Source organism: Dreissena polymorpha, chromosome 11 (genome assembly GCF_020536995.1).
Source record: "Dreissena polymorpha isolate Duluth1 chromosome 11, UMN_Dpol_1.0, whole genome shotgun sequence".
Taxonomy (NCBI): Eukaryota; Metazoa; Mollusca; class Bivalvia; order Myida; family Dreissenidae; genus Dreissena; species Dreissena polymorpha.
Window position 1 is genome coordinate 61,811,944 of NC_068365.1, and position 121,896 is coordinate 61,933,839.

At 36.0% G+C, this 121,896-nt stretch overlaps 7 protein-coding genes and 1 non-coding gene across 10 annotated transcripts; 6 read left to right on the forward strand and 2 right to left on the reverse strand.

Annotated features, from left to right (window-relative positions):
• The first annotated feature begins 8,466 nt into the window (after window positions 1-8,466).
• LOC127851634 (uncharacterized) lies at window positions 8,467-11,377 on the forward strand. The gene is made up of 3 exons (XM_052385457.1): window positions 8,467-8,856; window positions 10,098-10,224; window positions 10,576-11,377. Exons 1-3 carry the CDS (start codon window positions 8,575-8,577, stop codon window positions 11,076-11,078), a joined length of 912 nt encoding a protein of 303 aa, XP_052241417.1. The 5' UTR covers window positions 8,467-8,574; the 3' UTR covers window positions 11,079-11,377.
• Window positions 11,378-32,619: 21,242 nt separating this feature from the next.
• Window positions 32,620-45,758, forward strand: LOC127849885 (uncharacterized). Its single transcript, XM_052382637.1, has 6 exons — window positions 32,620-32,787; window positions 33,523-33,621; window positions 44,097-44,557; window positions 44,693-45,041; window positions 45,226-45,427; window positions 45,622-45,758. The coding sequence occupies exons 1-6, from the start codon at window positions 32,620-32,622 to the stop codon at window positions 45,756-45,758; spliced, it is 1,416 nt and encodes a 471-aa protein (XP_052238597.1).
• Trnas-cga (transfer RNA serine (anticodon CGA)) lies at window positions 36,781-36,862 on the forward strand. Its single transcript has one exon. It is a non-coding gene; the product is annotated as a tRNA-Ser (tRNA).
• A 6-nt stretch (window positions 45,759-45,764) lies between the features above and the next one.
• LOC127851635 (uncharacterized) lies at window positions 45,765-46,492 on the forward strand. Its single transcript, XM_052385458.1, has one exon. The coding sequence runs from the start codon at window positions 45,765-45,767 to the stop codon at window positions 46,098-46,100; it is 336 nt and encodes a 111-aa protein (XP_052241418.1). The 3' UTR covers window positions 46,101-46,492.
• A 2,568-nt stretch (window positions 46,493-49,060) lies between these two features.
• On the forward strand, window positions 49,061-86,521 carry LOC127851628 (nucleolar protein dao-5-like). Of its 3 annotated transcripts, none has more exons than XM_052385450.1 (11): window positions 49,061-49,216; window positions 49,785-50,029; window positions 56,195-56,289; window positions 63,849-65,883; window positions 67,248-67,380; window positions 69,032-69,208; window positions 70,945-70,974; window positions 71,828-72,016; window positions 79,131-79,211; window positions 82,272-82,515; window positions 82,936-86,521. In XM_052385450.1, the coding sequence occupies exons 2-10, from the start codon at window positions 49,824-49,826 to the stop codon at window positions 82,473-82,475; spliced, it is 3,150 nt and encodes a 1,049-aa protein (XP_052241410.1). In that variant the 5' UTR covers window positions 49,061-49,216; window positions 49,785-49,823; the 3' UTR covers window positions 82,476-82,515; window positions 82,936-86,521. The 3 variants fall into 3 exon arrangements, with proteins under 3 accessions (XP_052241410.1, XP_052241412.1, XP_052241411.1); XM_052385451.1 differs by having other exon boundaries at window positions 49,077-49,216; window positions 49,802-50,029; XM_052385452.1 differs by lacking the exon at window positions 70,945-70,974.
• Window positions 86,522-88,738: 2,217 nt separating this feature from the next.
• LOC127849886 (uncharacterized) lies at window positions 88,739-89,494 on the forward strand. Its single transcript, XM_052382638.1, has one exon. It carries the CDS (start codon window positions 88,739-88,741, stop codon window positions 89,492-89,494), a length of 756 nt encoding a protein of 251 aa, XP_052238598.1.
• Window positions 89,495-100,320: 10,826 nt separating this feature from the next.
• LOC127851215 (uncharacterized) lies at window positions 100,321-109,730 on the reverse strand. Its single transcript, XM_052384840.1, has 6 exons — window positions 108,819-109,730; window positions 106,518-106,739; window positions 104,979-105,091; window positions 103,114-103,256; window positions 101,674-101,777; window positions 100,321-101,295 (listed from the first exon to the last, which is right to left on the reverse strand). Exons 2-6 carry the CDS (start codon window positions 106,699-106,701, stop codon window positions 101,282-101,284), a joined length of 558 nt encoding a protein of 185 aa, XP_052240800.1. The 5' UTR covers window positions 106,702-106,739; window positions 108,819-109,730; the 3' UTR covers window positions 100,321-101,281.
• A 233-nt stretch (window positions 109,731-109,963) lies between these two features.
• Window positions 109,964-111,923, reverse strand: LOC127849498 (uncharacterized). Its single transcript, XM_052382101.1, has 2 exons — window positions 110,670-111,923; window positions 109,964-110,368 (listed from the first exon to the last, which is right to left on the reverse strand). The coding sequence occupies exons 1-2, from the start codon at window positions 111,424-111,426 to the stop codon at window positions 110,181-110,183; spliced, it is 945 nt and encodes a 314-aa protein (XP_052238061.1). The 5' UTR covers window positions 111,427-111,923; the 3' UTR covers window positions 109,964-110,180.
• Window positions 111,924-121,896: the final 9,973 nt, after the last annotated feature.

Genomic DNA, 121,896 nt, shown 5'->3' on the forward strand with positions numbered 1-121,896 from the left:
GTGCACTACGTCGCTTCCGGTGGATAACTCTTGTTGATCCGAAGGGGGGCCTTAAAGGTGCATACCCACTCGCCATGTAAATAAAGCCTTATTCGCTAAATAGGCTGTAGGTGACGCCGACCCTAATTAAAACCCCGGGCCGAAACTAGATCAGTCCGACAGGCAGCCAATGATCACGCTCTTTCCATGATAACGTCTGTGTGTACGCTAGCGTGTCGGTAATCACGCTCTTTCAGTGGTTACGCCTGTGTGTACTTGAGCGAGTCATTAATCACACTATTTCAGTCTTTACTTCTTTGCGTACGCTAGCGTGTCGGCATTCGAACTATTTCAGTGGGTTGCGTCTGTGTGAACGTATGCGTGTCGGTAATCACACTCTTTAGTGGTTACGTCAGTGAATACTTAAGCGTGTCGATCACCACACTGTTTTAGTGGTTACGTCTGTGTGTAGTTTAACGAGTCGGTAATCACACTCTTTCAGTTGTTACTTCTTAGAGTACGCTAGTGTGTCGGTAATCAAACTATTTCAGTGGGTTACGTCTGTGTGTTCTTAGGCGTGTCGGTAATCACGCTTTTTCAGTGGTTTCGCCTGTGTGTACTTTAGCGAGTCGGTAATCAAACTCTTTCAGTGGTTACTTCTTTGTGTACGCTAGCGTGTCGGTAATCACGCTCTTTAAGTGGTAACGCCGGTGTGTACTTAAGCTTGTCGTTAATCAAAAACTCTTTCAGTGGTCACTTCTTTGTGTACGCTAGCGTGTCGGTAACGACGCTCTTTCAATGGTTACGTCTGTGCGTACGCTAGCTTGTCGATAATCACACTCTTTCAGTGGTTACTTCTTTGCGTACGCTAGCACGTCCGTAATCAAAATATTTCAGTGGGTTACGTCTGTGTGTACTTTAGCGTGTCGGTAATCACGCTTTTTCAGTGGTTACGCCTGTGTGTACTTTAGCGCGGCGGTAATCACACTCTTTCAGTGGTTACTTCTTTGTGTACCATAGCGTGTCGGTAATCAGGTTTTAAGTGGTTACGCATATGTGTGCATTAGCGTGTCGGTAATCAAAAACTGTTTCAGTGGGTACTTCTTTGCGTACGCTAGCGAGTCTGTAATGACGCTCTTTCAGTGGTTATGTCTGTCTGTACTTCAGCGAGTCGGTAATCACACTCGTTCAGTGGTTACTTTTTTGCGTTCGCTAGCGTGTCGTTAATCAAACTATTTCAGTGGGTTACGCCCGTGTGTACTTTAGCGTGTCGGTAATCACGCTTTTTCAGTGGTTACGCCTGTGTATACTTTAGCGTGTCGGTAATCACACTCTTTCAGTGGTTACCTCTTTGTGTACGCTAGCGTGTCGGTAATAACGCTCTTTAAGTGGTTACGCCTGTGTGTACTTAAGCGTGTCGGTAATCAAACATTCTTTTAGTGATTACGCCTCTGCGTACTTCAGCGTGTCGGTAATCACATTCTTTCAGTGGTTACATCTGTGTGTACACTAGCGTGTCGGTTATCACAATACTTTAATGATTATGTCTCTGTGTACGCTAGCGTGTCGGTAAGCACGCTCTTTCAGTGGTTACGTCTGAGTGTACTTAAGCGTGTCGGTAATCACACTCTTCCAGTGGTTACGTCTGTGTGTACGCTAGCGTGTCAGTAATCAAGCTCCTTCAGTGGTTACCCCTGTGTGTACTTTAGCGTGTCGGTAATTAAACAATTTCAATGGTTACTTCTTCGTGTACGCTAGCGTGTCGGTAATCCCGCTCTTTCAGTGGTTACGTCTGTTTGTGCGCCAGCGTGTCGGTAATCACACTCTTTCAGTGGTTACGTCTGCGTGTACGCTAGCATGTCGGTAATCTGTTTTTACGTAAGCGTTTCGGCAATCACACTATTTCAGTGGTTATGTATGTCTGTGTGTATGTTATCGTGTCGGTAATGACGCTATTTCAGAGGTAACGTCTGTGTGTACATTAGCGTTTCGGTAATCACGCTCTTCCAATGGTTACGTCTGTGTGTACGTTAGCGTGTCGTTTACGACGCTCTTTCAGTTGTTTCGCCTGTTTGTACGTTAGCGTGTCGGTAATGACGATCTTTCAGTGGTTAAGTCTATGTTTACGTAAGCGTGTCGCTAATGACGCTCTTTAAGTGGCTTTGTCTGTGTGAACGTTAGCGTGTCGGTTATAACTTTCTTTCAGTGGTTATGTCTTTGTACACTTTAGCGTGTCGAAAATCTTGCTCTTTTAGTGGTTACGCCTGTTTGTACGTTAGCGTGTCGGTAATCACGCTTTTTCAGTGGTTATGTCTGTGTGACCGTTAGCGTGTCGGTAATCACGCTCTTTCAGTGGTTATGTCTGTGTGAACGTTAGCGTGTCGGTTATCACGCTCTCTCAGTAGTTACGCCTGTGTGCACGTTAGCTAATTGGTAATCACACTCTTTCAGTTGTTATGTCTGTGTGTACGTTAGCGTGTCGGTAATCACGCTCTTTCAGTGGTTACGTCTGTGTGTACGCTAGCGTGTCGGTAATCACACTCTTTCAGTGGTTACGTATGTGTGAACGCTAGCGTGTTGGTAATCACACTCTTTCAGTAGTTACGTCTGTGTGTACATTAGCGTTTCGGTAATAACACTCTTTCAATGGTTACGTGTGTGAACGCTAGCGTTTCGGTTATCACGCTCTTACAGCGGTTATGTCTGTGTGTACGCTAGCGTGTCGGTAATCTCGCTCTTTCAGTTGTTACGTATATGTGTACATTAGCGTTTTGGTAATAACACTCTTTCAATGGTTACGTCTCTGTGTACGTTAGCCTGTCGGTAATCACAATCGGTCAGTGGTTACGTCTGTGTGTACGTTAGCGTGTCGGTAATCACACTCTTTCAGCGGTTACGTCTGTGTGTACGCTAGCGTGTCGGTAATCACACTTTCTTTCAATGGTTACGTCTGTGTGTACGTTAGCTTGTCGGTAATCATACTCTTTTAGTGGTTATTTCTGTGTGCACTTTAGCGTGTCGGTTATCACACTCTTTCTGTGGTAACGTCTTTGTGTACGCCAGCGTGTCGGTAATCACAATATGTTAATGGTTACGTCTAGGTGTAAGCTAGCGTGTCGGTAATCACAATATTTTAATAGTTACGTCTGTGAGTACGTTAGCGTGTCGGTAATCACGCTCTTTCAGTGGTTATGTCTTTGTGTACTTTAGCGTGTCGGTAATCAAACTCTTTCAATGGTTACGTTTTTGTGTACACTAGCGTGTCGGTAATTTCTCCTTGTGTATCTCCAAACTTTCAGCTACATTTTCCCCACATCGGTTTTCCGAATCATAGAAAGGCATCTTTATCGTGGTACTTATAATGAAAGTATCACCAGGATCACTATTAGTAATCTGTTGTATCCGATTTCTTTGTTCTTTCAGATTTCAAACAGGACGAATTTCTATACATATATCTATACCGGGTGTGTCAAATGATTCATGTATAACCGGCAGTTAAATCGTGTTCAAGTGAGATCCAAGTTTAAGCATAAGCACTTAATATTTGCGAATTCTTTATAAGCACACGATAAAATCATGCTTGTTGATAAGATTTTAAATATTAACACTTAGCGCTTAAAGACTCTTTGCGAGAAACAAAAAACTCAAATAAAAAACAATATACAAATGAATTCTTACGTTTTGTAGTACAAACACAAACAAAAACAGCCTGCAATAGCAAAATACCAAATTCTAATTAGTTCTTTCAACTATCCACTTACCAGGTTACACAAGACTATTGCCAAGCAATATGGTCTCCTACCGATGCAACTCCACCATTTTCAGCAATATTTCTAGTCTATTTGTTGCCATAACAACCATAATTCTTGTCGTAGGAACAAAATGAAATGACGTGCATAATCTCCATATTGCCATCTGTCCATTTTTCAAGCTTCATGAAAAAATATGAAGAACTTTTAAAGTTATCGCAGGATCAACCATTTTCAGAAATATTTCTAGTCTGTTTGTTGCCATAGCAACCAGAATTCTTGACGTAGGAACAAAATGAAATGACGTGCATAATCTCCATATTGCCATCTATCCATGTTTCAAGTTTCATGAAAAAATATGAAGAACTTTTAAAGTTATCGCAGGATCCAGAAAAGTGCGACGGACAGACAGATTGACTGACTGACACACAGAGCGCAAACCATAAGTCCCCTCCGGTTTCACCGGTAGGTGACAATAAGCAGATCGTATACGTAGGCGTCAGTCAAGCAATTGCGAGAGGAATCGTCGTACGATTTGGATCGTTTTTCCTGAAATATCCATTCGTATCTAAAGCCAATTAAATATTTGTACTTCATACTTCTACCATTACTTCTACTTCAGCTTATAGTTCCAAAACTACTATTAAACACCAACATTCACTACCACCACATACAACAACAACAACACCAACAACATCTAATTCTACCTCCACCATTTCCTGTACTACTACTACAAAAACAACAGTAGCTGCTGCTACTGCTACTCCTATTACAACTTCTACTACTACTACTTCTATTACCACTACTACCACTACTACTACTACTACTACTACTACTACTACTACTACTACAACTACTACTACTACTACTACTACTAATTCTTCTACTACTACTACTACTACTACTACTACTACTAGTACTACTACTACTACTACTACTACTACTACTACTACTACTACTACTACTACAACTACTACTACTACTACTTCTACTACTACTACTACTACTACTACTACTTCAACTACTACTACTACTACTACTACTTCTACTACTGCTACTACTACTACTGCTACAACTACTACTACTACTACTACTACTACTACTACTACTACTACTACTACTACTACTACTACTACTACTGCTGCTGCTGCAACTACTACTACTACTTTTACTTCTACTACTGCTACTACTACTACTACTTCTTCTACTATTACTACTACTACTACTACTACTACTACTACTACTACTTCTACTACTACTACTACTACTACTACTACAACTACTACTACTACTACTACTACTACTTCTACTACTACTACTACTACTAGTACTACTACTTCTTCTTGTACTACTACTACTACTACTACTACTACTACTACTACTACTACTACTACTACTACTACTACTTCTACTACTACTACTACTACTACTACTACTGCTACTACCACTTCTACTGTTTTGTTATTACCGTGTTCCGACGCCTTGGAAATACGGCGGTTCGTGTATATGCATATTCTAAATAAAATTTTGTCTATTAAAAATCATGTATCAACAAATAAGGTCGAACTTATTCGAACACTTAATGCATATGTAAATTTTAAAAAGAAATGTGAATAAACATTGGCAAAACATATTCTCTTTTAAAACTATACCGAGACTAAGCAAAGCTTGCCTTTTTGTAAAGTGGATACATAAATGACCATGACCCTTACAGAAACAGAATGTTTTCTGCAACTTTGCGGCAACTTTGCCGCAACTTTGCGGCAAACTTTTTTTGTTTGCGGGAAAGTTTGCAAGAACTTTGCAGGACTTTGCGGCTAACCGCATAGTTTCTGCAAAGTTGCCGCAAAGTTGCAAGAACTTTGCGGCTAGCCGCAAAGTTTGCAAGAAGTTAGCAAGAAACTATTTCAAAATATTAGTGTTGAAGGAACTTTTCAAGAAACATTTATTAAAAATATTGACATTGCAGGAACTTTGCAAGAAACTTTGATATAATAATTATGTTGCAGGAACATTGATAGAAACTCCGGATTTTATGACAAAATGTTAATGCCCTACATGCAATATAAGAATACGAACTGAGTTTGAACCTATCAAAATTACTGTTGTAAAAACTCTTAACATTTGCTTTCTATAGTAATAGTTGTTTTCTTAGCCAAAATTGGGCATACTTTCAACAAAATGCATCAGAGAGTTGCCTACTCTTGTCTGATTTAAATGTGAGGTCATGATTGTAAACAACTGCGCAACATTACAAACAATAGAATATGCCAATGGGCTAAATAATATTTCAAAGTAGCATAAAGACAAGAATGCAGAAGCTCTGGTGATTAGCTCTCCTTATTCTTTGAATAGTACGTAAAGTTAAATAGGGAAATAATATAAAAACATTAATTGTATGGTTAAGTATGTTTATTTAAAAGTGCAATCTTTTTTATTTTCATTGGAATGAAAATGTATTTACAAAAAATAATTCAGTATAATCCCTTCCTTTGGAGTTATTCTTCAGACGACAAAAGCACTGACAAAGGATGCTGGAAGTTCGACTTCAGGTGCTTGACGAATACTATTTTTTTAGTAAAAAAGGGGAATAACTCTTACAAATTATTGACAGAGTTGTCGCCTCAAGTCAATAGAAGTATATAGATCATCGAATTATAATGTGCATACAGTTTCTAGTTGAAAGATTTGATAGTTTTTGAGAATCCATCTAAGTTGAAAATGTCCTTTATAGTTATGTACTAAGTCAAAACAAGGGTAGACAACTTTATGAATACAGGTCACAGGGTTACCAGCCTTGCCACTATGGAGTGGACAGATGTCCTGGATCCAAGTTTGAAGTGGATATCTAGAATAGTTTTTAATACAAAATTGGCTTAAAGAAAAACTTTAATTTATCTAAATTTAGACCTAACACTTGCCACTGTATACTTCAACTTGTAACAATAATTAATATACTAGTATATAATACTACAATTTTCTATCGTTATCCCAGATTTACAAGTTTCCTCTTTAGCCAAGAATCTTAACAATTCACGCTGACTCAGATGGTAGATTGAAGACAATAGCTGCACTATTTTTCTTGCAAACCTTCCCGCAAAAAAAAAGTTTGCCGCAAAGTTGCAGCAAACATTCTGTTTCTATAAGGGATCTCTTCTGATTGGTTCATTGCAGATTGTGAGCCAAAGTTGAATGTGCAAAATGCATAGATCCACGCAGGACCTGTTACTGGTTTGAAATGTAGTTTGAAAGCAATGTTTGGACTTTTTTAAAGTTAAAGTTTTAACAATATCGTGAAATACTAACTTTGATGAACATTCTTAAACAATTAAGTAGAATGTGGAAATCAACATTTTGTGTGTCAACAAGTCTAAAGGAGGAATTCAGTGAGTTATGAAGTGGTCGTTTTGGAAATGCTTTGAATTATTAAACAGGTTTGTATTGTTTTTCTTATAATGTTAAGTTTAATTTAATGATTTTGTTTAACAGTTTCAAATACCTGTTTTGGTGGGTGATTTACATTTAAAATAAATGATGAAACAAATTATCTTTGCAGTAGGTCACATAAAAGACATTTTAAGTCAGTCAAAGGTATCTCTATTTAACAAAACCAACATAGTTGTAACAATCAATTGCTTAATCAGTGACCAAATGAAATGGCAATGTGACCAATACTTAGATTTATTTATGAAAAACTACTCTGCCACGAAATGTTAAGCCTTTATTTTCACTTACATATATAAGAAAGCTATTGCTATCGATTAAAAGGTGTAAAGCAAAAACTTAATATAATATAGTTTGTAACTTAATCAAAAGTATACAAAAGTCAATCAAACATAAAACTTTTCTGTTTTAGTTTTATGTTTGGTGATCGAAGCATTCGTATGACATTTTTAACATTTACAAAAGATAGATATATACATGTATTTTTATGCTTGCAATTTCATTTACAGAACATTCACCATGTGACAACTTTGCAAGAACTTTGCGGCAACTTTGCAAAAACTTTGCGGCAACTTTGCAAGAACTTTGCGTCAAAGTTATCGCAAAGTCCCGTATGCATATGAAGTTTGCGAGAACTTTGCAAGAACTTTGCGGCAACTCTGCAGCAACTTTATAAGAACTTTGCAGCAAAGTTACCGCTAACTCCCATATGCAAATGAAGTTTGCAGGAACATGGCAAGAACTTTGCGGCAAATTTGCAGCAAACTTTCACCATGTAAAATAAGTTTGCGGCAAAGATGCTGCAAACCCATATGCAAATGAAGTTTGCGGCAAAGTTGCCGCAAAGCTCATTTGCATGGTAAAAGTTTGCAAGAAAGCATGTTTGAGGCAACTTTGATGCAAATTAGCAAGAACAGTTTGCAGAAGGCCTGTTTTTTCGGTAAGGGTCGAGTAACTCAACCTACAGACCAGAAAACAATACATTTATATACAAAAATAGAATGAAATGCTAAACGCGTATGCCTCAAAAGCACGGTATTATACTTGAGATTCTACAGTGTCTATTTTTAAAGATTTGTAGTTTACAATCAAGCCACGCTAAAATGCTTAATTGTATCCCAATACTCCTGCACTGACAGGACAACACATTCTCTGTTTAAATGTGTATCGACATTGTTCATATCTGAATATCAGTCCTCCATGATCGTCTCGCGACCAGGTTTTAAGTTACGCGAAAGCCAGCAATGTTCATGTAATTTGAGACGTGTTTATTATGCCGCTCACAATAAGTTGATAAGGTGTAAGACAGTTGCACTAAAAATAAGTCGACATTCGCCCTTGAAAGCGTAATGTACAGAAAATCTCTTAAACTTTAAGTGACAGTAGTGACCAAGCGAACAGAATGCGCGTTGCAGAAATGTGTCGGAATAAAACGACAATTGCGCTTGTTGTTGTAATTGTAGTCCTCTGTTGGGTTCTATTGTTTAAATCATTCCGAAGACCAGAGGAGAGGATGTTTTTCGTGAACGACAACTTTCAGATTGAAAAAGACGATGTTACGAAAAAGAACGACAACTTTCAGATTGAAAAAGACGATGTTACGAATATGCTGATTGCGCAAAGAAATAACGTATCCCGGGCTTTAAATCTCAAGCAGCAAAAACTTGGTCAACTGGAATGCGAGGTATGTTGTTTTTTTTTTACAAAATCTGCATACTCATTATTCGCATCCTCCTCCTCCTCCTCTTCCTACTCCTCGTCGTCGTCCTTGTCATCATCATCATCATCGTCATCATCATCATGATCATCATCATCATAATCATCATCATCTTCGTCTTCATACTCATCGTCATCATCATTATCATCATCATCTTCTTCGTAATCATCATATAAACCATCATCATCATCTTCATAGAAGGCATCACCATAATTATCAGATTAGCAATCATCATATATTTTATTATTATCATAACCATCTTCTTTTTGTTCTTCATCGTCATCAGCATAAGAATCATCAGAATCATAATAATTGTCCTCATCATAATCATTATCATCGACATCATCATCATTATCATTATTAGCAATCATTCATCAGCAGCAACAGAAACAGCCGTTGCCGATTATTACTGCTTATACTTTAACAGTCAACGACATTTAAATCATTTTTATCGTGCTCATAAGAGCACATTCTTAACATATATGTTAATATTTTAATTAATTTACACCAGTGTGTTCTATTTAAGAACTGTTAAAGTACTAATACGCGATAACTCGTAGTAACTGGGGTTTTCGGTACCTGTGCGAGCGTCTGCAAGTGGCAGCTTCAATAGTTAGCGTTTTTTTAATCCCCCTTGTAGAACGCACATTTATTTGGGTGAATGATGTGTGTGAAGCACTTTCATTAAAAAGATGGATAACTGTACGTGAAGCATTGTTAAATAGACTGATTGATATCACCTAATTGTGTACTAACACGGGGGATTTCTGTACCCGTTTGGCGTTTGAAGAGGTGGTTAACTTCCCAGTAAGAACATAATACAACCCTATTTTGTGTAAGAAAATAAAGAAATCTTTTTATGTCAAATTTGATTAAGGTAATCGATACATAAATTTGAATACTAGTAAGTGCTTTTTACTCTATACCATCAGCAGAGGTATTAATTAATTACTAAAAGGATTTCGGCACCCGCGTAAACGTATTATAGCGGTAATGAATACCTCGATAATTCCCGTTACCGACGGTTAATTTGGTTTACAAACTAATTGCATTTTTCATTGTACACTGAATATATAATAATGACCCTTTGAAAAAGGATGATAAGACACCAATACATTTCAAATTAATTTGTTTTTTGTGTGAATCATGCAATTGTGCCTATGCCTAAAAAATCCATTTATCTATCTACACTGTATTTTGTAAACCAGAAACTTCAAGGAAAACCAGGTGCAACGAGCGAAACAGGGGGATGGTGCAAGCAGACTAGCAAAGAAGACAGTGGTGAACATAAGACCGACAAGAAACTGGTGCCGGTTTTAATAGACTTTTTCCAAGGTAAAGAACAACACAAAATTCTACACAATCTAAAATCTGCCTCCAAATTCATTGCCCAGTAGAACTTTCCGAGCGACATTTGAAAACAAGTTTTATTTTTAGTCGTTGTGCAAAGCATGCATGAAGGTCTTTTCGCAAACTATGTTTTTCTTTAAAACTTGATGGGTTATGTAAGGTGACATAGACACATAAATATTGCGACCCCCACACACATACACGCGAGTCGATATTCAAAGATTAAGAAGCGCTACAAAATAAATCCTGTTTTGAAATAAACAACAACACTGTTCTACATGTACTTCTATAGGCTTTTAGTGCTTTGTTAACGCGGGTATTTCCATTTGGCTTCAGGAAAGTATGTAGCCAGTTTCGGTGATGGCCCAGGTCGCTACAAGCAACTTCTCAGCGATTCTGGTAAGCTCATTGGCTACGACGCGTATGACGGCGCCCCTTACTGTGACATCACCAGCGAAGGTCGCGTAAGATTTCTCGACCTAACGCTGCCGCAATACGGGCTTCCGTTGTATGACTGGGTCATGAGTCTGGAGGTAGCCGAGCACATTCCTGCAGAATTCCAATCAGTCTACGTAGACAACATTATCCGCCATGCAAAAGAAGGTATTCTCCTAAGCTGGGCAAGGCCGGGTCAAGGCGGATACCAGCACATAAACGAACGACCTTTTGAATATGTTGTTAACCTATTGGACACTCTGGGCTTCTCGCATGATAAGGATACTTCGGAGAGACTGAGAAATGCCGCCGAGTTTTCTTGGTTAAGAAACAATGTCAACGTGTATAGACGCAAAGCGCCATATTCCGATACATTCTCAAAGTCTCCGGAGGTATACATATGAACACATCACCACAATTTGCTTACTAAGCTTGTCTGGATTTCATGACATTCGTCATTCAATCTGGAATTACACAAAATATTGTTAATTGCGTGTCCCATACAATTGAAATATAAAGAACATATCGCAAACTCGAAAAAGTTCAAATCTGATTCCAAGATTCACACAAAAAGTTTGAAATCACACGTGGTCATCAGTAAATGTATTGTTACATCATGGAAAATGACAATCGAAATGAAACCCACCGATTGTGAGTCTTTCAGTTTCGCTGATATGAATCGATATTATATTGAGCAAAAATTTCGTGTTTTGCCTTTTTAATGTTAATGTTCATTCTATGAAGCGAACATAATTCTGTTTGTTTACTTCCTGTCAAAATATTTATAATTGTGAAGATTATACGTTATACAGACAATTCCAATTATTGCTATCAGTGAATTCAACAACAATGAACTACACAAGATGTATTCTTACTGCTGTTTTATCCTTACACGGATCGGTGAACGTTATATCCAAGATGACATATTCCAGACCCACTTGCTTGAACAGGGATGGACTATTGATGTTTCTTATGGACAGTTGATATTTAAAAAAATGTTACTTCTTATTCTACGCCAGACAGAAATAGAAACACTTTATTTCAATTTTGTAACACCAAGAATCCACTTTCTATGCTCTTATTGCTTTGTGGTGACGTTCATCCCTGCCCTGGGCCCACTGATCAGGGGAGTCGTTCTTCTCTATCATCCGACCAGTCGTGTGCATCCATTGACAGCCAGTACAAGGTGTTTATGAATCGTGGCTTACATTTTCTTCACTTAAATTTCAGAAATTTGATCCCCAAGCTAGACGAGTTAAGATAACTAGCCAATCGTACGCGTGCAGCTTGTTTATGTCTTACTGAGACATGACTGGATGATACAATATCAGACTCAGAAGTCTCCATTCCAAACTATGTTTTTAGGTCAGAATACACTAAATAGTTTCCCTATATAATTCAATGTGAAAGCGACAACTTTAGGCCAAAATAAATGCAACTTTTTGCACATAGAGACCCCGATAACCATACCTTTTCTTAAAGGCCATTCTAAGCGGAATCGATATGCAATAAAAAAGATATGTCATGTACAATGCAAGAAAGAACTTGACACAAATCAAAATCGACTGTTTTTGCAACTTTTTTTTCGGCCGTTTCTTAGTGGAGTGTAACCTTTTTAAGTGCGATGGTTTACTATAGTCTTCAGGTTTATCATATTTCAGGGATTCAGTAGTGAACACCTATTCATGCCCTACCATTATCTCCGAAAGATAACACCCGAATACTAGATAAAAGTGTAAAACATGCCTTCCTGTCAACTATGGTATTTTCTTAGAGAGTACAGCCCTTTATGAAACGGTTATTTAGTGTACTGTAACCTATAAGGCGGCCTAGGAATCGACATGATGGCGGGGTGTGTACTTATATTCGACAAGACCTAGCCTTCAACCATAGAGATGACATGACGTAAACTGATCTTGAGGCCACATGGATTGACATTTTGATAGCTAAAAGTAAACTAATACTTTTTGGCAATATCTATCGTCCACCAACACAGCTGAGCTTTTTAAACTGCTGGAATCTTTGTGTTCAGAATGGTTTCATATTGGCAGATTTTAACGTTCACGTTTTAACCAAATGTTCTATGGTTGACAAACTTTTATCTTTTACAAATATGTTTAATTCTACCAAACTTATTCAAGAACTCATAGAATTTGTAAAACTTCATCAGCATGAATAGACTTAGTTCTTGTCTCAGATCATGATTTAATTCACATTGTGGAGTCATTGATTCATCAATTAGACTAAGTGACCATTGTATTGTTTATTGTACACGCAAGAAATTAAATATGGCGCACCAAAGGGGTCGAAACTTTAACTTCTGCTCGAGCAAAAAAAAAGGCTGCTCGAGCAGCAATATACTGCTCGAGCAGCATTTATTTTTAGAATAAGCCACTGAACCCGTCAGCCAATCAAATGTGAGCTTACAAACGGACGACATAAGCTATCTCTACGGAAACGAAATAGACCGTGAATGAGCCAATCTCCACGCAGAGTTGTCGTTCCTTGCTCTAACATACAACTCTGCGAAATGCTCAGCTGGCCATTTTGTCTATAAAATAGGTAAAACCGAACAAACGCATTCAATGTATATTTGATTGGATATTAAAGATCGCATGCATTAAATTAATAAATATAACTTTTAAATGTACGATAAATCGTGCAAAAACTTGCGAGTTTTAATGCAACTCTTTGGAACTAATTTATTGTCCATTTACGCAGATGGAATCATTCCACGCACTTCACAAATGTAAACAATTGAACATATTTTTTTTTAGTGACGTTAATAAGAATTGCTTTAGACATGTGTATGTATGTTGGTTTCTTAACATAAAAAACCATATCAATTTTATAATAATGAATTAAGACTGATATAAGATATCATGGTATGAGATGGTTTTCTTTAATGCAGTGAATGCAATGTAACCGTCGTGCAAGAGATTGTTTAGTATTCTGTAACCTCAATGATGAACGCTTGGAATGATCATGACATAAATGAGACGCTTTCATAACAATAGTCCGTTCTGAGCCCAACACAGAGGTGAATGTAATGTAACCGTCGTGCAAGAGATTGTGAATGAGCGTAAATATCGTCAGATCGTGAGATCTGTCAGATAAATCGGAAATCTGACGATTTTCACAGTAATCCCGTGAGATTGCTCCGATCAGTCGCCGTGAAAAATGTCAGATTGATGAAAAATAATATTTAACGCATTGTTGTTTCAATTCAACTTAATTTCGCGTTTTAACAGCTTGCAGTTATTTTCGGACATCTTTTGTTCGGACGTTCAACGTAAACAGGCTGTCCACAAACAAAGATATCAAAACAGTAGTTCTAACACCATGCAAACATTTGAATTTTAAAACGTTTTCGTTTTAAATGTTATATATATCGATGATGTACATGCATTACGTTGTAAAGAAATATGGTATGCCTAATGTACAGTCATGAATACACAAATTACACAAATGATAAACCGGTTAACCTTTTTCCGTAACCGGTTATTAACCGGTTAATCGAAACGCCTAAAGTAGTTAAAATCATTTAGAGTACGTAAAATATGTCATACCGCTCTGTAGAAACATAAGTAATTTCAAATTTGAAATCGCTTGCGTTGATAACAATCCAGTTTCGTAATAAAATGAATTATAAAAAAATATTTTCATAATTTTGTAAACATATGCTATATATTTTATTGAGTTTTCCTGCGTAAATGCATAAGAGTAAAAAATTAAAGAACTACACAATGTTCATTTTAACGTGGTATTAACTTATTTTTGGTTTGGCCGCTTATATTACCTTCGCGCCGTATCGCTCACAAAAATGGTGTGTTTCTTTGTTCATTCTGTTATAATTTTTGAAACTCAAATTGGCTAAATATAGAAATGGTTTTCCCTTTCAATTCGATTTAAAGTGGGTCATGTGTGTTCAACGAATCCGCATCTATTCTTACTCGCTAATTGCATATTTTGTTGCTTGCATTTAAAGGGATCTTTTCACGCTTTGGTAAATTGACAAAATTGAAAAAAGTTGTTTCAGATTCGGAAGTTTTCGTTTTAGTTATGATATTTGTGAGGAAACAGTAATACTGAACATTCACCATGCTCTAATATAGCCATTATATGCATCTTTTGACGATTTTAAAACCTAAAAATTGCAACGCAAAACGATTGAATAGTTTGGAGAGTTCTGTTTTTGTCGTTAAATTTTGTGAAACTACGAATATTGCTTATATGAGGTATAAAATACGTCAAGAATGTGTACTCGGCGGAATAGCTCAGTAGGCTAAAGCGTTTTTACTTCAGGACTCTGGCAGGACTCCAGGGGTCACTGGTTCGAAACCTGCTCCGGGCACTGTTCTTTTCCTTTTTTATTTTTTTTTCTTGATTTTTTACTGGAGCTTTTATGATCCAATGTTTACATTTATCAATATAAAGCATTTAATGAATCAGTTAAAAAAAGCCAAAATCTTTGAAAAGGCCCCTTTAAGCGTTTGTAGCCGAAGTAGTATCGTTTGATTTTCATTATACAATTAAAAAAATGCGTAAAATAAAGGACACACATCAAATTAATTTTTAACGAAATGTAAGTTGAATATTTAATATAATCAGTACATTTATGTAATAGCGATATAACTAAGTATTATGATCTCAAAACTGATAGTTACGCATGTTTGTCGACGTACCATAGCGCGCACATTTTACGCAATTACGCAAATACAAAAATTTAACGGGTTTATTATTTTTTAATATTTTAAATTGATGTTTAATTATTTAAATAGTTAATGATTTGCTTTCTTAAATTGAACTTGCATCGGACGGTAATGGTGGAATCATTGGACGTAAATTATCATAATGATATTTATTTTTGATAAATTAAAACGACGTTAACTCGTCAAAATTTTAACTACGAATTCAATTCGTGATAAAATTGTTACTTATAAACACGGTATTTTCGCGAGCAATCAGTGTTGAATATTGGTTAACAAAACATCAAAATAAGCCGTCCAATGTCTCAACTGTTTTTTATCGCGAGTTCAATAAACGTGTCAATTGACCAGTCGCCAAATTATCGATCGCTTCGCCCACATTGTCACGTGGTCTAGTGATTAGAAAACTCCGACAAGCAGATCGCAATTATAGCGGATTACGTGAGGGAAATTCTATATTTGTAATGATGTATTATGCTCTTTTCTATTATATAAATTATTAAAGCCGCACACTAAACTACACTGCTTTGTAAAACGTTAATACAATCATAAATACTTTAGAGGGAAATGGCGTTATCAAAATAAATGAGTTAACGGCAGACTGACTACCAGAAACGTTTCTTATACATATTATATAGGGAGTTGATGAAAAATCAGTTGTAAAAATGAGCATGTATTTCATATTGATTTTGAACTTGTATTCAACCGTCTGACAGTAAACCCGGTGGCTATTCATATATAATTTTGAAAATATTTTTATTAAATGCAAATGACATATCCATATCATGATGGGTTTTTGTTTATTAAAAATGTTTAGATCTTTGTTTTATTGTGTTATTTTTAAAAAGACACCGATTTTTTTATTAAGATATGAATTAAATTTTGATTGTAACATGATTAATACAGGCCTAATTTCGTGGTTTCATTAACAGATAGTCTAATATGCATTTTATTTCATTTATGTTTAATGCGAACCTGTTACATTTCAATATCAAAAAATTAAATGTTGGTATTACGGTGCTGTTCACGAACATTCGAATTGAATACATTTAGCATATTATGCATTTGCTTATTTATAACAGACAGACAGACAGACAGACAGACAGACAGACAGACAGACATACAGACAGACAGACAGACAGACAGACAGACAGACAGACAGACAGACAGACAGACAGACAGACAGACAGACAGACAGACAGACAGACAGACAGACAGACAGACAGACAGACAGACAGACAGACAGACAGACAGACAGACAGACAGACAGACAGACAGACAGACAGACCAGACAGACAGACAGACAGACAGACAGACAGACAGACAGACAGACAGACAGACAGACAGACAGACAGACAGACAGACAGACAGACAGACAGACAGACAGACAGACAGACAGACAGACAGACAGACAGACAGACAGACAGACAGACAGACAGACAGACAGACAGACAGACAGACAGACAGACAGACAGACTTTTATTCAAGACTTGCACATAGTACATCGTCTAAACACATATATTTACAACTAATATGTCAACATATTAAGACATCCATATTTCCATATTTTGTGAAGAGAAAAAAAAAAAAAAAAAAAAAAACACACAAAAAACACAAAAAACAACAACATAACAACAAAAAATCAACCGTTGTGAAAAAGGTGTTAAGTTAACATAAATGATCATACCATTTCTATAGTGGAGATGAGCAAATATCGAATATGTTTCTTAATTTTCAAAACATATGTATGCATATGAGATTAACAATTTTTTAAATAAATACAATAAATACAATTAATTGCTCTAAGTTTATTTATTTATAACAAGATGGCCCTTATATGTTAATTGCAATTTTCACATTTCTCCCCGTATCAATATATGTTGTATTAGAAATGTTGTTGTTGTGTTATAAGCCGTACATTTTACACTTGAAGTCGCTTTAAGCTGGCTAAGCCGCGTTGAAATCACCTTTTTGTTGTTTTTACTTTAGTTAAAACAATATTTAAGTTTACAATTTATAATGATTTCCCTTGTTTATGATCCACAGAAAATAAATATATAATTGGAAATCATTTAAGTAATTAAATAGTTTTTTTTTCTTATGTACAGTACCTAACAATGCCTTAATGTTCCTTCTTTCTGAGATCCACGCAACATACTGTTATTTATTAATCATCGACAATTACGCTGAGATTAATAAGCACGTGTGGCAATTATTATGTTGCCAAAACTGCTTAATAATATTGTGCATCAAACGGTATAACACGTTTTTATAGAACACACACTGATGTGGTTAAACTATTTATTGTGTTTGTTTTCTCATTACTCGTTCATATGTTCAAGAAATAAAGATAAAATAGTAACCTTTTATAAAGTATGTATAGCACTTACAATTTTGAATAATGATCGAACAGTAATGATCATGCATTTGATATAAAATCTGTGTAAACTCTTAAAAATTACGTCCATTCCATATGTACAACCCGCTTTGTTTGTCGGACAAAATGGCGGCCAGATTAGCGTTGCTGAGGGGTGTGTGAAAAATCGATATCTGATTGGCTGATCGAAAAATGTGGGCGGAGCGATCGATACTTTGGCGACCGGTCAATTACGTCTTCGCTATAAGCTCCCACTCACCGCAGTTCGCTAGTTAAATTTCAGCGAGTCAAAAGACCAGTAGTGTCAGTTAACAAAACGTACCCCTTATTTGTTATCACAAAGGTATTGATTAATTGCTTGATTTCTTTGACTGTTGACACGCAATTTATTACAGTCGATGGTGTGTCATGTTGTTTTAACTGGTCGCCCGCGCAAAATTCGAAGTATGTCACGCGAAAAATGTAAAATCGTACGAAATATTCACTGAAAAAAACATAATCATATATTTTTTCCAGGTTAACCTTTTCCCTAAAATGTAACCGGTTAACTGGACGTTTCGGTAGGTTAACCGGTTAACCTCTTGATTCCCTAGTTTTAATACAAAGATATAACATTGATTTAAGACAATATTTTCAGAGTATATATATATATATATATATATATATATATATATATATATATATATATATATATAACTCCGCCAAGGACGGTCCCAAGCCCGCGCCTGGAGGACGTTTGACGCCGGACGGTGAAAGCCAGTGTCAACTGGAAGCCATCAGGCTGAAGACCATCATCTCCACCAGGACCACTTCCACCATCGGTACATGGAATGTCCGAACCATGTATGAGACTGGGAAGACAGCACAAGTGGCAGCAGAGAATAGGAAGTTCAAACTCAACATCCTAGGGATCAGTGAATCAAGATGGACTGGCTCTGGGCAGAAGCGACTGACTTCCGGTGAGTTACTGTTGTTCTCGGGGCATGAGCAGGAGGATGCAGCACACAGTAGCCCTAATGCTTTCCAAGTCGGCACAGAGAGCGCTCATCGGGTGTGAGGCACACGGACCTCGGATCATGACGGCCTCTTTCCTTACAAAGAAGAAGAGGATCAACATGGACATGATCCAGTGCTACGCTCCAACAAACGAGAGTACAGAGGATGAGGACAACTTCTACAATAGACTGTCAACCATCATACAAGACAGACCAAAGAGAAACATCATTATTCTAATGGGTGACTTCAACGCCAAGATCGGCAGTGACAACCGAGGATATGAGGAGATCATGGGACAGCAAGAGTTACGCAAGATGAACGACAACGGGGAGAGATTCGCCGACCTGTGCGTCACAAGTAACCTGGTCATCGGAGGAAGTGTTTTCCACCACAGAAGGATACACAAGGCAACTTGGGTGTCACCAGACCTGTCAATGGAGAACCAGACTGACCACTTGTGCATCGCAAGGAGTTTTCGTCGCTCTCTTCAGGATGTACGTGTCCAGCGAGGAGCAGACGTGGCTTCGGACCATCATCTCCTTGTCGCCCGATTGAAACTAAAGCTGAGGAAGAGTTCGACAAGGGGGCCCAACAAACGCCAACGGTACAACACTGCCACTCTGAAAGACACCTGGAAGCAAGAAGAGCTCAAGGTCACTTTCTCTAACAAGTTCCAGGTACTAGAGGAGCTGCTTGAAGAAGGGACGATGGAGCAGAAGTGGCAGAACGTGAAAGAAGCAGGACTTCAACATGCCAAGAAGTACTGGGCTCCAAGTCTTACACCCACAAAGAGTGGATGTCAGCAAAGACGCTTCAGAAAATTGAGAAAAGACGAGAAAAGAAGGCAAGTGTAAACAACAGCAGAACACGAGCCGCATAAATGAAAGCACATGAAGAGAACACCGAAGCAAATAAAAGCGTCAAGCAAAGTATCAGAGAAGACAAGAGGAACTACCTACAGACGCTTGCAACAGAGGCGGAAGAGGCAGCCTATCAGAACAGAACAAAAGATCTGTACTCCATCACCAAGAGATTAGCAGGAAAGTTTGCCAAGTCAGAGAGGCCAGTAGGGGACAAAAATGGAGGAGTAATACCAGATGATGAAGGGCAGAAGAAGAGGTGAATTGAGCACTTCCAAGAGCTACTCAACAGGCCAGCCGCTGTGAACCCACCAGAGATTCTGCCAGCTACAAGCTATCTGCCAATCAAATGCTGCACTCCCACAAAGGAAGAGATCAGCAGCGCCTTCAAAAAATTGAAGAACGGCGAATCTGCAGGACCTGAAAGCATACCGGCAGAAGCGCTGTAGGCTGACGTGCAGACCAGTGTGGACCTACTACACCCGCTCTTCAGCAAGATATGGGAAGAAGAAGAAATCCCAACAAAGTGGAAAGAGGGTTACCTCATCAAGCTTCTCAAAAAAGGCGAGATCAGCTCCTGCTCTAACTACCGAGGAAACATGCTGTTGTCCATCCCAGGGAAGGTGTTTAATCGCATCCTATTGAACCGACTGAAAGACGCAGTAGACCCGCATCTCCGTGAACAACAATCAGGCTTCCAAAAGGAAAGATCTTGCACGGATCAGATCGCAACCCTGCGCATCATTCTGGAACAATCCCTGGAGTGGAATTCGCCGTTGTATGTCAACTTTATTGACTATGAAAAGGCGTTCGACAGCGTTGACCGGGAGTCCCTCTGCAGACTTCTGAGACACTACGGAGTGCCAGAAAAGATAACCAACATCATCAGGAAGTCAAATGAGGGAATGACCTGCAGAATTGTTCACGGCAGACAGCTCACGGATGCCTTTGAAGTGAGAACTGGTGTGAGGCAAGGCTGTTTACTCTCACCTTTCCTGTTCCTGCTGGCCATAGACTGGGTAATGAAGACATCAACGGAGCAGAAGCGGAATGGAATTCATTGGACTCTCTGGGAACAGTTGGAAGACCTCGACTTTGCCGATGAGTTGGCTCTTCTCTCCCACACCAAACAACAGATGCAGGAAAAGACAAACATGGTAGCGGACAACTCAGCTAGACTGGTCCTCACCACCAACAAAGGGAAGAGCAAGGTGTTCAGGACCAACGCATCAAACAACACACCCATCACAGTCCAAGGCGAGGCGCTAGGAGGAGGTGGACAACTTCACCTATCTCGGCAGCATTCTGGACAACCAGGGAGGAACAGATGCAGATATCAGAAACCGCATCGGTAAAGCACGAGCAGCCTTCCATCAGCTGAAGAACATCTGGGGATCCAGCATAATTGGCATCACCACCAAGATTATGCTCTCCAATACCATCGTGAAGCCGCTACTCCTCTATGAAGCAGAAACCTGGAGAACCACTGTCACCACCATAAAGAAAATACAGGTCTTCATCAACACCTGCCTCAGGAAGATCCTCAAGATCCGCTGGCCAGACAAGATCTCCAACGAAGAATTATGGAGAAGAACAAACCAGCAGCCAGTTGAAGAAGACATCCTTCAGAGACGTTGGAGGTGGATAGGCCACACCCTTCGCAAGCCTGCATCCCATACAACAAGGCAATCCCACAGGGGACCACAGGCGAAGATGAGATGAGATGATATAATAATATATATATTTATTTATTTATATATATATATATATATATTATTTCAGCTTAAAAAAGTTAAAAACTGATTATGAACCAAATTCAGTTCCAGAAATGTATAATCCCAATCGGTGTTTTTATCATTATTTTAGCTAATTCACATGTACTCTCAATTCAGGAAAACTATTGTATTATATTTCACACAATCATAGTTACCACTATCATCATTTATTTAATCTGTCAATAAGCTCGATTGGTAATTGTCGGTTCGGCTCGGGTACTGCTTTAAAGTACCCCGTGTACTCTTAAGCATACTTTAATGTACCCCGGGTACGCTAAATATACTTAAACGTACCGTCGGTCTGTCTGTCAGTGCAGTCACTCACAAACTTTTCAGGGCTTTATCTCAGAAACTCAATATACGTTTTCAATATGAAACTTTATGGGTGTATAAATATAGCTGAAGACAGGTGCCATGCACAATAACCATTACCCGTCGCTTTCTGAAATAAGAGTTATTGCGCTTTGTTGTTTTTGTATGATGTAACTAGGGCTATATTTCAGATACTTTACAAGATTTTAACATGAAACTTCATGGGTGTATAATTATCAATGCACGAGAACCATAACCGTATACTTTCTTACATAACAGTTATTGCCCTTTCTTGTTATTGTTATTTTATGATGTAACTTTTCAGGGCTATATCTCATTTATAGAACCATGCATAAGAACCATAATCCTTCACTTTCTTAAATAAGAGTTATTGCCCTTTGTTGTTTTTGTATGATGTAACTTTTCAGGGCTATATCAGAAACTATAAATACAAGATTTCAACATGGAATGTCATGGGTGTATAATTGTCAATGAGAAAAAGTGCCATAACCCTAGTACATATGTACATGTCTGATTTTATTTTTCAGGACTAAATCACAGATATTATACACGATTTAAAGATGAAATTTAATGGATGTTAAGATATCAATGAGGAGAGCTGTCATGCACAAAATCTATAACCCTACACTTTCTTAAATAAGAGTTATTGCCAATTGTTGTTTTTTATGTTGTAACTTTTAAATAAGTGAGATGAGGGTACAACCCTTCAAATAAACTTTTCTCTTAGTTCTGCACCCATCAATAATCAAAATTTATTTGGCAGGGGATATCAATTTAACGAATTTTCTTATTATTAGTCTAAACGTTGAAATGGACTTAATATTTTAAGTAGCAATGAGAATATATGACACAACAGACTCATCAGTATTATGTTAGCATATCTTTAGTCGGTTACTGAACTAGGGCAAATATAGTTGAAGTTTATCAGGTGGTCTAAAAGTCCTCACTGCCTAGCAGATAAGTCTACAAAGTATTTTAAAACCGGTTCATGAACATGAAATGATAAGTCATTTCCGCCATCGGGATTATTGATTTTAAGTCAATATGTTTTTGGAATCTTAAGGCACTCATTGAAAAATACATCACTACATAAATAAATATCTAGGTCAATTATGATTCTGTCAAGCAATTATTATCATATCAATTTTTATCTCCACTTTTTTTCTTGCACTTATCATAATCTAACCATCTGCATTATTTTTACCAAACAGGTGGTTTTGCAATCTGAGCACCACAATCATCAATATTTTTGTGTGGATATAAAGATGTTATAAAAATTAAGGATTATAGAACCTTAAGTTTCATTGTGCTGTACTTGTTTAGTAGATGTGTAATACCAACTGGCTACTTCTGTTTTCAGAACTAAAAGGCACAGAAGGATTTTATAAATATTTTGTGGAGTTCTCACATTAATCGAGCCCAAAGCACTTCCTGCTACAAAATCATATTTTCGAGCAACAACACATATTGATAATAAACATGTTGTACTCTTGGTTAATCAACATGTATGCATGAGCACATATAGTAAATATGATTCATATATAAATTAAGAAATGTTACAGTTGAGAAATGCATTTCTCATTGAATCACATGTTATTAAAACCATCATTTAGAATAGAAATTACACATGCAGTAACAACCAGCTGCAAACAAATTGTATTTAAATGATTATTTATTCATGTCAAGGATAAGAAATACACACATAAGGAATGAAATATTATCAATGTGCAGGTATCAACAGTTGTCTTTGATTTAATCTATCTTGAATAATGCATACTTTTTAACATGAAAATCTCATTTTCCAAAAAACAATAAATTAAAAGTAACAGGAAGGTTCAGCGTTCATTATTTCAGTTACAAAGCAATGAATTGAAAACTATCGGTACATTCAAGTTAACTGTATAAAACATGGCATCACCTTAAAATCAGTATCAATATCACCTAAAATCCGCAGATGTTATGTAAGATAGCCTTTTTAAACAAAAAATTATAATTGCCCTAAAATGAGTGATTTAACAATATACATAGAACTATCATGAACCATTTTCAACATTTACTTTTTTGTTCTAAAATTTAAATAAATATGCAATTTCAAACTATTTATGCAGGTAAACTATGTACACACAAAATTTTAGTGCTCATCTTTACCTTTTTTTTATCCCCACGCTTTTTTAAAGGCGTGGGGATATTGTGGTTATCTCCGCCGTCCGTCTATCTGTTCGGCCTGGACACTATTATCTCCTACACTATTAGCACTAGAACCTTGAAACTTACACACATGGTAGCTATGAGCATATATGCGACGGTGACAGCGACGGAATTTTGATCAGACCCCTGGGCCAAAAGTTATGGGGGTCAGGGTGGGGCCGGGTCAGAGATTTTCCTGCGACCGCGATTCGAAAAAGGCTCATAACTACTGTGTCCCTTCAGATATTGCTTTCATATTTGGTATGCAAGTGTATCTAGACAACACCTATCCATTTGAATACAATTTTTTACCCCTGTGACCTTGACCTTGGGGTCAGTTTTCAGGTTTCGAAATCTGCGACCGCAATTCGAAAAAGGCTCATAACTACTGTGTCCCTTCAGATATTCCTTTCATATTTGGTATGCATGTGTATCTGGACAACACCTTTCCATGCGCATAATTTATTTATCCCTGTGACCTTGACCTAGAACTTTGGGCCAGTTTTCAGGTTTTGAAATCTGCGACCGCGATCGAAAAAGGCTCATAACTACTGTGTCCCTTCAGATATTGCTGTCATATTTGGTATGCATGTGTATCTAGATAAAAACTTTCCATGCGCATACAATTTTGTACATGCTACCTTGACCTTGAACTTGAGGTCAAAATTCAGGTTTCTAAATATGCGACCGCGATTTGAAAAAGGCTCATAACTACTGTGTCCCTTCAGATATTGGTTTAATATTTGGTATGCATGTGTATCTGGACAATACCTTACCATGCGCATACAATTTTTGACCCCTGTGACCTTGACGTTGAACTTAATGCCAGCGTTTAGGTTTCAAAATCTGCGAACGCGATTCGATAAAGGCTCATACCTACTGTGTCCCTTCAGATATTGCTTTCATATTTGGTGTGCATGTGTATCTGGACAAGACCTTTCCATGTGCATAAAAAAGTTTTGACCCCTGCGGCCTTTTCCTTGAACTTAAGGTCTGCGTTTAGATTTCGAAATCTATTAAGTGGTTATCTACCCAATCAAAAGAAGTGCAAGCATTTTCATCAGACAAAGGAATTATTCAACAATGAAGCTTGTGTATTGAAAACATATAAAGAGTTACACAGTTGTGGCGCAGAGATGTATTTAGTAGTCAATTATTTGTGTTTACTCATCTGTGAAATGGTTTAGCTCATCCATCTTATGTTTATACAAGGGATTATCAAATATTGGTGCAAAGGGACACCTGTATTTGAGAGAAGAGATAGAATGCAGTCAAGCATAAAAAGCATAAGAAACTCATGGAATAGAGCCTCAAGAATCTATAAAATGGCTGAAACTTTCAATTTGTTCAATCACACTTTTAGACTCATTACTGAAAATCTTTCAAAATGTTAAAGTGTGAAAAATATGACAAACAATTTAAAGCAAAAAGGACACTTGAACAGGCACATCAAAGACAGACATGAAATTTAACATTTTCATTGTTGTGTACAAGATTGCGATAAAAAAATTCTGAGACACAACTATTAAGTCAACCATTAAACATCAAAACATAACTTTTCCAAAGCAGAAGCAAGAACATTGGCTATAACAGAGCATGTTCAGCCATCTTATTCCAATGAGGATGATATGTACATAATGGACGTCAGTGAAGTTGATTCAGTATTAGATTTGTTAGGAGAGCAGGATGAGGAGGAGAAATTAGGGCACCTAAATCCAAGTGAATTTTACTCTTGTATTAAGGACTTCGATTTTAACATATTCACCGCCACCAGAATCAACAAAGCCTTGACTATGCATGGCCCCATTACCAACCCTAGGGCGCCCCTGAGTCAAACATGCGGCGTGGGGATACGCGTCGGCCTCTGCCGTGCCATTTCTAGTTTTAATTTTAAATTGTAGTTGACCTTGTTTTATTTTTAAAGCCTGGTTTCAATACATCAACTATATTGTGCAATACAAACATCACACACAAAGCTATCTTGGGATGTAGGTTGTGAGACGAAGACCTCATGCAGCCATCGTTTGCATGATATCCATTTTAATGCCGTGCGGGTCTTTACAGTGGAGTGATCGAGTCGCACAGATATGTTTGCCGCACTCCATGAATCAGAAGTCTGCGTCTCACGACTAGTCTCGATAAACTGAAACATTGGCCTGTCGCAACATTGTGGGATGCTTTTTCCTGACCAAACATTCGTCAGTCAGGAAATAAAGTAAAAGTCATTCAAACTTAAAAAACATTTGTTTGCAATAAGAAAAGCATATATTCACTAGATTAAGTGTTCACAAAAAATATTATTTCTGAAAATAAAATTGCAAGAACGATGGTTTGACAGTGAAAAGTATTCATGTTTTATGCATCATAAATATACAATCACATTAAGACACAGAAAAACAACTTTTCATACAAAATAATATCATGGAGCAAAGATAATGCTTTTTTTCATTATATGACACATTAATAAATTAAAATATGAGTAATCTTCTTGTTTAACCTAATTTTCAGGGTTATTTGACAAAAGTGGGACTCTATAACACAGTTTGATCCTCAGGTTATGATATTACATATGAAATATCATGTCCTTTATAAATTAAAAGAAAATGCAAGGCTCTAAAAACCAATGCACCAACAGAAAGGTACGATGATTATATTCTACATTCTCCCATTATTTTGTTGAATAAAAGTTAATGCAGATCTTTACTAAGCAAAAAATATATTTACTAATCATATAAAGCTAATTTATTACCATCAATGCAAACACTCAACAGCTGTTTCCATCGCGCTGTTTATTGCAAGGTGGCGCTTTGAACTCCCATTTTTCCAAGCCATCTTTCACAATTTGCGCTCGTTGACACATGAACTGGCTGCAACAAATATTTTGTTGGTAAAAATCAACGAAAACCATGTGCCTATATACTTAAGCGGTACTTTATCTATACCAAATTGTCTTGGTAATCAGTTTTCAAACATAATATATATATATATATATATATATATATATATATATATATATATATATATATATATATATATATATATATATACTGTTTTCATTTCAGAACTATCAATGTTCGTGCAAAAGCGTTAATGTTTATGGAGGAAATAAAGTACTGGCTGACATGTGATATTGAAAGAATGAGTTTGGAATCGCTTACGGGTAGCTTCGTATGGAATATCCCTGGAAATACAATGAGATATGTGTTTAACACGTCACCTGGTTTTCAACTGTTTCTTCGTAGAGCTTGTCAGCAATGTTTAAAATCGAAAACTATTATCCTGAAGTTTATTCGTCTGTCCATTCAGCAGGCAATCGAGCTTTTACCATTGTTTCCTAACATGAAGATTATTCATGTAGTGCGAGACCCATGGGCGATAATCAATTCGATACGAAATGTTTTGCCGCATGGACATCTAGAAGAGGCAGCTACATTACAACCTACAATTTTCTGTTCTAGGCTGCAAAATGATTTATCTGATACCAAATTGTTGATGAAATCTCATCCGTCGATAATCAAGCTAGTGCAATATGACGACATTGCAAAACATCCATTAGAAGCTTCAAAAGATTTATATGCATTTGGAGGACTGCAATTTAATGACAACATCGTACGTTTTGTCAAAAGCCAAACTCAGTCTAGCTTAGATGGTTGTGACTTCTTCACGGAGCGGAGGAATTCTACTGCAACATCGATAGAATGGAGGTCTCAAATCAATCTAAAGGAAGCGCAGAACATATTTTACTATTGCAATAAAAGCATGAGTGTTTTGGGATACCTAGACCTGCCCGATAACCACACCCTACGAGACTTGTCCATTCCCTCTCGGTTTAGATACAATGCTACGAAAATATTGCTCGGCGATGACAGATTCTAAACAAACATAGCTTTGACGGTATATAACAGCTAATACAGCAGGTTGTAATCACAGGTAGTTAGCGTGTGGCTATGATATTAATTAGTGAAAACATCATTTTGAATTATAAATAATCATATTATAACGAAAAATCACTTTTCTGACAAAAAAAATTCACTACAATATATATATATATATATATATATATATATATATATATATATATATATATATATATATATATAACAAGGTATCCAACTCAAAATCACCAGAAAACGGGGTGCATCGCTTTGAACAGCCATAACTTCATCAATTGTGTAGCGATTTTCACGAATTTTAGTAATTACGACCTATCAATGCCAGTTTACACTCTAATTGTTATATAAGATTGAAATAAGTTTTACAATCGTTTAATTTCCCGGTCTTCTTACATTTAACTTGGAATAATTTTCCATGATCGCTAAATCATAGATTAAACAAAACTTCAGTGCCAAAAGTTACTGCAAAAGTATTTATAAGTATATATTATAATTATAAATTTGCGGTCATCCTAATTTAAATGAATTCGATTTTATTATGATTTTGGAAACTTAATTTATCTAAATATCGTTTACATAAATATTGAATCAATTTTTTTTGGAAAAGTAATCTCTACACAAACCTGTCTTTTTATGACGTGGTTTTATTAAGCATTATATATGGTGTAACGGATACCCTAGCAACCGATGTTCTTATTAGTTATTTTAAACAATGTCATGCAATAAAATTAATGAAAAGTGATAAATTCAACAAACTTTTGAAATTGGTTTTACATTCCGTGAAACATCGGTTTAATTACTAGCATCATCTGTATAATTCGTATCGTGTCAGTTTTGCGCTTTGAATAAAATGTCGACCGTGAAAATGTGCGCTCTTGCGTGAAGTCCCGTTTTTTCACGCGTTATGGCGGATTAGCTTGTTCTTCGGTTTATAAAAATTGCGCATCTCTTTGTTTGCAAAGGTGAAAGATAATATTTATATCAAAAATGCATTGCCAGCACATTAAATCTATATTGAAGCGATAACAGGGCCAACATGGGATATGAATAACGACTTCCTTGAGATTGAAGGTCGTAATTTATTTTCACATTTTTGCAAAAGTCATAATTTACGCAAACAAATAGCAATACTATAATTCAAGATCGGTCGTTGGAACATGCGCCTATCAGCGTATAGATAAACCAAAGCAGATCGTCAAAAATAAGTATTAATATCATCTGACGGTTAGTTAATTGGGCCCCGATAATTAGTATACCGCAGATTAACCAGACCAACTAATGTTATCTTCTTACGCAAACAACATACCCCTAACACATGGGTAATACATTTTATTAAACAACATTAATTTATTTAAAAATAATACAGAAACATCGGAAATGCAAGCGAAATTAAAAGCATTCGCATTACCGATACAGTAAGCATTTAAATGAACGAGATTAGCGGATTTTTTTTCAACTATTTTTTTGCGCGTAATGTTACGGGATATCGCGATATTGCGCACACCTTTGTTTCTATGGGTCCATGGACATACCAAAATTTCCAACACTTTCCGCCTCAACTAGATTTTTGCTAAGAATAGACTTTCTTTGAACGAAAAATATCATTAAAGCGAAGATAGTCGTCCCTTATTAGCCTGTGCGGACGACACTTTACGCACATGCATTACATTTTCACAGATCGAGGCTCATTTATTTACTAGTGCTTGCACGTTGTTTGTATAAACCTCAGTACTCTACGTTATCACAGTATTCCATACATGTAATTGTACCGCTACCTTTCTGGCTATGCACATCGAATGCCGTTAAATATGTACCAGTAATAATTTAAAAGACAAAGGTACATAATGGATGCATAAAATCAATCTAGATTGGTAAATGGCGCATTCGAAAAAATTATATGTGCATGCAATAAACATTCTATAAGCATAGATGATATTCGGAAATTATATTAAAAAAAACAAAAGAGACACACAAAACGAAGTTTTTTATTTTGGAGCTTTACAAGTTGAATAAGTAAACATTTATTTTAAATGAGACCCTTATATGGTCTCAATGTATATTCTGTGTCAAACAAGTGCGTGTCGTTCTGGGAATACAGGGCTTAATGTATGTGCGTAATGTGCCGCCCAAGATTTGCGTGTTCAGTGTGCAATCTAGAACCACATATTGCAATTCCTTGAACATAAACAACTGTTATGCTGCTACAATCGCAAGCGCACACGTACTTCAGAACTATATCTTATTGCATACTACATGTGTGGATTCTCCTTAATCGGGTGAAAGTCTCAGACTCACAGCACCTCCGACCGGAAGTCGTCGTCTCCAACCGAAAGCCGCCGTCTCCAATCGCATGGATGTTACCATCTCCAACCGGAAGTCACATACTCTCCAGCAGGATGACTAATCTCTTAACCCAGAATCCACATCGCCTCCAGCAGGAATTCACAAATAGACAGTGTGTCAATCATAGCCTCCAGCAGGAATTCACAAATAGACAGTGTCAATCATGGCTTCCAGCAGGAATTCACAAATAGACAGTGTCAATCATGGCCTCCAGCAGGAATTCACAAATAGACAGTGTCAATCATGGCCTTCAGCAGGAATTCACAAATAGACAGTGTCAATCATGGCCTAAAGCAGGAATTCACAAATAGACAGTGTCAATCATGGCCTCCAGCAGGAATTCACAAATAGACAGTGTCAATCATGGCTTCCAGCAGGAATTCACAAATAAACAGTGTCAATCATGGCCTCCAGCAGGAATTCACATATAGACAGTGTCAATCATGGCCTCCAGCAGGAATTCACTATAGACAGTGTCAATCATGGCCTCCAGCAGGAATTCACATATAGACAGTGTCAATCATGGCCTCCAGAAGGAATTCACATATAGACAGTGTCAAGCATGGCCTCCAGCAGGAATTCACATATAGACAGTGTCAAGCATGGCCTCCAGCAGGAATTCACATATAGACAGTGTCAATCATCGCCTCCAGCAGGAATTCACATATAGACAGTGTCAATCGTGGATTAAAAAAAAACAGTGACGTGTTCCACTTCACTTTGATTGACATGAACATTTTATAAAAATGACCACATGTATTTATTTCAGCAGAAATATTCGTCAAAATCTTATTGTTATTCGCATATTTTCATCATATATGTGTTTATGTCAACCGTATTTTAATGTACATGGTAGTTCCGTACTTTAATTTTAAAGATTTTTTACATAGCATAAAATGTAAAAAATCAATTTGAAGGGTAAGGTTGTGTTACGAAGTTAATACTATTGGATATGACAATTATAAATAAATTTCAATTATTAATGCATCTTTTAACATAATGAAACGTGATGAATATTATAAGTAATTAGTATATATGCATTGGAAGTTATTGATGGATCTTTTATTAAAATTTATTTAAAGTAGAATACTTCAATTTTGCAAATTATTAATATATCTTTAATCATAAAGAATATAATTGTATGGTTAAATAATAGAATTGTGATCAAAATATTTTATAAGAATATGTTTAAATTAATACGCAGTTAGGTTTACATAAAGGCATAAACATAAAAAGATGTCAAGATGATGGGCTATGAAACTTTCATCCGCCTCGCCTCAGGTATATTACTTGTAATTAAATGTCACAAAACATCCGGTTGACAAAGATCGAAGTGACAACGCAATTTGGGCTATTTCCGACCACGTGGTTTAATTGGTAATTTGGTGATTCAGCAAATCAACAATTAGCACGTGCGGAGACGAATACTATTGACCAATCAAGAATTGAATAGAAGCTACCGGTAATTTGTTTTATGAAAATTAACCTGTCCATTTGAAGGCGCATGTTTTGTCAGAAAATAGACCACTTTGTTTTCAGAATGTTAAATAAATCGCAAATTATTGGAATAACTGTTAAACACTGAGTTTTCATTTTTGGATTGTAAACCACATACATTTTTTGAAAGAAATTTAATGGCGTTATGATATTTGCAAATTTATTGAGCGTGTTTCCTTGAGTGGTTATTTTGTTATTTCCTCAGAAGCCGTGTTTTAAGAATATCTATATATCACTCAAATATGAACAAAGAGACTGCATTTTGGAATTTGTTTCCGTTGCTGGTGGTTGTGCTGTTTGTATTAGGAGTATGCTACAGGACTTATCCGTACATGACACCAAGACCTACATTAGTGTTAACAGGTAAAAAAGATTTGAGCCGCGCTCAGTGAAAAGAGGATTTAATGCATGTGCTTAACCCATTTATGCCTAGTGGACTCTCCCATCCTTCTAAATTGGATCAATTTATTTCCAAAATTAGGGATGTCTGGTATATTTATTTCTATATTCAGAATATTACTTACTGAAATTCCTTTAAGCAAACAGCGCAGAACCTGATGAGACGCCGCATCATGCGGCGCCTCATCTGGGTCTACGCTGTTTGCTAAGTCCTTTTTTCAGGACGCTAGGCATAAATGGGTTAAAGTATCGCCCAGATTAGACTGTGCAGTCCACAATTAGCCTGTGCGAACCATATAGGCTTATTTTGGATGACACTTTACGCCCATGAATGTTTAGCCCCTAAGAGCCCGAGATTCATATAATAACGAACATAAATACGCCCAATTTCTTCTGTATGTGCATCGAATATTGATTTAAACCAATATTTCATGTAAAGCTGCCAATCTAAATAATGATCTTTCAGATATCAGTTCGCTCAATGAAACTGGAACTTTTCCCAACAGAAGTGCGACAAACTCACCGAGAAAAGACGAATTGAACGTAGTGAATCGAACACGTGTACCGCAGGTCAATATGTCTACGTTCAACAAAGAAGACAGTCCTAGTATACTGAGCAACAGATCAATTATCCTGGTTATAGCGTATATGCGCACCGGTTCCACGTTGACGGCTTCAATTCTACAGGAAAGCGAGCGGTCTTTTTATGTCTTTGAGCCGCTGCACAAACTAGAGCAAGCATTCGTGAACGCTGAAAAAAACAAATTGGATAGTGTTACGTTTCAATGCGTGACTGGTAATAGGTATGCCCTTGGTATGCACTTTATTGTGTAGTCGGATATATGTCGCCTGTGTTTCTTATCGATCATTTCAAATATATCTTTAATGAGGCAAACGCAATGTTTGGATTTGTGATTTTTTAGTTTAATGCTTGAAACAAAGGACTACCACTTATTCTACCACATATTTTAACTTGTTTTCAACTGTATGCTGTACAATATATGGAATCTTTAATGCTAGCAGATGCGCTGTTATGTGTGCTTTTGCTTTTTGCATGTATTTGTTGATTGACCAGTCAATAAATCTATTTTGGTGAAATTATTATCTTTAAATAACGCATCCAAATATTCATACATTATCATTCTAGCAAGCATACGTTTTTCCAATTGATGCTACTGTATCCATTTAGCATCATATACAAATATATACTGATTTCATTTCAGAGCTATCGATGTCCGTGCAAAAGCGTCAATGATTATGGAGGAAATAAAGTACTGGCTGACATGTGATCTTGAAAAATTGTGTTTAGACTCGCTAATGGATAGCTTCTCACGGAAAATCCCAAGTACAATGAAAAAACTTTTTGACGAGTTTTTTAACACTTCCTCTGGTTTTCAACTGTTTCTTCGTATAGCTCGTCAGCGATGTTTGGAATCGAAAACTATAATCCTGAAGTTTATTCGTCTGTCCATTCAGCAGGCAATCGAGCTTTTACCATTCTTTCCCAATATGAAGATTATCCATATAGTGCGAGACCCAAGGGCGATAATAAATTCGAGACGAAATGTTTTGCCGCATGTATACAGAGAACTCGAAGAGGCAGCTACATTACAACCTACACTTTTCTGTTCTAGACTGCAAAATGATTTGTCTCATACCAAATTGTTGCTGAAACTTCATCCGTCGATCATTAAGCTGGTGCAATATGAAGACATTGCAGAACATACATTTGAAGCTTCAAAAGATTTATATGCATTTGGTGGACTGAAATTTGATGACAAAAGTGTACGTTTTGTCAAAAGCCAAACACAGTCTAGATTAGACGGCTGTAACTACTGCACGGAACGGAGGAATTCCACTGCAACTTCGATAGAATGGAGATCTAAAATCAGACTTACTGAAGCGCAGGACATATTTAATTATTGCAAGAAAAGCATGAGTGTTTTGGGATACCTAGACCTGCCCGATAACCAAACACTACGAGACTTGTCCATTCCCTCTCGGCTTAGATACAATGTCACGAAAATATTGATTGGCGATGACAGATTCTAAATAATCACAGCTTAAGGGGTATATAACAGCTAATACAGAGGGTTTGCAATATTGTCGATGAGAACCCCTTAACCCTTTACGAGTTAGAAACATATTTTGACGCATTTGTGGTCCCTCAGAAAGTTAATTTTAATTAAAGACCTTTCTTACTACATTCAAAGTTCAAACGCTCCATGTCCAACCATTTAATACTGATGAGCAGCAAACAGCAAAATACCTAAGCAGAGTGCGAGTTACTCGCAGGCTGTTCTGGGTTTATGCTGTTTTCTGGTTAAAGTATCATTCATAAGCAAAGCTTTGTTTCGAACAAGCAGTACATTTTCAATCAGTTGCATTCTTCCTTGTATAATATGTTAATTTCGACTTTTATATTGCCATATTATTTCATTGCTTGTAGACACTTTAATTTTCCGATTTTAAACAACAAACATTTATTGAAAGAAATATAATGACGTTATGAAGTTTTATTGGTACGCTCACTTTTTAGGCCAACATGTACCGCACCTGAAAACAACAACCATTCATTCGCGGTCGTATTATCGTGTTTTAAAAGGAAGTGAACTTATCGGATTTATTGGATTATTGGAGTGGATTGGATTAGTATTTGGATTATCTTAGATCTCCATTCTTTGTGTCAATCATCATATTTTTTAAATAAATAAATAAGAATGTAAATATTGGGTTTATCATTTGGTGTTAAATCCGGGGAAGACTGTGCTTAATTAGAAAAATTGTGCTTCAGTGATATCAGTTTGGAAAAGATTCTATTAATGGATAATTTAAAATTCAATATAAATTTAATTAAGTGTTTAAAATTTAAAATAAGAATTTCAAAAATCACTATTGGAACAATTTGTACGATATCCATATTCGTAGCTAGAACTTTCAATCCTATTAACTTTCATATTATCTTTGTTTCGGATGAGCTAGTGTCTGTAACTGTAGGGTGGTGCTATACAGGAGCAGGACGAAAAGCCTGTACGGTGAGCGCTGTCGTTGGTGCACGCGATTCTCACATAAGCGACCCGGGTTCAATCCAAGCTCCTGGCGAACGTGAATTTGGTTGATGGTTACCATACCGAACAGATGGGGTTTCCCCCGGTAACTCCGGTTTCTACACACAGCACAAGACCACACCAAAAGTGAAAAACTTTTAGAAAAAACTAAATAGCTGTACATCTTTCGTGAGTCCAGAACAGTTATTTAGACAGTGCTTGGGAGTACACATAATGCAGCCTTAAGGCGAATGGACTTTTTAAACTTCGAAATACACACTCGCCGACCACTTGAGTCGCGTTTTGAGAAAACTGGGCATAATGCATGTGCGTAAAGTGTCCTCCCGGATTAGCCTGTGCAGTCCACACAGGCTAATCAGGGACGACACTTTCTGCTGACATTTTTCGTTAAAATGAAGTCTCTTCTTAGCAAAAATCCAATTAAGGCAGAAAGTGTTGTCCCTGATTGACCTGTGCGCACATGCATTATGCCCAGTTTTCTCAGAACACGACACATTTTATCGAAATGTTCTGTTACGTTGTTGAATGTAGTGCTTTAAAGAGTGTCATGTTTTTGTATAATAATTACACGATCGTTCTGTTTGATTATAAGACTGGTGCTCGAGGGCTCATCAATGTGAGATTTGCCTGATATCGAGGGCTCATCAATGTGAGATTTGCCTGATATCGAGGGCTCATCAATGTGAGATTTGCCTGATATCGAGGGCTCATCAATGTGAGATTTGCCTGATATTAATCGACTTATGCGTTTTCAGATATCTTTTGTAGACGTTATGTTTACTGGTTATAAAGTAATCAGAACTGTATTAATTTCAAATACGACTTCTTTTTTTTCGGCGTAGCTTTTTAAACCAGCTTTTCACCTAAGCTGATCTTTGTAAGCAACCAATCAATTTGAATATACAATGAACCGCCGGTAGGCCTGAAACTTTTCGAAGTAAAAAGCGTGCAATCTACGAAAACGGATACTACAGTGCGTTTAGCAACGATGTTAACTGTTTATTCAGCATATTTTTTTATCTCTAATGATAAGGCTTAAGAGATATAGCAGTTTCACACTCAATTTTCGACATCAGTACAGCTTGTGTATAAAGAATGTATATAGTTGTGAAGGGTATAGTAAGCTTTGCGCAAATTCGATACTTTAAAATAGTAACGAAGATCCAATATAAATGCATTTGCATGCGTTACAGATTTTCCAATAAGAAATTATTTAAAGTGTTCAGGTATTCATTGCATGCAATTCTTTCATTTTGTTCTGAAATGGTTAATTTAATGTTTGTTTTATATTGTTTTATATTGTGTAACTTTGCTTTCGAATATTGTTAATGCAATAGTTTTCTTTGAAATGTAAATCATGTATTTATTTTCCATATTATATATATATATATATATATGTAAATAAATATATATTTATTTATATATATACTAATTTTTGCTACCGACGCGAGAATACAGTGTGTATGAATTTGAAAGTTACTTTTACGTTTTTAACTTAAACTGTATATTATAATAGTAAACGGTAAAAAATATAACGTCAGGGAGGCATATATACTATATCAGTTTTAATTTCAGCATGACATTGGAAATATAGTTTTATAGTATCGTCTTTAAGTAGCGTGATAATCAACTAATGAACACAGCCGACAAACACACAATAAAGATATCGGTCGTGGTGGCCGAGTGGTTAAGGCGTTTGACTCGAAATCAAATGGGCTCTGCCCGCACAGGTTCGAATCCTGTCCACGACGTAGCTTTTTTGTAGCAAACAATGTAAAAGTTCAATGCAACCTGTTGTCCCCAAAGCTAATGGTCTGTAGCGTTTTAAGTTGTCCTGCATATTTATGGTGTCTTTTATTAACTATAAAAAAATCTTATCCAATACACGTACCTTTCACTTTTTAAAGGTAGCATTGAATACATTATATTGATGAAGTCTGTCTGTGTGTCTGTCTGTGTGTCTGTCTGTGTGTCTGTCTGTGTGTCTGTGTGTCTGTGAGTCTGTGTGTGTGTCTGTCTGTCTGTCTGTCTGCCTGTTATTCTGTCCGTCCGTCCGTCCGTCCGTCTGTCCGTCCGTCCTATTACTCTATTACCTACAATGAAAATGTCTTGGATAATTGAAAAAGTAATTTAGATTGTGCTATATAAAAATTTTCCAATAAGCCGATCGGCCAGTTTATTACCATTTTTACATTAGAAATATAAATCTTAGAAACTAACTTCGGCGAGGTACTAAATATCGCATCGTTTGATCTATAAATATTTTTTTAAAGAAATCATGTTGTATTACGTGTTTATTAAACTGCGATGTAAAACGGAAAATGCGAAACGTTTAGCTCTTTTTGCAAGGAAAAATGAAGTGTTATTGCATTCTAAACTCATATCCTGCAGATAAAATCGTCCAATTACATTATCATTTTATGATGTTGGTTTTATTGTCAACAATTGTCAACGGATGATCTCATAAGACATCTAACACTGAGCATAAAGGGGTTTTATCAATATAAAGCATTTGATGACAAGCTTCAATACATGCCAAAATCTGTTGGACGGCCCCTTTAATCAATGTGAGCCGTGCTCTATGAAAAGGGGGTTTAATGCATGCGCGTTTAGTTTGTTCCCAGATCAGTCAACGCAGGCGAATCATGAACGACACTTTCCGCTTCTATGATATTTTCTGGTACAAGAAAGTATCTTCTTAGCAAAAATCCAGTTTAGACGGAAAGTGCCGTCTCTAATTAGATTGTGAAGACTGCACAAGCTTATCTGGGACGACACTTAACGCACATGTATTAAGCCCCCTTTTCACAGAGCACGGCCCATATTATTATTAATTCATATCTGAAAAAATAACGGAATGATGTTGTCTTGAAGTAAAATTTCATTTCACAAACTAACAGTTTACTACGTTTAACAAACATACGCCATTGTAAAATGACGTTTAAAACGATTGCATAAAAATAAATAATACAAATATGATTCAAAAGGGTATAACTCTTCTTTACTTAATATTAATTCTTTAATTAATGATGTTTTTATCTAGAATTTCTTTCATCTGACGATAAGTTGTCTAGTCATGCTAGGTAAACAACGAACATTTAGGTACATAACATAATTGTAACAAATTAACAACTTCACTATAATTTCATTAAATCATTGAATACGTACTATACGTACTTTTACGACACGCAGACATTAACATATACATATGTAATTGCATATTAGCCGATTATGATTCGGTTATTCGAGTCTCTTGATATAACAAAAAAATGCCATGGCATTGTCCGATTAGATCTGAAAAATATCAACGAGATTTGGTAATAGTGTTCTTATGTGTCGTTGCTTTATGAGGGTCGCATTATTTGTACACAATATTCAGGTTAACATTATTTATTAAAATACACTGTTGATGTGGGTTATATTGAATATTTGTAGTATAAATATGAGCCGTGCTCTGGGAAAAGCGGGTTTAATTCATGTGCGTAAAGTGTCCTCCCATATTAGACTGTGCAGTCCGCACAGGCTAATCAAGGACGACACTTTCCGCATTAACGACAATTTTGCTAAGAAGATAATTTATTTACAAAAAAAATATCATAAAACGGAAAGTGTCGTCCCTGATAAGCCTGTGCGGACTGCACAGGATAATCAGGGACGACACTTTACGCACGTGCATTAAACCGTCTTTTCACAGAGCACGGCCAATATACATGTTCGCTGTAAGATTTGGAATTGTTCTCCCTATCCTTGAACTCTTTCCTAAGATCCATTACTGTAATCTGAAAGGTGATGCTTAATTCTAAAATCGTGTTAACAAGAAGAGAATTAGCTGAAACTCATTTCATTTCATCGTGTCTGAAATTTGTTTCAATATTCTTTTATTGCTTTTAATTTGAGTTACGATACTATGATGTTAATATTTATTTACACATTTATGTTTTGTAATAAATTCTCATTTAACCTTTTTCAACCCCCAATTCTTGGTAGTGACCGTTCCAATGCTGTGACCCGAGCTTTAACCCTTTACCATTTAAATACATATTTTGACGCATGTGTGGTCCCTTAGGAAGTTACATTTAATTAAAGACCTCTCTTACTAAATTCAAGTTTATAAAGGCTCCATTTCCAACCCCGAGTTACTGATGAGCAGCAAACAGCAAAAAAGCCTGAACAGACTGCGAGTTACTGTTTACCTGTTTTTAAAAAATCTTCGATTTTAATAAATACACAGTGGCTGTGGTGTAAAGCCGATCAGAACGGAATTACCGGTACACTTACTAAAATGTATAATGAAACTATGCTATGATGTTTATTTTAGAGAAATACATACTTTATTTAACAATTGGTTATAACGCACATATTTCCACGAATATCAAAATTACGTCTGCAAACTTCAGTTGTTTCTGAATATTACACAGAGCATAAAGCACTCAATTGCAAGGTATAAGAGCCGCGTCGTGCGATTATTTTTTGCATATCCGATCTTCATTACTCAAGACCAAATGTTACATGATCCGCTATCAAGTACCGCAAGGTTTATTGGTCTCATAAGCGGACATTATGACTCCTGCTCATAGTATTCGGATGCAGAGGCATTTTTAAGCTGCATAGTGCGAAAATGTCCGTAGACCCATGTTCGTACAAAGCTTCCCACATGTTATTCAAATTGTGTATTATTTATTTTGTGTAAAAAAATTTCTTGAGACGCGAACCCGGTAGCGTGCAGGGCCGTACGCAGGATTTGTTTTTACGGGGGGAGGTACTTACATGTACCCCGGGTATTCTTAAGTATACTTACATGTACCCCGCGTAGGTTAATATACTTAAACGTACCCGGTCGATATTAGACTGTACCCGAGTTGTATTCCCGCCCAAAATCCGATGGCGTAAAACGCGCTACCGATTACCGTAAAACGAAATTGTTCATCTTAAAAAAACTTCTCTGTAAAAAACGGCATGAACATGAAAATTTGACATACATGTGAACATAATTAATAAAAAAATAGCACACAACGACCGATTAATAGCATTAAAAACCCGGGTACGTTTTAGTATATAAGCCGTATACTTAACCCATTTATGCCTAGTGGTCTCTCCCATCCTTCTTAATTGGATCAATTTATTTTCAAAATTAGGGATGTCTAGTATATTTACTTCTATATTTTGAATATTTCTTACAGAAATTGCTTTAAGCAAACAGCGTAGACCCTGATGAGACGCCGCATTATGCGGCGTCTTATCTGAGTCTACGCTGTTTGCCAAGGCCTTTTTTCTAGACGCTAGGCATAAATGGGTTAAGAGACAATTACCAATCGAGCGTTAATTAGCAGATTTTGCAAGTTTAGGAATGGATACGCTCATACTGTTATTCGTTATTGTTGTTGTGAATTATAGGCAAATCTGTACAGTTGAGTATGTTAAAAAATAATCTATTGCGTTTTGCGTTTGTTTATTTAACTTTGATTTATCAACTCAAGCGGATATTCGTTTACCCGTCAAATGTTATGGAGGCGGACCAAAGCTCTTATGCAAGTTTAAAACATATTTTTATGTGGCTCATGAATAAGTTATTGTTGGGTACCCACTTTTTGAAATCAGAATATATATATATATATATATATATATATATATATATATATATATATATATATATATATATATATATATATATATATATATATATATATATATATAAACGTCAGAATTATGTTAACTTAATGTTGTCTGAACCCAAACTTTATAAAAGTAAACTACAGAAAGAACTAAGAAAAGCACACTGGTTTTACGTGAATGAATCCCTATCAAAGTCCATGGAAGATGGGAATAATAAGTCTTTTTGGAAGAAAATAAAGTCAAAACGCACATACGATGTGGGTGTATCAAGACTAAAAAGTAACTGAAAATTATATCAGGACAGTCAATCGAAGGAAGAAATTCTAAACAACCAGTATTTACCAAGGAAGACCCACAAGAAAGTAACATAGAGTTAAGTGAACCTTGTTACCCTGAAATAACAGGATTAAATATAACAATTCCTGCTGTAGAAAAAGTTCTAAAAGCACTGAATGTTAATAAAGCTAGTAGACCGGACAGCATTCCGAATTAAGTACACTTGTACTCCGCCATTGCTCAGAGGAACTTGCACCTGCAGTAACCCATATCTTCCAGTTAAGCCTATCTACCGGAATTCTACCAACAGACTGGAGAAACGCGAACGTTACACCTATATTTAAAAAGGGCAATCGTCATGAAGCTAGTAACTATCCTGCCCAGTATCCTTAACAAGCGTCTGTTGTAAAACATTAGAACACATTTTATGCCGACACATTTTAAACCATCTAGAGCGATATGACATACTTACATCACTTCAGCACGGATTTCTTAGTGAACATTGCTGTGAAGTCCAGTAAATACTAACTATGGATGATATTATGAAAATGTATGACAAAAAGAAACAAAAAGACATGGTTATATTAGAATTTAGTAAGGCGTTTGATACAGGACCACATCGGAAACTACTTTACAAACTTGAACATTACGGAATAAAGGGTAACATCTTAAAATGGATCAAATAATTTTTAATGGAAAGAAGCCAAAAAGTTATTTCGAAGGTGAACCCTCTTCTACATGCACAGTAGACTCCGGAGTGCCCCATGGTACAGTGCTCGGCCCCCTACTATTTTTGTGCCATATCAATAATCTCCCGAACAGTGTAACATCACAAGTACGTCTCTTTGCCGACGATTGTCTTTTGTATAGACCAATGAACAATAACTCTTACGAAGATCATATCAACCTACAAAAGGACTTACATTCACGTGAAATTGGTAAAAAAACTGGGGAATGAGTTTTTAACGAAACAAAGTGTTATCTCATGACCATGCATAGACAACGTGTACCATCAACGTTTAACTATTTTCTGAACAATTATTTCTTTTAACAAATTGAAGATAATCCATATCTAAGAGTCCAGATCAGTGGAAACTTAAGGTGGTCAACACCTGTTAATAAAGTCTTTAACAGAGCAAGCAGTATTCTTGGATTCATCAGGAGAAATGTAAGACACAGCTACAAAAAACTTGTAAGAGCATGTATATATATCCCTAGTACGTTCAGTTTTGGACTATGCGAGCATTGTTTGGGATCCATATCTTAAAAAAGACATCGATAAACTGGAAGGAGTATAACGGCGTGCAGCCCGTTTTGTCTGCAGCAATTACCACAGCAAGAGCAGTGTAACTGAAATGCTCAAAGAACTGAAATGGCAACCATTAAAGGACCGACGTATAGACCAACGATTGGTCTTCTTCCACAAGATCATCTACGAACTAGTGGCCGTCCCCGCTGACAATCTTCTGATGTCAACAAACGCAAACAACGAAACTCTAACTCTAAATCCATCAAACTGGCAACAAGTAACACTGACATTTACAAAAACTCTTTTATTCCACGTACTTTTCGGGACTGAAACTCGTTACCAGACAGTGTAGTGACTTGTGCAAAAAGCGATCAATTCTCAATTCAACAGTGTCCTAAGAAAATTGAGCTATTAACAGTGTAACATCAGAGCGCGCACACACACTCTCGATACGTTTTGCTCATAAGTGAGCTAGTTTCGAGTAATATACAGATACAGATACAGAACTTCCTCGGTTTGTCGTGTATTTGAACAAATCAGTTCTTTTTCGGAATTCACTAATGGGTCAATAATTAGATTTCCGGTCTTTTCTACCCCTGGACGTTTCTCCCCTGGTCTTTTCTCCTCCTAAACCCTAGTCTTTTCTTCTCCCAAACCCTAGTCTTTTCCCCTCCCAACATTTTTTTTTATTATCTGTATATTTAGGTAGGAGAAAATGAAGTATGTGATTGAAGAATGGTTAATGAAGGAGCATTTTAGTATATATATATATTTATATATAATATATATATATATATATATATATATATATATATTAATCAATGAGTAGTGTTCTTTTTAATTATATTTTGTTGTAAGTCTATAAGACTATGAAAGAAATAGTAATATAGCGACATATTATTTTAAGTTGATTTAAACTATATAATTTTAAGTTGATTTAAACTAATTAAATAAAAAATTGACTGTTAATTATTCTTGAATATTTCTGAAAGGATCAAAAGATGTTGTTGTTCACACTTCCTTAATATGTTTATATGTACTTCAGACTGATTGAACTGTTTGATGTCTAGTTATTAAAGACACAATTTAATTAAATTATCACATGTATGATTGATCTGGAACATTGTTGGTTGATAATTAAATAATAATATAAAAAGGGTACAAAGTGTGAGCTGCCTTTGATCATAAAGAGCAAAAAAAAGAGTCACTCATTTTCCCTTTATATACCATGCATTTTTTTCACCTTCCTTATTACTTTGTAATATTCAAGTGTGTGTTGCTAATATTCAACTTTAAATATGCCTGTTTCTAAGTGCATTGCTTGTCAAAAACGCGTGCTAAGAAAGGACTTCGCTATTTCTTGTTATAACTGTGGATTATGGCAGCACATTCGTTGTGGAAATACAAGTAAGTAAAGTAAAATAATACTTTAATTTATATTTATTTGCTTTATTTATTCAGAAGTTCATTGAAGAAAATGAATTTTCCTGTTAGGTGACAGCAGTTCCTACAAATAAACTGTAAAATAAATGTACAGGTGGCAGTTCCAATATTTTTTCTAAGTTCTCTATTATTAATGTATTTTTATATATTTTTTTGGCAGTTATTTAAAATTTAATGAATATCCCTCTGAGATGACAGGCAGCAGTCCCAGTGATAACTTTTTTTTTCAGAAATTAGTTTTTTTTAATTAATGTATTATATTTATAGGTGACATACAGCAGTGTTTGAATGATTTTTTTTTCAGAATTATTGTATTTTTATTGCCTTTATTCTTAGGTGACAGACAGCAGTTCCAATAATTATTTTATTTTCTTTCTACAGATATTACACTTGCCCACTACAAGAGAGCTGTAGAAGAAGGTACTGATATTCAATTTGTATGTATACCTTGTGAAGAAAGGGATGTCTCTGCAGAACGAGACGAGGAGGTCATGGACACCCAGTTCGAGGATGTTGATCATATGGACGAAGAAAGGGTCGCTTTACAAGAGGATGTCTCCGCAGAACGAGACGAGGTCATGGACACCCAGTTTGAAGATGATGATCATGTGGACCTTCTCAACGCGTCCGTGAACTACAATGCATCAGAACGCAAACCTCAAACGACGACAGACGACCTTGATGGAACTATCAATGATGATTCGCCAATCTTGGAAACCCCAGAGATCCAAGAAACGCCGGTTGCCGAGGAACCTCTGTCCACTTCCGTTGTCGAAGAAGAACCAGTTACATACACGCTTCTACCAACGGGCAGCAAGTTAGGCAAACCAATTGTTGTTGGGTCCGACGGTTACGCCTACAGCATGTAGAAAGAGCTGAAGAATGGTGGCCACGTTTGGAGATGTAGCCAGAGAGGGAAAATACACAAGTGCCAGGCTAAGGTGACTTCGCTCGGCGACAAGTACCAGAGAAACACCACTGTCCATCCTGCCGACCCCAGTCTTCTCTACAAGAAAGAACTGTCCGCCAAGATCAAGGCTCATGCCAGTCAACATGCCTATCAGTCTGCGCGTGATATCGCGACAACATCCCTGAACGACCGAGGTCAACGACCGAACCTGCCCAAGGTGGTAAACCTTACCAGAACAGCCAACCGTCAACGTCAACTGCTTCGCCCCCCTACACCATCTGATCTGAACTTCGAAGTCAACCACGAATATCTACAGAGTGAGGATTTCATTATTGGTGACCTGAGAGTTGATGAGGAACGTCACATACTGTTCGCGACCCCAAAACAGCTAGATATCTTGCGCCAAACAAAACGCTGGTTCACGGATGGAACCTTTAAGGTATGTTATATAATTATAAGGAGACTGATATTAGTTTTACTGGTTTAATTCTATGCTTTCAAAGGATCCACTTTTCACGTTATGTTTTTTTTTTGCTTACAATATAATCATGACTATAATGACTATAGAAATTAAAAAAGGGTAAGTATTGCAGAGTATAAATTTACATGAATTATCATTACAGGTTGTTGACAAGCCATTCCACAATGGGCAGCCGATGTCCATCCACGGCTTTGTGAGAACTGAAGAAGAAATGAAGCAGGTACCACTACTCTTCGTCCTCATGTCCCGTCGGCGCAAGGAAGATTATGTTGCAGTCCTCCAGAAGGTGAAGGATGTCCTGAACAACTTCTCCGTAGAGGGGTTCATGATGGACTTCGAAGCCGGTAAATGTCCAGAAATAAACGCTTTATAATATAAACTGGAAAGTGGCTCCTTAGGAATCACAAACAAAAAAGAAATTATACAGTTTTTACAGATGAGTGATAAGTGTTTTGGTTTAAGGTGCATCATTAATATTGTTAAATAGTTGTGCAGATATTATGATAAAATGTCATATCAATGATACTTTATATTTCAGCTTCCTGGGGTGCGGTCAGAGAGGTTTTTCCAGGAACACAGATCACGGGGTGTGTGTTCCACTGGAGTCAATCAGTGTACCGTCAGGTGAAATCACTGTGTCTCGGTCCAGCCTTCATGGCCAAAGGGTCCATCTGAGACTTTATGAGGAAGTTGCTGGTGCTACCCTTCCTCCCGCACAACCACATAGAAAACGTGCTTCGGCAGCTAGCAGCCAGAGCCAACACAGAGCCACTCCGTAACTTGGTGGAGTACATCGATACTCAGTGGATTAGGTCCAACGTGTTTCCAGTACAGAGCTGGTGTGTTTTCAAGCACAGGGTAAGAACAAATAATGATGTGGAGGGCTGGCACACCCGTCTGAATGGTGATTGTGGGAACCGTGCTTTGACCTTCTACAGGTTGGTGCCAGCTCTCCGCAAGCAGGCAGAGGAAAGTCTACAGAGCCATGGACACCAAGATCTGGAGCACCTGGAATGACTACTCAGAACAGCAGATCTCGTCGTCGGAACTGCTGAAGGTCATCAGTAGGGTGTATGGTGCAGCTGAGTACCAGTAATTGTGAATCAGTGCAGTTCAAACAAGTGTGTGTTTTTTTTTATCTGATCAGTTATATTTGATAATATTATATGCTTTTTAATACTGAAAACATGTCTTGGTATAGATCTAACTTCTAAAATTATATTATTACAATTTTTAATTCTTCATATTTTTTCTTCATTTAAATTATAATTTAATACAGATTATTAGTTAATACAAAACATGTCTTGGCACAGATCTAACTTCTATAATGATATTATAACATTTTTAAACATTTGTATGTTTATTCTTCATTTACATTTTCATTTTATACATTTTTTTATTAAATACAAAAAAAATGTATGGGCACATATATAACTTCTTAAAAGCTATTATTGTTACAATTGATGATTTGAAATAAAATAAAATAATTAGCAATTGTGTTGTGTTTCTGTTTATGTTTAAAATATATTTAAACTTTCATTAAATGTTTAACAAAACTAAACATTGTTTTTGTTGTATACCATATTATGAATAAAAATTGATGATTTGAAATAAAATAAAATAAATTAATTTGTAATTGTGTTGTGTTTCTGTTTAATAATCAGTTAAAATGAGCTAAGATGTTGATAGGCACATTCTTTCTAATAAACAAGGATGATACATTCCAAAGGATGACACATTCCACCCATGTAATTAAGCAAGAATTTTTCACAAGAATGTCTTAGGGATTCACACCTGACCATTTCCACATCCTGTCCATATCCTACCCAGTCCCAATGTCATGGAACAAGTTAGTTTTGATTTGACTTTCATTGCTTCATGATCATTTTGAAATTTATATTTTACAGTTTGGAAATATTTATATTAAATTCAATTAAATTAAATTCAAAATTAATAATCAATATTCAAAATTTGGGTTGCTACACATTTAAATCACACACTTATTTTAGCAATTTATTTCAATTCTATCATTCATTTTGTGATCTAAATCCACTTTGTCAAGGAAGGCCAGTCAGCACCTTAAGGCAAAAGAACAACATCTTCAGTACTTGACGAAGCTGACAATTGGAATATGGCTGTTGACCTACAGAAAAAGCTTGTCTTTCCGGAGGTAGTACAAACCAATCTCAGACCCGACATTGTCATCTGGTCCAACACTGCAAAGCACCTGGTGATGATTGAATTGACAATCCCATGGGAAACAAGGTGTGAAGAAGCCTATGAGAGGAAGAAAACCAAGTACTCTGATCTCATGGACCAATGCAGACAACAAGGATGGAGAACCTGGCTGTTCCCTGTTGAAATAGGAGCAAGGGGTTTCCCAGCCAATTCACTATGGAAGATGTTGGGCGCCATGGGACTCAACGGCCATGAGAGAAGGACTGCTGTGGGCAAACTAGTACAATCAGCTGAAAGGGCATCCAGTTGGCTATGGTCTCGAAGAGATGAGAGGAGCTGGAAGCCAGTCACCAACACGTAGTGGACTGATCACCACTGCGGACCCACCACCCGGAGAGTGTACCAGGATTATAGGGGCGAAACACTTGTTGATGGGTGGATCCTGGCTGATGATGTTGGTGACTGATGCAGTGACACCACTGTATTACACACATTAACTTTTTGCATTCTGTACATAAATACTTTGGCATAATAAAAAGTAGCTTAGAATATGTTTAAAGGCTCTATAAAGGTGACAAATCCAATTATTATGCATATCAGCTGGTCTGATTTTTACCGGATTTCAGTTACTCTAGCATAAAAACTGCTAATAAAACAGCTTAGGTACATCGTTGTCAAGAATTATGGAAGATAACCCCGTTTCATAATTGGAAGAAATGTTTACATTTTTGCAACTAACGTGATGTGTAGCCTCAGAGCGGTGACATATGCTTAAAATAGCCGAAAGAAAATTCGATTTTAATTCTATTTTAAACAATTTTTAACCAGCAGAAAGTAACTTATTAGATCACTGCAAACGTTTTAACCATTTAGAAGAGACCTACTTTGTGGGTGATACCGGAAAACGTTAAAAATCATCGTTATATTTTTGGTGACCTGAGTCACTTTCACTTTCTGTTTTCCGAGTAAACAGCGATGTAAATAAACTGATTGTTTGTAAACACAATTGACTTGGAGGACACTTTATTTTGAGCTAAAAACAAGTTGTTTTGCTTATTTTTTTATTGTTATGTCCAATAGCATATATATATATTGTTTTTTGATAACCTTTATAAATAAAATATGAAAAAAATATTTAAAATTCGGTAAATAATTACGGATCTTCACCTTTATTGAGCCTTTAAAATAAATGTACATACTTAATTCAAATAAATGTATTGATTTATTTTGAAATATAATTCTTAGTTACTTTATTGTTAATAATTTTTAAGTATTGGCTAACAAGTCTATTAAAATGTAAAAAGAAAAGATACAACATAAAAAAAACTTAATTTGAAATAAATACTGTTTAAATAAATTAAACATTATAATGTCGAATTGACATAAACACACTCAGTCTATTTCATTGTCAAATAATGAAAATGAAGCAATGATAAACTTCCTTTCTCTATTGATGAGCTTGATTGATCACTGATTGAAATAACATTGATAATTCAATCAGTGACTAATTAAGTATATCAATTGAGATGTTAAAAGTAGCAGATTAATCACCCTGTATGAAATATGCTGGGAGGAGAAAAGACTAGGGTATTAGGAGGTGAAAAGACTAGGGGGAGAAATGTCCAAGGGGGAGAAAAGACCGTACACCAATAATTAAACATTTCTTTTAAAGTTCTAAATAGATGTTTAAACATCTAAAAGTCGACAGTTAAAAATGAATGAACCAATTAGCCTGTGTCGACTATTTCAAATTAACTTTATTTATAATTTAATTATTTCTTGTATCATTTTGCGGGGTAATAAGTTGAATAATGGGATAAAACACGAATACTTGGTACGGCATGGGACGGTATTTGCGCGGTACCGACGCGTTTTACGTTGCGCGCCTTCTTTCCAAAATGGCGGTCTGAACGAATGAGAAAGTAACGAAATCTAAAATAAGCATAGAGTTTCAGGTAAAACGACACACTTGTCATCAATGTATATGATTTTATTTTGTTCATTCCATTAGTAATTACTCCGTTTATCAGAGTGTTATTGTTTTTTATTTCTATTTGGATTTACTACAACGTAGCGTCCGTTGTTTTTGTTAAATTTAAAACAAAGACTTAAAGATTGGAACAGAAAGACGAAACCAAGAAGTTACTAAGCCGTTGTATCAATCAAGACGGAGCACATTGATTTTGCTTAAAATTAAGTGTATCTTCTTGTTTTATTTAAGTTGCTAGAAACATTGTGATTACTTTAAAGTGATGCTGTCAAAATATAAAAAAAACAACTTACATATGAAAAAGAGATTAATGGGCAAGATTGAACATTACCGGTACGCAGTTGTTTACCACTATCGGGGTTTGCGGGCGGTAGCCCCCGATAATAAGGAAATATATAGGATAAAAAAGATTATAAGGCGTTGCGTTAGTTGTTATGTGTAAGGTGTTAAGGGTTAGGGTTAGGGTACGCTGTTTGATGGTAAGTGATGCGTACCGGTAAAGTTCAATCGTCCCGATTAATGTTTATTTTCAGTGAAAAATATATTACAGAAGATACGATTTCCAAGAGAACATGCCTGCTAAAAGAAAAGCAAGTGCTAACAAAGGAGATGACAAGTCCTCTCCAACAGCAACTTCCCGAAGGTTAGGCCGCAGTGCCTCTGCTGCCAGTAGTGCTGCTGTTGAAGTAGACAATAACAAGAAGAGAAAGGCAAGTTCCAGCCCTGCTCCAGCCAAGAAAGGCAGACAGCAGAGTCCCAGCCCGGCACCTGTTTCTAGGTAACCAACAAGTATGAATGACAGAAGTTAGTACTAAAAAAATTCCTGTCACTTCAGGATTCCACAGGACATTACAAGATTATAAGAAACTATTAATATAATAGCACATTAATAGCACATTAATAGTCACTTATATATTTTGTGTCATATACCACTTGAATAATCGAACATATTTTGTGATGTTGCAAAATGACAATAAGTTGTCTGTTAAGAAAGCAGGGCAACAGACAAGGTTTGTTTTATTGTTTTTACGCTTTGAATTTGACAGAACACGAATTGGAATACAAAATCAATAGTACAGAAAACGATTATGTAAATGGAAAAACAAATTGCATACGATTCATCTTTTTAGTTGCACTGTATTCTCGGTACCGTGAATGATTTTAATTAGTATATTTTTACCGTAAGTGCGGTCGTTATGTTTTATTAAGTTTATAGAGGCACAGGTTCAGGCTGGTGTCGATATAAAGTTACTTCCGTTGTAAAAAGTTCTTGAAGATGTCTTCTGTACAACATGGACGTGTTAGGAAATTTAATAAACAGAGTGTGTGCTCAATATTTTACAATTGGTTGCCCCATCCCAACAGTTGAGAAAAGAAGTTGTGAAGAAAGTACTTTCAGATTTAAAAGCGCAGGTGGTGACCAGGGATCATATTTTTTTTATTGAAAATCCCAATCAGTCGGTCCGATTCTGTTTGCTTAAATTCCCATGTTATAAAAACGATTACACAGACTGCACGTGCTAACACACCCTAATGACATTTTTATCTCGATTAGGTGTGATAAACCATTCCCTGCAGTCTTAAAACCAGTCAGGACCGGTTTATTGCACGTCAGACCAAGAATAAAAAACTTCTGAACAGCGGATTAAAGACGCTTCCGAAATTTAATGAGGGTGGTCAAAAATTTTGAAAACTGAAAATATCACAAAACAATTTAAGACTATGGCCTGTGATGTACATATAGATCGATTATTGGTGTCATTGTGTGTCTATTGATAGTTATCATTGTTATAGCGGTTTCTCTGTTATTTCTGCTAAGGTGACTGCGCGCACTGGTTTAATTATAATCAGTCTTCGATGTTAATTGACGTGCATGTGATACAAAACAATATGTTGCAATTGTAATGTATTGTTATCACTGTGAACTGTAATAAATTTAATAATATCTGAGATAGAAGTAACAAATAAAATAGTAGACAAGAAAAATAATATACATTGTATAAATCTTTAGTAAAAACTGTGTTAGAATCGAAATAATTCGTGTTATTTATAGTTTGTTGTTGAATAACCCACGACCGGAAAATTATATGCCTGGTTTCAAATCACTCGTGCTTCGCACTCGTGATTTAATCCCTACACATCTAAACTATTGACCTTGGGTTATTTGACAACAAACTATAAGGTACACAAATTATTTCTTAATTATTTGGTTTTGTTATTGTCATCAGCCAACCTACGCACAGACATTTGTTTATTAGGTTCAGTGCATGTTTTTAAGCTATTATCGAGTCGACAACGATTTAAAACATTGGTATAGACTTACACAGATTAATAATATTGACAACGATGAAAAAAAGTCTGATAAAACAGCACACTAAACAACAATGAAATAGCAAATGATAAAACCAGTTGAGAAAACTCGTATGTTCCGTTTAAAAAAAATGCCTAAGGGAATTTTACTTGTACATTTATTATACCACCTTCATGAATGGCAAAATCGATGGTATATATTTTAATGTAATTTGTCATGATTTCGGACATACGTTTTCGGATACTTTTTCCCCCATTTATATCCAGACCAATTGATGTTGCGAGAAAATATGATCCCTGGTGGTGACATATTCTGAAATATTCGGCTCAAAACACCTTGGCAATTCCATGTCTGAAAAACTAATACCGTATTTTCCCTTGTATAGCGCACAGTTTTTTACCTCCAAATTTGAAATAAAAAAATGTGTGCGCGTTATTTATACATTGATACAACCCTATCCTGGCTGCTAAATTGCAAAAATTCATTTCATAATCGTAAATATTCATAATAGCCGCCATTTTTTTATTCCAAAAAACTACACTATAATCTAACAGACTGAAAGGGCCGTTGTCGAAACAACAAAAAGTCGGTAACGGCAGATATAAAGGGGGTAGCATTAGTTATTTACAAAAAATAAAATGTTTGAATAAAGTATGGGAACATTTATTTGTCTGTGTTTGTGCACTTCTATGGCCATTTTCGGTCCGATTAGGCAGCTTATGTTGGACTGGTAAAGGTATTTGGTCTTTTTTGCTGGTAACCATAGGTGTGAACAGGGACTTCTTAAGTGTTTTCCAGTTTGGTCCAGGTTTTTGGCGCCTTCATCGTTCATCACATTCACGCCTGTGTAGTGCGACAAACAATAACCCAACTTGTCCAACATAATAGATTATCAGTTATACATCAATACTGACATATCTCAACAACTGTAGCCCTGTCTCCCATGTGCCAAGAAGTTTTTATTCAGCATTCAAATTTAAAGCCCATGCTTTGCCCGAGGAAGAATGACACAATGTACATGAATTCTTATTTTCTCACGTTTTACATGAAATGCACGTTGGCTGTTAATCTGTTGCTAGAAAATTACAAAATTGTCAGAAAAGTATAGTGCTATGCAGCCCATGCTCCTAATCATAATGACGCTTCATATTTTGAATGCTTAATTAAGCTTTCCAATGCCCTGCATTATTGGATTGCGCAATAGTAAAATGGCGGCCATTTTCGGTCCGATTTGGTGGTTTTATTAGTCCCGTACCGGTTACACCGAAGGGTACTTATGGTAATCGCTCTGTTTGTCCGTCGGTCCGTCAGACTGTCACACTTTTCTGGATCCTGCGATAACTTTTGAAGTTCTTAGTATTTTTTCATGAAACTTGAAACATGGATAGATGGCAATATGGACATTATGCACGTCATTTCATTTCGTTCCTACTTCAAAAATTTTGGTTGCTATGGCAACAAATAGACTAGAAATACTGCTGAAAATGGTGGTTTTCTTTTTCTGGATCCTGCGATGACTTTTCAAGTTCTTAATATTTTTTCATGAAACTAAAAACATGGATAGATGGCAATATGGACATTATACACTTAATTTTGTTCCTACGTCAAAAATTCTGGTTGCTATGGCAACAAATATATAAAAAAATCTGGAATTTCTGACAATGGTGGAGCCGGTAGGGGACTTGTTTTCTTTAAATATTTTTTTCTCCATTTTTGCATGAATAAAACAGCCTGCGTACTATACATGGGTGCGCGCTTTACAAAGGAAAATACAGTAACATCGTGATTTCCACTGGTTTGTCGTTGATGGAGAGGGTTTGGCAATGTAAGTGAGCTCTGAGACTAAAAGGCAGGAGTGTTGAAACTGATTTAAACAAAATTACTAATCATCATCCATTTGTCACTATACAAATTAGTTATTATATTTTATACAAACAATGATTGACACTGTGAATTTAAAATGACGGAATAAGAATTGCTCAGAATTATCAAAGCCCAAAATATAAAATCACAAAAAGTGCTCATCTGATCCAGAAATATATGGCTCTGTGAAAAGGGGGTTTAATGCATGTGTGTTAAGTGTGGTCCCAGATTATCCTGTGCAGTCTGTAACAAAAAATACAATAAAAGCTTAAAGTGTTGTCTCGAATTAGCCTGTGCAGACTGTAGCCAAATAAGGAAAACTCCCCCCCCCACCCCCCCCACCCCCCCCCCCCCGGCTGCCATGTAATTCAACTGACCGGAACCATTTTCGAACTCAACTCTCATATCAAAGAAACAAATGTTCTGACCAAATTTCATGAAAATTGGGCCAAAAATGTGACTTCTAGAGTGTTCACATGTTTTTACAATATACATATAGAGAAAAATGCCCCGCCCACTGACGGCCATGTTTTTCACCGATCTGGACCATTTTCGAACTCGTCGGAGATATCAATAAAACCAATGTTTTGACCAACTTTCATGATGATTGGGCAAAACTTGTGACTTCTAGAGTGTTTACAAGGTTTCTCTATAGCCAAATAAGGAAAACTGCCCCACCCCCCTGGCAGCCATGTTATTCAACTGACCGGAACCATTTTCAAACTCAACTCTCATATCAAGGAAACAAATGTTCTGACCAAATTTCATGAAAATTGGGCCAAAAATGTGACTTCTAGTGTTCACATGTTTTCACTATATACATATTGAGAAAAATGCATTAAACACCCTTTTCACAGAGCACAGTCCATATGTAAGTTTTTATCAAATTGTTAAAAAAAGTAATTGACAAATAGTTTTTAGGAAACTAATTGTTACAAAAAGCTTGTAGTGAAAACTAATTGACAAGAATTGTTTTCTGTTGCCCTGGGAAAGGGGGAAAGTATACTTATTTACTAGGAGATAACATTGCAACTTGGCATCATTAAAAAAAATCAACATCACCTGTAATTGTACACCTTTTCAGTTTGGTTGACATGGCATAAACAGTGTTTTGTTTCTTACCAATTTGGGTCCGGTAATGGGACCCATAACCAATGGAATGAGGTTGATATTTTTCCTAAATGGGTCCTTAAAATTCCCAATTAAAGGTTTCCAAAAAAATAAATATTTGCTAAGAACCAACATTTAATTATGCCCCCCTTCGAAGAAGAGGGGGTATATTGCTTTGCACATGTCAGTCTGTCGGTCGGTCCGTCCACCAGGTGGTTTCCGGATGATAACTCAAGAACGCTTGGGGCTAGGATCATGAAACTTCATGGGTACATTGATCATGACTCGCAGATGACCCCTATTGATTTTCAGGTCACTAGGTCAAAGGTCAAGGTCACGATGACCCGAAATAGTACAATGGTTTCCGGATGATAACTCAAGAATGCTTATGCCTAGGATCATGAAACTTGATAGGTAGATTGATAATGACTCGCAGTTGACCCCTATTGATTTTCAGGTCACTATATCAAAGGTCAATGTCACAGTGACCTGAAATAGTGAAATGGTTTCCGGATGATAACTCAAGAACGCTTATGGCTACGATCATGAAACTTCATAGGTACATTGATCATGACTCGCAGATGACCCTTATCGATTTTGAGGTCACTAGGTCAAAGGTCAAGGTCATGGTGACCCGAAATAGTAATATGGTTTCCGGATGATAACTCAAGAACGCTTATGCTTAGGATCATGAAACTTCATAGGTACATTGATCATGACTCACAGATGACCCCTATCGATTTTGAGGTCACTAGGTCAGAGGTCAAGTTCACAGTGACCTGAAATAGTAAAATGGTTTCCGGAGGATAACCAAAGAACGCTTATTCCTAGGATCATGAAACTTGATAGGTAGATTGATCATGACTCGCAGATGACCCCTATTGATTTTGAGGTCACTAGGTCAAAGGTCAAGGTCACAGTGACAAATAAGATATTCACACAATGGTTGTCACTACAACGTAGAGCCCATGTGGGGGGCATGCATGTTTTACAAACAGCCCTTGTTCAACTTAAGTCCAGCTCTATCAGTTGAACCTTAGTTAATATAATATAGAATAATTTGATATCACTTTTAGTCTCAACTTTAGAGTATTTTTAGCAAAAAATCAAAACCACTAAATTTCCCAATATTATTGAAAACAACACTTTTTGTCCCAATCCAAAGGGACCCAGTCCCATTACCAAAATGGTGAAAACCCCCCACTGATAAAGCCATGATTAATACCCATGTCTTATCATGGCCATTTCAGGAAAAATGCAATTTCGTGATAGGAAATAGTCAACTTTAATATTTGGAAAAACCTAATTACTTAAAACTTAAAAACTTAATTAATTACTCCTAATGCTTATTAAATTTAAATTATAAAACAAACTCATGTAAATTATAGATAAATACATTTCAGATGTAATTGAAATAAAATTGAAATATAATTATCATGACAATTCTTGGAAAAAAATCAAGTTGGGATTTTTTTTTAAATCGATTTTGTGTGTGAACAATTTTGCTTTTGGAAATGGGCCATTTTATTGGACCTGGAGATACTCAAGCAAAAAATGCCTGATATCCTAGAAACATTCATGATTGGTCTGTAGGCTGTGTGCATGTGTTTAACTTTTGTCAGTGAACTAAAAAATTATTTTATGTACATCTCTTTGTAGACAACCATCAAGAGGCAGAGCAGCTGTGGCTAAAAAGCCAGAAGTCGAGGAAAAGAAGCCAACAGGACGTAGCAAAAGCAATAAAAAGGAGGAGGGTAAGTCGTTAATGTGGATGTTGCAGGCCTTTTGTGCTTGACTGTCATATATTAATTTGTCCATTAGTTCAGAGCTAAAACAAGCACACAAAATTAAAAAAACTATGAAAAATTAAGCACATGGGTACCCCTTATTAACAGGGTTGGCATAAAACCCGGGTTTTATAGTATTGACCGGCCCGGGCGGGTAATACTGGGAAAACCCGGGTTTTACTGGGTTTTACTGGGGAATAGTGGGCAATACTGGGTAATAAAGATATTGCAATATTGTATAACTTGTACGATAATAATGATTTTATACATATGAAAAGAACATATCTATTAACAATTGTTAACTATTAGTTACATTGTCAACTTCTAATTCATGTGAAAACATATTCATTATTCCTTCTCATTTTCATGAAAATGGAAATTCTTTTGTCTGTTTGGATGGGCATTACTTGGGTATCGAAGATATTACACAATTATACAACAGCACAACTTGCATAATGATAATATTAATGATTTTAAATTAGTACATAACAGAAAATAACTATTAATTTTGTAATTCTATTCTATTATTTACACTGTTAACTTCTACTTCATGTGTATGCATATTAATAATTAATTGTTTTCTGCAAAAAAAAGTGCAATTCATTTTGTGTTTGTTTTGGATGGTTTGGATGGGCTTTACTGGGTAATAAAGATATTACACAATTATATAACTTATATAATTATTAGTCTCTATAAAAACATATCCATTAATTATTAAAAATTAGAAACTATTTGTTACATTTTAACAAACTACATCATGCGGAAAGTTTGAAAATCCTAATAATACTTTCTTATTTTTATTATGTCCTTATGTCCCCCACTATAGTATTGGGGGACATATTGTTTTTGCCCTGTCTGTTGGTTGGTCTGTTTGCGCCAACTTTAACATTTTGCAATAACATTTGCTATATTGAATATAGCAACTTGATATTTGGCATGCATGTTTATCTCATGGAGCTGCACATTTTGAGTGGTGAAAGGTCAAGGTCATCCTTCAAGGTCAGAGGTCGAATATATGTGGCCAAAATCGCTTATTTTATGAATACTTTTGCAATCTTGAAGATAGCAACTTGATATTTGGCATGCATGTGTATCTCATGGAGCTGCACATTTTTAGTGGTGAAAAGTCAAGGTCAAGGTCATCCTTCAAGGTCAGAGGTCAAATATATGTGGCCCGAATTGCTTATTTTATGAATACTTTTGCAATCTTGAAGATAGCAACTTGATATTGGGCATGCATGTGTATCTCATGGAGCTGCACATTTTGAGTGGTGAAAGGTCAAGGTCATCCTTCAAGGTCAGAGGTCAAATATATGTGGCCCAAATAGCTTATTTTATGACTTCTTTTGCAATATTGAAGATAGCAACTTGATATTTGGCAAGCATGTGTATCTCATGGAGCTGCACATTTTGAGTGGTGAAAGGTCAAGGTCGAGGTCATCCTTCAAGGTCAAATATATGGGTCAAAATTGCTCATGTAATGTCACTTCTGCAATATTGAAGCTAGCAATTTTATATTTGAAATGCATGTGTATCTCATGGAACTGCACATTTTGAGTGGTGAAGGGTAAAGGTCAAGGTCATCCTTCAAGGTCAAACGTCATATAGGGGGACATTGTGTTTCACAAACGCATCTTGTTACATAAATTAAATTCAATTTAATGGTCTTATGGACAATACTGGGTATAACTTGGTATCTGTGTTTTATCTGATTTACATTTTATTATCTCACATTATTTTTCTAAAAATATGATATGATATGTAACAGAATGGTATTTATGCAGGACAAGGGAAATGGGTAGAGACATGAGGGATTATACATGTAATATATATTTTTGTTATCATTCAAATATTTAAGTTGATCTTATGTTGCATTAAGACTCATGCCCCAATTTAGTGTTTTAAATCATTGACACAGTTTTCTGTCATCATTTATGAACACAGTTTGTACAACAAACAGTAACACTGGGCCACCTAGATAAACATTGGACCTATTTGGGCCACATAAGGTCCCTATTAAGGCCAGACAAAGGCCCTCTAACTGTTTATTAGGGGCCATAAAAGATACACAGACTAGTGCCAATTAGGGCCCTCCCATAAACTGTGAAAACATGCTTTGATTGCTACAGTAAGTGACAGATTCCTGTTAATTGTGTTTCAATATAAAAAAAAGTATTTCTTCAATGATCCCTCATTATCAATTCTGACTTTAAAGTTTAATGATATTGTAATTAATAAAACAACAGTCACTTTGAAGTCTGCAGTAAAATTTTATATATCATACAGTGACAATATGTTACTTCTATTTCAATATTATTGCCAACAGCATTTGCTAACTCTTTCTTTACAATAGAGGCTTGCAGAGAAGTAAGGATGATAAAAAACAATTACAACTGCATGTTAACGAAGAAAAAATAGTATTGCCCAGTATTGCCCACTTTCAGAGTATTGCCCTGGGCGGGAAAAACTGGGTTTTCCAACCGGGTTTTCCCGGGGGCGGGTTTTTCGTGCCAACCCTGCTTATTAAGAAATTTAGGCAAAGAGGTACGATTGATTCCGAAATTCAGACAGTGCAGTACATCTGATACGGAAATTCACGCGAAAGGCTACCACTGTGCTTACAGGCCCAGGAGAAAGACCCTGCTGTTTAGTTAAAGACGCTAGATCAACTCTTTGGTAAAATGTGTTTGTGTAGTTTTTTTGGCTTGTTAGAAAATCGGTGATTACATTTATGATTCAGGGAGGTTGAATTCCTACGTCCAACTTGTCATGAGGGCATATTTTATTGCATTGTTGGCTTATAATGAATAATTTTGAAAATTTACATTATATGTCATTCCATTAACAATCAGTGCTTTCCACAGGCCATTTAACGGTCCCCCACTGGGGCGCTTGAATTTGGAAATCAGAGGCCGCAGGGCGCCTCAAATATTCTGATCAGTGTATTTCGGCAGTTACTGCAGCTAGCAATTCTTAACATCAAAGCCATATCGACTTCGCTGAAAATTATGAAAGCCGATCTACGATCCTTTGTCGCTTTACCCAACTTAAGCCTGCCTAAAGGCTGAACGTTGTTGTATTGGAAAATCAATATTGACCAATGAGAGTGCACGCTTTGTATGAGAGACAGCCTTCGTAGGCAGACAATACCTACAGTTAAATCATGCAGACGGCTTGTGACATACATTAAATTGCCACACTAATCTTGGCCAGTTACTTAGAAGACTGATGATGGCTGTAATCCTCATGGAAATCGTGCATTTCATGCATAATACTGTCAGAACATTTATTCCACTTGTAAAGTGTTTAAACAAACTATTGTTGAATTCATTACGCAAATGTTAATCTTTTGTTTAAATCTCAAATGAGCATAATAAAAATTTTGCTCAGAAGCCCACTCCTGAATGTCGTTGTTAACTAGTTTGTAATCCAAAACACACTTCCGAATGTAAATGTTAACGTTACATTAACATAGTCTTGCTTCAAATAAGCAGTGTAAATTTATTTTTTGTTGACCCTTTGTCTAAATAAAAAGGGCGTGAAAATAATGCAGCATTTACAATGTCACGTCATTTGCATGGAAAGTGTGGGTGTACAGATTGTTGTATAAACAAGCACACATCACTTCATTTGATTTAGTCATGTTCAGTGGGAATATTTCAACAAATCTTTAAATATTAACTTATGGCTTTATGATACTTTAGAGAAATGGCAACGTTTGTGTTGTGAAATTCTTAAGCACTTTTATCGTGAATATTAACCAGAATTCGCTTTTAAAAATGGAATATACGGGATTATCTGGTAATGAATGGAAACTGGAGAAGTATTAAGTATGCAGTAATAGAGTTTGATTGATATGGATGTATTGCGAATCATTCGATTATACTATCTATGCGGAAAAGGTTTAAAACAATTAAAACATATATCATTATCAATGACTTTATAGATGGGGTTTTGTCTTGCGCACCAAATGACATCTAAACATGTAACAAAAAATAGTATAGAAGGAACAGCCCTTTCTAACGGTAAACCCACCCCATTGGCACCGGGTCGCCTGAAAAAATCCTTTGGAAAGCATTGACAATAACATACTGATATATATTGTCTGTTAAGCATGTTGTTCTATCATTGATCATTTTGTTGTTGTTACCAGTAACATGTTACACTACGCGACCCGTGATTTTTGCCTAATTTGCGAAGTCAAGGCGGGCATTTTGCTTTTTGGGTGGCAAATCACCGCGATTTCACGTGACTCGTCACTCCGACGTCGCGCGAGAGCAAGATAATCTTCGCGCTAAATCCCCTCAATGTTGTGGTGATTCGCTGCGATTCGCCGCAATTTGCCGTGATAGCAGTGGATATCGTTGACATCGATGATTCGCCAATTCATGCATATAAACCGAATCGTATCGATAAATGTATACATAACGCTTTTCTAATGTTCACAATTATCAAATAATCCAACATAATTGCAATATCACTTCCGAAAAATAATCTTAACCATATATGTCGGTAAATATGTTTGAGAATTTCATTAGCAAATATATGACTACGCCATTTTTCAGAAGTGTAAAGAGTATAGTGCATAATGTGGAACACAGCTTTCATTGGACGAGCGTATTAAAATTTAGATCGAATGCAATACGATCTTACATAAAAAAACGTTTTATTGCGTCATACGCCTTCATGTAAAAAAACGTTTTCCTCCAGGAAATTGTGCTATTAATGCATAATATTATCAAAACATTGTTTCGACACGTAAAGCGTTGTAACAAATTAAGATACAATTCAAAACAATTATACCATAATAATTAATGTTCCGTTAAATACCCAAATGAGAATAATAATTTATAATCCGAACACACTTCCGATGTTTTAATGTTAACACGACGTTCACAAATGCTTCCAATAGAGCCATCATGTATATTTCCCGACAAAAGAGCGCGAAAATTATGCGGCAATGTACAAGGTCAAGGTAAAGAGTGTGCAAGTATTGATTTTTAATACAAACTGCGTAGCGCAGAGAACATTGAATTCTGTTGATTTCGGTTAAATGTTTCTTTGGTATTTTGAAATCAGTTATATCGCCAAAAATTTGATATTTCTTTGAAAGTCATATCAAATCAAACACGCCGTATCCGTATCGTTACTGATAGAAGTAAAACATAATACCTTGACATGTGTAGTTTTTTTGTTGTGAGAGACCATCTGAGTAAACGCCGAAAAATATATACAAACTGTTATTTTTTGTCAATGCCCTTTGATCAATTATCGCACTTAATTGGCAGCGCCATCTTGTTGTTTCTGTGATTGTCACATCTTTTCACAGTTTGAACACGTACAAAGAGTGCCAATTAGACACTAGAATAAACACTATCACCCGCTGGACAGTACACAATAAATAATCAAATGTTGAGGGTTTTTTGTTTTGGACGTGAAAACCCAGAGAAATGCATGTACATTATACATCATCATATTTATTTAACTTTGCGAATGCTTAGTGCTACGTTGATATACTCGTTTTTTTCCAGCAAAACAAACACAATGTTTAATGGCTTTAATATATAGGTAATTAGGTTTATAACACGATATCATAATAACATGTACTTAAAAATAGAACAGTAATGTATTTCTGATTTCCGGCTTATCAAGCATTGTGAATATATGTACAACGCTCGGAAAGTAACGCGAGTAACACGAGTTATCCGCATTGGAGCCTGAAACAGAAAATAAATAAGTATAGCATAATCTAGTCCAAATAATTAGACGTAATCTACCGATTACATTTTAACTTTAAATGAAAGTGTTACTTAAACAATTTTCCGTGCCTTAAGGTGCGAATATTTTGCTAAACACTGTTAACAAAAGGGCTACACGTTATAATTCTTAATGAAATGCAAAAATAAGTATTAACATAATTAATAACGTCAATAAACACACACGGTAAGATCAAAGTTATGTCATATTTCTCGTAAATTACCAAATTATTAGTTTCGTCTAAATCAAATACCATGTATAGAGAAACAAGGTATTTATAACCGACCAATGACGAAACACTATGCAACTTTCAATTTACACAGTGCTACGCTACATGCATATGGCAACAATATGGAATTTGAACAGTGGTAGTGTTTTCGAGCCTGGAATATAATTGATTGTAAGTATTAATAAACATTCTGCTAATGCAATTAGTTAAATAATGTTTACATGTTAAGTTCAATAATTATTGCATGATCATTATGCGCTGTTTTATTAATTTGGAGCCGTTAAAGCTTCCGACATTACTTCATCAAGTTCATGTCGGAACAGGAGTATTTAAGCTAATACGCCCATTGTATACAACAACAACAAAAGCTTTATTATTGCAATGTATAATGTAAGTGTATACATATTTGTTACATGTAATGTAGTGTAACCCTCAACGTAAATCGCTTAAAAAGGGGAATCACGGTGGTACGCGGTGATTTGCGCTGATTCGCGCTGATTGCGCAACAGCGAGATACATCGCGCGACGGTCGCCGAGACATCACCCAAATTTTCTTGTCGCTCGGAAACACCGCGATTTGTCACGTTGCATCGATTGCGGTGATGCGAGAATCGCGGCAAAAATCACGGGTCGCGTAGTGTACCAGTAACATGCACATAAATATCCCCCTACATGGACATAATCATTATACTTTTTTTTATATCATCAGGGATGTCAAATTTCCGGATTATCCCAGCCAACCATTGTGGATTTTAAGATCAATTAAAATCAGATTAAATTTTTATTTAAGAAGGGAGGGATGAGGGTTAAAATCGTTTGAAAGCACGATCAATGGAACACAAAATTCATATATTTGTCAAAGCTTCATTGTCTTTGTGCTCAGTACCTATTTTGCCAGGTATTTTATTGATTAATTTCTGATTGGCTAGCCGATGGCATGGACATGAATGATTACTGATGGAAAATCTTCGCTACTTTTCGAAATTTTTACAAATGAAATGATACGTTGCACATACATGTATCCACCATCATGAAATATTCTAAGTGATCGATTAGCAAAGTTAAGCAGTTCAATAGCATATTGTAAAGCAATATGTTAACCAAACTACATTTGTTTTTCGTTATTTCGGCATTCATACAATATGCACATTTTATTTAATGTTAAAACCCGTATATTTTGCGGATTTTTCATTTTCGGATACAGCAATTTTCGATGATTTAAGATATATTTTTACATCCATTATAAACAAACCTAGAATGACGAAAACAGATGCTGCGATGTGGACAGTCTAATTAATAATATTTGCTAAGTTTTCACCAGATATTGCAACTAGAAATACAAAAAAATAGTACAATTATTAGCAAGTGCTCGGAGGGGGGGGGGATTGCCCTCAATCTCCGTTGGGGACCTGCGTTCCCAGACCTCCGGCCTAATTTCCGGATTTAAAATTTGGAACTATTGACATCCCTGTATCATTAATATTGTGAAAATTTGTATACACATGCTTTACATATTTTTATTTTTTGTTAAATTGTATAGGTGTGAAAGTGACAAAACCTGTGGTACAAGAGGCTGAAGAAAAGAAAGCACAATCTAAAGGACGGAGCAGATCTAGGTCTAGCACTGCTTCAACACCCAGTACACCAAAGAACAAAGCGTCGACTCCTAAACAAGCAGCCACTCCTAAACAAGCGTCGACTCCTAAGCAAAAGGCACAAACGCCAAAAACCAAGTCACAAACCCCTAAACAGAAGACACAAACACCTAAACAGGCAACACAAACCCCTAAACAAAAAGCGCAGACTTCAAAGCAGAGGAGCGAAACTCCGAAACAAGCAGCTATTACCCCTAAACAGAAATCAGCACCACGTGGAAAATCAGCTACTCCTAAACAAGCTGACACCCCTAAAAGTCAAGGTTCAGCAAAGAAAGCAGCTGCAGCTAACCCTAAAAGGTCCCCAGTAGCCAAGATGTCCACTACACCTACCCCTAAAAGGTCTCCAGTAGCCAAGATGTCCACTACACCTAAAAAGTCTGAACAGAAAGCAAAGGTTACTCCTGCATCTTCTAAGGGTAGATCTTCCCGCAGTAGAAGAGGGAAGGATGATACACAAAATGAAAGTGAAAACAAGAACGAACCAAGCGAGGAAGGACCCAGTGAGGAAAAGCCTGATGAGAAAGAGCAGGGTGAGGTGATACCCAATGAAAAAAATTCTGACGAGGATATAAAAATTGAGGAAACAAAACCTGAAGAAATAAGCGATGAAAAAAAGCATAATGAGGAAGAACCTAATAAGAAAACACATGATGAGGAAGAACCTAATGACAAAACATATGATGCGGAAGAACTTAATGACAAAACACATGATGAGGAAGAACCTAATGACATAACACAAGATGAGGAAGAACCTAATGACAAAACACATGATGCAGAAGAACATAATGACAAAACACATGATGAGGAAGAACCTAATGACAAAACAAATGATGAGGAAGAACCTTATGACAAAACACATGATAAGGAAGGACCTAATGAGGAACCACATGATGAGGAAATGCATAATGAGAAAACACATGAAAAGGAAATATCAAATGAGGAAGCACATGAGGAGGTGATAGCCGATGAGAAAACACCCGATGAGGAAACTCCAAATGCGGTAACACAAGATAAGGAAAAGCCGGATGAGAAAAAACATGATGACCCTAACAAGGAAATACCAAACGAGAAAACAAATGTCACAGCAGATACAGACAAAGAATTGATGGAAACTAGTGCAACTGAAGAAAATAGTGAAGAAGACAATCAGAAAAGTGGCGAAGATGTAGATGAGAATGATAATGGTAAGAGTGATGTTGTTGATCTGAATGAAGATTCAGGTGATGCATTAATAATAGGGGAAGAACGACCAGAGGTGGTTGATCTAGAGGCGATGGAAGATGGGGCTGGGGATGGACAGATTAAAGACAAAGAGGTGGTTTCAAATGATGTTGAGGAGATTTCAGATGATGATGTCCAAGAAATAAAACTTGGTCGGAATGAAAGTGCCGTGCCAATTAGCCATGATGAACTCAGTGGTGTTAGTGATTCCAGCCACAAAAGAAAAGTTGAAGCAATTGACGATGATTGCTTAGATGCTCCTTCAGAGTCTAAAAAAGCAAAGGTTGAAGAGATAGCTGAAAATGGTGATGTTGAGAGTGTTGATGAAGTTGTTAAAGAATATGTTGTTATTGAAATGGAGGATGTTCCATCAGCAGACAGTGAAGAGGTGCAAAAAAGTGTTCCACACACCTCTGAAACTGTCAATCCAATTTTTAACAGAGTGTTTGTTCCCAATCCTTCATTTGCAGGTTCATCCGACAAATCTAGCCATTTTTCATTGGCTAGTTACAACATTCTTGCTGATTGCCATCTATTAAGAAATGACTATAGTTTCACCGAAGAGAAATACTTAAAACCTGAACATAGACTCGCTGCAATTGTAGAAGAATTAAAGTATTTGGATAGTGATATTATCTGTATGCAAGAAGTTGATCCTACTTTCTACAGAGAGCACCTAACATCAACTTTGACACAGTGAGTATAAATCATGTCTATATGTGCTGACAGAAACCAATTATATGTCATCCTGTTCATATCAATAATTTGATATGGTTCTGTGAGTGTACAAGGCTTGGCGGGTAAAATGTGTCTGGACTCAAACTTTAATTTTTCTTTTCAGTGTTTTTTTTCTCAACATTTTTAGAATGAGGCCAGGTTTCTTTAAATTTGGAAATATCTGGAAATTTTGACTAACATTGGGAAATTATTGTTCTTTTGCCTACAAATGCTTCGAAATTGAGAATAAGAGCGATTTTAAAATTAAGTTCACCAAGGTTAAACTCAACTTATAACTGGATGGGAGATGAACTTATGAGATCAAAATGTTTTTTATGGAAATCTTCAATTGGGAATTTTAGGTCAAATTTGGAAAAATTTACTTAACATACTTTCTTCCATTTGGAATAGGTTTGTTTACATGCCGCAAATGTGAACAAAAAAACACTGCTTTTTGAAACTGGATATCCTATTTTCTATGCTTGTAAGGTCACTTGAGCGAAAATGGCTCATGAAGATTTTGTGATGTCCAACTTTGTGTGGTGTGCAGGGTCATCTTTTAGGGTTGCAATTCTATTGGGCACATTTTTGATTCAATCTTGATTCAGCTTGGTCAGAATATTTATCTGGACAATATCTAGTCTGACATCAAAGCTAGTTTCAGTTTTGCACTCGGACCTTTATGTCGCTTATGTTCATAGATCATATTCATTATAATTGTCAGTCAGCGTTTTTTTTTGGTTTAAAATTGGGTCCAGTATTCGACCCTATTCCTAATGGATAAAAGTATGTTGTTTTCTTCGCAAATGGGACCTAAATATTTCCAATTGATGGTTTCAAATTTTTAAATTATTTTTTTTAGATTTCAACACTTTGTTCATCACCCATCTAGCCATATAAGTTCAACCTTATTAAAAATAAAACTAAAAAAACACATCTATTCTCAATTTTAAGCTTTTTTTAGCAAAACAGGAACAACACTAACTAACCAATTTTAGTCAAAACGCTGCAAATTTTCTCAAGTCAAAGGGACCTGGCCCCATTCCCAAAATGGTGAAAAAAAACACTGGTCAGACACTTGACACTTATATTTCAACTCGCATTGTATTTTCATATATGAGTGTGGATATAGAAATCACCACTTCTGAAATGTTGTTTCCACTTTTGTAAGTTCATTGCAAATAGCAACAATGGTTATTGATAGCGAACCACTGACTTTAATTTTCCTCTTAACTTTGAAAGGTGGGTTTTCTCACTCAATCTTTAATCAGAAATCGTGTGTTTAACCTTCATGTTTTTTTATGTGGAGCATACATTCACTGCGATACTTGCTTGATTGGCAGACTGGGGTATGAGGGATTTTACAAGAAGCGTACAGACGACTACTTTGTGGAAGGGGAGGCAACCTTTTTCAAGACCAGCAGGTTCACCCTGGTAGACTCCTCCCTCTGCAGGCTAGCAGATCTCGTTAATAAGGTCAGTGAGTACAGGCATAATGGTGACAGCAGAGCTTTTTTCCTTCTTTTGGACCCGCCGAAAAACGGCCCTTTTCCCTCGGATTTTTTTTTCCTCTCAGAAGGTAAATTTTCCCCCAGACTTCATTTTTTTCCCCTAAAAAAAAAAAAAAAATTATTTTTATTTTTTTTAAACTTTAAATACATAAGTTAACCTGATCCAGTGTAGAAAATATAACATATTGCATAATTAAATTATCTGTTGCCTTGAATTTGTTTTAAAAACAGCAAAATAAGTTAAATTGATTATTTAAGACTTTCCTTATTTCCCCCAAAATCGGGCGTTTCGCGTGATTTTTCCCCCAAAATCTGACATTTCGCGAGATTTTTTTTCCCCTCTAAAAAGGCCAGGCCCTTTCCCCAAAGTCAGATAAAAAACCCTGGACAGTGTGTTTAACACTTACCCGCTTAGATACGCATTTTGATGCATTTGTTATACCTAAGAAAATCAAGCTAAATAAGTTAGATCAAGCTAAATAAGTTAGAGTTTCCTTGATAGATTTAAGTTTTAAAGTCTTAATTTCCAACCGTAAGATACTGATCAGCAGCAAACAGCATGCATACCCTCAGGCAGTTCTGTTTTTATGCTGGTTGCTTTAGCCACTTTCACTTTACTTTCGAGCAAGGTAGGGTTTATGTATGCAGTTTTACCACTGGATTCTTCTTTATTAACTTATTTGTCATACGAAAAATCTGAACTTGAGCAAAGCCATTCTTTAAATTACATTCTTTTGTCTGCTAGGCATAATGTTTTACATCAATGGACGATACAGCTTTTCGCTAGAAGTTGTAAAAAATAATCTTTTAATGTTTACTACACTGAATATTTTGAAGAAGCTAATTAATATTCCAAGCAATTTCAGCAGGAATCTCTGCCTAGCATCTACAAATAGCAATGAATCATGTTGAATGGTCGGTGCTCATTTAGTTTTGTTTTGATGTAAATAATGGATATGAGAGTAATTTTAAACATTAAAAAAACAGGTTTTTACTGCAGTAGTGATATGAATCAGTATACAGTAGATAGCTTTTTATGTATGACCAGTCGGACTAGCTAGCCAGCAGATTTACTAGCCCGACCACCGATCCTACTAGACAATGTTGTTTGGACGTGCCTTCTGTTGAAACCTGCATTCATGCTGGTGTAGTATGACAAACGATACCCACACTTGCCCAACATTATACGTCATTTTGCGTGTCACATTTGACAGCATTCTCTTTTGAATTTGCTTTTTATCTGACATGATGCCAGCTGTCCATCACATTCTTCTTGGTAATCATATCAGCCAATCAGGGCTCAGGCAGGCAAATACACGTCATCACCACATGATGGTGTATTATTAGTTACACCGTTAGTAACTGACGGTGTATGGGATATACACCCTCAGTAATTTCATACCATACGAGAGCAAAGCTGTCACTTTCTAACGCTGTAACGATTATATCTAAACCGACTACTCGATTACTCGGGTAGTATGGAAATTACTCTGGGTGTATGGAAAATACTCCATGGGCACGTGACCGCCCTAAGCCAATCGGATTAGGTCATTTTTGTAGGAGGTGAGATATACAATGATTGTAAATGTCACAGTCACTTGTTTATTATTTTCTAGGAGCTCACAGATGAAATAGACCCAGACATTCGCACAGCGGTACAGGCCTACATGGACCTTCCTGATGTGTGTGTGATCACCACCCTCAAGTGTAACAACACGGGCAAGAGTGTTACCGTTGGAAACGTGCACATTAACTGGGGCAGGATGAAAACACCAGACATCCAGTGTGTCCAGGTATGTGATATACTTTGCAGGGATGTACAGCTATTACACTACTGCCATTTGCCATATTTCACCAGGATTTGTTTAAGGCATAGGAGGTGGGATAGTTGAAAACAATTTATTTGAGCCCCATTGCATCGAAAGTATAAGGCTTATTGAGACACTCTTTAATTGAAATTAATTAGTTTCCTGGTTAGGGCCAGTACTTGGTGTCTTTCTCTAAAGAAGGCTTCCATAGTCAGTATTGATGCTAGGTCATGTGTCCTTGAACATAGCTGACAAAGCAGTGAGGAGTATTGGCATGATTTTGGTAATATCTTGTTGCCAATGCATGCTAATTACACAAATATTACATTATTTCCAAAACACAAGTAAATACTAAAAGAATGCTCTGCATTTTTATTAGCTCATCTATTTAAAAAATTTATGAGCTATTGTCATCACCTGAGTGTCGGCATCTGCGTCGCGTCCGGTTAAGTTTTGTGTTTAGGTCCACTTTCCTCATAAAGTATCAAAGCTATGGCATTCAAACTTGGTACACTTACTAACTATCATGAGGGGACTGGGCAGGCAAAGTGAGATAACTTTGGCTGTCATTTTGACAGAATTATGTGCCCTTTGTATACTAATTACTTAGAAAATTGAAAATTTGGTTAACGTTTGTGTTTAGGTTCACTTTATTCCTAAAGTATCAAAGCTATTGCTTTCATACTTGAAAAACTTTCTTACTATCATAAGGGGTCTGTGCAGGCAAAGTTATGTTACTCTGACTGGCATTTTGACAGAATTATGGCCCCTTTATACTTAGAAAATTGAAAATTTTGTTAAGTTTTGTGTTTTGGTCCACTTAATCCTGAAGTATCATAGCTATTGCATTCAGACTTGGAACGCTCGCTAACTATCATAAGGGGACTGTACAGGACAAGTTTCATAATTCTGGTTGGCATTTTCACAGAATTATGGCCCTTTTTGACTTAGAAACTTTTGAATATTTGGTTAAATTTTGTGTTAAGATCCACTTTACTTCTAGGCTTATTGCTTTCAAACTTCAAATGCTTTCATATTATTATGAGGGTACTGTACTTGGCAAGTTGAATTTCACATTGACCTTTGAATGACCTTGAATCTCAAGGTCAAATTATTAAATGTTGCTAAAATTGCCATAACTTCTTTATTTATGATCAGATTTGATTCATACTTTGACAAAACAACACTTACCTGACATACCACAATAGACTCCACACATACCATCCCCCACGCCCCCCCCCCCAGACCCCTCCATTTTTTTCCCATTTGTTTTTTCATTTTTGAAAGATCATCTAATAAATGACCACACCCTCACACTATATCCCCTCTAACCCGACCCCAACTCCGACCCCCCCACCCCCCTCAATTTTTTTTTTTTTTTTAAAGATTGTTAAAAAAGCCACAAATATTTATTTTCATTATTTTATTTTTGAAAGACCAACCATCCCAACCAAGAATCCACCCACCCCCAAAAATACATTCATATTGTTTTTCTTTTTTTTTCTTATTTTTGGAACGTAATGTAATAAATGACCACACCTCCACACTATACACCCCTCTCCGCCCTAACCCCTCCCTCCTTTTTGATTGAAGTATTGAGATTGTCCCTTCACCTTTAAAAAGAAAACTGGATGAGTGGTCTACACTTGCTAGGCAGTGCTCTTGTTTATTTTTTTTTAAACGCTTTGTTACTAAGATTTGGTGGTGATATTAATTTATAGTTAACATCAGCAGTCAAAGAAATCTATAGGGTAAAGTAGTTACATGTTATTATGTTAACCCAGTTTGTATAAAAAGTTCATTACAATTTGTTTTTTCTTGTTGATATTTCTCTAATTTGTTTCAGCAAAGGTTTCTCACTATATTAACATTATGAACATTTGTAAATTACTCAAATCTGCATTTGATATTTCACTTTATTATATTCAAATGTCAAGGACACACTTTAAGCCAAAGGTCAAACATGTGCATGTTGAATATTTTATTGACAATTGGCTCGCCATGTTGCTGACTGGAGTTTAATTGTAAAAAATACCTACAGCTATATGGTAACTGAAATCAACAAAAATCAGAATTAATAATGGAAAAGTATCTTAAAATAGTTTTTGATAATTTTGAAAACTGACCTGTCAGCATGGGTAAACTAATACCACATGTATATTTATATACTCAATAATTTAAACTCAGAGCAATTATTCTTCATTTTTTGTTTTGGCAATATAAGAGAAGTATTTAAAGCTATGCCTGCACTACTAAGTAGTACAAAACAAGGTATTAATTTTTTTTACATTTTAGTTACCAGAAACCAGAGCTTAATTTATTTTGATTAAACAATTGTATAAAATATTAATATATGCTTATACAAGAAAAAAATATGTATAAGTAACAAAAGTTTGTCATGTAAATACTAACCCAATGTGTAGTATTTTACCAATGAATTTGAACAGATTTTTGTGGAAAGTATGCAAAGCAAGTCTGTAAAAGAGGAGCTCAGCTGTTTCATAGATAATTTAAAACTTGGAGCTTAATTTTAAACTCTCACTCTTTTGCATTGCTTGTTTACTTATAAATCAAACAGCCAAGTCCCTGAATGTTTATTCACAGATTGCCAGTGCCATAAAGGAGATAGTATCACAGTCAAGTGGTGATGCGTTCCCCCACATCATCTGTGGTGACTTCAACTCGCCGCCCCTCAGCGCAGGCTACCTGGTGGCCAGGGACGGATACCCCAGCGGGGATGAGACCATCAACAGGCTGATGGCCATCGAGGGACTGGAGCTGCCGGATGGAAAGGTGAGAGCAGAGTTAGAAACTAACGCTTGATTGGTCATTGGCTGCTCCAGTGCTTTCCACATGATTTTTGTCAGGCGCCCCGGGGCTGATAGGGGTGGTTTGGGAGGGGTGTCCCCTCCCGACGTTGATTTAAAAAAAAAAAAATTACGTGTCAATTCACGTTCTGTGGTGAGCTACAGGGTCAAAAGACGTCATTTGGTGCGTTATGACTCTTCAAGAAAATCCCCCAGTCATTTAAAAATATATATAATTTTATATTGTTTAATTGTTTTAAAACTTTCCCGCACAGATAGTAAAATCCTGACTTGAACAATTCCCCAATACATCCGTTTCAACCCGACTCTATTACTGTATACTTACTACTTTTCAAGTTTCTATTTATTACCAGATAATCCCGTTTATTCCGTTTTTATAAATCACTTTCTGCTAAATATTAACGATAAAAGCTCTCAATTATTTCTTAAACACAAATCTTGCCATTTTTCTATAGTATCAAATAAATTTTAAGTGACTATTTATAGATTTGATGAAATATTGCCTCTGAACATGCGTCAATCCCCTGACGTGTTGTGTGCTTGTTAAAACGCTCAGTACACGTACGCTTTCTATGCAAATGACGCGAGGTTGTACATGCTGCATAGTTTTGGCGCTCTTTTTAATTGAGAAAAAGATTTGACACAAAATAAATTTGCACTGCTGAATTGAAGCAAAAATATTTAAATTAACGTTGCGGTAACATTTACATTCGGAAGTGTGTTTCGGATGAAAGACGCGTTAACAACGACTTACGGGAATGGGTTTCGGATTACAAATTTAATTATTCCCATTTGAGTTTTCAACAAATATTAACAGTTGCGTTATGAATTCAACGATAATTTGTTTAAACATTTTGTTTACGAGCGTATAAATGTTTTGACGGAATTATGCATAAAATTCACGTTGTCCACAAGGATTACTGCGGTTTCCATCATAAGTCTTCTAAGTATCGATTATCGGACGAAACATTTACAAGTGTGCGTAATATATTCAACGAAATTTTTTTAAAGCGCATTACGTGTCGAATAAATGTCAGAAAAACGAGGTGAATCAGTTCTATAAATGGACATGATGAAATATACATGTACTGGAATTAAATTGTTATCGCATAATTGTAACCGGGAGTCATTTGCACAACTTACTCTTACTCGCTATAAGTAATTCATTGTTTACCACTTACAATTAATTTCTCGTATTAATTATGAGTCATAGATAACACTTGTTTACAGTAAAAAGGTGTGATGATGATGCCCGAAACCGTCTTTAATGTACTGTTCTAGTTACCAGTTTTATATTACATAAATGGTACAACTTCTTGCTAATCAAGCTGCGATAAACTCTTACTTCCTGCCCGACGTCAATAAAAAAATAATGGTCGATAGTTAACCCCACCCGCATAAGCATTCGTGTAACCGATTGGACGATGAACATCACAGTTTGACGACTGGAAAGTTACCAGATACACCCTTGTCAGCATTTAAATGACTGTGTAATGTAGCTAGAATAATCGATAGGCGCGTCATGCTATTCTCTTATCAGTGGATTATCCATTAACCCATGTGGTGTTTATGGCGATTACTTGTGAAAGTAGGTACCGTGTGCTCTTTTTAAACAGGGAATATTGATACTCTGATAGAGAAACCTTGATTTTTTTTGACAATCTCCGCTTTCTTTTACTGAAAAATACACTGATCGGAAAATTTCAAGCGCCCCGGGGACTCTGATTTCAAAATTCAAGCGCCCCGGCGAGGGATCATTAAATGGCCTGTGGAAAGCCCTGCTGCTCAGGTACTACTTATAAGTTCCATGGATGCTCTGAAAATCCGGGGGTCCATCTCTTATACATGGGTCTATTGTCCTGGTGCTGCCTGATAGGAAAGTAATAGCAGGATTAGAAACTAACAATTTGTATATTTTTGTCCATACTCGGCCAACTGAGCCCCTTTATTATTCCATCGCAGTTATGCAGCTGGTGTTTTGAGATTGAGAAGAGTTTTCGGGTCACCACTTTTCAGATGGTTTGTCACCTGGTAGTATTTAGTGCCCCAGATAAGCTGTGTATCTGCGTCTTTCACCCTATTAAAATGTTTAAAAATGCAAAGAAGTACAATATCATGCGAATTGAAAACGCAACCAATTTTACTTTTACACAAATTCGTCAAATTTGATGCGTACGATACAAAAGCTTTGATCTAAAATGGTTTGCTCATTTTCTGTATTTTCTCTTTGGAGTTATTGTCGTAACGCAGCGAAGCTTTCATTCAGCAAACGCCTGGATGACGAAGCAGGAAAACAGTCAAAGTTACTCAAAGGCTCTGCAGACTAGATTTCATAGTTAAATAAAGCGTCGGACCAAATTATTTGCAACAACATACATGCGTTTTCATTCTAAATTAATCTGTCACGCATTGTGCATGTATTTGTACAGCGTCCGTTCTTTCAGTTTCTATGAAGGTGTGAAATAAAAATGTCTAAGACAGGTTGAAAGACGTCCGCGATTCTTGCGCCAAAATATCAGTGGATCGCAAACTTTTTCGAACCAAGAAAGCAAGAGCCAATAAGTGCCAAATCAGTTTATTATGCTAGTTTACAGTTTAATTAAATCAATTCAAGTGTGCAGGTCAACAGAAGTAAAGCTGCTATAATTTTAAGGTATGAAATTTTATGTCTCCGAAGGGTGGCATATAGTCCGTCTGTTAATGTCGTACGCTACGTCAAATATCCTTTGACAGATTTTCTTCAAATTTTAACACAATCTTAATATTGATAAACCCTGATCCCCTTTCGTTTTTGACGGAATTCTGAATTGTCGTTCCAGAGTTATGGGACTTTGTTCGTCAAAATTTCGTGATTTCATTGAATGTCCTACTGTAGCTCAAATATCCTTCGATGGATTTTTTTCAAATTTCAACACAATCTTAATATTGATAAACCCTGATCCCCTTTCGTTTTTGACGGAATTCTGAATTGTCGTTCCAGAGTTATGGGACTTTGTTCGTCAAAATTTCGTGATTTCATTGAATGTCCTACCGTAGCCGTCCGTCCGTCCGTCTGTTAATGTCGTACGCTACGTCAAATATCCTTTGACAGATTTTCTTCAAATTTTAACACAATCTTAATATTGATAAACCCTGATCCCCTTTCGTTTTTGACGGAATTCTGAATTGTCGTTCCAGAGTTATGGGACTTTGTTCGTCAAAATTTCGTGATTTCATTGAATGTCCTACTGTAGCTCAAATATTCTTCGATGGATTTTTTTTTTTTTTTTTTTAGTATCCCTGAAAAATTGAACAAGGTGAGCTTTTTTCTATTCCGATTGTACACTACCACTTACCCATCTACATTTCTCTTTTATTATTGGTCAAAATATCTATAACAGGTTTACTTCAACTCCATATCCTCTAAAGAAATGCATACATATACTCAAAAAAAGATATGGTATGAATGTCAAGGAGACGGCGCTCCATGCTCATGTACTTATAAAATAAACCATGTATTCAAATACAAATAAACTGAAGTAAAAAAATGATTCAAAGGGTTATTTATTACCTTACTACTTCATTGGCGAACGACGGGCGTATCATGCGCTCATGGCGCAACTCCTCAGTTTTAACTGTATGTCAGTCCGTACGTCTGTATGTCTCTCTGTCCTTCAGCCAGTCTGTCCGTCCGTCCAAAAACTTTAACATTGGTCATTACTTTTGCAATATTGCAGATATTTGGCATGCATAGGTATCCCATGGAGCTGCACATTTTGAATGGTGAAAGGTCAATGTCATCCTTCAAGGTCAAAGGTCAAATATATGGCCTCAAAGCGGCGCAGAAGGGGGCATTGTGTTTTTTGACAAACACATCTCTTGTTATAACTCATTTTACCCGATTTCAAGAATGTAATCGCCCTATTTTTAACCAGGTTTTCCGAAGGAAAAAACTGGTTATTAGATTGGCGAATGCGGGCGGGCTGGCGGGCGGGCGGAACAAGCTTGTCCGGGCCATAACTATGTCATTCATTGTCATATTTTAAAATCATTTGGCACATTTGTTCACCATCATTGGACGGTGTGTCGCGCGAAATAATTACGTTGATATCTCCAAAGTCAAGGTCACACTTTGAGTTCAAAGGTCAAAAATGGCCATAAATGAGCTTGTCCTGGCCATAACTATGTCATTCATTGTGAGATTTTAAAATCATTTTGCACATTTGTTCACCATCATGGGACGGTGTGTCGCACGAAAGAATCACGTCAATATCTCCAATGTCAAGGTCGCCACGACTAAAAATAGATTTTTATTAAAAACAAACTTACAAAGGGGGTTAATTTTTTTTTTCATTTCAAAAGTTCAGTTTGAGTTTTCTCCCTTTATCAGATTTTTTTTTCACAATGAAAACCTGGTTTTGTGACAATTTTGTCCCTTGTTCTAAATCAATTGGTGAAAACCCTCATTCCCAAATAATTATCTGGGGCACTGAGCATTGCTACGTCGTTACCCCACCCAGTCATTTACACATAGTGAAAAACAAAGGCTCATTGCCAATAACTTAGCAGAATAACATAAATAACTTATATTGAATCATACGGAATAATATTTGATAAATTGATTTAATTTCATATTTTTAAACTAATTCTATGACAGGGTTCCCAGCAAACCTGGAAATCAGGGAAAACCTGGAAAAAGACTCACTTTTTCCAGTCTGGAAAAAGTCACTGAATTTGGGAAAAGTTCCTTAAATCAGGGAAAAATCAGGGAATTTTGTTTGGTCAGACTTTCCCAACCTGTGTTAAAGTCCATTCAATGAAAACAGCAAATCGATTCCTCTATATATATATTTATAACCTTGTGATATGTAACAAACTATAAAGCCAAAAGGGACGAGCGCCCCTTGCCTTCACACCTCTGGCAAAGTCAAATGCCTTGAGGCAGGACGCCCATGAAGTGGAAGACAACATAAAGAAACAGAAATGTATTGTTAGTGAGATATCTGCATCTCAGCAAAAGGTCTAAAAACTTTCTGAGTTTGAATTACATTGAATTTCTTTTAATACTGATGTTCGAGGTACTGTTCAAATATCATTATGATAAGTTACATGTAATACCGGTACTATATGAAAATTCTCTTAGTACTGTTGTTACTGTTTAAAATGTTGAATTACTTAACAATATGTTCCAATTATTGTTGCAAAACAAACATTAAATGAAAATAAATGAAAAGGCGAGGAAAGGATAAGAGGGGAGATTGGTGGCCATGGCTTTAAAATTACATAAATATAATTCTTGTTATTGTCTGCAACTGCTATTTATTAAGGGTGTCTAAAACAAGAAATAGGTCGAAATCATGATCCTGGAATTTTTATTTTCCATCAGGGAAAAATCAGGGAATTTTGTTCATACAAAAAGCTGTGAACCCTGTATGACTTTATCAACGATATCATGATTGTTTACTCATGCATCTCGTTCATTCAGTAAATAAAAGTTGTCATGTGTCATTGACATCACGTCCGAAGAATTAAAACAAGTTGTTTTGCTGTCCAGAACAGAAAATACATTGTTACTGTACCGTTCTAATTTAAAAAAAAAGACATTAAAATCATGTAAAAATTTATTTGTACGCGAACATCCCACAACAGCATTTCATTCAAACAACGTCATAAAAAAATTGTTTATTCATTTTTAGCTCGGCTGTTTTCGGAGAAAATCCGAGGTATTGTCATAGCCATCTCGTCGTCCGGCGTCTGCCGTCCGCCGTGATAAAACCTTAACATTGGCTCTAAAATCAAAGTGCTTCCACCTACAACTTTGAAACTTCATATGTAGATGCACCTTGATGACTTCTACACGCTACACCCATTTTTGGGTCACTAGGTCAAAGGTCAAGGTCACTGTGACCTCTTAAAAAAAAAAAAAAATCTGACAAGCTTTTATTTATTCAAAACTGCATCCGCAGCCGAGCATTGGCACCCGTTATGCGGTGCTCTTGTTTATAAAAAAAACATAGCACATCATGCACACAAAACTTCAAACCACATCAATCAAAACAAGACAACAAACACATCACGCAAAAAATATCAAACCACTTACAATAATTCTCACTCCCAACAATCTAATCTATCCGTACTCTAGGTTGTAAGTACAATATTCTAATTAGCGATCATTTAATTAGCAATAATTACTTTAATGTGTAACATACTCATTTTATTTTGAAATACACCTTATAATTATCCCCAGAAAACAAACCTTCTCAACACTATTATTATTACGCTATTAATATTATTTGTTTTCTGCATCGGACCGCTTTTATCATTTCAAATGCAATTACTGCTATCAGATTCTTAACCTGCAAAATAGACTCAAAAATGATGTTTTGTGTTTTTAGTTTTCTTGACTCTAAGGGACTGACGCGTGACTGTTGTTTTCAGTTCAAACATGACTTTCGGAGTGAAATATTCTGGCCGTTTACCGTTATGGACACATGAAAACATTTAAAAAGAATTTTTGCAAGTAATCTAGAATTTTTAGAAGTTCAAGACCTAATTCTTTTGTAAGCTCTGATTATAATAATTAAATGATTCTATTCCTAAATACAACTTTTTATGCCCCCGGATCGAAAGATCGGGGGTATATTGTTTTTGGCCTGTCTGTCATTGTATGTGTCTGTGCGTGTGTGTCCTAAAACATTAACCAAAACTTTAACCTTCTTCATAACTTTTGCAATATTGAACATAGCAACTTGATATTTGGCATGCATGTGTATCTCATGGAGCTGCACATTTTGAGTGGTGAAAGGTCAAGGTAAAGAGTGATGAACTTGCAAATCCATATGACAGATGTCCGCAAGTTCATCACCAGTGGATTGATAGTATAAGAGTGTCAGGCCAGGTAACTTGTGTTGTTCATGTCCGGTTGTCTTGTCTGACTGCTGTTGTTCATGTCCAATTGTCTCCTGACTGCTGTTTATGTCCAGTTGTCTCCCCTAACTTATGTTCCTCATGACCAGTTGTCTCACCTAACTGCTGTTGTTTATGTCCAGTTGTCTCCCCTGACTACTGTTATTCAATTCCAGCTGTCTTCCCTGTTTCAGAAGGCATCCCTGGTGAACTCCCTCTGGCCGGCCTTCCAGCACACCTCCTCCTCTCTGAAGAGTGCATACATGGAGGCACAGGTAGGGCATAGCATTATAGTGACATAAGCAGCTTTCTGGGAAAACTGGGCTTAATGCATGTGTCTAAAAACTTGTAAAGCCTGATTAGCCTGTGCAGTCTGCATTGGCTAATCAGAGATGACACTTTCCCCCAAAACTGGATTTTCTTTAAAAAGAGACTTCCTTTTAATAAAAAAAAATCCACAAAGAGGATAAGTGTTGTCCCTGATTAGCCTGTGCAGATTGTACAGGCCTTATCTGGGACAACACTATGCGCATATATCAGGGTTTTTTTGTCCTGATTTTATAGCAGAAATTTGGCTATATTCCCAATCACAAAAAGTATACTTTTTTCCCGGAATTTGCTAAAAAAAATTCCAATTGGGGGAAAAAAACGCTAATGAAATCGGCTGTTTCGCTTTTTAACAAAGCATAGTCCGATCCGGTCTCGTACGTGTTTTAGACTTAACCTCGATTCAGATAACGTCGGCATTCAGGGTTATTTTTGCTTCTTTGTGACCTGCCGAAAAAACGGCCCTTTACCTTCAGATTTTTTTTCCTCTCAGCAGGTGAATTTTCCCCTAGATTTCACCCCCCCCCCCACCAAAAAAATAAAATAAAATATATATATATATATATATTTTTTTTACAAACTTTTAAATATACAAGTTTACCTGATCCAGTGTAGAACATAGAAAAATAATTCATAATTAAATTATCTGTTGCCTTGAATTTGTTTTAAAAACAGTTAAATATGTTAAATTGATTATTTAAGACTTTCCTTATTTTCCCCAAAATCTGGTGTTTTGTGCGATTTTTTCCCCTCAAAAAAGGCCAGACCCTTTCCCCAAAATCAGATACAAAACCCTTGCATTATTTGTGTGAATGATATTCACATCATTGTCATCATTGATTTCCAAAAGCTAAGTGCTGACTGATATTCAACATGTTGAAGGCAGTAGATCTCCAGAAGAAGATATAGCACCTCCTAATAAAATGGTGCCTGATGTGAGTCATGTGACTGAAGACTTTGTGTGAGCTTATTATGTGGAAAACTGTTGATCATGGTGGTGTTTGTGGAGTTTGTGATTAAAGATGCTGAACTCATTCATGTAGTTTTAAATCCCAATTTATTTTCCAAATTTCTTGAAAATGCCGACAAAAAATCCCAATTTCAAAGCCATGGGCTTTCTTCCCAAAAAGCTTAAAGCCCTGGAGCTTATTTTGTGGAAAACTGTTGATCATGATGGTGTTTGTGGAGTTTGTGATTAAAGATGCTGAACTCATTCATGTAGTTTTAAATCCCAATTTATTTTCCCAATCTTGAAAATGCCGATAAAATTCCCAATTTCAAAGCCATGGGCTATCTTCCCAAAAAGCTCAAAAAAAGCCCTGACACTATGCATATGCATTTAGCTCTTTTTTATTTTGGGGGGAGCATATAGTCGCCGCTTCGTCTGTCCGTCCGTGTGTCCGTCCGTCCGTCCGTGCACAATTTTTGTCTGGGCTATTTCTCAGCAACTAATTACCGGAATTCAATGAAACTTTATGGGAAGCTTCACTACCAAAAGGAGATGTGCATATTATCAGCCGGTTCTGGTCGGATGATTTTTCACAGAGTTATGACAGGGTTTTACGGGACGCGATATTCTGCATCAAATACGCATAAAATGCCAGTCAGGACCCGTCATTTTTGTTGGTTTGCGTCCCATGGGACGCACAATTATTAAGACGTATTGGTTCTCATAATATCAAAAAGAAATCTGAAAGACAACTGCAGTATGTAATTTTCTAGAAGGATGTTGGATTGTCTCGCTTGTTTGATTTATCGACCAATCATTTTATCGCGCACCTGCTGTTGCTAGGTGCAAAGTCTTGAATTGAGATTACAATGCGTAAATGCAAGCTATTTTATGTCGCTAAGCAAGGAAAGCTTACCGAGGTCACGATAGCTTATTATCTGGCAAGCAAGATAAAACTGTAAAAATAAATACATTATGCAATATTTAATTTTATAGGTGTGTGTTAAATCGCGGCTATTGTTTACGTAAATAATCGATTACTATACTTTAAGTTTTAACTATTTGACTTTAACACAGCCAGCATATTTAGCATACATTCGCTGCTTCTAACTCAAATGGCATGCCTTTCAAAATTCCCTTTTTGGTCTGCAAAAATGTCAAAACAAGGTGACTTAAGCGCATTCTTTCAAAGTAGTTCAAAAGATGCAGAATCAGCCACACAAGAGCAAGGTTCCTGTGGGACTGAAACAATGCCCCCTGCCACTAAAAAGGCTCGAAAGTTTTTGCCGGAATGGCCTAATAAATATCAATGGCTTTTATTCAGAAATAATTTGATGTACTGTGAAAAACACGCAAACAATACTTGCCATGAATAAAGGACCATTCACGTGTGCTATATTACTAATATATCACTAAGTTATATTGGGACCCCCATTTTTATTGACAGGACCCCTGAAAGTTAATAACAGGAGTCCTAGGGACCCCTAAAATTTGACATGAATGTAAAACCCTGGTTATGGCCTTTTGAAATTTTCCATTAACTGTACATATAGTGCAATTTTTGTCTGGGCTATTTCTGAGCAACTAATGACCAGAATTCAATGAAACTTTATGGGAAGCTTCACTACCAAGAGGAGATGTGCATATTATCAGCAGGTACTGGTCAGATGATTTTTCACAGAGTTATGGCCCTTTGAAATTTTCCATTAACTGTACATATAGTGCAATTCTTGTCCAGGCTATTTCTCAGCAACTAATGACCGGAATTCAATGAAATTTTATGGGAAGCTTCCCTACCAAGAGGAGATGTGCATATTATCAGCGGGTTCTGGTCGGATGATTTTTCACAGAGTTATGGCCCTTTGAAATTTTCTGTAAAAAATTCTTGTCCCCCCAACTACTGTGCCCTCAAGAGGTTTCCTTTTATCTGAATATATAGTGCAATATTGTGACAAAAAAAACCTTTGGGGAGCATCACCCGTCTCCGACGGTTTCTTGTTTTCCAGAGCCAGGCTCAAATGTTTTTAAAGCTCAAATGTTCCATTCATGGTATGTGCAGGGTTCAGAGCCAGAAATCACGTCATACAACAGAGGGATGTGTGAGTGTGTGGACTACATCTTCTACAGCTCGACCAGCCTCGACAACGTGGGTGTGTACTCTGTGGCTGCTCGGGAGCGAATCATGTCGACCGGTGGAACCCCAGACCAGCACTTCCCATCAGATCATGTCTCCATTAAGGCTGTCTTAGCCTTCAAGATGTAGATGTACGATGGTACTGGTGGCTTTCTTGTTGCTATATCAGGTTATTGATTTCTCCTTCTTTCTGCAGTTTTTTTCCTTTTCCATACCAAGATAGTTGAAACAATAGATACTACCTGAGATAGATCTATTTAAGAAAGAGGGTAAGCAGTTAGGTTTTTTCCTTTCATATATGTGTGATGTAAATGACACCTGATATCTTATGTATGTGAGAAACTTTTAAATTTGATTTGAATTAAGTTTTTGATAACATATTGGTGTTCTTTTTCATATTCTTTATGGTCTGGTTTATCAAAATGTTAGTCTTTGCATTGGCATGCTACAGTAATAAACTGGACACTCTTCAATCTTGAAGCTTTTGAAGAATATGTTTCGATAGAAACTATTGAGTTAAGCATGGGCACAACCTATCCATGCTTTTATTTAAACGAGGCCATTTACTGGAATTACTCATATTTTTCAGGTTATGACTGTTAATCATTGTATAAGCCACACCGTTTAATGAAGACAATTGTTCTTGTACAGCCAAGATCACATCATTCTGACAAGTGAGGACATGTGGTTGTCAACTGAGGACACACACAATAGATTAGCAAAACTTGTGCTGTATGAGTTGCTTTGTGGGAAAACTTGGCTTAATGCATGTGTGTAAAGTATTGCCCCAGATGAGCCTGTGAAGTCTGCACTGGCTAATAAGGACTTACACTTTTCACTTTACATTTTTTTTTTTAAAGGAAGTCTATTCTAAATGAAAATTCAGTGAAGGCGGAAAGTGTTGTCCCAGATTAGCCTGTTTGGATTGCACAATCAAATCTCTGTGCAGACACTTTACGGACATGCATTAAGTCCAATTTACTGAGCACATGACTCCTATATCTCCAAGGCATCATTGTTGTTGTTATATTTTAAACATTGTGTAGTCTTCTATTGCACCAGTTTCTAACATTGTTATTTTTATTACCCATTTTTTGTGAAAATCATTATAAGGGTAACTCGGGAAATTCATTATTCAGCCATGCTTTCATTCAGTTATATAAATGAATATTTTGTTTATGATGCTATTGTTCACATGGAAATGTTTAGCTAGTTGAACATGCTCTTGAATTTGCTTTGAATTTTTTCCCACTCTTATTGACTTTTGTGTGGGAAAATTCTGTACAAAATGTGTATTCGACTGCAAATCTGTTCGCATTGTAGTGTATGCTATGAAGAATTTTTTTAGGCAATATAAAAATTAAAAAGGCATTGTTGTGCTGCAATACTTAAACAGTGATCAAGTGCTACAAACTGGCATCTGTAAATGAACATTCTCTTGGTAAAAAATGTCTATTATTCTAATATCCAATGACCATTTTCTTTGGAACCAAATAGAATATGTACTGGAATTCAATGTTATGAATCCTTGACAGATAAAGATAGTTTGTTGATATAAAGTGTCTTTGTAAGGTTGATGCTTTGATGTTCGTTCAGTATTTGAAAGAAAGACACCAGGAACATGGTGTAATTGTGTAGTGCTGTAATTCAATTAATTGCAAACCAATTACATAAGGTTTTTTGTACTGTTGAAACAATACTTGTACCATAAATTTTGTGTTTTAAAATGGTGTTTGTCCATGTTTTTCAGCGTTGAATATTTGTAAATAGTTCAAGTTAATTGTTCATGTATTTCAGTTAGTATTGTTTTAGTGTTTTGTATGTCTGCAAGTGTTAGTTTGGATTATCTTTCACTTTCATAATGTTGACGTAATTTGTCACACAGTTGCATAATTGTTTAATCGAGACCAGCCATTCTTAAAAATTTCAAAGCAAAAAAAGCCAAGCAGATATGCTCACATAAAACAATATCAGTCTCGACAATGTTCAACACTGATATTCATAACTTTCTCTTGGATCATCTTGCTAAAATATGTGCAGCTTTTGCATATCCCATCTTTTTAGTGCGTTATATACCTTGTGGCTATTTTGAAGATATAACTGTTTTTAGAGAAATATATTATGTCCTGAAATTGTATTTTCATCTGTAGATATAAAATGACTAATTAGATCAATTAAACAGTGATTATTTAAAAGTGGCAAGACCTTGTTTACAGCGGCATATTTTATTGGGTAGGTTAGATTGTATTTATGATCTGGGTGGGTTACATTATCAAATGTAAACATCTGATATTGTTGTCCTTAACACACCATGTAATTTTTGAAATGTATGTGAGATGATAATGAACATTTTTGTGTTTAGGTTAGGTATGTTTATTTGCAGTTAATGATTGTTTCATGATTATGCATTTGCTTTTAAATGTATTTTGGCTTTCCTGTGTTTGCTTGTATGTAGTTGTATGTAGTTTTTTTTTTTTTAGGTTTGAATTCTGCTTAAACTCAAATTAATACAGCCCTTACATTTTGAAGATGTCAAATTAAAAGCAAGAGTTGCACTTCTGGAGTACCGGTACATCTTGCGATCGTAGACTTGTATTGACTATCAATCAAATTTTATATTGTTTTGTTTCAAATACATACAGTGGTGTATGATATGTTTTGTTTTGACGTATATTGCATTTTATTTTTTTCACTTGACTGGATATATTTTGTTTTGATTAAATTTTAATTTACATTAAATCTTGCATTTTTTCTAATGTTTGGTCCCAATTTTGAAATATTTTGAGTTAAACAATGGCCAAGGGAGGTATGTTTTTTCTTTTAGGTGGCATTTCTTGTGGCATAATTGATGCAATGATAAAATGCTATACATTGCTACCCTCTAGTCATATCTTTTGAAGTGTTCATTAAATCACTTCCACTTTAAGCTTTAAAATTTAAATGGATTGATTACTCTTCAATCCATGTGAAAGATAAGAAGTTATTACATGACAAAGGGTCCATTTTACTTGTGGATTTTACGGGATTGCATCATTTACACCAGATGTTATTGAATACAAATGATCAGGATCATTAACTTTACTGTTTTATTTTTAGTTTTTTTTATATGTAAAAAAAACCCTTTATAGTGTGTCTTCACGCTCCACTCAACAGATTTTAGGTAACATTTATCATCAATATTTCCTTAAATGGAATCATTCCCTGTTGGAAATCACTGGTATAGTGTTTGTTTGCATACACTTTAAAACAGATAAAACGATGCCAATTCATTTGATTTGTACATTGTGTAAATTATTTATAGTTTTACTTGTTAGCAGCGTTAATTTTAAAAGTTTCTAATATGTTTTTAGTCTTGAAACAATAAATTGTAGGTAAGCCATGTTATCAGTTATTAGTAAGAACGTCATAGCGTTACCGAGGTAAACGTAAATATCCTTTATTAAGAGAAAAGTCCTCCAATATGAACGTCAAATGAATAAGAAATGCCTCAATACCCAATTTTATAAGCAAAATAATAATACGAATTTAACAAAGTGACTTATAATAAGACAATGTTGGAATAGTTTATCTGGTGATATTTTGCAGCACTATGCACCTTTTTACACAGGATCTTCCCTTGTTGGGTTGTCTTTGTTGTTGTGTGTGTATATATTGTGCAGTATCGAAAGTGGTGCAAAGGAATGTCAGTTAAGGCAAAGGAACCGTAGTATTGCTTAATAGATAAATATGCCAAAAGCAGCTCATGATTGTTTTTAAAGGTGTGAATGAGATTTGTTTTGGAATTTTGTAATCAGAAATGTGGTTTTAGAATTGTTAACTCCCCTTTTTGCTATCGTAGCTTATTTCATGCATTGAAATTCTATTGATAAATTGGCGATGTTGAAATGTTTTATGTGTACACATTATTGCACATGTATCTTCTTAGTACCATGCATACATGTATTGTTTTCCACATGCGATTTTTTTAACTGTTCCTACTTGTAGATCCATCTATGTATTAGCCTCTTGAATGTTTTGCTTAACATGTGTTTACCATGAAAGATCATTAACGGTAATAATCAGAGACTTCATTTTGTTAACATAAGAATTTCCATCGTATTTTTCCACTTTATTCAAAATGCGTTAATCGAAATTGTATATTTTTGTTCATAGTTCGAATAAAATGTGGATTTGCACTACATACTTTGTTGTCTATAACATGGCTTGTTATAACGTAACCTGAATTGCCTACTTGGTTGTCTATGTAGGAGTGTATTTATCAGAAACCCCTTTTATTCCCCATGCATCTACTGAGGCTGGAGGCGTATAGCGATTGGCTAGTCCGTTCGTTTCTCCGTACTTACGATGTTAACCCATGGTGATATATTTCGTTTCACCCCATTTATACATCTTACAAAGGTTCGATACTATCCTCACACCCACATCTCCCTTACCGCATATTGACTTTGACATTGACCTTTTTGACAGAATGACGCGTTTCGTCTAACAGTGATCATGCTGTCTGCAAAGCTTTCTTATTTGCTGGGATGACATCTTTGAGCAGTATCTACACCCCAGCACCACCTGACAGCATTTTGACAGTGACCTACTTTTGGTATAAGACTTATTCAGAAGGTCAACATTTTTGGTTAACCTAGATCTACCCCTCGCTCAACACCAATAATGCTTAATTTATATATCTTTGAATTCCAGTAAGTCAGGGAAACCTGTAATGTATTGTTAACTTATTAATGAGCATTAACAGTCAGTTAAAATTAAATTTGGAGACATTTAAGTCGCCGAGGATATTTTTCAGAAGGGATCAAACGCCAATACTGTATAATTTAACGGGCATAAATCATATTGATATATTTGGTAGAAAATGCAACACTAACTTTGCTAACGTATTGTCAGCGCAAAAGTTGTTGCTTTTGTTTGCGAGGGATATGTTAAAAGACCTGAACTTACATACTAAAAAGCAATGATAACGGCATAAACGCGTTATAACATTGAAAGCACAGAAGTTAATTGACATTATTTCTCCTATAAAAAATGTACACCAGTCTGTGACGTTATGTCACGCCTACGAACCACAAGGCTGCAATCAAGATGTTTCCAAAAACGTAGACATCTCAACGTCTTTGACAATGTCACGCACTTCATGTTTTGAACATTGTTTAGGAGTTTATTAGGCAGACTAAATATTTTGTATTGCATTAAAGAACGTAATCAAGATTTGAAGCATTTATTTTAAGCTTGCTCATCTTATGACATTTGCTGATTGAAATAAACACGTGCGAATACAACCAACCGGCCTCGAGATATTCAACGTCCACCGAAAAATCAAATCATTGGAAATCTCCACCGTCTTATCAAACAAAGACGGGGATAAATTGCTTAAAAAGTTTCAACTTGAACGGATATTATATGTCTAATAAAAATACAATTTATTAAGATCCCATGGGAACACAATTTCCATTCACATGGGAATAACGTCAGACGCAAGAAAGGGTTGTTATGTGATTTGAAGGATTTGAACGTCTAAAAGAGCTATTATAAGTTTTAGTTGTGTGCATAACGATTTTCATGATATACAGTTTTCCTACTGACAATAGGACCGGGTATATGAAAAGCGGATTTCGAAACAAAACGGGCCTGTTTCATCAACGTGATTGTTAGTCCCCTACCGGCGTAACCGAAGTTGACTGAAGGTTTAACACCGGTCTGTCTATCTGTCCGCACAATCTGGATCCTGCGATAGCTCAAAAAGTACTTAGGTTAGGTTTATGAAACTGTGTATGTGGATGAAGGGCATATGTACGTTATTTAAGTATTATCGTCGGACACAAGTTGCGATTGCTATGGTTACGTAATATTTAATTATTATTATTATTATAAATTTTATTTTTCCGTTCGATATATTGTACTATCCTCGTACAAAGGTGTGCCAGGGTTAATTGTGAGAGGGCATCCCACTCCACACCGTACATAATTGATAGCAATATACATATACTATAACGAATATAAGGAATTCAGGATTATACTTTGTAGTGGTCAGACGTGTTTCGGGGGAGCGGGCTAAATTTAGGATATCAAAACATTGGATTAACCAAATAACGTATATTTCATATCATAAGAAAGTGAATTTAATGAGCATTATTGTGACATAAAATGGAAATATAATGACTGGTAGAAATAGAAGAGAAAAGAAGAAAAGGAGGGAAAGTGACTCGGATTCAAGTGAAAATAAACGAACAAATATTCAAAAAACGCATGAGGGATTAAATTCAATTAGCCAGGTTCTCAGCGAGGCGAGTGCAGTTTTGTATGACGAGGGGATTAACGTTTCAATCAGCAACCTATTCGAGCAACTAGATAACGTGAGCGATACTTACCCTGATCCTGTCATAACTATGGCAGGGCGTTCGTGCCATGACGAACCAACAAACTCGGACATTGTAGCAATGTTGGGGAGAATTGATTTAAAACTTAAGGATATGGATAAAAGTTTGAAGCGTATTGAGTCACTCGAGAAAAAAGTAGATAACTTTGACAAGGAGCTGAAAAAGGTATGGTTACACCTCGACAAGTTTACGAATGAGATCAGTGATAAAGTAAACAGAGTTGAACATAAGGTGGACTCAGTAGATATAGAGTTAGAGGGTGCCAGGAGAAGGATAGCAGATCTTGAACGGGATAAAGATAAGCTCAAAGAAGACATTACTTATGTGCAGTCTCAAAGCATGAGAAACAATTTAATTTTTGGAAATATACCGGAAGTGCAAGACGAAACACCGGCTAAGACAGAGCAAATTTTGCGAGAATTCATTGTGAGTAATCTCAAGGTGACAAAGGAAGAAGTGGACGGTATGCGGTTAGAGAGGGTGCACAGAATGGGCCAGAAGCAAAATCAATCAGCAGGGCAGGGTTCCACCCGGGAAGAAAATAACCAGCGCCACCGCAGCATTGTGTGCAAATTTTGTTTTTTCGGCGATAGGGAGAAGGTTCGTGGTAACAGCAAGAACTTAAAAGGTTCACAGTTCTACGTCACAGAACAATTCCCACAGGAAGTTGCGGCGAAGAGGAGGCGATTATTCAAGAGGGTCAAGGAGGAGAAACAGGCCGGACGAAGAGCTTGGGTGTCTTACGACACTCTGTATATTGTTTAAATTTTAAATTGTTTAGTTTGGAATTGCAATGGTTTAAGTACTTCCAAGAGAGAGGACCCACATTTTATTTCATTTATAACAAAGTATGATGTAATAGTTTTAACTGAAGCTTGGACTGGTAAAAATAGCAAAATTGATCTTTCAGGATATCACTGTCATAATTTGTATAGAAAATATAGACACAGGAATGCTAAACGAAACAGTGGTGGAATTGTAATTTATGTGCGTGATAGCATCAAGGACGGAATATCGATTGTAAAAAATACACATGACACAATTATATGGTTTAAGTTGGATAAGCACTTCTTTAATAATGACAACGACATATATTTTTCTGCAGTTTATATGTGGAGTGACAATTCACCTATTGCTAATTTGTTTGATGCAGACTTATTTACGATTCTTGAAGAGGATATTAACCATTATCAATCATTAGGCATAGTCATGATAGCTGGAGATTTTAATGCTAGAACTGCTTGTAAATCAGACGGTATCATTTGTGATTTTTATATACCTGATATTGATTCTGAAGACTATATAATTGACACCCCATTACAAAGATATTCGATGGACAGCGGTAATAACTCTTACGGGAATAAGTTGTTAGATATGTGTAAAGGTACCGGTTTAAGGATTGCAAATGGCCGACTAGGATCAGACTTTGGACTAGGTAAATATACATGTTTTAATAGGAATGGATCTAGCGTGATCGACTACTTAATTCTTAGCGAGAGTAGTTTTAAGGTTGTTCAAAATATCTCTGTTAATGACTTCATGAACTTCAGTGATCATGCCCCACTGTCATTTGATGTTGTTTGTAATAGGCATGTTGTTAAAGAAGATCCTTATACAATTGAACGTTTAAAGTGGAGTGATGAAGAAAAAAATACGTTTCGCGAGGGGCTGATAAGTAAAATGGCAGATTTTGACAATGTAGTTTATAATGTTGATGAACACTGCTATAATAAGGCTGATTATATGGTAAATAGGTTTACGGAAATTGTACGTGAGGTGGCAGATCCATTATTCGTTAAGCACACAATAAAGTACCCACAGTTTCAAAAAAGTGTCATATCTGACTCAGATAAATGGTTCGACCATGACTGTAGAAAGGCTAAGCTTTTGTATAAAAATGCCCTATATGTGTATAATAATTCGCATAGTGATATATATAGAGTTGAACTATGTAGATTAAAATGTCTGTACAAAACCATTGTTTTAAAAAAACGCAGAGCTTTTAAATTCAAACGTTGTAAGGAATTTGAAAATTTGAAACATAGTAGACCAAAAGATTTTTGGAAATATTTTCGGTCACAAAAAACAAATATTAACGATAGTAATATACGTCTTGAAGATTTCAAGAATCATTTTGAACAAATGTTTGCTGATATAAACCAGGCTCCAAATGTTGAAGCTGAGGATTTTAATAGTAATTACGATTTTAATGATTTTTCGCATACATTTGGAGAGCTAGATAATCCAATCACATATGACGAAGTTTGTAAAGCTATCAAATTAATTAAAACAAGGAAATCGCCAGGTACAGATAAATTATTAAATGAATATTTCATAGAAGCTTGTGATATTTTAGCTGGTCATATTACAGTAATATTCAATTTTATTTTGAACACGGGCAATTTTCCAATTGCATGGACCAAGGGTATTATTGTTCCCTTACATAAAAAGGGCGACAAGTCTGATATAAAAAATTATAGAGGTATCACACTACTAAGTAATTTTGCTAAGTTGTTTACATGTGTACTAAACCAGCGTATATCAAAATGGTGCGAAGAAAATAACACCATTTCTGATGCACAATTTGGATTCAGAAAGGGTAGATCGACAGTAGACGCAGTATTTGTACTGCACTCAATTATTGAAAATTATGTTAATTCGAATAAACGTTTGTATTGCTGTTTCGTGGACATGAAGCGTTGTTTTGATTCGATTGATCTCAATGCCCTATGGTTAAAATTGTATAAAGCTAACGTGGATGGTAAAGTGTTGCGTATAATACGCAGCACGTATCAATCTGTTAAGTCATGTGTTAGACATTGCGAAAACTATTCTTATTACTTTAATATAGCAGTTGGCTTGAGGCAAGGGGAGACAATCTCCCCGATCTTGTTTTCTCTTTTCGTAGAAGATCTAGAGATGTATTTGCAAAATAGAAATAGCAAAGGTATAGTTATACAGGATATGTGTTTGATTCTTTTGTTATTCGCAGATGACATGGTTGTTATTGGTGAAACCCCAGAAGATTTACAATTGTCAATAGATCATTTGCATAATTACTGTGAAACATGGGAATTCGAAGTGAACACTGCGAAGACAAAAGTTGTAGTATTTCGCAAACGAGGTGGTTTAAAACATAATGAAAAATGGATATATGCTGATGAATACTTGGATGTTGTTAATGACTTTAACTATTTAGGTGTAACATTGAACTACACTGGTAATTTTAATCTTAATTCTCAGACGTTATATGGAAAAGGCTTAAAAGCATTGAATAATTTATTGTCAAATCTGAAAAAATACGAATGTAAACCAAGAGTAGCACTGCAGTTATTTGATGCTTTTGTTTCTCCTATTATTACGTATGGGTGCGAAGTATGGGGGTTTACCAAATCATCACAGTTAGAAAGGCTGCATTTAAAATTTTGCAAAGCTACGCTTGGTGTTAGACAATCTACAGCTAATGTAGCTGTATACGGTGAACTGGGTAGATACCCATTGTATATAAACCGATATGTACGTATTATAAAATACTGGTTAAAGTTAAAGGATAGTGATAACATTATTACCAAGTCAGTTGTTAAAGATGCTGTGTGCGATGTAAGTATAAATAGGACGAATTGGTTTAGTAAAGTTAAGAACCTTCTTACACGTTACGGTTTTTACTATGTTTGGCGTAGTGACATACCTATAAATACCAACCAGTTTATTTGTACATTTCGGCAAAGGCTAATTGATGAATATTTGCAACAATGGCAAGAAAATGTTACAGATAGTGGAGTTTTAACTTTGTATAAAACACTTAACCTGTCACATGGATTTGAAGCTTATCTAGATCTCATTGTGTCGAGAGATCTCAGAGTTGTATTTACAAAATTACGTATATGTTCCCATAACTTGAGAATACACACTGGTAGATACGAAAAATTGGATAGACATTTACGTATTTGTCAAATCTGCTCTACCAATGAGATCGAGGACGAATTTCATTTGATGTTTAAATGTACAGCATATGCTCATTTAAGACCAATTTATTTAAAACATTATTATAGAAATAGACCTAGTATGTTTAAGTTGATACAACTGTTTAATACAAACAACAAATCTGAATTGTTTATGTTAAGTAAATATATATCGGAAGCTTTTAAAATTCGCAACGTAGCATTGACGGATTTATAACACTGGTCATTGTATACAAGACTCAAGACTAGTCATTGAAAGAATACATTACAATAACAGCTAGTTATTTGATTATAAGCTATTTTTGTTCCAACAATACATATTTATTACCATATGAAATTAATCATTGTACCAAATAAGCATGAATATTGATTGTATACAAGTTCATCCTGTTAAATATATTTGTTAAATAATGACCCATACTTCATTGTATAATCTTGTTGTATTAATAATTATATGTATGCATATATATATAACACAAAAAACTGTAAAGTTTACGTGAATAAAATATGTTCTGTTCTGTTCTTCTATAACAAATTTACACATTTGATCATCAGTTACTTCTACATTATAAAACAACCAATATTGGTTCAGCAAATAAATGACAATACATGCATTTTTAATCCCGTATCGCGGCTACTGCAAAAGAGCTAACGATATCTTAACTTTGATGCTAATCATTAACACTGTTTATTTCATTGAATACATGGTAATGTAAGGACATGTATGATTAAGCTGCTTTAATAGAGGGTATAGTTTTGTTCATTTTACAATTGTAAATAAACATTTGGATCAAAACAAGTTTAAAATTTAAGGACCCATTTGCATTTTCATGTCCCAATAGAAAGGAAGGTATATTAAGGCAATTTGAATAAATATTGCATCCAAAATCAAATCTGTTATCAACTTATTTACATGCTTATATTTTCAAAAAATATGTTCTTAAGTTTTACATTCAGTTTGACAAAAGGTGCAGTCTGCTGTAGCTATATATCCAATTTTTAATAAGAAGGCGTTCGTACCTATGATTCCGTGTACAATTTAATATTGAAACAACTGTAAATTGGTATCTCGTGTAATATGAAAAGGCATAGAAAAGATATGTAACCAATCTTTTGTTTCAATACAATTACGTTTATTTAAAGGGACCGTCAACCACGAATGACGAAAATAGAAAGGTTCTAAAATACCGTATTGTACACCAATTATTAGTTTATATTGATTAAAATATCACGACTGGTATATTTCATTACTTGAAAATAGTTCATATTTTCAGTATATTCGGTAATAAAATTTCGCGATGTGAAATCGAAAGTACATCGCAAATATAGGTGACATAACGATATACACAATATAAAAAATAACGCCATTAGATTGATCATTATATATATATACAATTCACTACGCATTCACAATTTGCATTCCTGGGTTTACCACGTGACGATGATGATCAATATACTTGCGTTATTTATAGTTACTGGTAGTTACCTGGTACACATACCCAGTAAAATTTTATTACCGAATATATTAAAATATGAAAACTTAACAACTTTTTTCAAGTAATGTAATATACCAGTCGTGATATTTTAATCAATATAAACTAATAATTGTCAAACAATACGGTCTTTTAGAACTGTTATTTTTTCGTAATTCGTGGTTGACGGCCCCTTTAAACATGCTTGCGGGAACTCATTTTTGGTAAAAATATCATGCATTGGTTTTGTACCCTTTGTTTTAACTAAGATGGACCGTAGATTTGTCGGGATAAACGGCTTCATAAAGCAGTTGTCAGTAGAGCTCCCGAACCCGTTTTGCAATAAATTTATAGTATGTAACAAATGCCTTTGTTAAACCATGATTGAACAAATACACCTTTGTTACCAATTGTTATTTATGGATAATAGAAGAGTTCATTCTGTAGCTAAAGCTGATTTTTGAAGGTTCTTTTCTGTTAAGTTCGACAAATGATTTCAATGTATCTTTCAAAAATTCATTATGTATCCTGTTTATATAGTTTTCAGGATAGTGACTGTCACAGTTATATAAATTTTGAAAATTAATTTTTGTATTAACAATATGTATTCATTTACCATTTCCAGCGACAAGTCCACGGATCCATGCCCACTTAAGAGAACTGACAAAGGAAAACACATCTATCATCATTAAACCTTATTCTTTATTTTTAATATGTTATCAAAATATGTTTACTAATACGTGGTTTTGCGTTCCACACAAAGTGTAAAAACATTTTATTGATATCTGCCAACAATTCATGTGGCGGATTTGGCAAAGAAACAAAGAGATGATTTAACATCGGTAGTGCTAAAGTTGTAATAACTTGAATTCTTGAATTTAATTATTAATCATGATTCTGAAAAAAGTTTTTAACCTACTAGGTATATAGATGAAACTTGATATGTGAATAGAGGGCAAAATTTCGACGGTAATATCTTGATGTCAGTCAAGCATTATGTTTGCTATGGTAACACAATAATTGAACTTTACAAATCTGGATCATTCGATAAATAACAAAGTACGTGACCTAGGTTGATTCAAGTTTAACATAGGTAGGGAGCTATTTGGAATACGCCCGTTATTTCTGTTGTGTTCTTCTGTCTGTCTATTCGTACTTACAGATGAATGCCCGAAAAATCTAGATCCTGCGATAAGTTAAAACGTACTTGGCTGCTTTAATAAATCTCGGCATGTGGATAGAGGTTTGTAAAAGTAAAAATGCACAATTTGTTTTCATAAGGGCATTCGTCATAACAAGAAAAAAATGAAAACTCAAATTGACATTCTTGCCATAAATAAAAATTATTCAGCTAAGTTAAGAACCCTTGAAGTCAAAGTTATCAGGTGAGCGCTCTGGGCATCTTCTTTTTTTAAATTTTAAAACCTACAATAACGATTGGTCTTTCGCTACAATAGAGAGGATATTGTGCCGATTATATAAAATTGATAACACTTGTCAAGCTCTGGTCATATTGCATTTACATTAGTATAGACCTGTGTTCTTACCAACAAGTACGTACTATTATCTCATTACGATGAGAATCTTTGATAGTTTAGTTAAGATTGCTGTTTTTGCATGTGTCTTCCGCTTGTACATAAGCAACGTGCACAGTTGCAATACTGGGGGCAGTATGCAGCAGCGAGTGGCAACCATGGAATTGCACCTGTTGCGGTGGTTCGACTTATCCTGGAAACCAGCGTACGCGAACCGATTGCTAATTCTATGCTGCAAAGATGGAGACGAGAAGGAGAGTTGTTTAGCACGTTGCAACGTTACGAAAACGGAAGACGAAGCGCCATGCATTGATGTTTGCGGAACACATGAAAGGATAATTTCCGCTCATTGTCCAACGCCTAAAAAGAATACAACGCTCACTATGACAGACACTAAAACCCCGTCTTCATGGCATACTATTACAGTCGCAATGACAAATTTTAGACCAGGTTTAACTCCAGCCGACCACAATGCAACATCTAGGCAAGGTTTAACTCCAGCCGACCACGATGCAACAACATCTAGGCAAGGTTCAACTCAAGCCGACCACAATGCAACAACATCTAGGCAAGGTTAAACTCTAGCCGACCACCATGCAACAACATCTAGAAAAGATTTAACCCCAGCCGACATCCATTTAACAACATCTAGAAAAGGTTTAACTCCAGCCGACCACAATGCAACAATATCTAGGCAAGGTATAACTCCAGCCGACCACCATGCAACAACATCTAAGCAAGGTTTAACTTCAGCCGACCACAATGCAACAACATCTAGGCAAGGTTTAACTCCAGCCGACCACAATGCAAAAACATCAAGGCAAGGTTAAACTCCAGCCGACCACCATTCAACAACATCTAGAAAAGGTGTTACCCCAGCCGACCTCTATTTAACAACATCTAGAAAAGGTTTAACTCCAGCCGACCTCCAGGTAACAACATCTAGGCCAGGTTTAACTTCAGCCGACCTCCATGTAACAACATCTAGGCAAGGTTTAACTCAAGCCGACCACCATTTAACAACATCTAGGAAGGGTTTAACCACAGCCTACCTCTATGTAACACCATCTAGGAAAGGTTTAACTCTAGCCGACCACCATGCAAAAACATCTAGGCCAGGTTTAACTCCAGCCGACCACCATACAACACCATCTAGGCAAAGTTTAAGGTAGCGCACCTCTAATGATTTCCCGCGATTTCTTCGAAGGTTGAAGAGCCTACTAATAGGTGCCGTAGCCTAGTGGTTAAGGCGATAGACTAGAAATCTTTTGGGATATTCCCGCGCAGGTTCGAATCCTGCCGACGACGTATACTTTTTTGCGACGCGTTTTATTTATTTTCTAACGTAATTTGATTTAATATGGCATATAAGCTATATTTATTGTTAAATATGTTGCAATTTTTATGCACATTCTTCAATTATTAAAATTAAAACAACGTTATGGCGAAATTGGGTGATTTACTGTTGAAAATACGAACCATGCATGTTGCATTTTTATTTTTATTTCAAAAAGTAAACGGTAAATCTGTCTATTTCTTGGTATTTTTGCTGTATATAGTGTTTCTATAAAAACTAAGTTTAAAATATGACTTAAATGATACTATTTTGAATTTTATGACACTTTGTTTTTAACCGACCCAATTTTTACTTGGCTGAAATCACTTTCATTTCATGGCGCTCTTCCATAGATAAAAATTTGTAAAAAATAAATGTCTGTAAAAGAATACTTATTTCATCTTGTTTAAACTTTAAACACCTTTACAGCATCTGTACACACCAACTGCATGCCCATATTTGGAAATTTGAATGAATTATGGAACTTTTATATACCCCAGGGGTGAAAATAAACTGGACAAAAGCCGAGCGTGGGGGTGGTTTTGAAAAAATCGGTATATTTTTTTTAAAGCATGGAAAGCCTACCTACAAATTTGCATGTAGTTTAGTGAAATGATGCTGATTAAGAAAATAATTAATTAGATTATATTTGGATATGTGCCCATTAGAGGTGCGCTACCTTAACACTAGCCGACCAGCATTTAAAAATCCTAGACCAATTTTTACTTCAGCCGACTATCATGCAACAACACATACGGTTAATTCGCAACATGACTTGTTTGAAGATAGTCAACACCAAAGTGATCGTATTGAAAACAACAGATATACGTCGAATGGTGTTGGTGAAGTACAGCAGACTAGTAATGGTAGGCACCCAGAGGTGGAAGAACGTTTGTGCTATTTGGGAGCGATTCCTGTTAGAACACATCCGGGCACCATGGGTAAGTTGCTAACTTTCTAATCGGTAATAATTAAGGTCTAACAATCTTAACCAAGGAAAACCTAAAATATGAATAAATAATCGCAGCGCAAAAGTTACAGAATTCTACATGTAATACACCTACGAGTATCATCTGCAAATCAAACCAATAAAATCCACAATTAGGACTACAATGTTAGGTATATGCATAACGTTTGTCAATCTAATAAAATACTTAAATTGAATTATAATTTTTAAGGGACCTTTTCACGCTTCGGTAAATTTGACAAAATAAAAAAAAATGTTTAAGATTTGCTAAATTTCGTTTACGTTATGCCATTTGTGAGAAAAAACAGTAATACTGAACATATACCATCCTCTAAAATATCCATTATGTGCATATTTTGACGATTCAAAAACCTGAAAATTATAAAGCGTTGCAACGCGAAACGATTGGATAATTTGGAGAGTTCTGTTGTTGTCGTTATATTTTGTGATACTACGAGGATTGCTTATAACAATTATAAAACACATCATTCATTGCGTGAGCGCTGATGGTCGAGTGGTCTAGGCGTTAGACTTTTACTCCAGGACTCCAGGGGTCTGTGGTTCGAGCCCAGTTGCGTTTTTTTAAATTTAATTTTATTCTTGTGTTTATTTTACTGGATCTCTTTAGATCTAATGTTTACATTTATCAATATAAAACATTAAATATCAAACTTCCATGCATACCAAAATATGTTAAAAGGCCCCTGTAAGTATGACTTTTGAATTTCAACTAGTGTGAAAAAGGGGGTATAATGCATGTGCGTAAACTGTCGTACCAGACTAGCCTGTGCAGTCCCCACATGCTAATCAGGCTAATCAGGGACGACATTTTCCGCTGTTATGATATTTTTCGTGTCAAGAAAGTCTATTCGTAGCAAAAATCAAGTTAAGCGGAAAGTGTCGTCCAAGATTAGCCTGTGCGGATGGCACAGGCTAATTTGGGACGACAATTTACGCACATTTATTACACCCTCTTTTCACAGAGCGTGGCTCATATAAATATTTTAGTTCAACGCAAATCCATCCATGACTAAGAGCAATCTCAAAAATAGTGGTTTGTTTATAAATAATCATTAATAATATACATGTACAAATATACATTTTCTGCAACCGTTTTCATCGATAATTGAAATAAATGCGCCTCTTAGTAAAAGAGCGTTTACAACCCTATGTTTAAGAAATTATCAACGTGTAAGAGTTGGTTATTGCGGTAATAACCAACGCTTACACGTTCCGATGCGTAGTAATTGAACAACGAACCTTTGGTTATTAGTTTATTTATTACCGCAATAACCAACGCTTACACGTCGATTATTTCGATTATAGCACGATTTCATGAATACGTTATCCGCGATTTATTAAAGGTAATACACGAGAATTATATTAACCGAACTTACTCCACTTTTCATCGAAAGCGTGACGTCACCACAACAATGAAAATCAAATGACGGCGTTTTGTTTCATAAACAGTGCGCGGACAATCAAAGTGACGTCATACTTATGTCTTAATAACGCAATGATGTAATGGTAACACATTAAATATAGGTTATAGAGGTCAATGGTTCGAATACCGGAAAAGGCGATATTTTAAAGAGACCTTAACAAACTTCAATACATGCCAAAATCTGTGAATAGGTTCTCTTAATACACATCATTTAATGACATTTTTCAAGCATTAGAAAATCTGTCCCTTTAAGTCGTTAAAAAAATTCGAAGAGCATACAATGCAATTGTTTCTACTCCAAGCATGTTTTTGATAAAAGTCCTGTTCCAATTAAGAGTGCCATTTTTAAAGAGTCTTTTGAGTAATTATAATTTACTACAAGCTTAAACTTAATACGTTATGAAAAGGAAAATTTACAGCTTGATTAAATACGCACAAAAACCCTGCGATTTTTATCTACAATCCATGTTGATGCCTTTATTTCAGTTACCACCTGCAAAGCCATCTTGATCGTCATTATAGGTGTGACAGTTTTGCTACTGACCTGTATATCATGGATGGTATTATATATACTATTACGAGAAAAGCTTGGACGGCTAGGCAGGATTGCACCAACAAGCACGAACAACGCCCGATGTCTAACGATAATTAAACGGTCGCTCCACATTGCAGCACATCATGGATTCCTAGTTAGATAATTAATACGCAAGGTACGCTCAAAACCTAGGTACTGCAAATATGGCCTTGATGATTATTGTGGCAAGTTTTGTCTTGATATATGTCATTTAACATTTTACATGATGCAATTGTGTACCGCAACAACATGAAATATACTTATTAAGTAGTTGATAAATCTGTTTAATATGCTTATTTTATGGCATAAAACACTATAAGCAGACATATTGGGTCGCTTTTCAGTTCGGCCGAGGTTGTATGTCGTAGGAAAATTTAGGCAATCAGTTGAATCATGTAACTAATTGCTAAACAACATTCACTTTAAAAATTCTAATAAACGCAACCGTCTATATACTAGTTTTTATCCGATCGAACTGATTTGTTTTGGTGTTTTATGGATGTCATTTAGTCATTGCTTTCAGCTTGCACTCAATGTCTGCCAGCTGTTGTCTTTTTTCAACAACCATGCGCTCATTGCAATCGCATGTATACAGGTATTCGAGCCTCAACACTTCTGCCTTGATCCCTTACATTTGCATCGTCGCCCATTGCTTTGTAAACACTTGCGAGGCAATAGTAACACGCAGTCAAAAGGTGACTTTTCGGGCTCTGCTTAATAACATCATCAATGAAGGAAAGCACAGTTTTCCCAGTTTTAATACATCTATAATTGTCCCCTTTTTTAACAGCCACTTTCATCACATTGATCAAGCTTTCCACGTGCGTGTTTTTTCCATATGACACTTCCTCGCGTCCCCGTACCGCTTTCATGAACAATTCATCTGCTTTGTCTATTTTGCCCTGTTTGAAATACAACTTTCCCCTCGTGTCATCTAAATACGCAATATAGTATATCTGCGGAAACCGTTGTTTTGATAAAATTTCTTCCGCTTCGTCTAAAGCTTTTAATGCTTCGTCCATTGTTCCAACAGCACTGTATCCGCTTGCAACATTCGTCAACGAAGCAACGCGAGAAAGATCTGGAGCCTTGGATTGGTTCCTTATTTCAAGGCCTTGTTGAAAGTATTTCAAGGCCAATATTCGGTCGCCCATTTGGTCGTACATTATTCCAATGTTGTTCAATGTCATTCCGACATCCGGGTGATGTTCGCCTTGAATTTTCCGTCGACGTTTAAGGGAAACAAAATGGTATCTCTTGGCCTATTCAAATCGTCCTGTTAAGGATGACAAAACATTTGTTTATTTCAAATTAGGAAAACATAGTTAAAAATAAAACTTCATTAGAAATTTTATTTTAAGAAAGTCAGAATAAGGCAAAAGCACTATACTAAATGATAGTTTCTTGACTTTATTTTGTTCGGCCTATTTTCGAAAACATTTATAATTTAAGGCAGATTGTTAATAGTTTATAAAATATTTTTCAGACTAAATTGAGAAGTTATTAATCGATCCATAACTGATGAATCGTTGAAATGCAGAAGTAATAAAATTCAAAACAAATTAATAAATCTGCATAATAAAATCAATTGCAATCAAAAATTAGATTGTACTTAACCAATATATGTCTCGTTCGTAATCAAAGAATCCCTTACCTAACTTGGTATGCGCACTTCCCATAATGTTTAACGCCCGAAGAGCTATGAGCTCGAATGGTTTCCCGGATACCAGGGAGATAGCCAACGACTTCTGTAAGTGACTGTATAAATCATTGAACCTTATTAGTTTTTAACGAAAATTAAAAAGAAGGCACGCCAAAGGATGGTTGAACGGTCTTTCAAAAATAAAATAATAAAAATAAATATTGTGTTTTTTTACTATGTTTAGGGGGGGGGGGGGGGTGGAGAGGAGGAATAATGTAGGGGTGTGGTCATTTATTAGATGATATTTCAAAAATAAGGAAAAAAGGAAACAATATTTATTTTTATTTTTATTTTATTTTTTTTTTGGGGGGGGGGGGGGGAGGGGATTCGGGGGGGGGGGGGGGGGGCGTGGGGGATGGTTTGGGTAAAGTCCATTGTGGTATGTCAGGCAAGTGTTGTTTTGTCGAAGTATAAATCAAATCTGGTCCTAAAAAAATGGTATGGGAAATTAAGCAACATTTATTTATTTCACCTTGAGATTCAATGTCATTCAAAGGTTAAGTTCAAATTCTACTTGCCAGTACAGTATCCTCATGATAGTAAGAACGTATTTGAAGTTTGAAAGCAATAACCTTGATACTTTAGAAGTAAAGTGCATCTTAACACACAATTTAACAAAATATTCAAAGTTACTAAGTAAAAAAACGGGCCATAATTCAGTCAAATGCCAACCAGAGTTATGCAACTTGTCCTGTACATTCCCCTAATGATAGTAAGCGAGTGTTCCAAGTATGAAAGCAATAGCTATGATACTTTAGGAGTAAAATGGACCAAAACACAAAACTTAACAAAATTTTTAATTTTCTAAGTATAAAAGGGGCCATAATTCTGTCAAAATGCCAGTCAGATTTTCATAACTTTGCCTTATGATAGTAAGTGTTGCAAGTTTGAAAGCGATAGCGTTGATACTTTAGGAATTAAGTGGACCTAAACACAACACTTAACCAAAATTTCAATTTTCTAAGTATAAAAAGGGGCATAACTCTAAAAAGAATGCTCACAGAGTTATGCACCTTGACCTACACAATTGTCTTGTTGCCATTAAGAAGTATTCCAAGTTTGAGTTAATTATCTTTGATAGTGTAAAAGTTATTTGACTTTATAAAAAAACTTTAACCAACGGCGAGGCCGACGGCGACGGCGACGCCGACGCCGGGGCGAGTAGTATAGCTCTCATTTTCCTTCGAAAAGTCGAGCTAAAAATCAAATAAATACAAAATAAGTTTATATGCAATGACGTATGGCGTATCACAATGTTGAAAATATCTATTGTCAATCCTGTAAGAGAAATTCGTTTTTTTAAATAACTGTTATTGTTATTTTGATGTGTCTATGCATACCAGGAATAAAAAAAAAGAACGTCACTTCTTTTTATGGGAATAAAACTATTACGTAATAGCGTCTTCATTTTGATCCTGTAACATCAGGTTGTATCCGATGCGCTGATGCGCAGTTGCCAATTGTAGAGACTTTCCAGAGCCTTTCAATATGCGTAGCGCTGCGCTGTATTTATTATAGCCCTCTTTCAAATTTGCCTGAAATTTACATAATTATTAATTATTCATTTTACCAGAAGTATTGTGTAAACTACAGATTAAAAGTACAATTAATAGTATAACTATGTTTATATATGCATGAAAATATATCTTCTGGCATCAAATACTGTTAGCAAATTGACCAAAATCTATCTCTCCACCTGTCGGTTCCATGTCCAATGGGGCTATCAAAGGGGCTGTTTTTAATCGATTTAAGTATGCAACCATGTACTATTCTTTTTTCAATGAGATTCAAACCCATTATGGGTCAATTAAATTATTGAGTGAAACGTACGAATGTCTACTAGTCAGATAGAATCGTATTGATATTCAGGCTTCCTATAGTCAAGTGAGCCGCGTCCTGCGTAAATGGGTCTAATGCCACAAGCGGCCAGCGTAGCATCCGCGCAGACTGGTCAGGAATAACCATGTTCGTCATAAGCGGCAATCTTAGCTCAATACTAGCCTGTGCATTAGCGCGGTCTAGTCAGGGGCTACCATGTACGCTTTCAAGTCGCGAACAGATTTCTTGGTCTTCTTAGCGGGCAAAAATATTTCATATCAAATCGCTCGAATGTGACATAAGACCTATTATCGCATGACAAGGCCCATATTTAACATGAAAGTTTAGTCACGTGAACAGGAACAAGTGACCACGTTTTCCACTACCACAAATTATATTGATATATAAGTACACAAACACATGTGCAGATTTCAAATTTACATATAAAACACATGCATTACTTATCATAAATAAGTTAACATAAATTAGTGGACATGTTTCTAACTTTCAGATTTTTGTAATCTAGGTACCTGCAATGTTTATGTATGTTTATGTCGGTTCAAAAATGACGCACACAACTTAAAGAACTGTTCATTGAAATAAATTTTGCTATGGAACACAACGCTTCGAACTCCACAAGATATTTTAACTAAACACCCCGTAAGAAACAACTACGATATCAAATGCTCTCTCTGGTGTGCTAGACTCTAAATAACTGAATATATATATAATTACTTTGGAACAATAAATATAATATATACACTAACCATCAAGGTAATTGTAAACCAATTACTAAATGCATTTTCCCGTCTGTAAAGTTTAGTTACGCCCACTGGATGTATATAATGCAAATTTATAATATCCCTGGAGAATTTGCACGGATTTCACGATATGCGCATTTAAAAAATCGTTCATCGTTATGATACCCTTGTGGGTGTGGATGATTGTTAACAAGAGACACAACAGTATTCGCTAAGTTTTGTGTGTGCTTTACGCCAATTGCAAGTATACTTAACGTAATATCCCTGGAGAATTTGCACGGATTTCACGATATGCGCATTTAAAAAATCGTTCATCGTTATGATACCCTTGTGGGTGTGGATGATTGTTAACAAGAGACACAACAGTATTCGCTAAGTTTTGTGTGTGCTTTACGCCAATTGCAAGTATACTTAACGTGAACGTAATCGAAACGTTGTGAAGCACTCTTTTCAGTTATGTCCTTCTGTGATTACGCATCAGTTAAACCTGGTTGGTTTCATAACTGGAGTAATTACTTCTACATGAAAACCTCTATACGTAAATATTTTGGATGATGAGGAAATAAACAATTACTTTGTAATGCATAACAATTGTCATAATATTGAACTCTTGTGAACAATGTTACGTTTCAACGCTACACACGTATTTGATACATCATATCATATATTTAACAGAACCTTGACATTAGTGTACAGGCTTCCCACTGCCAGATCTACTACAGCTTTGTCCATTTCTGTGCCATATCGGTCTGCTGCTCGATGGCATTGACTGTAGAAATCCTCCGAGTTACCTATAAATAAGAACTATTCATAAAAAACTTTATTTAATAAAAAATAAAACATATTTTCTTGAAAATACAGGGCAAAAAAGAAAAAGAAGGGTTCGGGAGTAATACTATTCTCCCACCAAATATAACCTATTTCTACTCGTATTGCTGTGTTTGTCGAGCGGTGAAACAAATGAGACTTTTCAGTGTGATGTATCACTTACTGTACTGTTTAAGGAAAACGACACGCTGATAAAAATCGCTGATAAAAAATGTTATTTATATCGTATTTTCATTATTGTGCATGATCGTTAGTGAAGACTGGGAATGTAATGTTTTTGTTTTTTAGATTTAGACTTTAAGCATACATTTCGTAAATATTCTGGTGGATTAATATGCACATGCATATGATCTGCAAAATGCTGTAAGTATGACATTCGACGGAATTTGATTTAGTCAGCGAGTGTCGAGTAGCTTCTATATAAAATAGTTTCAAGCGAAAGTACAGAAAACCATGATACAATTCTTTGGTAACTAGCAGATTACGTAAGTTTGCAAAGGAGTTGCGATTATCCACAACATAATCAGCATTCGATGGTACTGACCTGATCGTCATTGACATAAAAATACGAAACGTAATTATTAGCATGCACATGAAGCCATATTGCTTATCCGTTTTTTACCAATAATCCTGCCATCTAAATTAACGGCTCATTATATTTATGAATTCCAATTACACAATTTTAAATGTAAAAATCAACTGAATTTGTAGAAAAGCTCATACGAATGTATTTCTTTGAAACAATGGGTGGTATATTTCGCTTAATCACAATCTTAAAATGTTAAAATTAAATTAAAATCGTGTTAGATTTTTGAAAATATTGATATGTCGGTCTGTAATATTTTTGATAGCTAGCACTTACTAAGGAATTTAGAAGCGTATTATCAAATCAGTCGTTCTATTCTTGTGATTTAATTCATGGGAATCTGTAATCCATATTTTGTTTCAGTATTGTACAAGCATTATTTCTTGTGGGAAATTTAATATTCGATGATTATGAGGATTCAATGGTCCACAAAAATAGAACAAATGTCAGGATGTATGGTGTACACGAAAAAGGCATCAGCATTAAGACAACTAAAATTGTGATGACCACGAATTGAAATGGCTTCACAGTATTTACAGACCGGGACAGTTACTGAGAAGGAGTGTAAACTATTTGAGTCGCATCTTGTGATAATGTGTCTAATGCTATATGCGGCAAGAGAAACTCTTTTTGCCGATGAGATTATACAATCTTGCGGAAGTTCATAGCGGATTGGGTAGCTCCTGACCAGACTGTGCGGATGCGTAAGCTGGGCTTGAGCTACATTTGCTCAATACGACATAAGCGCATTTACGACTTCCGCGACTCATTTATGGCCAACTCGGATCAGTATATTGCTTCACCTGCGAGATATTTCTCAATAAACTCTGTGGACTCAGTGGCCATCCGGATAAAGAACATGTAAGTGTCCTGTGTCGTAAATTGTATCTCCAGCAATAGCTTCTGCAAGTTCGGCTGCTCGAACGCAAAGTCCGCCAAGGCGCTCGCATATTCATGTGACGTAAAACGTCGAGATATGCTCGTCATTACCTCGGTGAATGTTTGGCAGAAACGCTTGCGGATTTCTGAAAAAGTTTTGATTTTTTTATACGGCTTTAGTCCTTTGCGTTGGAAGAAACAGTCCTTGTGTCTAAATAGTTTGAAATCTTGGGAGCTTCATTATCGAGGGAATCGAACCTGGGACGTCTTGATTTTATAACGAACACTATATCATCTACGCCAAGGCGAGATTTTGACAAGTTTGACCCTTTTATCTTAAAAGTCGAGCAAAAATGCTACACTTAATGCTTAAAGTCTTTTGAAATTCTTGTTTGCCAACGTTCGTTACTACATTAAATATATAATGGCTTCCGTTTTTTTATACACGGTTGCATCAAACTTAATTAATCAGATGAAATATGTTCAAAATAACGGTTAAACTAGAAATGGCGCGGCAGAGGCCGACGCGTATCCCCACGCCGCATGTTTGACCCAAGAGCGCCCCAGGGTTGGTAATGGGGCCATGCATAGTTGAGATTGACCGTATTGTCATAAGAGAAGTTCAGTATCAATAAGAAGTGAATCGGGGTAGAAATGAAGAAATTATAGTAAAAGACAATTTTGGGTGTGTGTGGCCTATTATGGGCGAGGCGCCCCAGGGTTGGTAATGGGGCCATACATAGTTGAGATTGACCGTATCGCCATAAGATTTGTTCAGTATCAATTTGAAGTAAATCGGTGTAGAAATGAAGAAATTATAGTAAAAGGCAATTTTGGGTGGACGTGGCCTATGTGGGCGGGGCCCCCCAGGGTTGGTAATGGCGCCATGCATAGTTGAGATTGACTGTATTGTCATAAAAGAGGTTCAGTATCAATTTGAAGTCAATCGGTGTAGAAATGAAGAAATTCTAGTAAAAGGCAATTTTGGGTGGGCGTGGCCTATGTGGGCAGGGCGCCCCAGGGTTGGTAATGGAGCCATGCATAGTTGAGATTAAGTGTATTGTCATAGGAGAGGTTCAATATCAATTTGAAGTGAATCGGTGTAGAAATGAAGAAATTATAGTAGAAGGCAATTTCGGGTGGGCGTGGCCTATGTGGGCGTGGCCTATGTGGGCGGGGCGCCCCAGGGTTGGTTATGGGGCCATGCATAGTTGAGATTGACCGTATTATAATAAGAGAGGTTCAGTATCAATTTGAAGTGAATCGGTGTAGAAATAAAGAAATTATAGTAAAAGGCAATTTTAGGTGGGCGTGGCCTATGTGGGCGTGGCCTATGTGGGCGGGGTGCCCTAGGGTTGGTAATGGGGCCATGGGTAGCTGAGATTGACCGTATTGTCATAAGAGAGGTTCAGTATCAATAAGAAGTGAATCGGTGTAGAAATGAAGAAATTACAGTAAAAGGCAATTTTGGGCGGGCGTGGCCTATGTGGTCGGGGCGCCACAGGGTTGGTAATGGGGCCATGCATAGTTGAGATTGACCGGATTGTCATAAGAGAGGCTCAGTATCAATTTGAAGTAAATCGTTGCAGAAATAAAGAAGTTAATGTAAAATAACATAAAAAATGAGTGAAAATATCTGACTAGGCCCCGCCCCAACCCCCATAACCTTTGACCCAGGGGTCAGATCAAAATTCCGTCACTGTCACCGTCGCACATATGCTCATAGCTACCGTGTTTGTAAGTTTCAAGGTTCTTGTGCTAATAATGTAAGGAGGAGCAGGTGGCCAGGACGGACGGACGGATGGACAGACGCACATCACCACAATATCCCCACTTTTTCTCCGAAAAACGTGGGGATAAAAATTTAAGGCGTCTAATCAAATATACCTACATACAGAGCTACATACATTTGTACAATTATTAAATGCATTCTCTCAGTGTCAATTCAGCGTAAGCAAAATAAACCAGCATAATAATAATTGTTTAGCACTGCAGTCAATATGCCCCTAAATATATTTGTTTATGGGTCAAATACCGAATGTGGATGCGAATATAACTATACGATACATTTATTGGAGAAATATAAGCTTTTAGCTTAGGACTAGGCCCCCAAAATGTAATAATTGGTCGTTATACATTCACAATTTTATGACATAACAAAAACCGTCTCTTTGGGCATTGGAACAGCTTTGATACAAAAGATAAAAGAATTATGTGTGAATTACCTGGACTGTGCCGCAAAGCGAAATACGTCTTGAGACAGTCCCGCAAGACTCCCTGTATGTTGAAGCGCCTACTTGCGGGATCATAGGTAATGAAGTGACGCTTAAAGGGGCCTTTTCACAGATTTTGGCATTTTTTTTAACTTATTCATTAAATGCTTTATATTGATAAATGTAAACATTGGATCGTAAAAGCTCCAGTAAAAAATCAAGAATAAAATTAAAAAAAGGAAAAGAACATTGCCCGGAGCAGGTTTCGAACCAGTGACCCCTGGAGTCCTGCTAGAGTCCTGAAGTAAAAACGCTTTAGCCTACTGAGCTATTCCGCCAAGTACACATACTTGACGTATTTTATACCTTATATAAGCAATTTTCGTAGTTTCACAAAATTTAACGACAAAAACAGAACTCTCCAAATTATTCAATCGTTTCGCGTTGCAACGCTTTATAATTTTTAGGTTTTAAAATCGTCAAAACATGCAATTAATGGCTATATTAGACCATGGTAAATGTTCAGTATTACTGTTTCCTCACAAATATCATAACTAAAACGAAAATTTGCGAATCTGAAACAACTTTTTTCAATTTTGTCAATTTACCAAAGCGTGAAAAGATCCCTTTAAGTTTAGGTATCAGTACTTGATCCTTCACCATTGCTTCCGTCGGGTAATTTGCGGTGGAAGATAAGTGCATCAGATTGATTATGAAATCGTGAAAAACAAGTTGAAAAGAAATCTGTAATATGCATGTAACTAGTTTGTGGTACATTTTTATGGACACAATCAGAAAATAGAACACATAAGTTTCATCAGAAAATAGCAAATACAATGTAAATATTTCCACAACTTTAAACAAAGCTTAAACGCAAAAAGATCATTCTTTTTGCAAAAAATATCGTATCTTTCTGGTTTTTAATACATCAGACATTGGTAGTTCTAACTGCGATTCCCCAACACATGTAATTTGAATGCATGCAAAACACAATATGTTGATTGCATATCCGCAGGTGACGAACTTTATCGAGATCTTCGACTTTCATTGAGATCAAATGAACACATTTCAAAAGGTTTAAATTGATCAGGTCAAAATTGAGTAACAAAATAATGAACATACTGATCTCAGCATACTCTTTGTGATCATGGGTTTTAATATAATAGTTTAGTAGTTTGACAGAGCAACTATGTACTTGGTTTAGTTCACAAATAACTTGGTAGCGATTTGAATATTCAGCAATCAACATGCTTGGAATATACTACATCTCAACTCTCTAAAGTAAAAATGCCTACCACGATTGTGCGTCAGGTATAGATTTAAGAGTACGCAGAAATGATCGTTTTTTTCCATAAATGAGCCTGTCAAATATTGTCAAATTTCGCGAACCTTTTCTAAAACACGTGGATAAGAAATTAACTGTGCATTTGGTTTAGCGTAAAACTTACCTAGTAGCGATCTGGCCTCTTCTGCCGTAAACAAGCCTGGGATATAATCCAATTCCGAGAACCGTCTCTGCAGCACGGGGCTCAGGCGATTGATGAACAGCCGGTAAACGTCAGCTGAAATTGTGATGCCAAATTTTGTAATGCTTGTGTGAGTCACATGAAATACAGAAAGGGATATACATCCAATATTACATGAATAGTGCACATCTAAGAAAACAAATGTGCCTATAGTTTATCGAAATCATCGCTAAAACTCTTAGAATTTTGTCAGTTAAAACTAACTATTCCATGCACAATGTTTGTAACCAAAAAGTGTTTATTCTTTAAATATTACACATGTACAATCAACTGTTAGCAAAAATAACCTCTTCGGTTAATGTAATTAACACTAACTTACAGTTACGAAAGAACCTACCAACTCTGTCTTCCACGGGGAAAAACTCTCGACTAAGGACCTTCAGTCTGTATTCGGCTAGCAGTTGCGCCATGTCTTTCGGTGTCAATATGCCTCCGTCACCACGAAGTTCGGACGTTATCATGAGAATCAGAAGCGGCAACCCTTCACTTAGTTCAACAATAGGGTCCAGGTATTCGCCGTAGTCAACCCCGGGCGCCTCGGCTCTCAGTAACTCCGATGACTCTGTTGGTTTTAGTGGTGGAAGCTCGCATACATGGTTGATACGCCACATACTCGCCAGCTGGAACTTTGTTGTTGAAGTCAAAACGACTTTGATATTGTCGACTTTTAAAAGGGCAATGAAGAGATTTTGTAGATGGTCGCAAGTTTCGGTTTCCTTGTCAAGGAAGTATTCGCCGTTATCGAAAAAGAATACGTATTGTAGTTTTCTAGTTGATATAGCACAGACAAGCATTCTTTCCCACGATTTAACATCGTTTGAATTCGATTCCATAGAAACAGCCAACTGGGCGCGTATATATATGTACATCGCGGCTAGGTCGCTGGTCTCCTGCAAGTTAACGTAGACTAGTTCATCATATTGATCCGAGACACTAGCCAGGAACTCCTTCGCTAGCCTTGATGTTCCCACAGATCGAATCCCAAAAATTCCGAACAATCTTTGCATTTTGTTCCATGCTTCTTTCAAATCGCGAAGTTCATGTTTTCGACCGACGAACCGTGCCTGAAAGTAGGTTTCTATTCCGAAACCCATAATCTCAGTACTGTTGCAGTGCTTTGATACTGAAGTGAATTTTTAATTCGACATGATCTTGTTTAAAAGTTGTCTTCAATTCAGTAACTAATCTTACCGCGGTGTAAATTGAGGCGACACAGTTATAAGTCATATGTATTAAAGATTTGCTAACCAACAGTAGATATTGTCGGTAAATTATATCGCTTTGAAATCTCAAAAGCCATAGTCTCCTTTTAAATTCTAAACAGTCATAAGCTTCCTTTGAACTCTAATGTGTCACTATATCCATTTTAATTTCAACGCATAACTAGATTTTTAATTCCGTTTAGCCTCATCTCCCTTAGAATTATTAAGACAAATTATCCCAATCGAATCCCAAATAATGATGATCTCGTGTCAAAATCTTATGAATTCTTGTCTTTGTCTGGGTAAAAATGAATCATTACCACCGTTGAATTCGTACAGTTGAATTTTTACGAGTCATTATCTCTCTTCGAATTACAAAGAGGCCTAATTTTGCCTACCTGTCTCTGTCCCATCGTAAACAGTGTACTTGTGCATATCTGAGAATGAAAGTAAAATATATTTTAAAATGTAAACCAACCATAAAGTCGTACGAGTACTAATCTGTTATCTGTAATAAGTGTGACGTATAATAATGTAAGTACGGACATAACAAAAATAAAACTGCAAACAGAAACGGATAAATGATAAATTAAACTTACCCCCCCCCCCCCCCCCTAAAAAAACAACATAAAAAAACAAAAACAACAATAACAATAACAACAACAAACAAACCCAAAATAGATTATAAATATATTTATCTCGTATATACATTCTTCTTGTCAATCCGTGTTCTTACATGTATGTTTTATCCATAAGGACATACCGACCATATGGCATCAACGTGCAAGAATAAAGGTTAATAAAAGGGCGCGTAAACAACGTTGGCGCCGGAAAAGCACGACGTCATTTCCGTTCATAACAAAACATCTGAAAATAAATAATGGCCGCTGATGAAGACCGTGAGGTCAAAAGCTTCGGCAAAACATAATACAGCGTTTTTGTTTATATATATATATATATATATATATATATATATATATATATATATATATATATATATAAATACATGTAATATGTTAAATTACCATAAAACACCAATACCAAAAAAGTTAAATTAATTACCTGCCTCATCAGAATTATTCCACTTTAAATACGTTTTGTTCTTTCTATACTTCTATTTATAAAACGCCGGTTTAAAATATTTTCTCCAGTGTTACCTACTTAATATCTTTTTATAGCTACCTTGGTTTAAACAGCTCATGTATACACACATCGAGCCCATATCAATTACATTGAATCACGTAGTTTACGGATATAGGGTTTTATTCACTTTGTAAAGAGTTTTATAATTCACAAACTTGAATGGCTAATATAAGAACAGGATCTTTGAATGTTAATTTCAAAAGATAGAATAATTTTCTTTCATAACTTTTTATGTGTAAACAATTTGGATGTGACGTGTTTGAAAGAGGCAAATATTAATTCATGTACACTAGTGAACTATTTCGTTGACGGCAGATGAACGTAAACTCGTATGCAATTACAAAAAATAATACTTACAATTAAAGAAAATGTCTTTACTAAAGTTTGATTGAAAAATGTTGTGAAAATTGTTAAAATAGAATATATATTGATATCTATACTTTCTTAAAGCTAAACGTGTTATGTAAAAGGAATATTTTTGTTTGATAATGTATTCAGAAAAGTTTCGGTAACTGTAATTACAAATCAGCTTTTTTTCAGAAACTTGGTTGAAGAAAAAGATTTGATATATGGGATTATAGATTATAGATCATCTGGTCGAGCGGTATGGTATTTTCGTTCACAAACTTTACGGTCTATAAATTATCCTGAGCAATTTTTACAAAATGCATAAATGCCTCCGAAAAAGAAGGACATGGGTGACCCCAAAAAGGAAAATATAAACAGTGTCAAAAGTAGTGGCAAAAATAAAAAGAGAAAAAATCCTCTGGTTTCGCCGGATAATTTGAACTTGGATTCTTTGCCGGAGAAACGCTCTGATTACCGTGCATCACCGTGTGAAACAATGGCTTCCCAATCCCAACCAGTTTATATGCAACCAATGAACATGTCGTCCATGAGTAACATGAACAATTATCAATCCCAGCCTGGAGCTTTCTACACACCTCAGCAAAATATACCGCCTAATACACCGTACCATATAAATACTTCCCCGCAGATGCAGCCAAATATCCCTCCTCCTACATATAATGAAAATTTTCAGAAATCAGTGTTAGATCAGCTTAGGTCTCTTGATACTCGCTTAAACAAGCTTGACTCGATTGAAACTCAATTATCCAACCTGACGATGAAACTAAGTAATATGGATGTACGAGTTACCTCCCTTGAAGGTACAGTGCGCAAGGTTGATTCCCGAGTGACAGATGTTGAATCGAGTAGGGCATTTGACTCTCAGACTTGTGAGGAACTGAAATTAAAGAATACCGAGCTCGATAAAGCTCTTCAAGCGGAACGACGCAGAATTGCAGAATTGACCTCTGAGTATGAATCTTTGAGGGAGGTACCGGACGATATCGAGGACTTGAGATCTCGTTCAATGAGATGCAATTTGCTGTTTCATGGCTTTCCAGAAGAACCCTCTCCGGCAGCAAGGAGGTCCGAGAATTGCGCGAAAACGGTGCTTGACCATTTAGTCAATTCATTAGAAATTCCGCACGCGCATGATCTGATCAAAATTGAAAGGGCGCATAGATTGGGTGCAAAATATGATGTCACAAAAGCGAGGCCGATTGTTGTTATGTTTAATCATTATCCCGACAAAATGCTTGTAAAGCAAAAAGCGCAGGAGGCTTGGAAGAAGTTCAACGATTCTAGGAAATCATTTTCCTACCCTAAGGCGCCTGGTGCTAGAGGCGCTGAGGGGTCGGATACTCCCGACGCCAACTCCATGGATGAAACTGTTCCGGTACAGAAACCGACCATAAGTGTGAGCGACCAGTTTCCGAAGACTGTACAGGCGCGCAGAAAATCCTTACTTCCGGCAATGATCAATGCCAAAAAGAGTGGTAAATCGGCTTACCTATCGTATGACAAACTTTACATAGACAATAAAATGTACACGACACATACAGTGTCATCATCTGGTTTTGACATTAGTTAGGAAAATGATCAGGGACACCTTTCATTCATCCTTTGGAATGTTCAGGTCTTAAATTCAAAATTACATGATCCTGACTTTCTTAATTTTGTGTGTGATTTTGATTTTCTGTGTTTTAATGAAACATGGAGTGCGTCTGGTAAAAACATCGATATTGATGGTTATGAATGTCTTAATTGTCCCCGTCCGAAATCAAATAAAAGGGCTAGGAGATTTAGCGGAGGAGTAGTTGTTTACTACAAAAGTTGTTACAGTAAATACATACATCTTGTAAATATTGATCATAAAGGGTTAATATGGTTTAAAATTGATAAATGTTGTTTACAGTCTGAACATGATGCTTTTATATGTTTTTGTTATATTCCTCCGGAAGATTCAGAGGTATATAGGAATATTAACTCTATATTGTACGATTTTGATTTTTTCGAATATTTGAATACTGAAATACGTAAATACTCGGATCAGGGTGATATCTTTTTACTAGGCGACCTAAATAGCCGCACGGGTACTCTGCCGGACTATATTACTGACCTAAATCTTGATCGATATGTTGGATTACCTGAGTCGGCTATGTCTGGGGTCAATTTACCAGTGCGTGCAAATCATGACAATGGGTTTAACAATTACGGTACAAAACTGTTGTCTTTATGCAAGGAAAATAATCTCTGTATTTTAAATGGTCGTAAAGAAGATGGTAAATGTACTTATAATGCTATGTATAGAAATAGACCAGTGTCTAGTTTAGTCGACTATGTTATTTCAAACTTAGACTGTTATGAGAATATCTCAAATATGTGTGTATTAGATTTAACTGAATTTTCAGATCACTGTCCGTTAACTTTTTCTCTAGATGGTTGTATACACGTTCAACCAAGTGACAATTTAGTATTTGATAAAATTGTATGGAACTCGTCTGAAAATGATTTGTTTGATAATTTAGTGCGAGAAAAGTGTAATACATTTAATGAAATAGCAACAAATTTGTCAGAAGGTGTATATAATATTGATGAATGTATGAAGTGTTTTTCGGATACTGTTTACGATATTTCTTTCTCATGCCACGGAAAAACGTATAGTAATCGCCCGAAGAAAAGGAAGCGAAAATCATTATGGTTTAATGATGAATGTAGAAATGCTAAGAAAATGTTTTATGATGCGAAGAGACGTCTTGCCGCTATTAAATCGGAAGAAAACAAATTAAATATGTTAAATTGCAGAAAAGAATTTATCAAAGTAAAGAGATTGGCCAAATTTAATTTTTATAATAAGGAAAAAGTTAAAATGTCCTATATGAGCAAAGCGTCTCCTCGTAAATTCTGGAAATATATTAAGAAATTTAGAAATAGTAATAGTTATGATGCTAATGTTAGTCTAGATGACTTTAAAAAATATTTTCAAAATATATCCAATGATAGTCAAAGTCCGGTTACAATTGATGATCTAGACTTAGATAGGGATAATATAAATGTTGAATGTCTTGATAAAGAAATTACTGTTGAAGAAGTTATGAAAACAATATCTTCTTTGAAAAAATACAAGAGTTGCGACTATGATAACAATGTGTCTGACTTTTTTATCGATGCTAATAATATTATATCTCCTTTTTTATGTACAATATTTAATTACATATATGATAACTGTAGATATCCTGAGGCATGGTCTAAAGGAGTTATTATTCCAATATATAAGAAAGGTGATACAACTGTTCCTGCTAACTATAGAGGTATAACTTTAGTAAATGTTATGGGTAAAATATTTTCGTTAATATTAAGAAATCGCATTAATAGCTGGTGTGAACAAGAACATGTTTTTAACAATAGTCAATATGGTTTTAGAGATAAACGCTCTACATCTGTTGCCATTTTCTTATTGCACTCGATCATACAGAAAGTTTAAGCTAACAAGTCAAAACTATGGTGTGTTTTTATTGACTACCAGAGGGCCTTCGATTCTGTAAATAGGGATGCATTATGGACCAAATTGCTTCAATCTGGAATAAGCTGTAAAATGACAAATATGATAAAATGTATATACTTAGACGTCCAAGCATGTGTAAAAATATCAAGTTCTATGAAAATGTCTGACTTTTTCAATGTAACATTAGGCTTGAAACAAGGCGAGCCGCTATCGCCTCTACTTTTTATTCTGTTCGTGAATGATATTGTTGAAAATTTGAACTTTGATGCATTAACTGAAAAGGATTTTGAACTTTTGTCTATGTATATGATCTTATTTGCGGATGATATTGTTTTGTTTACCACAGATCCAAATAGTCTTCAGTCACAAATAGATGCTGTACATCATTATTCTGTTAAATGGGGTTTAAAAATTAATATTAGTAAAACCAAAATATGTGTTTTTGAAAAAAAGAAGCAAAATTGATATCCTGACTTTTATATAGATAATGAAAAAATCGAAATTGTTGACAATTTTGTTTATCTTGGAATTAAATTTACATATACTGGTAATATGCAAAATGCAGTTAGAGCACTAAATGAACAAGCCCTTAGAGCTTATAATAACCTTTTGAATGTCTTTGATAAGGTTAGTTTTAATATTAGTACAAAGTTATCTCTGTTTGACTCTATGATTGTGCCTATATTAACATATGGTTGTGAAGGATGGGGTGTTTATAATTATAAAGAGGTAGACAAATTGCATATACGTTTTTGTAAGTATTTACTGGGTGTTAAGAAGCAAACTCCTACATATGCAGTGTATGGTGAACTTGGTCGAGTACCTCTATATGTTATTTGTAAAGAAAGAGCTGTTAAATTTTGGTTGAAAATAATGAAAAATAACGAATTACCTATATATCACATCTATAATGATCTATGCGATAATGTCAATACGCCTTGTTGGGCAAGTAGAATAAACTCCATTGTCGATCATCTAGGCTATGCACATATCAGATTATTTTTCGATCATAACGTGTATTATCATAGTTTGTTGAAATCAAGAATAAGAGATCAATTTGTTCAGGAATGGCATGATAGTATTAATGCAATGTCAAAACTTGATAGTTATTGCAAATATAAAACCGAATTTTGTTTTGAAAAATACTTAGATGTTATAACTAATGACAAGTTACGAAAATTATTGACAAGTATACGATTATGTTCCCATAGTCTAGAGATAGAAGTAGGAAGATATAATAACATAGAAAGAGATAATAGATTGTGCAAATTATGTAATCAAAATGCTGTAGAATCAGAATATCATTTCATTTTATGTTGCTCAAAGTATAGATGTATAAGATCAAAATATATTGGAAATTGTTCATGGCCTACTGCTCAAAAATTCATTTTATTAATGTCAACAAATAGTAAAAAATGTATGTATAATCTTGCAAAATATATTAAAGAATCTCTATGTTTAAGACAAGAAGCTCTTGAAAACCTAACTATTCTCTGATCGTTATGTAAAACTCTGTTGTGTTCTTTGTTATATGTATATGGAATTATTTTATATAGAAATTGTATTTGTATATATGTATATGATTGTCTTTGCCATAAGTTGTTATATTTGTAAATGGCCAAAGGCAAACATTTTGCCGATTGCTAATAAACTGAAACTGAAACTGATATACATATATATATTTATGGATCTGTAAGCATGGTTGTTCGCTCAGTGTTTTGTTGTTCGTTGTACATTAAACAATTGTCTCAAGTACATAAATCTTTAAAATAAAAGAATTTTTAATTTTGATTATTGAATATAAGTAGTATTCGATTATAACGTTGTTAACTGTTAAAGCCCCAGTCCCATAGAAGCACGTATGGACAGTCCCGAATCGTGGGCTTTTTAGCATGTTCGAGCGTCGACATTCTTTCACAGACCACCACTCCAGTTTGACCACGGCATCAACACGGATCAACACGGACAAACCCGGCAGAAACCCGCATGGACTATCCTGACATTACGAACCAACAAGGCAGAGAAACGTATAGTCCCGTCATCTACACGGACCATCCCGGACCTACACGACAACGACACTGATAAACACGTAGGCGACACGGACAAAACACAATCTACACCGGACCGAACATAACTCGTATTAAACAATACAAGTTTTATTTTGGTGTCGAAAGCTATTATACAGCATCTATGAATGGGTTGTCGTTTCGCCACTGTCCTGATATGTTGTTGTGAATGTTTTTCTCCTGGTCTGCTACACATACATGCTCATTTGCATCGCGCAGTCTCGGACGAATGTGTAATTTTATGCAGGTCAGCACAATATACGTAAAAGTCCCTGACGTTTGCAGAATTGTAATGTGTTTACATCGAAAGCGATGAGCAAGTGTTCTTAACGCGTTTTCCACAATCCGTCGCCCCTGGTAGTTGCAGACTTTCTCGGAATGCATTATGTTTTTCTTAGACAATGGTTTCATAAGCAACTTCTTCAAGCCAAATGCATCATCGACAGCAATATACGACAGCACAGGTTTGTCGTCGTTCGCTAAAGGTTCCAGAGCAGGTAGACCAAACACTCCCTTGTCGATGGTTTCCCTCAGCTAATATTTGTTCAACACTTCAGCATCACCAACCGATCCGTTGCTGCCTTCTTGCGCTCAAATGAATTTGAAGTCGGCGTCCACCTATGCCATGATGATAATGGAATGCTAACCTTTGAAGTTGTAGTACAAGGAGCCACCATGCCGAGGACACTGTAGGGTGATGTGCTTATCGTCTAAGGCACATTTGTGCAGCTGACATCGGTCGCCTAACTGCATTGCGATATTCCTCCACTCATCTGGCGTTTTAGGACAGAAAATTAGTTCCTCAGCAAATTCTACGAGTATTGCAACACACAACTGACGGATGATCTAGGAGATAGTGTTGTGTGCGTCCCGTAATCCATACATTAGAGAGTGGAAGCTATCCCCTGATGCTAGGTACTGTGATGCAATTGCAAACTTAATGTCCGCTGTCAGACGCGTCCTGTAGATTGACCCCATTTAGCTGGATTGTGTGTATAATGCGTGTCAGGATCTCTAGGTATATCTGCTATTCCATGCGCTGGAAATTAAAGAATCCCTTGGCGTCCTTTTTCTTCAGTTCGTCCATCAGCCGTGCGTATTGACTCAGGTCTGGTCTTCTGGAGAACTATTGTCATACCCAGATGGTTCTCTTTTGCATTCTTTTCACAGGTCTATATACAATTATTTCGCGACTTTTCTATTTTTCTGTCTAAGCTTCGTGTAATCAATCGGGATACTGTTTTTATAACCGGAGCGTTTTGCATCAGAAACTGGCATATCGTCAGCATCAGCTTGTCCTCGGTTGCCATCTCATCGCCGTCGTCGGTGGCACAGAAAAAGTAAGCGATATTCAAATCGCCCGTATTTAAATGAACATCCGCCATCGCCCCTTGTTATACCTTGTTTCTCCGTGATACTCCGTGTATTCATCGTGTTTTTGCACCGTTAAGGTCTTTGATAGGGCCCTGTCTATTCGGCATCATCCGTGTATCCGCCGCGTTGCCACCGTATACGTCCGTCTTTGCACCGTCTTCCTCCATGTTAGCTCCGTGCTGATCCGTGATGGTAGCGATAAAATCAAACTACCGGCGTATTCCATGTAACAGCCGCGAAGGATCCAGCGACAACCGTATAACTGACGTCATGGCCCTTGATAGTACGGTGCCTGAAATGTGTTCTCGGACAATCAAGAACGCACACGGACAACCAAAGCATAGATACGGCTGTCGCCAGACCCTATATGGATGTTCCCGGACCCTTCACGGCACCTACACGGACAATCCCGGATGTTGCTATCTTCCCGATTGGCCTCCCGGACCCCCAAGGAAAATGCCGGACGTTCCAGGACCTACAAGGATCGATACGGACTACATGGCGTCTACACGGTTTACTAGCCGGATCGGGCCGGACATGAACCGCTTTTATCCGGCATCTGTATGGGACTGGGGCTTAAGTAAATTGTCCACACAATAACGTTTCTACTTCTTTAAAAAACCAAATACCATTGCCGGAAAAAGTAGAAATATTTGGGGGTCTTGTGGTTCAAGATGTAGCTATTATTAATAAATTACCTTTACTAAGAATGAATTTCAAAAATGAAGCATTGCTTCTTCTGTAAGAATATTAAAATTGTTTCCTACCCATAAATTGAATGTCATTTTGTTCAATCACCTTAATAATATTTATTAAAAAATCCTTTTTAAAAAGATGTTTAGATTCATTCAGTTTAAATCAGATAGTATTGGTCTTAATTATTACACTTTTCAGTTATTCATTATTTTTCTAGCTTTGTTTATTTATTATTTTAAGAAACCGAAAAAATCGTAATATGCAATTAAAAGTAATTGATAGTCTTGCATTTTTTGGATAAAATTGGGAATCTTCGTTGACTTTAAAAAAAAGAATAATTTTCAGTTAAAGAAACATGGGATTATGTTATTCATAATTGCCACTGTGAAAAACGAAAATATATCGCTTTATATAGTTTGTGGAATATGCAGTTTTAAATTGTAATGGTATTATTTTTGCTGTAGTTGTTTCCATTTCTGCGTTCAGGATGACGGAAGCCAGCTGGTGGCGCTGAGAACCCTGTCGCTGTCATCATGCCAGCAGAAAGGGAAATATATTTTGTTCACAATTTGATCAAATACTTCTGTAGAGTTTCTGGCAGCAATCCCTTTTGATGCTTTAATTCCAATAACAACCTGCGAAATAATCATGCTCGTCATTATGGGAATGACGATTTAGCTACTGACTTGTATATTATGGATGGTATTCTATATACTATTAATAGGAACGAATAGACGTCCAAGCCAGACGGTTTCACCGACAAGCACGAACATCGCCCAAAGTGTACAAAATTTCAAACAGTCTCTGTGCAATGCAGACCAGCGCGGATTATATCCCGTTTAAGATGAAAAGTGGGAAAATATAATCTATAGGCTAATTGCTGATTTACAGGTGTTTTTTTTTCTAATTTAAATATGGCCTAAGAGTGAAGTTCATTAAAAAATGTAGTGCTGTATGTAGTGTTCTGCATAAATATTAAGCTATTTGTAAATTGCCTTAAATAAAAGAGAAGCGGCAGTAATCAATTACACTCTTGAATAGATTTATGGAATGTCATTATTCAATATAAAATACTGCCACATACGAACATGGCAACGACGTCAAAATTGTTATCGACGAATAATTTTTAACACCTCCTTTTGTATTTAAGTTTCTTACATATTTTGAGGGACATGACACTGAATATTGGCTTGTATTCAGCACACATTAGGAAATTCGTCTATTACCGTA

What these genes read in the sequence shown, in the direction of transcription:
- LOC127849886 (XM_052382638.1), top strand. Translation starts at nt 88,739, where the DNA reads ATGGCAGGGCGTTCGTGCCATGACGAACCAACAAACTCGGACATTGTA.
- LOC127849885 (XM_052382637.1), top strand. Translation starts at nt 32,620, where the DNA reads ATGTCTACGTTCAACAAAGAAGACAGTCCTAGTATACTGAGCAACAGA. An exon ending in ACAAACTAGAGCAAGCATTC is followed by an intron (nt 32,788 to 33,522) that starts GTGAACGCTGAA and finishes TCCATTCAGCAG; the next exon opens with GCAATCGAGCTTTTACCATT. An exon ending in GACGAAATGTTTTGCCGCAT is followed by an intron (nt 33,622 to 44,096) that starts GTATACAGAGAA and finishes GCCCACTACAAG; the next exon opens with AGAGCTGTAGAAGAAGGTAC.
- LOC127851628 (XM_052385450.1), top strand. Translation starts at nt 49,824, where the DNA reads ATGCCTGCTAAAAGAAAAGCAAGTGCTAACAAAGGAGATGACAAGTCC. An exon ending in CAGTCAAAGAAATCTATAGG is followed by an intron (nt 70,975 to 71,827) that starts GTAAAGTAGTTA and finishes GTTTATTCACAG; the next exon opens with ATTGCCAGTGCCATAAAGGA. An exon ending in GTGCATACATGGAGGCACAG is followed by an intron (nt 79,212 to 82,271) that starts GTAGGGCATAGC and finishes TGGTATGTGCAG; the next exon opens with GGTTCAGAGCCAGAAATCAC.
- LOC127851215 (XM_052384840.1), bottom strand. Translation starts at nt 106,701, where the DNA reads ATGACGAGCATATCTCGACGTTTTACGTCACATGAATATGCGAGCGCC. An exon ending in TATTGAGAAATATCTCGCAG is followed by an intron (nt 105,092 to 106,517) that starts GTGAAGCAATAT and finishes TCTTATTTATAG; the next exon opens with GTAACTCGGAGGATTTCTAC. An exon ending in CAAAATGAAGACGCTATTAC is followed by an intron (nt 101,778 to 103,113) that starts GTAATAGTTTTA and finishes TGATTTATACAG; the next exon opens with TCACTTACAGAAGTCGTTGG.
- LOC127849498 (XM_052382101.1), bottom strand. Translation starts at nt 111,426, where the DNA reads ATGGGTTTCGGAATAGAAACCTACTTTCAGGCACGGTTCGTCGGTCGA. An exon ending in CCCCGTGGAAGACAGAGTTG is followed by an intron (nt 110,369 to 110,669) that starts GTAGGTTCTTTC and finishes TCACAATTTCAG; the next exon opens with CTGACGTTTACCGGCTGTTC.
- LOC127851634 (XM_052385457.1), top strand. Translation starts at nt 8,575, where the DNA reads ATGCGCGTTGCAGAAATGTGTCGGAATAAAACGACAATTGCGCTTGTT. An exon ending in TTGGTCAACTGGAATGCGAG is followed by an intron (nt 8,857 to 10,097) that starts GTATGTTGTTTT and finishes TTTGTAAACCAG; the next exon opens with AAACTTCAAGGAAAACCAGG. An exon ending in TTTAATAGACTTTTTCCAAG is followed by an intron (nt 10,225 to 10,575) that starts GTAAAGAACAAC and finishes ATTTGGCTTCAG; the next exon opens with GAAAGTATGTAGCCAGTTTC.
- LOC127851635 (XM_052385458.1), top strand. Translation starts at nt 45,765, where the DNA reads ATGAGGAAGTTGCTGGTGCTACCCTTCCTCCCGCACAACCACATAGAA.